A 144,179-nucleotide genomic window follows, 5' to 3' on the forward strand; every position below is an offset into this window, starting at 1 on the left:
TTCATCTGAAATATCATTTAATGGGGGAATTTTGACCTGAAATATCATTTAATGGGGGAATTTTGACCTGAAATATCATTTAATGGGGGAATTTTGATATGAAATATCGTTTAATGGGGAATTTTGATCTGAAATATCGTTTATTGGGGGATTATGGTCTGAAATATCGTTTAACGGGGGAATTTTGATATGAAATATCGTTTAATGGGGGAATTGTGATATGAAATATCGTTTAATGGGAGAATTTTGATATGAAATGTCGTTTAATGGGGGAATTTTGACCTGAAATATCATTTAATGGGGGAATTTTGGTATGAAATATCGTTTAATGGAGGAATTTTGATCTGAAATATCGTTTAACGGGGGAATTTTGATATGAAATATCGTTTAATGGGGGAATTGTGATATGAAATATCGTTTAATGGGAGAATTTTGATATGAAATGTCGTTTAATGGGGGAATTTTGACCTGAAATATCATTTAATGGGGGAATTTTGGTATGAAATATCGTTTAATGGAGGAATTTTGATCTGAAATATCGTTTAACGGGGGAATTTTAATCTCAAATATCGTTCCACGGGGGAATTTTGATATGAAATATCGTTTAACGGGGGAATTTTGATATGAAATATCGTTTAATGGGGGAATTGTGATATGAAATATCGTTTAATGGGAGAATTTTGATATGAAATGTCGTTTAATGGGGGAATTTTGATCTGATCCAGTGAAATGGTTTTGATCGGTTATAACATTTAACGAAATAATTTTGAATCTAAAATAACATTTTATGGAAAATTAAATTTAAGGGGATATTTTGAAACTGTAATATTATGGAATACGGCGAAATGTTTGATCTGAAATATCAATAACGGGGAGGCTTTTGACCTACGGTCATTTCTAATAAGATAAATTTGTTTGTAGGTTTTGTTTGATTTGAACAAATTTTATTTACAACTTGGTGTTCATGTGAATTTTGATTTTAGTTGACTAATAGAATTAATATTTCGATTTTATTAGATTAAAGCTGAATTTTTTTGTATTTTAAAAATTCTTCGGATATTTTTAGATTCGTATTTAAATATTTTTTCGATGTTCCATTAGGTAACGTAGTTCCAAGTGTTCCTTTGTTAGTGTTCACTGCTCAGGTCTGTACATATGTTCCCGGTTCGCGCACACGCAGTGCCGTGACCTCAGTTCGTTAGAGTCAAAAGCTTCACTTCAATATTGCACAATATAAAATAACTTACAACGTAAACTTCAACTTTTCACGTTATAGTTGTGACTACACATTTCTTTCACTTTGATTGCGTGGCGCAATAGCCAGTGTACGTTTTAATGTGTTCTTGCCTAAAGGCCGTTTCTAAAATGACGTGATTGTCAGTGTGGTGTTCCGGGCAATGAAAATTGTGCGGACATTGGCACAGAGTGATTGTGTTCACGTCTTCAACGTCCATTCGTTTTTTAACCGAAAATAATCGGCATGGCTCTTTGCGCTGACACAATAACCTCTGAAATAGAAAAGAATAGCAATCGATTTAACGGCGTTATCATATAACGAACTTAAATCGTGTCTGGGTATGGGTAGTGGGGTATTTATGAGTAAGGAGTCGATAATATCCTCTGATGATTTACTAAATCTATTCCAAACTATGACTTGGTTGAGGCTTGGGACACAAAATTCCGGATACTCATCCTGCCATTCTGGATGCACGTAACTACCTTTAAAAACAAACACACATAATATTAGAAAGTGCATCAATATAACGAATTGTTTTAAAATAAGAGTTGAATTTTTACCCATGAACATGTATTTTTTTTGCCTGGGGTCTAAACAGGACGCCAAGACGTATTTTTCATCTTTTAAAACCCCAGCGAAGCTGTCGGCGAAATCCATCTCCAATTTTTTTTAAGTCCTCCAAGTGTTTGAGTTTCATCTTTCTTAGAAGAAGAAACGTTGACACAATTGTGCCCAGAGTCTTGGCAGCCACAGGTTCTTCACAGTCGAAAATCTGTGCGGCATCGTTGAAAGGCTTGTAGATATTCAACAATTCGCTGAAAATTTCCAGATCCTCTCCGGCACTTGTTTCATGTGTGGCCTCCACAATAACCTCCCTCAGCGATAATATCATTAGTTCGCCGTGCTTTAACAAATAGATATTATATTTAGTCGCTGAGTGTACAACAACCTAAAAGTATATAAAATATGTAATACCTTAACTATGCATTCCATGGCCTCCAAGACTTATGTAAACCTTCATTCTTTTCCTTCCTCAAAAACTTTCCCTCCGGGACTTCTTAACCGGAAATTCTTCGCCAAATTTGGAGAACTCCTCAATGAAGTCATCCATTTTTCAACTTTGGTGAAGTAATTCAGAGCTATTCCTGAACCTTCAAGTTGGCGAATAAATACCTCGTGGAGAGCAAATGAGAGGCTATTTAGGCTCTCCCATGGATTACGAAAAAAAACCGTGTGGTCCTTACCCATACTCACAACCGTGTCAAGGGTTGTAAAACCTACAAAAAGCGTCAAAAAATTAGTCCCAACTCCGTAGCGTCGTCCCATGGTTTGAAATACCATTTTCACTCAATGATGGGGGCAAGACCCAAGACTTGCTTTGGTTGAAGGTTCCCACAACCTTTGAAGCATCCAAAAGTAAAACCGAGTATACCTGAGATACACGAACAATTTACATTAAGCCGTTTTCTTGGAAGAAAACTATATGATCACAATCCTAATGTACTTACTTCTGATGTTTCAATGCCGTAATCCTCAAAGGCACCCTTAATTTTGGCCCAGTTATTTTCCGAAGAAAGGGGCTCCGATTCATCGACATTTCCAAATCCAACTGTTAGGCAATGGTGGTGCCATTTAACATCGATAAATCTCAAGGAAAACTCCACGATAGCACCCAAGCGAATCACTAGCAGGTGTTTTTCATCAGAGTTAGACTAAAATTACAAAAACATTCAATGGTAGTGAGAAGAAAATTAAAGTTCTTTATTAATGACGGTTATAGAAGGGTGGGCAACTAACCATTTCGAGATGCTTCTTTTTGCTCAGTACTTTCATCCCAGCTAGAAGTTTAGAAGATGAAGGAACCGTCACCTGTGGTCCACCTCTGGCGATGGCTTCATGAAATTCCGGTAGGTCTACCGTAGAAAACGGAACGTCAATCTTGGCCACCATGGCCTTGATGGCTTCAAAGCACTTCTGGTTGATTGAATCTGCCTTGAACTTGACAACCTTCTTGAGCGGCGCCAACAACTCCTCTCCGGCTGACCTTTTCAGACACTTTGCCCTTAATATTCCTCCGTGCGTTTTCTTTTGGCATACGGAAATGGGATTTATGTAATCGAATTTTCGTAAAACGTTAGTTTGGTAATTACAAACCTTGATATGTCGCTCCAAATTTCCAGCTGTGCTCTGGTTAACTCTTGTCCACCTCTCGCATCCTTCCCACTTGCATTGCACGACGATGTTCTTCGTGACAGATCCGGTTCCACTCACAACGTGGCCGCAATACTCGTAATGGTCCTGAATATTCCTTACGCCAACACCGTTCTCCTTGAACTTTTCCGCAAATTTATTGACGACCTTTCTAGGTAGAGATTTAACGCTGTTTGTTCCCACTGTAGCGTCCTCATCCTCAGAATCATCAAGCGAATTAGTAGAGCTGGACAAGGAGGCTGCTTCTCTTGGAGACCGTGAAATGGAAGGCAATCTACTGTCGGGCTCAGAGTCCGAAAGCTCTTGACCGTAGTCTGTGGTATCCATAACCTTAGATTATAAAGGAAAAAGTGTTTGTGGGGTCGTAGACCTTTCCAAAAATTTAGAATGATAAATGAACATTGGATACATAGTCAAGGGGATAACAACTAAAGAATTTCAAAACATTTTTTAGAGGATAATGCCTCTTCAATTTCGTGAACTTGTTCAAAAATTTAAGGAAAACAGACCATAAAATATACGCAAAGGGAGAAATTTCAAAACATATCCCAAAAGTGTAGAACGATACGTATACAGGGTGTTTCTGATAAGTATGTCATAAATTAAAAGTGTGTTCTTTGAGCGATTTCGAGTCAAAAATGTTCTGTGATATTTTGCCGTCCGGATGACCGTTTTCAAGTTAAGATTGGAGTGTTTTACGGCTACCCCTAGCTAGCGCTGTCTTTCAATTTCTTAATTAAATTTAAGGTGTCATCCGTTGAACACGGATATATAGTCTAGGAGATAAGTACCAGAGAATTTCGAAAACATATTGAAAGTGGATAGCCCTTCGTATATGGCGTAGAATTAGGTTAAATAAATAATATGGAATATAGTGGAGGATATAACCATAAGTTTATAAGATATGTTCCATAAGTATGACACTTCCTATACTTCATAATGCTAGAGACTTACTGAGAGCTAGTTCGAGAACGACGGAAGCGAGAATTGACTATACTCGGTTTTGCATTCCATCTTCCTATTTAGTCTGTACTAAGCCCTTGACAGCGCCTCACCAGGCGTCGCTTTTCGAGAATCTATGACGTTTTACCTACGTCACTTCATGATAAGCTCTCATTAACCAGTGACAAACTTATGAAACATATCTTATGAACTTATGATGTAACTGATAAAGAATTTCGAAAACACATTGAAAGTGGATGGCCCCGCGTGTATCGCCTAGAGAAGGTTAAATAAATAATATGGAATAAAGTCTACGAGATAACTAATAAAGAATTTCGAAAACATATCGAAAGTGGATAGCGCCGCGTGTATCGCGTAGATTAGGTTAAATAAATAATATTTAGGAAAGTCTAGGTGATAACCGCTAATGAATTTCCAAAACAAATTGAAAGTGGATAGCCCCTCGTATATCGCGTATATTGCATGAAAAATTGAAGGTGAAATAAATTATACGGAATAAAAAATACGGAAAAGAGCTTACCTTGTAATCTGGTGGTCCAAAAAGAGGCGTCTGCGCACTTTCAAAATTTCAAGTTTAAAAAATAAACTTAAAAATTAAAACGGATATACGCGCTTTCGCGAAAAGTTAAAGTTTTAAATAAAGTTCAAAATTAAAACGGATTTACGCACTTTCGCGAAAAGTTAAAGTTTAAAAAATAAACTTAAAAATTAAAACGGGTTTACGCACTTTCGCGAAAAGTTAAAGTTTAAAAAATAAACTTAAAAATTAAAACGGGTTTACGCACTTTCGCGAAAAGTTAAAGTTTAAAAAATAAACTTAAAAATTAAAACGGGTTTACGCACTTTCGCGAAAAGTTAAAGTTTAAAAAATAAACTTAAAAATTAAAACGGGTTTACGCACTTTCGCGAAAAGTTAAAGTTTAAAAAATAAACTTAAAAATTAAAACGGGTTTACGCACTTTCGCGAAAAGTTAAAGTTTAAAAAATAAACTTAAAAATTAAAACGGGTTTACGCACTTTCGCGAAAAGTTAAAGTTTAAAAAATAAACTTAAAAATTAAAACGGGTTTACGCACTTTCGCGAAAAGTTAAATTTTAAAAAATAAACTTAAAAATTAAAACGGGTTTACGCACTTTCGCGGAAAGTTAAAGTTTAAAAAATAAACTTAAAAATTAAAACGGGTTTACGCACTTTCGCGAAAAGTTAAAGTTTAAAAAATAAACTTAAAAATTAAAACGGGTTTACGCACTTTCGCGAAAAGTTAAAGTTTAAAAAATAAACTTAAAAATTAAAACGGGTTTACGCACTTTCGCGAAAAGTTAAAGTTTAAAAAATAAACTTAAAAATTAAAACGGGTTTACGCACTTTCGCAAAAAGTTAAAGTTTGAAAAATAAACTTAAAAATTAAAACGGGTTTACGCACTTTCGCGAAAAGTTAAAGTTTAAAAAATAAACTTAAAAATTAAAACGGGTTTACGCACTTTCGCGAAAAGTTAAAGTTTAAAAAATGAACTTAAAAATTAAAACGGGTTTACGCACTTTCGCGAAAAGTTAAAGTTTAAAAAATAAACTTAAAAATTAAAACGGGTTTACGCACTTTCGCGAAAAGTTAAAGTTTAAAAAATGAACTTAAAAATTAAAACGGGTTTACGCACTTTCGCGAAAAGTTAAAGTTTAAAAAATAAACTTAAAAATTAAAACGGGTTTACGCACTTTCGCGAAAAGTTAAAGTTTAAAAAATAAACTTAAAAATTAAAACGGGTTTACGCACTTTCGCGAAAAGTTAAAGTTTAAAAAATGAACTTAAAAATTAAAACGGGTTTACGCACTTTCGCGAAAAGTTAAAGTTTAAAAAATAAACTTAAAAATTAAAACGGGTTTACGCACTTTCGCGAAAAGTTAAAGTTTAAAAAATAAACTTAAAAATTAAAACGGGTTTACGCACTTTCGCGAAAAGTTAAATTTTAAAAAATAAACTTAAAAATTAAAACGGGTTTACGCACTTTCGCGGAAAGTTAAAGTTTAAAAAATAAACTTAAAAATTAAAACGGGTTTACGCACTTTCGCGAAAAGTTAAAGTTTAAAAAATAAACTTAAAAATTAAAACGGGTTTACGCACTTTCGCGAAAAGTTAAAGTTTAAAAAATAAACTTAAAAATTAAAACGGGTTTACGCACTTTCGCGAAAAGTTAAAGTTTAAAAAATAAACTTAAAAATTAAAACGGGTTTACGCACTTTCGCGAAAAGTTAAAGTTTAAAAAATAAACTTAAAAATTAAAACGGGTTTACGCACTTTCGCGAAAAGTTAAAGTTTGAAAAATAAACTTAAAAATTAAAACGGGTTTACGCACTTTCGCGAAAAGTTAAAGTTTAAAAAATAAACTTAAAAATTAAAACGGGTTTACGCACTTTCGCGAAAAGTTAAAGTTTAAAAAATAAACTTAAAAATTAAAACGGGTTTACGCACTTTCGCGAAAAGTTAAAGTTTAAAAAATAAACTTAAAAATTAAAACGGGTTTACACACTTTCGCGAAAAGTTAAAGTTTAAAAAATAAACTTAAAAATTAAAACGGGTTTACACACTTTCGCGAAAAGTTAAAGTTTAAAAAATAAACTTAAAAATTAAAACAGGTTTACGCACTTTCGCGAAAAGTTAAAGTTTTAAATAAAGTTCAAAATCCCTAAAATTTCTAGCACAATAAAACGAATTACTTGAATTTCAGCTTTAAAAAAAACTGCAAGGTTCAAGGAAGGAACTTAGTCTTAAAAAATAATGCGATGTAAAATTTAAAAAGGTTTAGAAAGTTACTCGTCACGGAGGAGAAGTCGCAAGAGAACGGACATAGGAGAGCGCCCAATACTATTTATAGGTTTTAAACGACTTGAAAACCGTTTTTTTCGGCCAATAGAGAGGACGGAAAATCTGAGAGAAAATAGAGAGATGGCCAGTGACGGCGTGGGTTTTTGCTATTTTCCAACCGAAGCCATCTCTCTCACCTTCCCAAGGCTTCTCCTTGAGCATTGCGATTTAGTTCATGATAATTGATAACATCAAAAAACTATTCGAGGGAAGCTTTGTGGTTCCATTTCTTACCCCAGCAGATCTTCCCTTTACATAAGCTTAAAATCATATTAAATCTTTAAATCATATTAATGGAAAATAATACACAAAATGCAAAACATTTTATAATAACAATATACAAGCTATTCAAAAAGGGTGAGAGGACAGAAGAGCTGTGGGAGTATTTAATTTCATTATGCATTTTAATTAATTACATACATATTTTTAATTTTGCGTGACATATTTCTACAAATGTTTGTGTACTTTGGTCGGTTCGAATGAGTATTTTTCAAATTCTTTCAAAAGCGCTTTTTATATTTCGTATAAAATCTAAATATATGTCAACTTTTGATTAGATTTCGTTTAGTCACACTTAATTATAACAAGTTGGGAAAACCAAAATTTACCTCTCCGAGTCGGGGAAAAGACTAGTATACGACTCAATATAGAAATACTAGAGCAGCATTTTTTCGCTTTGTTTTGTCTAACGAGGCTTAAGTCAATGAATAGTTTTCTCTACATTGTCAAAATATATAATCATCCGCTAATCCTAGGTTTCAACTCATTACTTACAAAGAATATAGAAGTTTTATGTTAAATTTTATTCTCTGATGCATACCACTAACCCGATAACGATTAGCCCTTTCACTGATCTAATTGCTACCATGATGCTCTCTTCTATTATAAAATCTAAATCTGATTATTTAAACGTGTATTTAACTTTCGGCTCACTCTGAACCGTTAATGTCCCTTCATTACAGACACGATAATCAAAACCCAAAGTTTACTCCACCTCAGGTCTCAATTATTTACTCTTTGGTTCACTAAGCCTATTGCGGATCAAACTTGATTTACCCGACAGAATCCAGTTCTTAGCTTTCTTCATGAAACAACTAAACCAAGAATTATTCTATATACAGATGTAGTATAGCTTAAGTAATATATAAACAGCCATTTCAAATAATAATATTAAAAAACATCCTTGGAATATCAAAATGAAACAGAGCTTTAAAGCTACAAAAGTACTAAATGCATCGTAATTACGAAAAGGATTTCCACATATTCACTTTATATTATGGAAAAAGTGAATATTAAGGTTCTGTAGGATTTCTTAACACATCAAAACAAAGCGAACTGCTATCTCGGCGCACTAGTGAGACAACGGACAGACACACACAGACAAAAAAATGGACTGCTTTTTAACTCTTTCCGTATTAATTTTGAATTGAGAAAAGATATTATCTTAAATATTAAAATAAATATAATTAATATTTAATATTTTCTTCGTTAGTTGTTCGCCTTATTGAGCGTTACATCGTTTTAAAAAGAATAATTAAACAACATTGAGGGACTTGACTAATATTGACCTTTGAATTGAAGGATATGACTGTTGTTTCGCCTTACCCAAATAGGTAGTATATAAAGGATTCGAAATGCAGCTGTAGAAAGAACATCGCAATTGCGTGAACCTTGGAGGAAGACCCCTCCATTGGAAAGCTAGACGTTTCTCGTAACCCTAGCCGATCGCCGCGTATGTCTTAACCTTAAGGATGATGGTGGTGTTAGAAGCCAGGGAGCCTTTTCTCTAAAAATCTAAATCATTTGGACGATGATCCAAATCTAAATGTTTGGATCGGCTCCATTTGGATAGGGCGCTTAAAACCGTATTCTCTAACCAAATCCAAATCGACATTTGGATCTCCCGCCAAACCTTTATCCAAACCAAATGTACGTCACTTCCTCTTTCATTACGTAATTTTACTTACTGTTTATTGGTCAATTCTTTTGCAGCGTTTAATATAAAAGTAAAATGTTTTTAAGCCTTGGGTTTTTGCATGTTAGATTGTATTAATTTTTTAAAATTAAGAAACCTCTTAATTTGATAGTTTAAGCTCATTAGGCCTAATTAATATTAAGTGGGAAATTAATTTGAATTAAAAATAGGTGGATATCTTTTATTAATTGGGAAATAATGCACACATTTTTACATTTGAATTTTAGAAGCTAATTTATTATTTATTTTGTGTATATAAAATTCAGCGTTAATTTCACTAAGGCAATAAATTAATTACCTACGAGGAATTAACTAGTGCATTTGTTTATTATTAGAATTTAATTGTTTCAAAACTAATAAAGTTTTGAACCGGTTTTTGTAATTTAGTTATTAAAATTTGTGATTGTCGATTGGTCAATATTGTAAATTAACCAATGGTGGAATCAATTTTTTTTAAACTCAATGAAACTGAAATATCAATGAATCATCTACTGAAAGAGGTATCAACCTATTATTTTTTTTCAAATGAAGGTAAATAAGGATTAGATGGCTTGCTGCTTCAAACAAGATTTTTAACCATGAATAGAATATTTTGTTAATTTTAGTCAAATTTAGATATTCGGTAATCGAGTTGATATGAATAAAGCCCTTTTTGCTCATGTCTATTTTAAACTTTAATCACAGATTTCGCTTACCATTTCACAAGCATAATAAACACTACTGAAGGGCGCAAATCTATCTGTGATCGGTAATGGTGACCGTTATAGCGATTTGCCCAATTAATCGGTTTGAACTTCATTTGCACATTTCTATTCGTTAATTTGAAATGTTGCGCGAGAAATTTGAATGGAATATAAGTAGATATCTCTTGATATCTCTTTCAGTAGATAAAAAGATTGGTATTGGTATTTCAATTAAGCTTTGATATCAACATCGGTTAATTTACGATATGGGCTTATGATGGTAGTCTGTTTATAAGATTAAATCGTTACTTTAAGTGTCACTAGACAGTATCTACCTCCAAAATCGAGAGTTAGTAACTTTATAATCATCTCCTAGTCACAGGATATCCGAGGGTCAATTTCTTATATCATTGACATGTGATAAAATGACGAAGGCTTACTATAGCTCTGTCAACTTTTGGCAAGGCCTAATACCGTTTTGCTTGACTTTCGCGGTCAAATTCCTTTTAAAGCATAGATCATATAGTATCCACCCTTGATTTTCATTTCGTAACACACGTTGGATTCGTAAACCTCGACGCGCACCACGATTAGAAACATTAAAATGCAAAAACAACATACTGACCGCATACATTTTTAGTAAATAACACTTCTCACTACAGCTGTTTTCGGGGCTGAAGCGAGACGGCGTAAAAGAAAAATTCTCCGGGGGGGAGGGGGTAGTTTCGAGGGAACAAAATTCAAATGCAAGGCGCGTCCCTTGAATTCGTAAATACCGACGTTTAACGCAATTATAATATTGAAATCTTACACAATTAAGTTAAATTTAAGAAAACAAAGCACTACTTTCAAAGTCTAAACTTTAAAAATACGACGATAAGAGAAGGCGAAGTAACGGGCAACGAGAGGCAAACATTTAAATGGCAAAAATTAACGGTAAGCCAAGGCTTAGCGCAATTTCACCGCCTTAAAAAAAGGGCCAAGTTTAGAAATTGATTGTGGGACAATAAAAAGGTGGAAAACTATGAAATTAGGCTTATATTAAAGCTTGAAACCTACTTTATATTATATTTAAAATCCATCCATAAGCAAATCCTCAAAAAATATGAAAATGACCACGAAAAAGTACCCACTCTCAAATTTTTTCCCCTTAAAAAAATGGCGGCCACAAACGGGGTGAAAATGGGGAAAAGAGCTATCCAAATGACGATTTGGCCGGCCATTTGGCTTGCCAAATGTTTGGATAGGGTTTGAACCAAATGAAAAGGGATTTGGAGTTACAGAATACGGATTAGTGTCATTTGGGGATGAGCCGACCCCAAATCCAAATCATTTGGATTAGGAACGATCCAAATGTAGTTAGAGAATAGGGTCCCTGGTCTTTTAGAAAGGGAAAAACATCTAAATGTGAATAATCACTTATGTGTTGAGCCATGGTAGCTAAGCTGCTTTTCAATGCAGACGCAACCGAATCTATTAGAGTAACATATATTATGTAGTAATTAACACGAACTAAATCTGAAATTATGTTTACCTTTTGATATCTTTTTTGAGTCCAAATTTCCTTTCATGTTATCCCTGCTCAAAAACAAAAGCGAAGAAATCTTAGCGCTAGGCCTTAGTTTTGCGCCAAAGCAAAGCCGAAGCAGCCGAAAGAAAATAAAATATCAATTTCCGGTTCGTTCCCAAACTCCAAAGTTCTTAAGCCGCAAGTAGTTTGGTCAAGCAAAGGTCGAGACAAAAAAGTCCCGAGCTTCCATTCCTGGTGCGCGTATATTCTTTGATCTGCTATGTTCCCGCTAATTTGAATTATTATATTCCCGACCAATTGTTTATTTATTCCGATATAGTAGGTAATGAATTTATAGGCGATACGGTAGCCCTGCTACTTCGTATATTAGGCGTAGACAGCGAAAAACCTCACGGTTCGACTATAACAAAAGTGGATGAGTGGAAAAGTATGAAAATGGCCAAAAGTCGCGAATCATCAGAGTTTCGCCGAAGTTGACCGTTTTATTGGCGTAGCTATACTGGGCCTGTTCATTCCCTTAAAATAGGTCTTGTGTTAATTCGCGGTTACGTGGTTACCGTCGTCTGCTATTTATTCTAGAACTTCCTCGATTTGTGTTTGTAGTCAGTACAGAGTAGCTGGTAATGTTTTAAAAGGTATTTGAAGGTATAATATGGATTAAAGTAAGGTTATCGAAGCAATAGAAGAGCACATAAAACTAGATACGTTTAAAAGCGCGAGCAGCTTGCGTCTTGATGCGAGTGATCGAGTGGGCTATGGTTAAACCAAGGAGCATAGTAGTCTGAACTACTTTCAGTAGCGAGTTTGCAAGTCCATCAGTCTCTAGTAAACTAAATAGTTATTGGCGAAAGTTTAATGTCCGCGTTTTTTAACACAGGCTCTATGGCCCTTGTCATACTTTCTCTCTCATCCACATTTGGTATAGACAAAATGTATATATAACTAATGTAACCACCTTTTGACAATCAATGTAAACTCCCATCTACGCTCAAGCAGTATTGCTTATGTGGCACTCAGGGATGAATATTTATAATATAATAATAAAAAAAACTGTTCTTATATACCAATTCACGGGTAAAATTTATCATTTCACCAAGTAAAATCGTAGATGGAGGTGGAAGAAGCCTTAAACAACAGACTTTCAGTTGTAATTCCCAGGTTTCATCTTGGCCTTTGCAATTTCTGTTAGTCGTGGCTGAGTACTGATTGTTGGTATCGAGTACCTTGATCCAAAAACAATACATGTGCTCGTACCGATAATCAGTTATACACTCTTAAAAATGATGGGTTGTTTTTGACCCAAAGTGGATTATTTTTTAACTCTTTGCTGGGTCAGTATTTAACCGACCCATTTTTTGGGTTGTTGATCCTTGACCCTAGAATTCGTTGTTTATTTAACCCAATGTTGAGTCTACGTAAACTAGAACTCAGATTTCGGCTAGCCAGTAACCACATTACTAGATAAATTGTAAAATCATATTTGGGTAAAAAACTACCCTAGCAAAGGGTTAATTGTAATTTTGACGCAACTTTGGGATAAAAGGTAGCCACAAATTGGGTAAAAATCTTACATAATTTTGGGTTGTTTAAAACCTCTCTAAATAGAACCCAAACTGCTGTTTATTACATATCTAAGCGTTTTTTCCACCTCACTTTCCATATTTCAGCATCCACGATATTGTAAGATCGCTGACCAGTTTTACCCTACGTATGTCACGAAGAGGTTTTAATTTTGACGTGTATTTCTGTTGTTACAACCCGGGACACCGCGTTCGCAGTTGGGAAATTGGAGCAAATGTGCTCTCGATTTCCAGACTGCATTTACAGGTATTGTATTCCACTTATACTGGCAATTACTCCATTCTCTGCCTAACACTACTTAAATGTCCATCCCACATGGACACGAGTCTGTAATTACTGGCTTCTACTCCATCATCATTTAACTTAAGATATACGCTGCGATCGGCAAGGGTTACGAGAAACGTGATGGTGGGACTTCCACCAAAGGTTCACGCAATTGCGCTGTTCTGATCCATTACTAAGATTTGAAGCCTTATGTACCGATTTGAGTAAGACGAATCAACAGGAGTATGCCTCATTTAGTACGTCAATATTAGTCTAGTATCTCATTAATGTTCAATAGTTATTTTTAAAAAGATGCAACGCGCAATAAGGTAAATAACTATCGAAGAAAATGTATAATATGAATTGTATTTATTTTTATATTTAAGATAATCTTGTTTATCAACTCAAAATTAATACAGAAAGAGTAACTTTACATATTACTTAAATAAGTTATATTACTTAAACATACATCTACTGTACAATATCGTGTATTTGTATGCTTGGTTAGCCTAAAAGTTGCAAATGACCCAATTTGGGTTACTGCAAAAACCATATTTTTTGGGTTTGAAACAGCCCGATCCCAAACTACCAGGGAATGTTTATTCAACTGCTACTGGGCGATTTTTTAACCAAATTGTAGTTAAAATTCAAATAGCCAACTCATTCAACCCACGAGTTTTAAGCGTGTACATATCGTGAAGATTACCAAATACATGAATACATGAATTAACATTCGACACATAAATGCTCGAACGAAAGGACACTATTAAGACTCGATCGAAAATCAATACATGTACTTGTATCAATAATCAGTTTTACAAATCGTGACGATTACCAATTACTTTTACATTCGACAAATAAATGCTCGAACGAAGGACACTGTTGCGATAGTGCCGCACACTCTATGGTATCACGTTGAATGACGCGTATCTTATTGATTGCGTTCAACTTATTTTGGCTTTTCAAATAAAAATTAAAGTAACGTAGTAGTGGTTTCATATTCACTTACTAAAAGGACACACCTATATATTAGGCGAACTTAGACTCTACTATCACTTAAATCTTAGATGTTTTAGCTTGAAATGGTTATTTAGGCAAACGAAGAAGTGAAAACAGGAAGCCTCTTGTAATATGTGGGTGGCATATTTGGTTTCAATCCGTTTTATTCATACTTTCTAACAAACATTGAATTAAAAATAATAATAAATTTATACCCAACAATATTTTAGAACATGCAGCTTTATTTTGACCAGTTTTATGACTAAAAGTTCTCACTACTCTCACGACAAGAGAGTAAATTCTTGCCGATGTCATATAATCTTTTATTTATAACATTTTACAGCCAAATGTACATTTGAACGTTGTCTCTTATATTTATTTCATACAAGCAATTTTCATACAAAGTATATGAAAAGCACCTACATTTTTCCTGCAAAGTATCTGACATGCGCCTGCAACTATCCTAAAAATTATCTGAAACGCGCCTGTAATGATCCTGAAAAGTATCTGAAACGCGCCTGTGATGGTCCTGAAAATTATATGAAACGCGCCTGCAATTATCCTAAAAAGTATCCGAAAGACACCTGCAATTATCCAACAAACTTAGCAATTTCCGACTGTAACATGCATACAATATATCTGGAAGGTACCTGCAATGAGCCTACAAACATCCTGATTTCTTAAGGTAGTTACTATTTTCCCTCTGTTTTCTAGCTGTAAGGTAGCTAAATTTTGTATACTGCTGTAATGAGTTTTCCAACGGAAGATATTTTTTTCTGCAAAACGTCAAATGTTTTGCATTGCTCTTTAGAATGCATCTTAATTTTGTCTGAAGTTGAACCTTTTTCAGGTTTATTCCAGTATTATTCCAGAATATTCCAGTTTAATTGCAATATATTGCAGATTCTAAAAAAATCTACTTAACAGCAAAATGCAGCCGTAAATGTTTGTACAAGTAGTGAAAGCTTTAAAAGTAATTAACTACGATAATGTCATTGAAAAGTTTCGCAAAGATTTTGGTACTAATCTTTCTATTGATGAACCATTTCTTTACAACTACATTGTAAACGATGTAAATGATTTAAAAACTAAACTGATATATATTTGAAGGCATAGAATAAAACGTATTATCGCCAGTTCGTGTTCTTGAATAAATAATCCCTATTACTGATTAGTCACACGAAAGGTATGAAAACAGAAAGGTTAAGGTTTGATGTTACCGAGGGAAACACCTCTTAATTCTTTAAAAGGACAGTCTCAGGATAAAAAACTAAAGGGAGAGTCTCAGAATAAAATACGAAAGGGATATACTAAGTAAAGAGTTAGAATTAAACAATAGAATTTTTCCTGGAATTGAATAGTACGAAACTAGCGGCGCGAGCGGAGTTAAAATGGGGGAAGGAACTCGCGGCGCGGGCGGGGAACCCCGCGGGGGTGAGTGTCAGGGGGAAGGAACTCGCGCGCGGGGAACTTGCGAAAATTCACCGCGGCGGCGGCGGTGGCGGTGGCGAACAGTTCAAACCATTGAATTATTCTAATTTTGGTTCCCACGCTCCTAATTATACCTCTACCGTGGTAAATAGTGGGGCCCTAAACTACTGAGAGAATTTCAAGAGCGGAAATTCTCTGGGCTTTAAGATTAGTTTCAAAATGACAATCATTCCACTCCATTAATGATGACATCATCATATTTAAAAAAATGTTTCCTGACAGCCAGATAGCGCAAGGTTTTGCCATGAAAGAAAATAAAGTTCGTTATCTCATTTGCTATGGCTTGGCACCTTACTTCAGACACAAACTAATGGAAAGTTTAAAAGGCATTTGATGAAGCTTTAAATTAAGTATCGCAAAAAAGTCAAATGAATCTTCACATCAGGTTTTGAAATGAAGTCGAGCAACGAGTGTCTACAAGGTACCTTAACTTGGTTTTCCTTGGTCATGCTTCTGCTGAGAATATACTTTTAAAATTTAAAGAAGGAATTTTTCCATTGAATACAAATAACATACTTCAAATCAGTATGGATGAACCAAATGTAAATTGGAAAATCGTTCGACTTTTTGAAGAAGAGACAGAGGTTGAAACAGATAACCCAAAATATTAGATCTCGGATCATGTGGACTTCACGTACTAAATGGAGCGTTAGAAACTGGTCACAATGTCGCCGAATTTCAGGTTACTGCTTTTCTAGGTGGCATATACTTTCTTTTAAAAGATTCCTCAGCTAGAAGAGCGGATTTCATGGAACTTACTATCTGTTGGAACTCCTCCAATAATGGAAAAAATAACCTACTAATATGTTATCGTTTTTTAACTTGTCACATGTTTTTTAAGTTGTACATATATACCAAAGTTTAACAATGAAAAAGGGCATTCGGTCCGATGGCGGTCTTATCTTAATAAAGTTGTTTTGGTTGTTACCTCTTGCGTTCTCTCTCTCCCCATGAGCCGTTACAACACTATCAAAGGTTTTTCCCAAAAAGTTTTGTTCCATCCGTTGGGTTTAGAATGCTAGTTACGCTGAGAGAGCCTTACAATTATATCCGAAAAGTAAAACTTACATTTCTTCATCCAAAAAATTACATTCTACAACTTCTATAACAAATGTTAAGAAAAGCGTAGATGATGTTTTCATGCTGGCTAAGCTTGCTTTTTTTAAAACAATTGCTTGTGAATTGGAACCCTTTTTGAGAAGATTTCAGTCGGATGAACCACTTGGGCCCTATCTATATGCTGCTGTGCTTGGCATTGTAAAATTATTAATGGCAAGATGTGTGAAGGAGACAATTCTGGAAGCTGCAAATACAGTAACAAAACTGGTTGAAATAGATTTGTAAAACGCCGAGAACTTACTTGCGCCCAAAAATGTAGACATAGGATTTGGAGCTACTGGAAAATTGGCAACTTTGAAAAGTTTCAGTGAGCGGCAGAAGGGAGAATTCAGGCTGCAATGTAGAAAGTTCATTGTCGCGGTTGTTTGTACACTTTGATAAAAGGAATATCGTCTCTGGATCCAGAATTCATTTTCAAAAAGCAAAAAGTGGCCCAAGAGAGGATGAAAAATCTTCTAAAGATCTTGGTAAATAACAACCGAATTGGGGAAGGTGAAGCAGAAAAAGTATCTCAACAATTTTCTGCACTTTGTGGTTCTACTAAAGCCAAAGGAGATCATTTTGGAATTTTTGAAAGTTTTCTCAAAAATGAAGAAGGGTCCAGGGAACGATTAGATGCTTTTTATGCAAACGCAAAGCAGTCTTCCAAGTACAAAGACATCTTTAAGCTAGATTCCCACTCGACGGAAAACACGACGGAAACCCGGCAGAAAGGGGCTCGACCGAAAAATCTTTACGCCGAGCCCGACGGAATTACCGTTCGGCCGGGCGTAAGTTGTGTTCTATTTTTTTGGTCGTGTTCGGCGTTACGCCGTGGTTTCGGCCAATAAAATTATACCACTGACTACGTCATAAATTTCAAGAGCGCACGCATACGCGAGATAGATTGATAGCCGCCATTTTTTTGTGGTTGACCAAGGCTTATTGTAAACATGCCACCTTGAAAGAAAAATGAAGCTAATCTAAGTAAAAAGAGATTAAATATTAATAAGGAAGACTTTATTGAGGAGGTTAGAAAATATCCCTTGTACAATCTAAGCGGCAAGTGGACAAAGATACCAATTAAGAGTGCAAAATAGGTGTTGTGGAAACCACTCAAATCTGTCACGTGACCCATAAATATCTACCGCCAAACTCAAAATTCAGGCGTAGTGTGAACGGTCTACCGCCGGACTCCAGCGTAAGTTAAAATTTCTACAGTCGGCTGCGTGATTTACGCCGGGTTTTTTCGGTCGAGTGGGAATCTAGCTTTAAAGTAACTAAATTAGTCCTAGTATTTTCACACGGAAATGCAACTGTAGAAAGTCTCGTACGAACCCTGTTTATCCATTTCCTATTGGATTCCCCTCGTTGGTGTGTTCTGTCTTGTCGTGTTTTTGCTTCGAATGGCATTGATATATTACTTTAAAAAGACTTTACGAAAATTCTCACTATGGCGAGTGCTATATGGAAATATTTTACGAAAACTGTCGATGTATCGAAATCGAAATATTATTCATGTGAGCAGCTGGTTTCCAGAGGCAGACTGACTGCAAAATCTGCTACTACTTCAAATATGATCTCGCATTTAAAATTACACCACAATGAAGAGCATTCCAAATTTTTGTAAGAAACTCAAAATTTGCCTAAAGTAACCAACCGTAGGCAACCAAATCTTCACGCTGCAGCATTATGTTCTTCCCAACTCACACTAAGTGAAGGAATTGAAAGAGAAAGAACGTTTCATCCTGATCATCCTCGCGCTAAAGAAATTACGAAATGAATTTCGGAGTTTATTAATACAGATTATCAACCGTTTTCTGTGGTTGAAAACATCGGCTTTCGGAAGTTGATTTTAAATTTAGAATCCCGATATACCTTGCCTTCTCGGCAATATTTTAGAGATACAGCACATCCACAACTGATGCAAACTGTAAACTGATACAAAAAGTAAGAAACCAACTGGAAGAAATAACCATGCTAAGTTGTACTTCCGACTTGTGGACATTAACGCCAACAATGAGGCTTTTATAAGCTTGACGGCACATTTCATCGGTCCTGATTTTGTCAAAAATAATGTAGTGCTGGCGGTGAAACATGCACCTGGCCAGCACACATCTGCATTCATAAGCGAATTGTTCAACTCAATTTTTGCACACTGGAACATCACAGATATTCGAAAAATCACGCTGTTGTAACTGATAATGGTAGTAACATAGTTCGAGCCGTAAAAGATAGCTCTTTCCACCATCTTCCCTGTATCGCGCATTCCTTACAATTGGTAGTCCAAAAGGACGTATTAGTTCAAAGGAGTGTCTCTGACCTATTGGCCATAGGCAGAAAGTTAGTCGGCCACTTTAAACATTCGCAACTGGCTTGTAACCGTCTAAAACAAATTCAATCGGATTTGGGAGTGGTTCAGCACGCGCTTAATCAAGATGTTCCTACCAGGTGGAACAGCAGTATTTATATGCTAGAAAGATGTCTAGAACAAAAAGAGGCGCTGACAACCTACTGCACCGAAAACAAGCTTAAATGTTTCAGTCCATATCAGTGGTCATTAGTCGAAAAAATTGTTAAATTACTGCGATCTTTCGAAGAATTAACAAGAACTGTGTCTCAGAAAGACGTTACCGCTTCTGTGAACATTCCAGCGATATACGCTTTGGCGAAATTTTTGTCAAGTAACGATAACAACTTTAGCGGCGTTCTGACTATGAAATCTGAACTTTTGCAAAAACTCAACGAGCGATTTGTTTCTTTACACTGTTAGAAAAAAAGGTGTTTCATGGGTGTTCGGAAATACCTTGAGGTGTTTATAAACTCTTTTTTGAGTGTTTTTAACTGAGATGGTGTTTCCTCCGAAAAAAGGTGCTAGTTGAATCTTCTAAGGTATTTTTTAAGGAAATGGTGATTCACAGGCACGTAGACACACCTTTAGGTGTTAATTGACCCTTAGTTAATATTTTTTAAACGGAAATAGTGTTATAAATATAAATCTGTTCGAATGGTGCGAATAAACACCTTTGGGCTTTACTTTACACATTTTTTGCTGATATGGTGTTTTTTAAGTGAAAGGTTATTGATATGAGCTTAGAGGGAAATAATCTACTAATTCTACCTGCATAGTGAAGCATCCTAAAAATATCCCAAAGATTTTAAAAATCAAAATTATTTTATATTTCATAGGACTAGCTTATTCTAATATTTGAGGAAATTTATACTTATTTTGATTTTTCAATCATTGCAAAATAATTCTCGAAGAGTTAAATATGCTGGAATGTCTTGGAATTAGAGTAATTCGTAAAAAATCAATTGAATTTCCCCTTGACACAGGTTTTTATCTCTCAGAGTGACGATGACGTCACGGAGAGAAATTACACTGGACGTATCTGTGTGTCTGAGATGAAACAAAGCTTTATAGCTACACAACTACTAAAAGAATCGTAATGCCGAAAAATATTTAAAATATTTCCATTTAATATTCTGCAAAAAGAAAATGTAATCGTTTTGTAAGAGATCTTATCATCCTACTCGCTTTATTTTAACTTTGATATGCGTGTTGTGTCTCGATTCAGATGCAATCTTCATTACTCGTTCTATATATACTCTCAATTTTGTCATTCCAAAGAAAGAAGTTTAACTTAAACAGGAGTCTTAAATAATTAAATAAATATAAGTGATATGAATTATTTTAATTGTCAGTATTTTTCGATAATTATAGTTAGGTTGGTTTAATTAACTTAATTCCTAAAATAATTTTAAACATAGCTATCTATAAAGTTATACTTCTAGGAAACACCTATATCAGAACTTTTGTAAATTCTGGGTATATAAGGTGATTGATTCACACTAAGAGATAAGAAATGCGCAATTGCGTGATCCTTTGGTGGAAGCTCTGCCATTAGGAGGCTAGACGTTTCTCATGTCTCACGTGTGGCGTATGTGGAGTACACCAAAGACTAGTGCATGGTGTTGTTGTTAGAAACCATTAAATACCGGTTGGCATTGGGTGAAACAATTAGTTGTTTGACAGCAGATGAAGGTGTAACGGATAGTTAATAATTGACGTTAAATAAGATGGATATAGCAACGAAGAAACATTTTCCGAATTTCTGTACACTGCGAAAGCTGTTCGGAAGTTACGAACACGTTTGGTTAGATTTGGCAACTGCGAACGCGGTGACAGACAGACACACAGATACGTCCAGTACAAAACCTCTCCGTGACGTCATCGTCACTCGGAGAGGTAAAAATTCTACTTCATTACACTATCGCCGCACTTGTATTTCTAATGGTATATACCACATACACGCTAATCTGTACTTATTGTCTTCTGACAACACCATCATATAGTCTTCTGTGTATACCACATACACGCCAATCTGAAACGTTGGCTTCTACTCCATTATCATCGTTGGGATTAAGATGTACGCGCGATCGGGTTAAGTTACGAGAAACGACTAGCCTCCCAATTTCAGGGCTTAGACCAAAGGTTCACGAAATAGCGGTTATTCCTACCAATTTTGAATCAATCGCCTTATTTACCCTTACTTTCCACAAATTGTGAAAACAGTTTACGCTAGAAGTCAATACGTCAATAATAGATATCTTTAAAATCATTTTAAGAATAACGTTCTTAAAACTACTTAACTAGAATTAAGGTAAAATACTGACGATTAAAAAAATTAATATCCTTTATATTTATTTAAATATTTAAGATAATTTTCTTTCTTCGGAACAACACAAGTGAAAGTTTATATAGAACGAGTAATGAAGATTGCATCTGAGTCGAAACACTACACGCATATCAAAGTTAATATAAAGCGAGTAGGATAAAATTATCTCTTACAAAACCATAACATTTTCTTATTGTAGAATATTAAATGACAATTTGTTAAGTATGTTTCGGCATTACGATTCTTTATGTTGTTTTGCAGCTATAAACTCTGTTTCATTTCAATATTCCAAGAAGATCTTTTATATTAATATATCAAATTTGGTGTTTACTTTTTAATTCAGCTTTACTACATTAATATACAGTGTAAACATGAAATTAAACTTTCCTAGTTACACTGAATGTTACTGTTAAATTTTTTGGTAAGCGTTGTTCGGATTGGTTCCTTGAATTCTTGTGTCTTTGAGAAGGTCTTGACGGTTCACAGTGAGCCGAAAATTAAATACACATTTGAATCAGGTCCTTAAATAGAACTATTGAGGATATACAGTAAAGATTAAACGTAACCATTTCACACGCATATCAATTCTTACACAGTTGAATAAGGCTTACAGCAGAAAAAACGTTTACCCTTAATCCACTGATCCAGCAGATTTTGAGCGTCTAATCTATGGTAGCTCATGTGTTTTGAAAAAATAAATTTCAAAAAACACCTTTTACAGAGTCTATAGACACCTTTCTGGTATAATTATAAACCTCTATTATGGGTTTTGTTTTAAACCTAACAGGAATTAAAAAGCACCAACGTCATTGGAATTTAAAAACACCAAATTAGTCTCAAAAAAACCTTTTTTTAAGGGTTTATAAATACTTTTTCTGGTATTAATATACACCTCTATTCAAAGCGATTAAAACACCTAACAGGATTTAAAAAGCACCTTCAGAGAAGGTATTATTTCGCACCGTTTTGAAAGGTGCGTATTGACATCCTCTCGAATGGTGCTTTTAAACACCAATAGAGGTGCTCCAGGGGATGCATTAGGAAACACCTCTAAAGGTTTCAAACAGTTCCATTTTTTTAACAGTGTAGAATCAAACAAAATTTGTGTGATTGCTACTATTCTTGATCCGAGGTTCAAGGACAAAGTTTTCAGAAGGCAAGAAAATGCTACCATTGGCAAAGACTGGTTGGACTTGGTGAAAAACGAGAAAAAAACTGATATGGAAGCCCCATTGTCCGAACCTACGCCGGCGAAGATGAAGAAAACTTCCGGTTTATGGAGCTTCTTAGAACACATCGCTCAGCATCGTCGTCAATAATCTCATCCGGCAGATTTCCTTTTGCCATTGCATTTAATATCTATCATATTGAACAGTTATATACCCTTTTGATTTAATAAAATATATTAATTATGTACGTGATCAGCAGCCTCTCCATTATTATCTCCATTATTATATTCGATATTGCACATTGTCCTAATTTCAAAATGGTATACCTTCAACTACATATCATTACATTTTAATAATCGGAAGATTGGCAATACTCACTCTCGACGGCTCACAACGTCCTTTAAAAACATAAGTTGTTTACAATATGGCCATATAAATAATTGAATATTTTCGTCTTCCACATATTCTTGTCCTGATCTTTTCTTGCTGACCGCATGGAAATTTGTTCGGAACTGATCCTTTAAATACATCCACATTTTTGCACGTCTTTCACTGAAAACAAATTGGTTAATAAACCACGTCACTACGTACAAATAAACGATTTAATAATAAGATTTAGAATAAACTTTAATTAATTTACCTCAAATTTTCATAAGTTTGGCAATTTCTTCCCATTTCACTCCTTCTAATTTCCAATCCCGAAAATCGGGACTGACTTTGTTCGAGTTTTCTGGGTAATTAATCATTATGTTGATTAGTTCTTCCTTTCTTTCTGCGTCTTTTTGCCTCAATTGAGCTTTTAATATTTTTTTGGTCTTTTTTCTCTTTCAATGACATTTCGCCAAGGCTTATAACCACTGTCAAACCCATAAAAAGACACGTGTTTCAAGCCAAGCGTCAAAATTATGGTGTAGCCATGGCAACTACGTGAATGTCGTGGCTACCGTTCAAACGTACCTCCTCATTGGCCAATCGTAGTCACGTGAGCCTTTGCGAGAGCTCAACTTACGCGAGAGAATTTGGCGAGGCAGATCGCTAGCTTATGGGGAAAATCAGCTTCTGCTTCCGGCAAAAGCGGGAAATTGTCAGCTCTCGCGCTTGTGTGAACGCTCCCGCGAGTTTCAAAACTCGTTTCAGCTTCATCTCTCCACTTTCCGCTTCGGTTTGCAGCTCTGAAAACGGGTTTTTAGGGAATACACAATTCTTTACACCCTTATTAATAATAGAGTTAAATTAAGAAGTAAACGTCAAAGCTAAAAAGCGAGACAGGCCTAAAGCTACTATAATAGTAGCAGAAGACTGACTGGCAGAGTCAAAGTTCATGTAATTAGTCTATTATACGGTAGATGGCGTTGCTGTACGTGTTACACATTCCGGTTCGACCCCTTTTTTTCCTCCTAACTCACATAGGTGCCCGTTTCTTTGAAGAGGCAAACCGTTCGTATAGGCAAAGCTAAAGCTGAAATGTCCTCGTAGTTTAGTGACCCGTGGTTTGAACCTGTACGCTGGAAAGACCTTAAAGAATGCGAGTTTATTCAAAACAAACTAATCGACCTCAAGGCAAAGTGCGCCGAAGCTCGGAAGGATTTAAAAATATCGAGTGAAACGGCTAATACGCAATTATAAAATCCTTTGGTTGCAAGTAGTACACAAAGCGCGCCAGTAGCTACTACAAACCTGCCTTGAATCAGTATAGAAAAGTTTAACGGCGACAAACATAAATGGCAAAAATTTTCGTCCGCATTTGAATCTACTTTTCACGTATCGTCATTAAGTGATTCAGCCAAATTAATTTATTTAACGAGCTCCTTAGGTGGAACGGCTTTATCCAGCGTTAGCGGCGTCTCAATGACTTATCCCAACGCCATAACAACACTCAAGGGCATTTTGGAAGAGATGATCTTATAGTTAAATCTCATATCGATCAAATTAAGAGATTTGAACAAATCAGGAAGTCAACGGATGTTAAGAATTTAAGAAGTTTTTATGACACTTTAAACGTCAGTGTATTGGGGCTAGAAGCGCTAAATGTTAAATCCGAATATGGAAGAAGCTTAACATCAACAGCCACTGATTTACTGCCAGAAGATATTGTCCTGAGCTATTCTCAAAAGTACAAAAAGATCAGGCATGGGAAATCGATAATCTAGTCAGTTTTTTAAGAGATGAAGTGCAGAGTAGGGAACAAGCTAACCAACATAAGAAGAGTTGTCGTATTGATACTAAGAAAACTGATCAAACTATACAGAAGAATTCCCCATTCAAGCCGAAAAGTTTTTCAACGTCGTCATTCAAGGCTACGGTATCTCAAAATAATTGTCCGTTATGTAAAGGAACACATCCAGGGCCGGCGGATGCTGTGAAAATGGTGGTTAGGCCTACCCACCCGGGAAATTCCGGGAGTGGTCGCATAGAAAAAGCCGAGACTCTGAGTATGTGTTCAATATTAAAATTACACATTTCATGAAATATTTCAATTCATGTCTTTTTTACAGATGGGTACTTAGAATAAAATCTCTTAAATCAGTAAGAGCAAATTATCAGCAGCTTATGGCATTTTTATACGATCGTTCTGTGGACTAAACCGACTAAATGTATTTTCTGCATTGTATTCATGGGGCGCGTCACTACACCGACTTTAAACCTTTTCGATGTAGACAACTCTCTGTATTGGGACATGATACAAAAGGGTTATAGCGCTGGCGTCAAAAAGTGATACGGAAGGCTAAATTTTAGCGCCTTGCATTTCCCTCTTAATTATATGGAAAGGATCTATTACTCTTTCTCTATTAACTTTGAGACGAAATTCGGGATTATATAAAATATTAAGTTAATTTTATACATTTTCTTCGTTAGTTATTCACATCACTGTGCGTTACATCGTTTTAAAGAAAACAATTATAACATTTTGAAACTTTTCTCTTAAATTGAAATTTGAGATGCAGCGTATGCCACTTGTTTCGCCTCACAGAAATTGGTAGTATAAACGGGTTTCGATTCACAGCTTAGAATATGAAAGGTAGCTATGGAGGAAACCCGTCATTTGGAGAATAGATGTTTCTCGTAACCATACACAGCAGCAGAAACCAATCGAGTCTGGCCGACAACAAATCTGATCAATGGGCCCAGTGGAGTTACCTGACTGTCGCGGTCCACAACACTTCATGTCGAAGCCATTGAGTAGTCCATGTGTTCTCGTAGAAGAATCCAGCGACCTTCAAGCCAACCAAAATCTAACTTGTCAAGTTACAATCAGAATATTGTATTAGCGTCAGTCAACCAACTCAAAACTGTCTAGTCGAGCAGGAATTAGATAAGCATATGACCGTCACTAAACCGACTACATATTATTAGTCGGTTTAGTGACGGCATCTCCTTTTCTTATTTCGACGTGTCTGTCTGTGTGTGTCTGTCTCTTTGTCGTTACACCCCAGGGGACCGCGTTTGCAGTTGGCAAATCGAGGGGAAAATGTTTCCGAACCGGAAATTTGGAAAACTGTATTTCACTTATTATGGCTATTACTCCATTGTCTGTCTAACACCACCATCCTCTGGTCTTTTGTCCATCTCACACGGACACCAGTCCGTACTTACTGCCTTCTAAACACCACCATCATCCGGTATTTTGTCTATCCCACACGGACACCAGTCTATATTTACTGGCATCTAAACACCACCATCCTCCGCTCTTTTGTCCACCCCACATGGACACCAGTCTGTACTTACTGGCTTCAAATCACCACCATCTGGTCTTTTGTCCATCCCACATAGACACCAGTCTGTACTTACTGGCTTCTAAACACCACCATCTGGTTTTTTGTCAAATCCCACACACCAGTCTGTACATACTGGCTTCTAGCTCCATCATCATCATCGTTATTGTTAAGACATACGCTGCGATCGGCTGGGGGTTACGAGAAACGTCTAGCCTCCCAATGGCGGGGCTTCCACCAAAGGTTCTTGCAATTGCGCTGTTCTTACCTGTACCTGCGATTCGAAACCTTTATATACTACCTAATTGAGTATGGTGAAGCAACAGGCGTATGCTTCCTTTCAAACCTCAATATTAGTAGAGTCTCTCAAGAACGATTGTTTCTTTTTTTAAAACGATGTAACGTTCAATAAGGCGAATAACTAAGGAGGAAAATCTTTAATATTAATTATATTTATTTTTGTATTTAAGACAATCCTTTTTTTCAACTCAAAATTAATACGAAAAGGGTTAAAAAGCAGTATGTGCTTGTCTGTGTGTGTCCGTCCGTCCGTTGTTACACTAGTGAGCCGCGTTAGCAGTTTGCCTTGTGTTGATGTGTAAAGAAATCCTACAGAACCTTAATATTCCCTTTTTCCATAATGTAACAGGGGGTGGCGTAGCGGCTATCGCTTTCCCCTCGCAGCAAGAGGATCCCGGGTTCGATCCCGGACTGTGGCACCGGGTGAAAATCTGGGAACAAATGCTTCTGCGTAGAGTTTGCAAGTTCTCTCCCCGCTTGTTAAAAGGAGTTTTCCTCCGCGGTCTAACCCAGTTAAACTTGCCGAGGTTAACGGTAATAGTTGGTATAGGGCGCTGTAGGTTAGCTGTGGCATAGGGGCTAGCCACCACCCCTCTATGCATTGTAAAGGGACCCACCTGTAAATAAGCCACAGGCTTAGTGTGGATATCCCTTCATAGACTAAAGCTTAGATTATTATTATTATTATTATTATGGGGAAAAATGTTTCGTAATTACGATGCCTTTAGTAGTTTTCTAGCTTTAAAGCTCTGTTTCATTTTGATATTACAAAGATATTTTTTAATATTATTATTTAAAATGGCTGTTTAAATATTACTTAAGCTATACTACATCTGTATATAGATAGTATAGTGATTTAAAGAAAGCTAAGGCCTAGACTCCGTCGGGTTAATCAAATAGAATCCGTAATATTGTTAGTAAACCAAAGATTAAATAATTGAGACCCGAGATGAACTAAACTATGGGTTTTGATTTTATTGTCTGTCATTACAGAGACATTAACGGTTCAGAGTGAGCCGAAAGTTAAGTACACGTTGAAATAATAAGCTCCAGATTTTATAATAGAATTAAGCACCATGGTGGCAATTAGATTAGTGAAAGGCCTAGTCGTAATCGGGTAGTAGCTTCGGAGGTTTGATTGTTGTTATGGTGCGCATTGACTTTCATTGCGTCTAACCACAAATCAGCTTTGGTGATATTTTACATTATCACTCGTCTTGGCAAACTAAGATTATCGTTGAGGTGAAACGAGACAATTGTGTTTATACTGCAAACCAGTTGTGAATGTAGCTATGAGAATATAGGATTAACAGTTGAGGCGTAGACAATTGGGCCTTTTCAAACACATAAAGGCTATATCTCTCCTTAAGTTATACACACTATTTCCTGTTTCTTTTTCCAATTGACTATTCTCCATGTGTCCAAGACATATCTTTATTGGAATACTGCTTTAATAATTCGTAAATTTTTTCTTCAACAAAAGAGAAATAATTCTATATCTAGCTTAATAAGTTTGTAGTAGTAGTCCTCCTCTTGACTCGGAGAGTAATATTTTTTTATTTCAGATATCAGTAGAACACAAAGTACCCACCCGGGATTAACACGATCCGCCGGCCCTGACTGCTCTGCAATCTACACAAGACGTCAAAACTTAGCACTACACCAGGCAAAGTTTCACGGTGTTAAGAGACGTAAAATTGAACATCCCAAGGACGTTGCCACCCCATCGACCTCCAACTCCGTTTCGGACGACGTCTCTAGAGTTCTGCCGAGTTTTTCACCTCCCACTGTAGCTGACCTGACCAAGCGGGAAAATGAACCGCTACATGCGCAACGATACGAGGTGCCATTTAAAAAACCCCAGCCGAAGGGAGCCAGGTTTAAAGACTCGGAACCTTCAACCACCACGCTGGACGGCACTTCTCCACCTCCGCAACTATCATGCTATATCGGCGATAAGCGGTTCTGAAATTAGTATGAACTGAACTAAACTGAACTTTGTCATAACACTTAACTTAGGGGGCGCTGCGCTCAATGTATAGGCCTGACGGAGGTTAGCTAATAGGTTGGATTTAACAGGCAACTCACTTCTCCCTCGACTTTTGTATTAGTAACATGCTTTAACTTAATAAACTAATTTAACTATGATTTGCATTGTGTAATCAATCAATTCGCGTAACAAATGGTAGCAAAGCGTGGTTGGCGCATGGACTTTTAATTAATGCAAATCTTAATATCTTAATCGCGAGGGCCAAGGCCTAGGTTAATACGGTTTCTGGACTTTGATTTGACCTAAAACAATATGGCGGACGGTGGCGCGGTAACGGCGGTACATCAAATCAACAAGTTAAATGCAAATAATTATCGCACATGGAAGATGGAAATGGAATTAATGCTTCGAGAGCGAGGATTATGGGAGCTTGTCAACGAATTGGAAGTGGCTCCAACGGCAACAGCAACGGCTGAGGAACAGCGCATTTATAAACTCCGTGAGTCAAAGGCTTACTCAACTATCGTATTGGGTGTGAATCCAGAACTACGCAGAATGTTTGCTGGAGTTAAAGACGCATCAAAGGTCTGGGAAGCGCTACGGAAACATTTTGAGCCTAAATCGAGATCTCGTATTGGACGTTTACTAATGGAATTTCATGCGTTAAAATATAAGGAGGGAGAAAGTATACCTGATTTCCTTGGCAGACTATTTGAACTTGCAACAGAGTTGGACGATGCTGGAAATACTTTGGATGATAAGGACATCGCATACAAGATGATTGGAACATCACCAAGTTCCTACGATTCCTTGGTGGCCCAACTATATCAACTGGACAAAGATAAATTTAAACCAGAACCAATAAAGGAAATCCTCATCAATGAACATGGAAGACGTGTCAATAAAGAAGCAAGTTATGAAGAAACGAATAACGCATTCGCAGCAAAAACTAGAACATCCCGTCCAAGATATAAACCGAAGGCCACTTTTAGTGGAACATGTTATAATTGCCAACGTGCAGGACACAGACCTGCAGATTTTCGTCGTCCATCGCAATCAAGGGGGAGTCGCCAGGATAGGAAATATGAAAATGGAGCTTTCTATGCCTCGGCTCACTGTACAACTTCATCTACGAAAGCTTGGATAATGGATTCTGGGGCAACACGGCACTTTTGTAACCAGCGCAATTGGTTTCAAAATTTTACACCGTTACAAACAGAAGCAACAGTTGGGGAAGGCAAATCCCGCGTGGAAGGCAGAGGCGACGTCTGGTTGCGAATGAACGATAAGAGACGAAACATATTTCGACTCAAGGACGTACTTTACACTCCAGGAATGGGACGAAACTTAATATCAGAACGCTTATTGGATCAAGCTGGATATAAAGGTTACAGGAAAAACGGAAACTACATCGTATATTTTCCTCATGGAACTTTTGCTTTTGAGGCTCCTTTATTACAAGATAATTTCTATACAGTGAATGCAACAGTTTTGATGAATGGACCAGAAGATGATGGAAATCAATCACGATCTGAAACATACGCTACAGACGTACGAAAAAGCACTCCACTAGAACTGTGGCACCATCGACTTGGTCATTTAAATGAGACGGATCTGAAATATATGGCATCACACGGTATGCTAGGAGGGTTGGAACCTTTACAAGGACACTTAGAGATGTGCAGGACATGCCAGTTAGCGAAGAGTACTAAACAACCGCACAAACGAATTGACGAAATCGGAAGCAAGCACATTTTAGAATTGGTTCACTCTGATGTCTGGGGACCCGCTCCGGTGAAGTCGCTAGGGGGAGCAAGATACTACATAACTTTCACTGATGACAAGAGCAGATATTTGATGGTCTACCCTATGGCGAATAAAAGTGACGTTCTATCGAAGTTCCAAATGTACAAAACTTTTGTCGAGAAGCAAACTGGACGCAGTATCAAAGCATTACGCACGGATAACGGTATGGAGTATTGTTCCACAAGAATGGCTGACTACTGCATCAAAAAAGGCATCAAACACGAGCGAACAAATACGTACTCACCACAGATGAATGGTGTTGCTGAAAGAGTGAATCGGACACTGATGAACATGGTCAGAGCTTTCTTTGAAGATTCCAAATTACCGGAGAACATGTGGGCAGAATTGGTCCTAGCCGCAGCACACGTGAAGAATCATTCCAAACATGCAAAACTCGGCGATAAAGTTCCTCTTGAATTGTGGATGGGACGCAAACCTAAAGCAACACATTTAAGACGCATCGGAAGCATAGCCTACGTTCACATTCCGTATCCCCGACGAAAGAGCAAAATAGAGAGACGAGCTAAAGTTGGAGTTGTTGTGGGTTATGCCATGAAAACTAAAGGTCTGAGAATCTGGTATCCTGATGAGAGGAACGTAGTGGAAAATAGACACGTAAGGGTTGACGAAAGGACGCCTGGAGTTACACATTTTAAGTGGCATCCATCGGATCATTATGAAAATATCACTTGGATAATAACCGAACCATCGACGTATTGCGACCAAGAACAAAAGCAACCGGAACCAAACCATGATACGTCCATACTAACAGACGGAAGTGAAGTCATGCAGGGAACAGATGAAGAGACTTCGTCAGAAGATGAAGATATTGAGGACTTTTCGGACGCATCAGCAGATCTGACCAAAGAGACTATCCCATGTCAAGAAAAGGATAGAGTATCTGATAAAGTAATCACTGAAGTTCAACACTTACCAGGAGGGTGGAGAAGGGAAGTCCAAATAACACAGGCGGGAAAAACGAAAGGAGAGCAAGATATCTATTATTATAATCCAGATGGACAACGAGTACGTTCGAGGTCCGAAATGAAAAAGTGTCTTGCCGCACAGAAAGTACATCAGGATACAGCACTGGACAAATCAAAATCACAAGAGGAAGATTTTGGTCAAGCACATTACTGTGATATAATAGTGCCTGAAACGTACGAGCAAGCGACCAAGTCACCACAATCGAAGGAATGGAGGGACGCGATGAAAAAGGAAGTTGATACTCTGGCAGAAAGGAACGTCACAAAACTCGTAGGAAAACCCGCAACGGAAAAGATCGTTGGATGTCGCTGGGTATATGCTGTCAAGAAAGATAATCAAGGACGGATTAATAGATATAGGGCCAGACTTGTTGCCCAGGGTTACAATCAAGTAGCAGGCGTAGACTATGATGACGCTTTCGCACCAGTAATAAACTTCAGTCTTATCAGGTTGTTCATCGCACTATTTGTCATTTGTCTGGGTTTGAAACACTGTCATATGGACGTGAAAAACGCGTATCTCTATGGAAATTTGAAGCACGCCGTCTACATGAAACAAATACCTGGATTTGAAGTTGCCGACACTTCAACATATTGCCTGAAACTCCTGAAGTCATTATACGGATTACCTCAGAGTGGTAGACTCTGGTTTATGGAACTAGACAAAAGCTTCCAAGCCATGGGTTTCAGCAAGTTAAAAGGAACCAATTGTATCTATTATGTACCAATGAAAGTAATTGTCCTTGTCTACGTGGATGATCTCATCGTATTGACGAAGAAGGACAGTATTTTGGACGATATATACAAGATTATAACTCAACGTTTCGACATCACAAGACTTGGACCAATAAGTGAACTTCTAGGAGTTGAGTTTGACTTTCGTAAAAATGGATCATTGAAAATGCATCAATCAACGTATGCCTCACAACTTGGCGACAAATTTAAGATAACGCTGGAAGAACCCGTTAGCCTACCGATGGCCGCTGTAGTCGTATTGACGAAACACGATTCACCGACGGAGGAAGACGAAAAGGAACGCATGAAGTCCTTTCCTTATCGACAACTAATAGGATGTCTACTATTTATAGCGCAACGCACCCGACCCGACATTTTATTCTCGGTTATCACACTGTCCCAATACAACAGTAACCCAGGATATACGCATTGGAGTAGACTTTGCCAACTCGCGAGATACGTCATGACAACAGCTAATAAAGGAATCATCTATTATCCTAACGAAAATCCTGGACTAACATTATATAGCGATAGCGATTGGGCGACAGATCGTGATACACGACGATCGGTTAGCGGGTATGTGGTACGGCTTGGCTCTTCACCAGTAATGTGGCGGTCTGCAACACAAAAGTCGGTGGCAACTTCCACCATGGCAGCTGAATATGTCGCGTTATCTGAAGCAACGAAGGAATTCTTGTGGTTGCGACCAATTATCGATGAACTGAAGAACTTTGACGTTAATATTGAGAATCAGCTATATTTTACTCGAAGAATAGTGTAGAAAATCAACGGTCGAGGCATATCGATATCCGGTATCATTTTGTGCGAGAAACTCTTGATCAAGGACTGTTTGATTTAAAATTTGTTAATTCGAAAAATAATATTGCTGATTTTCTAACTAAAACTTTAAATAAGACTAGCTTTAATAATTGTGTAACTTTACTTAAACTAAATGATTGATTTGTTTATGTATTTACTTGTTATGTCAAAGAGGGGGAGTGAAATTAGTATGAACTGAACTAAACTGAACTTTGTCATAACACTTAACTTAGGGGGCGCTGCGCTCAATGTATAGGCCTGACGGAGGTTAGCTAATAGGTTGGATTTAACAGGCAACTCACTTCTCCCTCGACTTTTGTATTAGTAACATGCTTTAACTTAATAAACTAATTTAACTATGATTTGCATTGTGTAATCAATCAATTCGCGTAACAGGTTCAATGGCCATGACGAGTTGAACGCCCACATCCCAGAACACTTCCAGGATCCCGATTTCCTGGATGACCTAACAAGCCAGGAGAACCAGGATATCCACGACTTTATGGATACGTTGGAAGTCGATAATCCACAACCCATCACTGCCACACTTGACGCACTCATACCAGATCAACTGGAGGATTTGAACGATTTACGTAATGCAATCTTCTGTGCCAGGTGTGATATTTCGACAAGTAATATCTAACTGTTTCTGGTGGATTGTATTTAACACAAACGAAACTTCTAGCAAGAACAAGAATTTATTGTTGACAACTTTACAAAAAGAACGAGAGTTCTATAACTTCTATTTGGTGTTTCTCTCTAGGCTTCTAAAACTCGACTGACTGAACTAGAGGTCCTCTTTACGCGAAAGTTTTCTTGTAAGGTCTCTCTTTACCCTTTAACTACATATCGGACCCCCTAAGCGCTTATCTACTGGTCAATCACATCTTGCCCGGCTGTACTAACATGTACTTTCATTCTCTACTAAGAAGGCAAGGTGAATGTACTTTTAAAGTTTCAAGGACACATATAAACTTCGAGAGAATCACCAAATATCATAAAATGACAAATCAAATGAGTATAACAATAATAATTGTCACATTCCCCCAAAATGAGGGATTTACAAATTTCTCATTTTTCATCATTTTTTTAAATTCATTTCAAAAGGATAAAGGTCGCTTTATGATTTTCGAAAAATTATTCTTTAAAGCTGCAGATCTACTAATCCCATGTCTTCCGACCTTTAATTCTATAACCTTACCTAGATTCCAAAGGTGTCTAGGCAATTTCTCATCTTTTATCAACACCACAACATCTACCTTTATTTGCCCATATTCTTTGTTTACATTTTTGATCTTTTGAGCCGTTCTTAACTCTACAAGGTATTACTTTTGCCACCTTACCCAAAATCTATTAAGTAATTCTTGACGATGTTCTATCGTTTAGTTAAATCCGGTTTCTTTAATTCAATTTCTGCCATTTTGAATTTTCTTTTCCCGATTAGGAAATGGGAGGGAGTCAGGGGTGAAGGATCATTTGGGTCACTAGTTGTAAATGTAATTGGTCTAGAATTGATTACGAATTCTATTTCAACTAATACCGTTTCTAATTCTTCGTAGGATAGAAGTGCTGTACCTAACACTTTTCTCGTGCAATCCTTCATGGTCCTGACCATCCTCTCCCACATGCCCCCCCCCACCAAGACGCGTAATCGACTATAATTTCCATTCTATTTTTCTTTCCTCAAAATACTGTTTCATTTCGGTAGTTAAAACCGAATCCCACAATTTCAAAAGTTCCTTTTCAGTTCTTTGAAAAGTTTTTGAATTATCTGAGAGAAAAATTCTACATACACCTTTTCTACCGACAAATCTTTTAAGAGCTAACATGAAATTTTCCGCGCTTAAGTTGGGAACAAGTTCAAGATGAACAGCCCTTGTAGTAGCGCATGTGAACAGGACTATATAGCTTTTGGTTTTGGATTGGACGTACCTCTTTTGAATTTCGTCGTAGCGCCTCACAAAAACAGGACCCGCGAAGCCCACTCCCGTGACTTCAAAGGCGTTATTCGCACTGACACGTTCTGCAGGAAGTGGGGAGGTTTCTCGATCAAGTGAACGCGCTTTCATTTTCTTACAAGTATAGCAAGTTGATAATTTTTTATTGATGATTTGTCTAGCGCGTGGGATCCAAAATCTTGTTCTCAAGCTAGCTAAGGTGCAATACTTCCTTGTGATACTTCTCAATTATCAGATTTGTGAAATGATGCTCTTCTGGTAATATAATTGGATGTTTCTCCTCAAAATTCAAATCGGAAAACTCCAGCCTACCTTCCAAACGACAAATACCATTTACATACAAGAATGGCTTTAATTCCTTTAGTTTCGAACAAGATGGGAGGTCTCTTTTTTCTCGCAGGGCTTTTATTTCCATGGGATACGCTTCGTTTTTAGATTGACAGATTCAATACATCTCGCCTTCACTGATTTCCTCCAACGTTAGCTCGCCTTTCCTTTTATCCTTAGGGTTCTTACAGTTATGTAGGAATCTCTTAATCCAAGCAATTGTTCTGATAACTCTTGACAAATTACTGTGATCTAATAATTTTATTAATGGAACTCTTTGAAACCTGGATAATTCGCTGGCGTATAAAACAATCGATTGATAATATTTTGGACGCTTCTCGGCTTCTGCTTTCTGATCTCGATCTAAGTGCGTAGGTTGGATTGGCCATTCTAGTTCGGGTCTTTTAAGGAACTCCGGCCCTGTCCACCAGGTGTTGTTCAATTTCAATTCGTTAACAGTTAACCCTCGGGTAATGTGGTCCGCCGGATTAAGTTTGCCGGGAACATATTGTTGTGTTTCTTAATTAGCTGTAACACATTTAAAGTTACTAAAACGTCAGTTTATTTAATGCACATTAACACGCGTCCGGGATAACAACTGCTGCGAATAAAGGCGACGATCCGTTTTTATAATAAGACTGGGTTCAATCCAGTTCAGTTCAGATTTAAAACAAGAGATATAATATTGGAGGCGCAATGCCAGTCATACAACATCCTTCCTAGAAATTTTTAAAATATACATTTCTCATCTTTTTATACACTTTATAAATTCAGTCTATCAATTTGTTTTATAATTCGGCCACTACTCGTCTTGGTAACAAACAGTCGCTGTTGTTGCGTCACAGGGTCAGCCGTCGTACGTCGTCGTGGTTTTGTTACAGGCCCGGGTATCGGAAGTCTCTGTGTTTGTACGTCTTCAGGCTCTTGCAACTGCGGCTGTCGTATTTGTGGTAGGTCTTCCGGCTCTTGCAGCTGCGGCGGTCGGATATCGTCAGAATCCCGTTCCTCGGGGATTGAGGTAGGATTTTCCGTGTCTTTAGTACTCATTGGCATGCGTTGTCGGGCTAAACCTGGGGTATCTCAGGACTTGGTTTTTCAGTAGCGTTGTTGATTGTATCGGTAGTAAATGAAACCGATTTCTACGTATTTCCCCATTCGGAGTCTTGACGATGTACGATCTTGGTTCCGGGGCTTTACTCTGGATGACTCCTTGCTGCCTAACGTCCGTTACCCATATGCTGTCCCCTTTGTTTAGGGGTTTGAGGTCCCTTGTCTCGTGTCGTTGATCGTAGTCCTTTTTCTGGTTGATGCGACTTTGGTCTTCACGTTGACGCACTATCTTAATAGACGGTATCTAATATGGGTAGCGTGGATCGTAACTTGCGGCCTATTAGGAGTTCGGCGGGACTAAATTCATTTGCCAGGGGTGTCGATCGATACGAGAGAAGAGCCAAATGAGGATCTTCGCTCTTCTTTAGTGTTTGTTTTGACAGCCGCTTCGACAAAGCCGTTACTCTGAGGATAACAGGGGCTTGAAGGTTATGTGGGTGAATCCATATTCCTCAGCAAACCGTCGAAATTCTGATGTCGGTGTCTTGCTGAATTGCGGGCCATTATCACTTCTTACGACTTCCGGAATACCGTGAGTAGCGATAATGGACTATATGTGATTTATGATGGCGGCGGTGCTCAAGTTCGTCAATTTCCGTATCTCGAAAAAAAGGGAATACATGTCAGTAACCAGCAAGTACCAAATTCCATGTAGATAGAAAAGATCTCTAGCCAGAATTTTCCAAGGTCGATCCGGAAAATCCGATGGACATAAAGGTTCATGTCGGTTGGTGGATTCTCTCGTACATGTTGCGCATTGCTTGACCTTATCTTCTACGTCTTTTGATAGCCCGGGCCACCATACCGTCGTGCTTGCCCTGGCACTGCTTTTTGTGATGCCTTGGTGTCCTTCATGGATTTTTGCCAGGATGTCTTGACGTAGCGACGGTGGAATAATGAGGCGTGATCCTTTTAGTAGTAATACTCGGTGAATGAAATATCATAACGATATGGAAAGTATTCATCGAGGTCATGGACATGTGATCGGGATTTTGGCCTTCCATGTTCTATGTAGTGAGCTAATGTCTTGCAAGCCTGATCTTCGTTTTGCGCTATTCGGAGGTCCCTCAGCCTTTCGTCGGAGATGGGTACATGCGATTTTATTAGTTGTATGTGAGCTGTTATTTCATCTTCCAGGTCGCCGCCCTCGTCGCTCATTATTGTTCCCCGCGACAATATATCTGCGATAATGAGGTCCCTTCTAGGAGTGTAATATATCTCGTAATTATATCGCACTAAACGGATTCGCATGCGTTGGAGCCATGGAGACAAATCCTCTAAGGATTTAGTTTGCATAATAGGAACGAGCGGCTTGTGGTCCGTTTCAATATAAATCTTAATGCCCAGGATGAAATCTTCGAACCTGGCACAGGCCCAGGTTATCGCCAAGGCCTCTTTGTCGAATTTGGCATAGCGTTGTTCAGTTGGGGTCATGGTCTTAGAGGCGTATGCTATAACTCTTAGTTGGCCATCGTCCTGTACTTGCTGTAAAACTGCTCCAAGGCCATAGGACGAGGCCTCGAGGGAAAAGATGGTCTTCCTTTTTGGGTCATATGTTGCCAAAACAGGATGTCGGGACAGAATTTGTTTGATGTCTTCAAACGCTTGTTGCTGAGGTATGTCCCAGGTCCACGTGGTTTTTGTGCTCAATAGAGACGTCAACGGCCGTGCTATCTCTGCCATTGATGGAATAAATTTGCTCACGTAATTCGTCATACCCATGAATCTTCTTAGATCTGTTACATCCTGTGGTGTTTTGATGTGTATAATAGCCTTGATCTTGTCCTCGTCGGGGTGTATGCCATTGGTGTCGATTATATGCCCAACAAATTTGACTTTGGAGACCGAGAATTCACATTCGGCCGGATTGAGGGTTATACCAGCTTTATCGAGTTGGCAAAGGATCCTTCGTAGATTTTCGTCATGTTTGGCCTGTGTACTCCCATATTCTAGTATGTCGTCTTGCAAATTTACGTTACCGCTGAGTTCTTCCAGGGCAATGCAGATCTGCCTTTGGAAATGTTCTGAAGCGCAACATAGTCCAAATGGTAACCGATTAAAATAGAAGCGTCCGAATGGCGTGATGAACGTTGTTAATAAGGAGGACTCTTCCTCCAGTGGGACTTGCCAATAACCGCTATTGGCGTCGAGCTTAGTAAATATTTTCGCACCGGCTAACTCTCCGAGTAGGTGATCGACAGAAGGCAGCTGGAACCGTTCTCGTCTGATGGATTTGTTCAGGTGGGTTAAATCGACGCATATCCTCAGATTCGGGCGTTTGGTAATTGTATCCTCAGTCATTTTGGCCAGTAATTTCTCTTCTTTCTTCTTGACGACGACCATGGGAGCACACCAATCAGTTGGTTCGTCAATTTCTGATATCACACCTTTCTGAACCATATGTTCTAGCTCGTGTTTCACTGCATCCATCAATGGAATTGGGACTCTTCGAGGTGTTGTGAGCGAGAAAGGCCTGGCGTCTGGTACAAGCGATATCTTGTACAGTGTCTTCATTTTGCCCAATCCATTGAAGAGGGTCGGGAACTCCATTATTGGATCGAACGGTGCTTTTATTGAAGTTTAAATGTCTCGAACCATGGTTATCAAAGAAAGGTCCTCGCTAGCCCTGAGCCCGAGGAGCGGGACTTTTAAATCGTGTACGACGTAAAGGTCATCCTGGATGATGGAACACCCATAGCGGAAGGACGGTCGTATTTTTCCGGCGGTTCTTAGGATAGTTTTACCAGGTCTATAGAGGCGTTTCTCGGAATCCAGTAACTTGATGTGCTTGAATTGAGAATGATATAGGATCGTGGGGATAACATTGACATCTGCTCTCGTGTCGATTTTAAATCTGACTGGAAGGTCATTGATATGGACAGTGATCATCGATCGATGTTGTCTTGATATGGTCTGAGTCTCTTGAAGGATCGGATCGGCAATAGATCCGATAAAGAAATCGTTGGATATACCATCTGCTGTCTGAATGTGGGTGACTTCTGCATCTTCGATTCTCTCAAGTTGGTTTATCTTGCGCCTTTGGCAAATTTGTGCGTAGTGGCCCATTTTCCCACATTCGAAGCATCGAACATTTTTGGCGGGGCATTTCTCCCGTGGGTGGTCGGGAATGGCTCCGCAACGAGGGCAGCGATGGGTACTTTTAGAGCGGAACTCTTGAGAAGGTTTCTTATACTGAAGGTCTGACGCAGGAATTCTTCCGTTAAAACGTTTAGGCCTTTGAGGCCTGTGGTTGGAGGTTCCGATGCTGTCGACTTGTGGAAACGTGTTGATGTTGTTGAAGCTGTTCAAATCTCTCTGTTCACGTTGTCTGTCTTCCATGCTGCGTACGCATTAGATGGTTTGCTCCAAAGTGAGGGCAGGATCATCTTGAAGGCGTTCGGACAACGCTTTATCTTGAATTCCAACGACTATACAGTCCTGGATTAATTCGTCCCTCAGGTTTCCATACTGACAGTGCTCGGCCAAGGCATATAACTGCGTAATGAAGTCGTCGGCACTTTCCGCTTCTCGTTGGGCACGAGAGTTGAAATTTCGCTCGATCGTAGATGGTATTTCACCGTATGATGAAATCACTAGTGAATTTGTCACTTACAGTCTTATATTGTTTTTGGTGCGCAGGTGTGAGGCCAAAAAAATTGAAAATGTCCTCGGCTTGTTCCCCCATGAGATAGATCAACGCATTAACTTGTTCTTCTTCTCCCTTAGTATTGAGGCCTGATGCAAGGCGAAAACTTTCAAAACGGCGCAGCCATTTAGGCCAATCACTGGGACAGGAAAGGTTGAATGGCTCGGGGGTAGACACTTGAAACGCTGTTGACGCAATGAGGGATACGGAAATCACGGAAGAAAAACCGACTTGTAGCGGGAAACGCGTGAAACGCGACGTAAACCGTAAACCTCGGCACGAGGAGAAAAAAAACACAGCGCGACTCACACACACAGACACTAGAAACTGGGGAACGGGCGAAGAAGCGAAGCAGCTTCTGACACCATGTTGTGTTTCTTAATTAACTGCTTAATAAGAACACATTTAAATTTACTAAAACGTCAGTTTATTTAATGCACATAGCACGCGTCCGGGATAACAACTGCCGGGAATAAAGGCGACGATCCGTTTATATAATAAGACTGGGTTCAATCCAGTTCAGTTCAGATTTACAACAAGAGATATAATATTGGAGGCGCAATGCCAGTTATACAACACATATCTCCATTGTTCCGGATTTGACATCTCTTGTATTTCGCTTACCCTATTTTCTACGAATGGTTTCCATTCCCTTGCATTAAATTTATATAAGACAGAACCGAATAAGCTCCCGTCGGAGATACGGAGTTGATTATCCTATAGCAATAAAACAAATTTCCCCACGCGCATTCTTTATCCGTAGGAAAACCGTTTCTACGTGTGAAATACAACTAAGCTATGCCTAAAATTTGAAAACATTCCTCGAAGTACGCCTTCAACTGCATGGTTACAGAACATTAAGAAAACAAATGATCACGTTGGTTGTTCCTAAGTTTTGAACGCGTTCATTGTGAAAGTGTTAAGATTTTGAGTTCAACTGTTACAATTTTTCCAAATAGAAACAAATATTAAAAGTTGAACACAAAAATTAATTGAAGTGTTCAATAAATTACACTTTTTCCTCAATTAACCATATCAAGAAACCAAAATTTGATTTTTGAAGACTGAAATGTGTTTAAATCTTTAACACATTGTTTTCTGTGTAATGTTTCAAACTCTTCTTAAGCCTAATGTTTCAAGCTTTTGCCAAGACTAATTTTATAAATATATGTTTGGCCTGATTATTCAGCTATGTGTTTGGTCTAATTATTCAATTATGTGTTAAGCCTTCATAGCAGTCATTGTTGTCACGATATCAAAGACCAACTTTTTTGATAGAAAAAATACCTATACTGGCTTTGGGTGTACGTTTTGATTTAAAATTATAATTAGCGTATTCCAAAATAGGGTGTTTCATCCATACCATTTGCCTCAATAAAAAACTTAATGTAAATTCGTCTCATTTGCCATTTCAAAGAAACCTATAACTAATATCCAGTTAAAATTTAGTCAAAATGATATATACTGAATTTTCATTGATCGAGGTAGCTTTTTTGGCGCTTGCTAGAACAAAAACCATAATTCGTTTTGGTTGCGGATTTAGCTTGTTAAAAACCAAACCAATGAACAAGGGAAGCTACAAGCAGCTTGAGCTTGTGCAGAAAAGATTTTAAAGTTTTCAAGCAAAATCCTGTTTTTACGAGCCACAATCGTGCATGTAAATGAGTCTTTATAAAAGATAGACGGTGGACCACGCGTAGAAAACAAGATTACGCCGAAAACGATTTTTTGCTCGAGGTATGAGTTCCTACTTCGGAGTCTACTTTCCGCTTTGGCTCGAGAATCGCGCGCTTGTGTAAACGAACTTTTACAGCGTCAAGTAAAACGTTTCAAACTTCCAACAAGGATCATCTGTATAGTATTCACTACACAAACGTTTTCAGATACTGATAACTTACCTTTCCAGTTTCAGATAACACGCTTACGTTAAGTAGCCTTGTCCAACAGAAAATTTCTGATCCGATTTGAGTCACGAAATTGTCGAATCTACAGCGTGTCCTTGCAATGATAAGTCAGAACGAGTTTACTGCCGGAATCGACAGAAGATTCAAATAACTTGGGCACGCTCAGTTTCGTGTCATCATTATCATATTAATGTAAAACGAAGCTTCATTTGTGTTTCGATACCAATTTGTTAAAACGCTGCTATTTGAACAGGAAAACTGACTCGGATTAAATATCGCCAAGCGTGGAGCTCATCAATCTCACATTTCATGTCCCATTTTTAGAGATTACGCGTAATCATTTATGTACAAACAAGGGTGCAGACTTTTTCTCTGATTACGCTGAGTGACTCGCCCCTCGACGCCAAGTTGGAATAATGACTTTTGGTAATGATGGTAAATGCTAGAAGCAAACTCAGAGTTTATTAAAGTTACTTTTTTACTTTACTAATAACAAAGTCCTTTTAGTTTTGCACGAACATTTCCGACATCAATACCGAAAACAAGACAGAGTTTCGACGCCTTAAAGTTTAAAATGTCCATTTCTAATTAAACTCACGGATAGAAACTCGGTTTATTGGCGAAAAGCTGCAATGACTTTTGTTGTAAAAAATACCGCTCTCTTTGAATATTGCATCGCATATATTCGAATGAGCCGACCAATCACCTCTAACGTGTTACATTTTGTTCAGTTGTATTACGCGCCTTACATATATTACCTTAAAAGCTCCCTAGACGGCGCCAGCCTAATCACAACCATAGCACTATAACAAAGACTAGCTACATGAGGGACTGGCAGTCCTGAGCGGATCTCCAGCCCGTAGTGCAGCTAGGGAGAACGCCTTTAAGCCGTCGTTTGTAACAAAGTTAATTGTATTCCTCTTTGATTAAAATAAGCTTCATTTAACCTAGCCCATAACTGTGTACGTGAAGATACTAGCAAAATACACAACATAACGTAAACAAATTCAAAAGAATAACATATACAGATTTGAAAACCATCTTTCCGCAGGCGCTATAAATTCGGGTTTAAGTAGTTGTTTCCATCCAGGTGGAAAAATAACATATTAACATTCGTTGTTTTACATATTTCATCGCTTGTTGAAAAGCTGAATTAGCACCCATTTCTTATCTCTCGTTGAAATTCCGATAAATTAATAAAAAATCGTGTTATTTTTCCTAATGTTTATAAATAACTTACAATGAAAAAAAAAACTTACCACCATGATATAACAATTGTACCTCATATCAGCAGTTCTCGAAATAGCAATTGCGGTTCCAAAAAAAACAACAGCGGCGTTGTTCAAAAAACTGCTGTTTTAGTAAAAGCAGCCGCTGTTTTCGAAAATAACAGTGTTTGTTTTAAGTTTTTCTTAACAATACTGCTATATTCGTTGATTTTCTTATCAATCCTTTTCTGTAACCATTTTAACAGTAATGTGACCTGCTAATAGATCTTGTTTTTGAATTTTTTTAAAAAACTACACTTAAATATTGTACTATTCTTCAGGCTGTATCTGTTTGAGAGTGAGGCGAGGAAAACTCGTTAGGTCTATTATTTTTCTGTAATGTAGGGTCAAGAATGTAGGACATAATCCCCCCATCAGAACCAAAAAGGACATAATCCCCTGCCATATGGAACAAATTCCTCCGGACAATATCCCCGAATGGATGTCGATGACAAAACACCCCCCAGACTAATGACAAATAACCCCAACCACAGGATAAATTTCCCCCAAAATGTGTCCACTACAAAATACCCCAATGCACGGTTTAAATCGATATGAATGTTAATAAGAAAAGAAAACATAAATGCATGTTTTATAATAGAATAATAAGCACTCCCTTTTTTCATTAATGACACTATAGTTGATACAGCAGCTACAATTTGGTAAGATTTTACAAACCCAACCCAAATTGATTTCTGACTAAACTAGACCACGGGGAGTTCGAAAATATAAGCGAAAAGTTTTTAAACGCCCTGTAAGTTGGTTTAACAACAAATATTTTGAAAGTTAGTATATATACCCCAGTTGATTCCCCTAAGCGACATATCGTTTAAATTTTAAACAACCGCTAAAACATTTGCAATAATCATACCAAGATAGAAAACTAATTCGACAAATTTTATTTTGTTTCGGAAGGAAATAAATGTAAACAGTAACTTTTTGGAAACGGTATATTATTATCATTTGGGAAGTCAATGAAGATAAAGAAGAAAATTTTGGAAAGGCGTAACATATTTACATTATTTCCAAAGTATTATTAACCGAACCATACGAAACAAAACCTAAAAAACCCTACCCAACCTAACCTGACCTAACCTAATGCTATTGAGTTCAAAAAGTTTATGCAATGTAAAGTTGATGGGATATTACCCGATATTTGGTGAAGGGGTGACGTCGTGAAATGAGCCTTTGTCCTCTCCCTGTACAACATGTGATATCATTTATGGGGACCATAATTTTTACTGTCCTTATATTTTTATTACCCATTCATAATTAGTGTTTTTATGCGTAGTATATACAAGCGATAGGTAGGTCTTATAGCCACACTCAGTTTTAATTGCTACATACAGGGGTTCCGGAAGGTTTAGAGAAATTAAGGGGAGTGTTTTTTAGGCCACATTGAGTAAAAACCGTCGTATGATCCATTGTCTTGAATTGCTTAGTCTCATATTTACATGTCCTCAAAAAGTGGTCCCAAAGCAAGGAAGTAATCGTAAATGGGTAACTGTTATTCGGTTTTTGACCAAATTGTTTTCCGATTGTATGATCAATTGCATATGACAGGACTTGAAAAAAAGGTAAACTTTACCAACGAGCATAAGCTCATAACTGAACACTAAAAGCTAATACTGTAATCACACCAGTAAGAAATGTATATTTGAAGTATATACGTGCCCAAATCGCGCAGTTCTCTTTGATAAACTACGTCTTTAAGGTGTCCTCAGAGAAAATCTTCGCAAGGGTGTTACGTTAGAGTCCGACGCCGCGAAAAAGTTGTCGGCGGCGGCGGCGTTGAATACAATTTTATTGGCGGCGGCGGCGTTAGAGGCGAGTAAGTTCAGAACGAGTGATTAATGTCGTATGTACTTCTCAGTTGTGAAGTGGTGGTGTTCACAAGATCAGTCCATGTTCACAACAGTGTTCGATATTTAGATTTCAAGCTTAAGTTTGTAAGTTTTCGGCCTTTAAGAATTTCATATTAGTGTCTTTTAGCCCCATATACAAAATATAAAAGTATTTACGAATATATATAATATTTTTGAAAAAAAATTTATTGACTAGTAATTTCCTCTCTTTCCAAAAATCACTTGCCAAAATTATTATCACAAATTATCACAATCTTCGTGGTAGTGCTCATTGCTCTTTTGAAAACTCTTTAATCTCATTGTAGTTATCGTGGATAAAAAGAATTTTATGAGCTTTTGATGGATTAATATTGCTCCTTTTGGCAGTGACTATACACCCTGCCTGAGAAAAAGCTCTCTCTGAGGGTGCACTGGTAGCTGGAATGCAAAGTAAATACCGAGCTAGTTTTGCCAAGGTGGGAAATATAACCATGTTCTTTCCACCATTCGTTTGGGTCTTCAACGTCTTCTAATGTTTCCAAATATTTTTTAATTTCATTGTCAATATTTTTAACTGCTCTAAGCTGGATGTGTTTTTTAATGAGGCCACTTCGAGTTCTTTTTCATGAAACGTCTTGCTCTTTCTTTGCGGTGAAAGCAGCGCCAGCTTGACCCTTTAAGTTTATTTAAAACAATTCAAGAATATAAATACGTTTTAATGAATTAAAACAAAAATTACTTCTGTTAAATTGATGAGCGGTGCGTTTAGCATTAGTCCTCTTTCCCTCGTTGTATCTGGTTCTAATTCTGAAGTGCTACATATGCACTTGTACTTCAACAGCAATCTTTTTAAAAATTGAGCTTTCGTTTCTTCGTTGTCTTCTAGTATTTTTGAAATCTGTGACAAGTTTATCAATCCTGGGTCCAACAAACAAGCGCAAATATTCTCATCACTCAATGGAATTCTCTTTTCTAAATATTTAAGTAAAGTTTTTCTAGCTTGTATGACCAAAGGTGAGGAGGCCATGTCTTTCTCGTTTTGAATCAACCTGAAATAAATGTGCCTTTTCAGTTTTTCAGAATGAGAGAATATCAAAAATTGAGGCATTTTACATGGTTTCAATTTCACTTTTGAAAAGCAGTACCATATTTAGGGTAAGGTATTTACTACCACTCAAAACCTCTGTAGCCTTTCGAAAAAGTTCTAACAACTTTAGCAATTTTTCGCCATTTGCAAATTTTCGCCATTCATTATCAAGTCGTATCTTTCTTCTTTTTCAAGAAATCTTTTGAAAATGTCTTAAGAGAAACATTATAATTTTAATATATTAATTGAAATATCGAAAATTTCGGATATGTCAAAATATGCACCTGCATTTTCCACAAAACTAGCTACCATAGTTAATATTGAATTCCATCGCGTACTGACATCTCTTTTTAAAGAGTGAAATTCCGTAGAATTACACTCAGCAGCCGGAGGCGTTGAAGTTGAACTACACTCATTTTCGGTATTGTTTCCAATTCCACTAGAAAATGTCATTAACTCCGCATTCAGCTCCTCTTCTGTTCAGTTAAAAACCAAGTTCGTTCAATTTTGTTAAATTAAATGTAGATTTATTTATTATTTATTAAATAGAGATCACTTATTATTTATTAAATAGAGATCACTTATTATTTATTAAATAGAGATCACTTATTATTTATTAAATAGAGATCACTTATTATTTATTAAATAGAGATCACTTATTATTTATTAAATAGAGATCACTTATTATTTATTAAATAGAGATCACTTATTATTTATTAAATAGAGATCACTTATTATTTATTAAATAGAGATCACTTATTATTTATTAAATAGAGATCACTTATTATTTATTAAATAGAGATCACTTATTATTTATTAAATTGAGATCACTTATTATTTATTAAATAGAGATCACTTATTATTTATTAAATAGAGATCACCTATGTTTTCATGTTCTTCAAGCAGATCAAGCATTTTGACACTGATGGCAGCTTGAGATTCAGCCTTAAGGTGGTCTTGCTTGTAGATGAGCTTCGTATGAGTATCTCTCATTTTCTTCAAAAGATCATTTATTTTGTTTCATAATTGAGCAAATTCAGGATCTTGTTCTTTTTTTGGGTCCCTTGACTTCAGTAAATCCACCGTGACTAAGTTATGGAGCCCGTGAGCCACACAGGGGAGCCTCGTTAGTTGTAGAAGTCGACACGCTTTAACAACGTTGCTTCCGCAATCTGTTACTGCAATCAATGTCTTGTTATCAAGATCATAAAACTTTACAAGTTAGTGAAAGTTTTTCTTAATCTCCTCTCCTGTGTGAGGTCCCTAAAGAGATAGACTTGTTTTTCCAACTTTGCTGATCAATCCAATGAAGTGTATAGGTAATATAGGAGATCCTTTTGTAATTGTCTCTCCAGCAATCAAATGTAATTGCCAGGACGTCTGGAGTATGCTTGAGGATATTATTTACAATGTTCATAGAATACTCGTACATGTCATTCAAACCAGATTGGGCCAAAGTTCTGTCACTTGGCATGCTTTCATCCTGTTGTATAATGCCATAAAATCTACAGAACTCCTGCATCGCGTCAATTGATACTTTATTGAAGGGAACTAAACCCCTTGAAAACCATGTAGTGATCTGTCGAATCAATTCAAATTCTTTGTTCGACTTAGACTTGCACTGAGATTGAGATGACTGTGTGGACTTCCCGAAAAAGGCAGTTATTTTATCGAATTTCTTATTTTCGTTAACCATGGCTATTTCAATATTGTGATTGTCCTTGAGGTGCCTTATAAGATTTCCAGTACTGCTATTTCCATATCTAAGATAATACATTAAAAAGTACAGAAATTTGTTCAATGTATACATTAAAACTCAATATCAAAAAATGAAGTAAAAGCCTTGTAATCTTGCTTTCGCTGAGACACTTCATACAGTACACGTTATTTTCATCAACACTTTCAAAAACATTGTTATTGTCACGTTGAAGTTCACCAAAATAAAACCACGCCTGACTAAAATTCGAGGTGTTCTTTTTCCTATTAAGGGAAATTCTAAATTTACGTCCATTTTCAAGTTCTTTAACAAAACAATCCGTATTATCAGTCATGATTTCCTAATTTCCATTCAACTCTGGTCAATGCGTCTGTACAGTGTACACACAAACTAAAACTAGTTTCTAGAATCGTCTGCTTCATAGTCTGATCCAGCGCGTTGGGCGGAAGACGAAACTCCTGGAGTGCTCAGTACGGAACAAAAGTATAGTTTTATTCCAGGCTCAAAGCCTGAAAGCAATCGAAGTTTAAACCATGGAGCATGTGATTGTAGATAGACGAGAGGAGAAGCCCTAGGCTTGAGAGTTAACAAGTCGGCTGTCGGCAAGAAGGGGTTGGCACGCCGGCGTACGCCGGTGATATTTCGGCGTCGCGGCGGGGCGGCGCGCTGTTTAAAAGTACGAACGGCGGTAGCGGGGTTAAAAACTTGAAATGTGGCGGCGCGCCGGCGTACTATCGGCGGCGTCGGACTCTATGTTACGTTCGAGAATCTCGCTGGCCGTGCAAGCGGACCATCACGACCTATCCGCCTCAAGGGACACGTTAAATCCAGATGGATATTGAGAGAAGTGATGTGGTGTGTGCAATATGGTGCGCAACCGCATTTTACTCTCCCGGTCAGAACCCATCTGATTTTAACGTACACTTTGAGGTGGATAGTTTGAGGCGATCCGGTTGTATGGCCAGCACGATTTCCGGACTTAAATACTTGCGATTTCGTTCTCTATAGGGACACCTTAAAGACGAAGTTCTCCAAAGTGAAGCGCAAGATGTGAACGAGATATGAAGAAACCATTCTCGAAAATCTACGAATCTTTGAACGGGTAAGGCAGTCATTTATTAGACTGCCCCAAGATTCGACGTCATTAAAGACACCTTGAGTTCCAGTACTTCAGGGCAAACTTACATTTCTAACTATTATGCTTACATGTTAAACTAATTGTCCGTTATCGATGTTCAGTTATGAGCTTATGCTTGTTTATAAAGCCTATTTATTATTGTTTCGTGTCTTACGCAGTTGATAATGCAATCGGAAAAAATGTGTTCGAAGACACAAGAATTGTTTTCCATTTTAGATCATTTCCTCGTTTTGGGGATCAGTTTATATATGGCCTGTAACTGTATAACGAAGCAAAGTAGGACCATCGTTCATAGAATGGTTTTTACTCAGTTTTCAGTTGGGTCTAAAGAACATGCCCCTTAATTTATGTCAGACATTATAAAATTCATTGGTATTTAGTGGAAAATATAAATTGCTGGACAACCCTAAACTTCAGGGAAGTAGTCACCTTAAAGCCGCATTTTCATAGAAGCTAGAAATTCCGTTCTCGCTTCCCGCTTGGCGAGTAGCGAGTTGCTGCAGCGGTTTCAAACTCTCGCGCTAGAAAAACACAGCGCGTTCTCGCAATTCATTTCTCGCTGACGCGTTTTCATTAAAACTTGAAGTTTTTAACCTTTGTGCCCTCTACTGTCAAAAACTAAAAGTAGTTAATACTTCAATTGATCTTAACACTCTCCTCTGAAGTTACAACGTTTCAAGGCAAAAACAACGACAATAATAGGCCAACACGAAATTTATAGGTCTGATTATTTTGGTAAGCAACTTCCTCCCACAACGTTTCGTTGATCTCCCTATTTCTATAATCTTTCGACTTTCTGTCCATAAACCTTCTCAAATTATTATGCAACTAATAATTGTCTCCTTCTCAAATCGTTTTAGTTTTGCCGCTCTTTAGAGCTGGAAAACTATTGTTCCGCCCTCTGTTGGCTGGACGGCAGGTCGGCAGGTCGGCTGGCTGGATTTTGGTGTGACCTGATGAGATTCGTCATATATAAACTTTTCAAATTTCGAATTTCCCTCGAATTTTCGACTCCAAATTCACCCATAGTTCACGTTACACCTCATAGGTGGCGTAACGTATTTTATTTCAATTGAAATTATTTTTCTGTCGGTGCGGGGCCTCGAACCTGCGATGTGCCGATCCATACTAGACGCCAGTGAAGACGCCGAACTCTCTACCAATCGACCCACGCTCGCTTGGTACGAAACCCGAGTTTAAGTTAGACTGTAGAGTAGAGAGAGGTAGAACTATGTGGATCCCCACCTACCCTCCCCTTCCCGACGCGCGCCAACCAGCTGCAGCTGGATTTTGTAAGTGGGAGAGGAGAGAGAATGACTGCCTAGCGCCCGCCAATAATTTTTAGCAATGTGATTTAAATCAATGATACATACTCATTTAAAGTTAAATAATTATAATTAGCTAATATGATTATTATATTTAAAAAAAATTATATTATTTAAGTAATAAATTTAACGATAGTTGTTGAGAGTTGTTGAGAGATTCAATAGAGGGCAACATGAGATGTCATAAATAGTAGTTTGTTTTTTGTTGTCTCTCTGCCTCCTATATTGCAAGGTCCAAGGCTTAAAGGATGATTGATGATTAGATAGTTTAATCAGGTGTTTAAATGTAACTTAATCTCGGCGATACCATTAATGACAAACGCAATCAACATACTCATGGTTAAATTAAAGTTAATTAAATTGAATTGCTCAAAGATCTTTATTTAATTATAAGTAAGTGCTGTAAACATTTACACTTTCGGCCTAAAAGGTCAGGGAAAATCTCAGAAAAAGGTCAGGGAAAATCTCAGAAAAAGGTCAGGGACAATCTCAGAAAAAGGTCAGGGAAAATCTCAGAAAAAGGTCAGGGAAAACCTGGAAAAGTCAGGGAATTTGGGTTTGAATATTCCGTGGCAACCCTGTAAATGCATTATGGTCAACACCTTAGAAAATCATACATGTTATGTTAATGCTTCTAATGGAATATTGAATGCCACCTCTATAATTTTTTAACAGGATTACAAAGTACTGGTCTATTTGATGCGATCATTAAAAATATTAACAGTAAATTCATACCCCTTTTTCATGGACAAATAAGGTAGAGAGGGCCAAGAATGGGGGAAACTACGAGTCTCGAGATAGGGTATTTTTGACACTCATGAAACTAAAACTTGGCATTTGATTTCATTCACCGCTCTATCAGCTTTGTTTGGAATAAGTAAAGTTCAGACCTCAAATCATTTTAAATTAATTCTTACGCAGTTCCCAAGCTTGTTAAAACCCGTGAAAAAAAAATGCAAATAAATAATGAACCCAAGACTCCTGAAATTTTGTAAAACAATTTTATTTAATGAATTTGTAAGATTCTATCACATTTTAAGGAACTTAAAAATATCACTTCAGCCTTATTTGCGCCATTACATTCCGTCCTTTTTATTCCATTTCAAATAATTTGGAATGTATGAATGAATGAATTGTTTATTGTATATTACAACAGTACAATGTACCAGCTAGGTAATATACATTTTAAATTAAATGATAATATAAATAAAAAAGGAAATTAAGTTCTTTCTAAAGAAACAGCAAGCGTCAAGTTAAAAGTTTTTAAAGGCATAGAATCAAGTTAATTCGTGATAACAAATCACCAAAAAATTCTTAAAACCGATAGAGTTTGAAACGAGGATTTCAAAAATATAACATTTAATTTTTATCATCTATTTCCTATTTTTATAATTAATATTAAACTTTTAAACTTTCGACGTGAGCGCCTGCTACTGGCGAGATCATGAAACGCCGTTTTTTTCTTGAACTGACCACCCTTTACTACCCCCCACAACTTTCTACTTATGACAGGCAGGAGAATTCCTCCTAACAGTAGATTTCATCCTGTCGTTTCATTCTCTTGGGTAATTGTCATCCTCCTGACTTATCCATTTCTAGTTTCTGAGGCTTATGGTTCTTTTTAGTCGTGTTTAAATTTTAATTATCGTTTTGACTATATTTAACTGGAATTTGCATATTTCACGTAAGTTAAATTCTACCAAGAAAATCTTGGCGTTACAAGTGAGAATGGTTTTAACTAATAACATACGAACCTTTAACTTTTAAAGTAAGTATGGAACCTAAGCCTTTGTCAAAATCTACCAAAAATGTTTGGTAAAAATGTGTGGTTCCCCAGTGTTTTGGTGATGATTTGGAGAAACCGCGTTCGTTTCATAATTTCCCGACAAATGAAAACCTCAGACAAATATGGATTAATAATTTGAATCTCCCTAACTTTGTCTACAAAAGTTCTTCTGTAATTTGCTCTGTTCATTTTGAAACTGATTGTTTTGAGAAAAACCTTGAAGTTGCGGCACAGCTGCAATCTTCGAGCGGCTCTTCATTAACATTGAGAACTAAATTAAAAAAACAGCAGTGCCAACTATCTTTACGAAACTATCGGGCCCAAGTTCATCTTCTACTTTATCAGTTAAGGATAAAAATCCACCAAAAAAACGCTGAACTGAGGTAAAATTTTTCAAGAAAGTAGTTTTGACTGTTTTTAGATTAGGGTAATAATTAATTACAAATTTACAGGACACTCTTAAAACTACTAGAGATCAGAGCACCCAATGTTTACCGCCAAAAGTATTGGGTTTTGTTAAAGACGCCTCGGTGCAAATTCAAACTTTGAAGTCGCCACTGAGAAATGCTGGTATACTTTGTGACATTCTTTAAATGATAATATTTTATGAAAACCCACATTTACATAATAGGTTGTCAGACTGACCAAATGGGTATAGATATGGCATGTTAAACAAAATTACATGACCAAATCACCGATCTCAGTGAGGAAATTACCGCTAGTCAAGAAGTTAAACATTTCTTGGCGGAAGAGGAAGATGAAGGGGAAACCTGTAATCCCCTCGATATTAGTTATATCCCATCTGAGGTATCTGAAGGCGATATTAAAGCGTATGTATTGAACATTTTACTTATTAGAATGAGACTAATGGAGTACTCTTAGTGTTAGAAATTTTGACTTGAACCCCAAAACTGCGATGAAGGAGAGAAAGTTCATAGTATTCGAGAGTGCCTTGCTTCAGCTTTTTCACTTCTGCTTCCAATGCCTTCTTCCATGTGAAGTAAAAAGGACTACCTATGGCTCGATGGTAACGGTAGAGGCTACATGTGAAAGAGGTCACACAAATATTTGGAAAAGCCAACCCATGCTAAGTCAAAAACCTCTAGGAAACATCATTATTGCTGCGTCAATCTTGTTTTCTGGCCTTAACCCTACACAAGCACTAAGAATGCTTACATTTGCTCGTGTAGAAAGCATCAGTAGATCAACATATTTTCGAATTCAAAAAAGCTTTTTGTTTCAGTCTATTCGTGAAGTAATTTTTTTTTTATTTATTTTTTTTTTGATAGAATACCATAAATATTTTTTGTACCAGGTTTGGCAAGAGGAGCAAAAACAATTTTAAATTCGTTAAAAAAGAAAAAAATGAAGCTTGGGGGAGACGCCAGGTCTGATTCCCCAGGTTTCTGCGCAAAATATGGAACGTATGTCTTCTTCGAAAGCCAAATTAAAAAAATTATTCACCTGGTTCTCGTACAAGTAGGAAATGAAAAAAAAAATTGAAAAACCCATTTCTCATATTTATAATATTATTTAGAGCAACGAAGTAAAAATAGTGTGGCGATGGAACTTGAAGGGTTGAAACGGGGCATAACGTTCCTTATTAACGCCGGGTTAAAAATTGGTTCCATTGTCACTGATCGCCATGTGCAAATTCGAAGCTATCTAAAAAAATTCCACCCAAAAATTAAACATTTCTTCGATTGTTGGCACATGGTCAAATGTAAGCGAGAATAAATTTTCCAAGAAGGGAGAATGAACCATTAAAAAATGGTTCATTCTCCCTTTAATGATATGAGAATAAGATGAGACAGCCTGCTGACAGTGACTTTTGGTTTATTCTAAAATGAAATCAAAACTTAGCTTTGAAGAAAAAAATTCACGCCGCTGCTACAAAAGAATACGCTGTTTTGGATGAGTGGAACAAAAGTGTGCAGAATCACATGTACTGGAGCGCTACCTCAAGCAAGGGAAATGCTAAATTAATAAAAGCTAAGTTCATGTCAGTTCTGCGACACGTTGCGAATATTCACCGAGGCCATGGCAAGCCATTTTCGAAATGCACGCACGGAAATCTCGCTTTAGACGGGAAAAAAAGAGAGTGGCTTATTCCAGGTACTATCTAGGTTTCACCAGTTATTTTTGATGTGTTTTAAAAATCAAATCTACTTTAACAGGACAGCCTGTTTTTGAGAAATTTAAGAAAATTATTAGTCTGTTTGAAAAAGATATTTCACAAATATCTCCAGAAACGCAGACATCAAGCGTGGAGGCTTACAATTCGGTCCTAATCCATTTTGCGCCCAAAAACACCCATTATTATTATTTGGGAATGGAAGCGAGGTAACTAAACTTGTAGCGTTTTCTATTTGGCAGGATAAATTTAAATTTTGAGCCCCAATTAGGGTAATCTAATCAATTAGATTATTGCTAATTAGGGTTCCATCGAGATTTAATCATTTTGTTCTTTTAAAGAATGTTATTAGCGGCTATCCACTATAACGAAAATTCTAATAAAATCAAAGCAACTACAAAAGATGGCAACTAGAGGTGGAATATATATTTTTCAAAGGCCAAAAAAGGGGAATATTCCCTAAGACCAATAATGCAAGCGTCAACCTTCGGTAATAACTTGACTAATGCCAAATAAATTAGGCAATTGTAATTTTGGTTTGTTAATAAGTTAATAGTGAGTTTTTATATATTACGCAGAAAGGTTATTCACAAAATTATTAACCAAATGTGAAAACTCTTACGAAGAAGGGCTCAGCGAGAGCTTAGCAAGTACACCTGAGATTCCAAGGCCATCAGCAGCAAATTTTGAACACCCAGATAAAGAACAAGCTGTACAAACTTATAAAACCAAGCGTCGCTTTACGCATTAATTATGCATAACTTTAATAAATAGTATTCGAAATAAAAAGACTCTGTAGTTATTTTTAGTTATGGCTTAAATAGGAATGCGATAACAATCAACGATGAATAATTTTGTTTGGTTTATGAATTTTGTAACTCGAAAACTACTGTGGGCCAGGTTCCATAAAGCCTTGATAGTTATCTGAAGGGAATTCTCTTCTGATTCTATTAACGGCGCAACTTGGAATTGGCCGACGCACCCTCCTTCCCAAAATTCTATAAATCCAGCGAGTGTATAGTCGATAAATTAGGTATCGATAGGTGCTGCAAAATCATATCATTTAACATTGGTCATGTGTACCCAACCTTTCATCTATGACGTAGAAAAAAAAACGTACGCATTTCTCTCATCCTCAGCTGGCACAAAATTATTCTCACTGAACTCGTCAAATAAAATGTCTAAAATGTTACGTCTCATTAAATCGTTGAAGGTTTCGGTTTCAACAACGCAATTGAAACCTTCAATTTTTTCAAGAAGACGTTGGTTTGGGGTTTCATCACGACAGCAAAAACTTTCTTCGACCGTTGGCATAACAAAACAAAACCCACAGTTGCACCTGTTTTAACGATTAGTAACCATTGGGTTGAAACTGTGGAATATAGGGGAATGAAAATTAAAATATCCTACTACCAATCAGTATTGTGCAAACGAGGATTATCAACTTCCATTGCAGGTTGTTGAGCTAACATATCAGCTTCTGGTTCCTGAACCAAAGGTTCGAATTGGTAGGGCTGAAGGCCAAACTCTTCATGTTCATTCTCTGAAGGCGAGTGGCTCTCATTTGACTCGTTAATTATATGAGATTCTTGAGATTCAGAACTGTCTGATAAATCTGAGCTAGGATTACTACTAGGATTCTCTGATTCCGAGTCAGACTCTGAAGTAGAGCTGCTAGACATTTTTTAAAATTCGCATAATGGGCCTAGTTATCAAATAGCAGACGACACAAAGAATAAAATACTAAAAAACCTCCTAATACTCCAAAATCCCTCTATTTCTCAACAACCAATAGGATCGCCCTACTTTAGGACGTCATAACGTAGGAAAACAAGCTAGCCATGTGTCCATCATACAATTTTATGTTTCAAATTACCAACGGATTTTTTTAATTAAAAAAAATTAAATGGACTTTCAATTCATACCACATAGTTTAACGACCATTTGTCCATATGTATTCACTTTCCGTTTATACTACTAGGGAAATCTTGATTCTATGCCTTTAAGATTCAAAATACGATCAAACAAGTTAATATTGGAGAAAATCACGTTGTAAGTTTTCATAATACGGTTCAATGGGTTTTTTTCAAGATTGATATAAAACAGTAAATGATTTCTTGTATATCTTTGTGGAATGTTAAAACATATTCTATGTAAAATTTCTGAACAAGTTATTTTTCTATTAATGGTTTTTGTCAAGAAAATAATATCTATTTTTGAAATAACTAGTGATAATCTGTCCAGTTTAAGAGACTGTAGTAATTCGTCATAGTGATACGATTTGAATTTTGTAAAATAAGTCTTGTAATACAAAAGGAACTTTCTTTGTACAGATTCTAGTTTCTCTATGTTAGTTTTACAGGTCTGACTGTAACTTAAAGACCCGTACAATAGTATCGGGCGTACTATAGTTTTATACAACTGAAAAAAGCACGGTCGAGACTTAATCTGGCGCGCTATGTTTAGTGCTCCGCCCAGAGTTCTTCGTGCACGCATCGAGCTGTGTTCCACATGTTCGTTAAAGTTTAGTTTTTGGTCAAAGATAACACCAAGGTCGCGAATACTCGTTTCGCGGTCTAGTATTTTACCGTTTAATTTGTACTCAAACATTAAGGGATCTCGCTTTCGAGTGTAGGAAACTATTTTAGTTTTGGCGTCATTTATCGGGATATTATTTAGTTCACACCGGTTCTGAATTTGAAATAGATCATTTTGGAGGGCCTCACAGTCCGTAATGAGATTCACAGATTTAGCGCACTTTTGATCGTCCGCGAACTGATAAATATTGGAGCTCGTTACAAAGCTCAATAAGCCGGCAATGTAAATATTAAATAGAAGGGGTCCTAATGAGGAACCCTGAGGTACCCCACACGAAACTTTGAAAGAGACGTCGGAAAGATAATTGTTGCATTTAATTGTATTGCTTCTATCTTTTAAATAACTTTTGATCCACTCATATACTGAACCAGATAGTCCATATGATGCTAATTGCTTTAGTAAAAGCTGGTGCGACACTCGGTCGAATGCTTTCGATAGGTCTAAATAGGCGACGTCGACCTGTCCGTGATTATTGATGACTGGCTCGACGTAGTTCAGAAATGCTATATGGTTAGTATCTACGGAGTGTCCAATCACGAACCCATGTTGAGTTTCAGGAAGGTTTGGTGCACACCATTTATAAAGATAACCTTGTATAATAAAGTCAAAAACCAATGCCAATGCGCATAATATTGATACCGGACGGTTATTACTCGGATCGCCTTTATAACCTTTTTTAAATATAGGTGAAACTAGTGCCACCTTCCAAACATCTGGAAACACGCCTTGGTTTATCGATAAATTAAAAATGAGCGCAATGTAAGGGCTTAAGACCTCTTTACAGCCTTTTATAATAAAGTTCGGAATTCCGTCATAGCCCTTCGTGGTTTTTGGTTTTAATTTGTTTATGGCCGTCGTAACATCCGTCGTAGATATGCAGATATTAGAAAGAATAGTACAGCTGGGCTTATCTTCAATACTTTTTTCGAAATTTGAGTTATCTATGGCAATTGAGGAAAAACATTTCGCGAACTCCCGTGCGATCTCTGTCTGGTTCGTTATAATTTTGCCATCCTTATCTAAGTATATCTCTTCTTCTTGTGAGTGTGTCCTTTTTTTCACGTAAGACCAAAACTGTTTCGGGTCTTTTTTGACGGAGGCGCAGATTTGTCCGCTGTGTTCGTTGCGATCTCTAATGAGAAGTTCTTTTACCTTTACCCGGTATAGTTTATAATTGTTCAACGCCTCAAAGGAGGGTTTTCTCTTAAACTTATGGTGATATTATCTTTTTCGCCGTAAGGCTATTTTTAATTCCGAAGAGAACCAAGGGGCATTTTTTATGCCTCTCGAGGGGAGACGTCTAGTTTTTAATGGTATTGAAGATTCCATGGCTTGTGATATATTTGAATTGAGAATTTCAACTGCCTTGTTTATGTTATTAGTTTGATTTAGTTGTTCCCAATTACTATTTTTAATTTGATTGTAGAGTTTACGATAGTCCCCCTTCCTAAAATCATAATGTTTATTTCTTATTATACGTTGTGTTCTGTTGAATTTAGGGTAATGGTAAGTGGCTAAAATTGGTACAAGTCGATTGGTACTAGAGGAAAATCACTTGCGGTTCTCAATTGGGTGTTGGAATTATTGCTAAACCAGAGATCGAGAACATTTCCGTGGTGATTACTGATGGTGTTAAGTTGCCTGAGGCTACAAGAGAAGGCCATTTCTATAATCCAATTTGCCTTCGCTTTAATGTCATGTCTGCATAAAGATGTTACACCAGTGCACCAATTGACATCTGGTAAATTAAAATCTCCTAAAAACATTATATGTCCGTCATATGTCAGTAATTTCTGGGATATATGAGTGGATAATTCTTCATAGATAGACTCAGGGCTGTTTGGGGCTAGATAAATATTGCCTAGTAGTAATTTATTGTTATGACCATTGTGAATTTCAACCCAGGTTGATTCAAAGTTTGATTCTAAATCTGGTCGTCTAATATATGTTATCGTTTTAGATATTGCAGTTAGCACCCCTCCTCCTCGTGTATTTCGTGTTCTGTCCGAGCGGAGTACAGTGTAATTGTCCGTGAAATAGTCCCGCGAGAAATGTGAAGAGTTAAACCAGGTTTCTGTAAGACATATAATGTCATTGTCTTGATTAACGCAGTTCGAAAAAATTCAGATTGTTTAGTCCGCAGTCCCCTAACATTCTGGTAAAATATGCTAAATTGATTACACGTCATCTGGGGTAGTGAATGAGTTCTCGTTATTCATTTCTGGGTTCATAAATTCATAGTGCTGATTCGGGTGTAATGGACCCCGAAACTCTGTTAAAAAGCATCCCTCTGGAAAATTCAACGGATCGTTCAGTGCATTAAATTCGGAATCATCGGCAGTCACATGAGAGGACGCGTATGAGGGGTGTTTTGATTTTATCCTTGTACAAACGAGAGTCTTAAATTCTGAGCCGTCCAGTATGCAGTCTTCAAGATCTTGATTAGTTGTATTAGGAGGCAGACGTGATATAAAGATTCCCTTCCTTAGTTTAGTTTTTGTTCTGGGTGGCAGGGCTCTTAATTTTTCAGATATCTTACCGCCAATTCTAATTTTGTTTGATTTTTTCGATGAATGTGATTCTTTTTTAGTTGATTCTTTTTTAGTTGACTTGTGTTTTTTGTTAGTGCGAGTTGGTGTGGTATTTTTCCTATTATCAGCTGATGAATTACTGACTAGCTGGCTACCCGTACTTAACGTATTCCGTAATGTGCTCATAAAATCACCACGAAATGGGTTGGGGGAAGTACGCCTTGCGGGGGAGCGATGGTTCTGAATAAATTTGTATTTCCTCGCGAAACAGATCCCATTTCAGACCTTAATTTATCATTATCGTTCTTTAAAAAAGTTATATCACTTTGTAGTACTGTTACCTTGTCCATTAATAGTTCAAGGATAGAATAGATAGCGTCTAAAATGTTAGAATTGTCTCTCGTTAAACTATTCATTTGATGATATTCATTAATAATTGATAGAAAAGAATCTGGGGAGAAAGTAGTTCCCGTAGAGTCTTTCTCAGTTGAGCAGTCTAAAGTTTTGCAGGGTTCACAGATAAACTTACAGCAGTTTTTTGACTTATCCCAATATGACGTGGCAAGATCACTGGATATTTTAAGACATTTGGCGTGAAATTGGTCTAGACATTTGTTACACACGACGTGGTGTTGTCTTGAGCTAATAACATCTTTGCATTTCCCAAAGGTATTACGTGATGCCATCGAATCGTAGAAATGTTATTCACTTTCAAAGTTGTTGTAAATAATGTGGCATCATACACACTTTTGTACCCGCACTGTTTCGTTGAATAAAAAAACTGTTTAAAATTATAACACTGAATATAAATACTGGTAAACAAAAAAAAAGCGACAAAGGCTTAAGCCTTAAGCCTGCACCGCAATGAAATCTACACTCGCGAGAGCGAAAATTGTTGCGACCGCACTCGACGAACTCAATAATATATATATAATATATATATTAATATATTAATATATTAATATATTAATATATATATAGTAATTAAAGTAAGCAAAAAACCTTTCAAAATAAGTAATTTAAAATCTTGGTAAAAGATTAATAATAAATTTTTGGTCTTTAGGCACATCTATTATTACAAAACAGTCATCTTCCAGTTTACAATAAATTCCAAAATGACAACTTTGAAGTCCTAAAAGGGCCAAACTAAGTTGCACTTGCCCATAATACATTTGTTAGGGTTTCAAAGAAAATGTTCCGTCCTTCTTGATTACGTAAGGAGTTTTCTTGAGGACTGTTTCTAAGTTTCCTTTTTCACCAATGACTGGACACTTCATTTCGACCAAATTATAGTTGACTATTCCGTCAGGGGAACACCCCAAGAATGGATAAGAAGGGTTGACTTCAAAACCAATCTTCTTTACTTTTAAATTAGACTTTTTTTAAAGCAACAAGAGTTTTATTCGTTTATAATTCCATACTGTGTGAATTAATTTCCCTTAAGCTTTGACTGAAGAGCTTTTCGAATTTTTTCAGTAGGATCTTTTGGAAAATATGTGTAATACTCGTAGCAATTTTGACAAGAGAGAGAGAGCAACAGGTGCTAAACAAAACGAAAACAGTATTAGTATATTACCAATTTTTATACTCATTTTATGACCAAGGCTTAAGAGTTTACATAACTAATTTGGTTAATATTAGGGTGATTAGGTTTTCAACACTTACCATTTTTGAAAATATTCTCTTCTGAAAATTGTGGTCCATCCATTGCAAGAAATTTTGAGTACTAATTTTCATTTAGCACTGAATTATCAGTTTAAACGTCACATACACTGCCGCAGGTCTCAGGCCTCTTATTCTTTTCCCGTAGATCAAGCTTCGCGTTTTCTCCGCACGGTGGCACCAGAGGTGGCCCATCTACCAGTCAAAGTTCTTTCACTCCGATTTAAAACGTCGAGATTTTAAATCCTAAATATCAGTATTTTTTCGTCTTTTGTCTCGAAATATTTCTTTCGTGTGTTGTCAGCACGCTTAAAACTAGGTTATAGATTACCGCAAAATCACTCCAGTATGGGAACCAGGGTCGTGCTGACCACCAAAGCTAGAACAAATTTTATATTGAATAAGCTGCCGTCGGACATAGGGAGTTGCCAATCCTGTAAGCCTGAGAAAAATTTTCTCACTAAGTTTTTACTTTCGCGAGTTTTAGAGGTTCGGAAAAGTATTGGTCCGACCCTGCCTGGCATGCTGGGCGTCCTTTCAACCACATTTTTATTTATAAGTTATTTCCTTACTAAGTTTTTACTTTCGCGTGTTTTAGAGGTTTGGAAAAGTATTGGTCCGACCCTGCCTGGCAGGCTGGGCGTCCCTACAACCACATTTTTATTTATAAATTATTTCCTTACTAAGTTTTTACTTTCGCGCGTTTTAGAGGTTTGGAAAAGTATTGGTCCGACCCTAGCTGGCAGGCTGGGCCTCCCTTCAACCCCATTTTTAGTTCTAAAATTGTTTTATACTAAATTAAAATATATAAAATTGTTTTTAAATTAACTTTTTTGGCACAAATATTATGAAATTTTTGTAAGTTTTTTCGGTTCCAGCTTCTCTGATTAATTAACGCTTAGTACGTCATAAACAAAAAGGAATGAGGTTGTTTTTTGCGGTAATATCTATCGGGCCTCCCTTCTATTCAGTACGATTTTCTCTGTTCTTTATCTCCAATATTCGTTTCCGTGTCCCGTCTAGCGTTGTTCTTTAGGGCTTATGCAAATTACTTCATTTCTATTGCGTCAAGTTTCAAGAGGACATGACTCGAGGCTAATTCTAAGCGCTTGTTGCATATTGCTATTAGCGTGCAATCAATGAATAATTTTAGTACCCAAACGCATCAATTATCCCACAAATATTAGGTTTGCAACAAAAATATCAAGAAAATTGTTCCAGTTCATAGGACAGAAGTTGATTATTTACTTGTTTCATAATCTATAACCCAAAATCAAGCTAGATTATTTTTATTCATAATTGGAATGATATTTGATATTTAAAAGAAAAAAAAATAACCGTAAAGTATATATGCCGGGGTCACCTTACAATAAATTTAGCTAGCCAAGGCAAAACGTTAATATGGCCGGGGCCATCTTGTTTTTTAATTCTCTTTCGTGTTAAACCTTTTCTTTTAAAGGGATGATGAACTGGAAAATCATTTTATTTTTTATCTATTCCTCTCCTAATTATAAGACCAATCTGCATAGAGAAATATCCAAGAAATAACACTGAATGGTTTTAAAATTACAATTAGGCCTAGATTGAAATTTAATTTCAAATCGTAGCACGCTCCATATGTCGCGCCACGATTTTTACACCGCGCGCATATTTTATCAAATCTCGCGATAAATAACATTTAACATGGAGCGTGCCACGAGAATTTTGTTAATAAAAATTCAGGGCGTTACGCAATACACCACTTCGACATTCTGTTGTGCGCATGCCCGATGCCCCGTGCTCGAAGCGCCTCAAGGGGAAAGACTGGAAACTGCTCTTTGTTACCCCTACTAGCAAAAGCGCAACCCAACGCGGTTTTTTTCCCTGCCCATCTTAATAAGTACTAGTTCTCAGTAGCCCGCTGTGGCGCCCTAGGTAATGTCAAAGTGGTGTATTGGTAGAAGGTACTTATTTAAAATTATAAATGATTTTTTAAACTTATTTGAATTTTTTAAATCATTCGGTGTTATTTATCAGATGTTTCACTATGCTGATTAGTCTTATTATTAGTAGAATAATCGATAAAAATTCACTTGATTTTCGATTTCACCCTCCCTTTAACTCTTTCTTACTCGCCAACATGCCGACATAGAACTCGTGCTTCCAAATGCAGAAGAAACCACGTAATGAAAACCCCGCTTTGTTTATGTCCTTGTGATTCGTTAAAAATGCATCACGTGGCAGCAGCATCTAGCTTCTCGCTAAGCGACACGCTAGAAATATCTGTCTCAGACAGATCGGAGCTAGCGTCATTTTCTTGCTCTAGTTTGTCATTTTCTAGCTTCTAGTATATGCTTCCAGCGTAAATGAAAATACCAAAGCTAGAAGCGAGATTGAGTTCTAGCGAAATTTTCTCGCTCTCGCGCGTTTTTTCACGCTTCTAGCTTCTATGAAAATGCGGCTTAAGTATCATCTCGATAAGAAACATCCAGAAGTGCAGCTTACTCGTGTAGTTACGTCGAAGGTATGTTTCTGAGTTTGACAATTTCATCCTATTCGCGGCTATATAGCAAATAGACTAGGCCATTAGGAAAGTAAATCGGCCGTAGACCATGCAAATGATTGCCTTTCGCGATGGGTCGCGGAAACCGATCAACCCTTTACGGTTGTGGAACATCCTAAATTCAAAGAACTTTTAAAGTCCATGAATCCATATAACACTGTAATAGCTGAAAATATACCACAATCTGCCAAAGTGCTAAAATCAAACCTAATGGCATCTTTCGAAAATGAGACCCAAAAGATAGTCGAATTATGTAAGGTACGAACGTTACAAACGGCTTTAGAAATATAATGTATAATATCCATTCGTAATCTGTGATAAATGTTTAGACTATCCCGGAGCAAGTGTCATTTACCTTTGACGGAAGGACTTCAAATAATCGCATACCATTTTTGGGCATTATGGGACACTGGATTGATCACAACTGGACATAAAGATCGTGTCTGTTGGGATTTATTCATTTCCCCGTACGGCACTCTGGAAAACATATTTGTGAAGCGTTTACTACTCTTGCAAAGAAGTTTGATTTAAAGGTCTGAATTTCCCATTGTATGTCCATCGTCGAGTCCATTATTGTTGGATGTTCGGTTAATGTTTATTTATTGGTGTTCTATACCATGTCTACCTTTGTTAAAATATTGCGTTTAATGTAGAACTAATTCAATTGAGGTTCTGGCAATAACCATGGACAATGCATCAAACAACGAAACCTTTAGCCAAAAGCTAGAAAAATGTAGTCAAGATATTCGAATACGATATAGTTCGCAAACGCGAATCCGATGTTTTGCTCATGTATTAAATCTAGCAGTACAAGACTTACTGAAATGGTTACAGTCCCAACCAAAACATGACGCCGAGGAGCAATACAAAGACATTGACGAAGAGACATTTACCAGTGGTGATAGCCATGTCGGCAATTCAGTTGCCAAGGTTGTTGTTAATAAACATAATTTTTCCCTTGCCTTAAGGTGCTTCTTTGGTTTGCCGTAAGATGTGTCTTAGGTTTGTTTGAACACAGAAAAAACAACGTATAGGTTTTGAGCACATCCATTTGATTTAAACATGTTGAAAATCTAAACCCCTAGATTTGACGAGCGAAAACAAAACATCGACTAGTACCAATGGGTGTAGTAGGTTAACATATAAAACTAAACACAAAAGCGCATTGAAAGCCTCTAAAAACACTTTTAAAATCTAAACTTACCCGTAAAGTAGGCATAAACCGAAACGCCAGGGTTAAAAAAAACTACTCTAGGTGTAAAGGATATAAACATATTGACGTCATGTAGTTAACTCGAACATCTGAAGAAGAATAATTAATATTTGATTTGGTGAATCGGTTTTAACCCCTTGTCATGCCGAGAGGCCAAGGTTCACAAATATGGGAATGGGGTACATTCATTCGCTGGTACTTGACACGTCAAAAGTCAGAATTTACACACAAAAAAGCCACATTAGAACTTCGACCAAATTTAGTAAATAAATAAAATTTCATTTTTATATTAGTTTGGTTTATAATATAACTGGGTTTAATTTGGAGTTATGCATTCTAATTTTAGAAAAGTGTTGCTCATTAAACGGTTTGATTCACGCTACAATTGCCTTCAAAAATGTTTCAGTGCCATTTTGTTGTGAACTATAAGTTTAGATTTGAGGTTTAGAAATTATAACCGATCCAGAAATATTATTTGTTATCTTGGCGTACCAAAGTAAAAACATCAAAATGGGTTTTCTATTAAAAATCAAGATGATTCTAAACTTGCAAATGAGTAAATAGAATATGTTTACACTTTTTTTAAGCCTTGGACCGGTCAGTTCAACGTTTTTGCTAGGGGACGACCACGTTGACTGTTTTACCATTACCCGGGTACTTATATTTGTACGCGGCGATCGGCTAGGGTTACCAGAAACGTCTAGCCTTCTAATGGCGGGGTCTTCCTCCAAAGGTTCACGCAATTGCGATGTTCTTATCTACAGCTGTGATTCGAATCCTTTATATACTACCTATTTGAGTAAGGCGAAGAAACAGGCGTATGCTTCATTTCAAACGTCAAAATTAGTCAAGTCTTTCAAGAATGTTTAATTGTTCTTTTTTAAAACGATGTAAAGCTCAATAAGGCGAACAACTAACTAAATATCCAATATTAATTATATATTTATTTTAATATTTAAGATAATCTTGTTTCTAAATTCAAAATTAATACGGAAAGAGTTAAAAAGCAGTCTATGTTTTTGTCTGTGTGTCCATCCGTTGATACACTAGCGCGCTGCGTTAACAGTTCGCTTTGCTTTGATGTGTAAAGAAATCCTACAGAACCTTAATATTCACTTTTTCCATAATATAAAGTGAATATGTGGAAATATTTTTCGTAACTACTATGCATTTAGTACTTTTGTAGCTTTAAAGCTCTGTTTCATTTTGATATTCCAAGAATATTTTTTAACATTATTATTTGAAATTGCTGTTTATATATTACTTAAGCTATAATACATCTGTATATAGAATAATCCTTGCTCTGAAGATTTCAAGAAGGAAGCTTAGGCCTGGACTCTATCGGGTAAACCAAGTAATATCCGCAATAGGCTTAGTAAACCAAAGAGTAAATAATTGAGACCTGAGGTGAACTAAACTGTGGGTTTTTATTTTCGTGTCTGTAATGAAGGGTCATTAACGGTTCAGAGTGAGCTGAAAGTTAATTAAACGTTTAAATAATCAGGTTTAGATTTAATAATAGGAGAATGCATCATGGTGGCATTGAGGTCAGTGAAAAGGCTAATCGTTATCAGGTTATAGCTTAGAGGTTTTCATTCTTATTATGGTGCGTATTGACTTTCAGTGCGTCTAACCACAATTCAGCTTTGGTGATACTTAACGTTAACACTCATGGTTTAAGGCACCAGTCTCTTCGGGGGCGTGGGTTCGAATCCCACCTCTATCAGCCTGATGTATTTTCTATGATTAATAATATCAAGCTTTTCCTTATTAGTATGAGCTGTTCAGGTAGAGTAGCCGAGTGGTCTAAGGCGCTGGTTTTAGGCACCAGTCTCTTCGAAGGCGTGGGTTCGAATCCCACCTTAATAAGACGGATGTATTTTCTATGATTAATAAAGTCAAGCTTTTGCTTATTTGTCCGAGTTGATTTGAGTGTTCAGGTAGAGTGGCCGAGTGGTCAAAGGCGCTGGTTTTAGGCACCAGTCTCTTCGGGGGCGTGGGTTCGAATCCTACCACTATCACTCTGATGTATTTTCTAAGATTAATATTATGAAGCTTTTGCTTATTTGTTCGAGTTTATTTGTATGTTCAGGTAGAGTGACCGAGTGGTCTAAGGCGCTGGTTTTAGGCACCAGTCTCTTCAAGGGCGTGGGTTCGAATCCCACCATAATCAGCCTGATGTATTTTCTATGATTAAAAATATCAAGCTTTTGCTTATTTGTCCGAGTTGACTTGAGTGTTGAGGTAGAGTGGCTGAGTGGTCTAAGGCGCTGGTTTAAGGCACCTGTCTCCTCGGGGGCGTGGGTTCGAATCCCTCTTTAATCAGCTTGATGTATTTTCTATGATTAATAATATCAAGCTTTTGCTTATTTGTCCGAGTTTATTTGTGTGGTCAGGTAGAGTGGCCCAGTGGTATAAGGTGCTGGTTTCATGTACCAGTCTCTTCGGGGGCGTTGGTTCTAATCCCATCTCTCCAGCCTGATGTATTTTCTATGATTATTAATATCAAGCTTTTGCTTATTTATCCGAGTTGATTTGAGTGTTCAGGTAGAGTGGCCTAGTGGTCTAAGGCGCTGGTATAAGGCACCAGTCTCTTCGGGAGCGTGGGTTCGAATCCCACCTCTATCAGCCTGATGTATTTTCTATGATTAATAATATCAAGCTTTTGCTTATTTGTCCGAGGTGATTTGAGTGGTCAGGTAGAGTGGCCCAGTGGTCTAAGGCGCTGGTTTAAGGCACCAGTTTCTTCGGAGGGTAGGGTTCGAATCCTACCTTTATCAGCCTGATGTATTTTCTATGATTAAAAATATCAAGCTTTTGCTTATTTGTCTGAGTTGATTTGAGTGTTCAGGTAGAGTGGCCGAGTGGTCAAAGGCGCTGGTTTTAGGCACCAGTCTCTTCGGGGGCGTGGGTTCGAATCCCATCTCTATCACTCTGATGTATTTTCTAAGATTAATATTATGAAGCTTTTGCTTATTTGTTCGAGTTTATTTGTATGTTCAGGTAGAGTGACCGAGTGGTCTAAGGCGCTGGTTTTAGGCACCAGTCTCTTCGGGGGCGTGGGTTCGAATCCCACCTCTATCAGGCCGATGGCTTTTCTTTGATTAATAATATGAAGCTTTTGCTTTTAGTCGAAGTTGACTTGTGTGTTCAGGTAGAGTGACCGAGTGGTATAAGGCGCTGGTTTTAGGCACCAGTCTCTTCGGGGGCGTGGGTTCGAATCCTACCACTATCACTCTGATGTATTTTCTAAGATTAATATTATGAAGCTTTTGCTTATTTGTTCGAGTTTATTTGTATGTTCAGGTAGAGTGACCGAGTGGTCTAAGGCGCTGGTTTTAGGCACCAGTCTCTTCAAGGGCGTGGGTTCGAATCCCACCATAATCAGCCTGATGTATTTTCTATGATTAAAAATATCAAGCTTTTGCTTATTTGTCCGAGTTGACTTGAGTGTTCAGGTAGAGTGGCTGAGTGGTCTAAGGCGCTGGTTTAAGGCACCTGTCTCCTCGGGGGCGTGGGTTCGAATCCCTCTTTAATCAGCTTGATGTATTTTCTATGATTAATAATATCAAGCTTTTGCTTATTTGTCCGAGTTTATTTGTGTGGTCAGGTAGAGTGGCCCAGTGGTATAAGGTGCTGGTTTCATGTACCAGTCTCTTCGGGGGCGTTGGTTCTAATCCCATCTCTCCAGCCTGATGTAATTTCTATGATTATTAATATCAAGCTTTTGCTTATTTATCCGAGTTGATTTGAGTGTTCAGGTAGAGTGGCCTAGTGGTCTAAGGCGCTGGTATAAGGCACCAGTCTCTTCGGGAGCGTGGGTTCGAATCCCACCTCTATCAGCCTGATGTATTTTCTATGATTAATAATATCAAGCTTTTGCTTATTTGTCCGAGGTGATTTGAGTGGTCAGGTAGAGTGGCCCAGTGGTCTAAGGCGCTGGTTTAAGGCACCAGTTTCTTCGGAGGGTAGGGTTCGAATCCTACCTTTATCAGCCTGATGTATTTTCTATGATTAAAAATATCAAGCTTTTGCTTATTTGTCCGAGTTGATTTGAGTGTTCAGGTAGAGTGGCCGAGTGGTCTAAGGCGCTGGTTTAAGACACCTGTCTCCTCGGGGGCGTGGGTTCGAATCCGTCTTTAATCAGCCTGATGTATTTTCTATGATTAATAATATCAAGCTTTTGCTTATTTGTCCGAGTTTATTTGTGTGGTCAGGTAGAGTGGCCCAGTGGTATAAGGTGCTGGTTTCATGTACCAGTCTCTTCGGGGGCGTTGGTTCTAATCCCATCTCTCCAGCCTGATGTATTTGCTATGATTATTAATATCAAGCTTTTGCTTATTTGTCCGAGTTGATTTGAGTTTTCAGGTAGAGTGGCCTAGTGGTCTAAGGCGCTGGTATAAGGCACCAGTCTCTTCGGGAGCGTGGGTTCGAATCCCACCTCTATCAGCCTGATGTATTTTCTATGATTAATAATATCAAGCTTTTGCTTATTTGTCCGAGGTGATTTGAGTGGTCAGGTAGAGTGGCCCAGTGGTCTAAGGCGCTGGTTTAAGGCACCAGTTTCTTCGGAGGGTAGGGTTCGAATCCTACCTTTATCAGCCTGATGTATTTTCTATGATTAAAAATATCAAGCTTTTGCTTATTTGTCCGAGTTGATTTGAGTGTTCAGGTAGAGTGGCCGAGTGGTCTAAGGCGCTGGTTTAAGGCACCTGTCTCCTCGGGGGCGTGGGTTCGAATCCGTCTTTAATCAGCCTGATGTATTTTCTATGATTAATAATATCAAGCTTTTGCTTATTTGTCCGAGTTTATTTGTGTGGTCAGGTAGAGTGGCCCAGTGGTATAAGGTGCTGGTTTCATGTACCAGTCTCTTCGGGGGCGTTGGTTCTAATCCCATCTCTCCAGCCTGATGTATTTGCTATGATTATTAATATCAAGCTTTTGCTTATTTGTCCGAGTTGATTGAGTGTTCAGGTAGGTGGCCGAGTGGTCAAAGGCGCTGGTTTAAGGCACCAGTCTCTTCGGGGCCGTGGGTTCGAATCCCAGCCCTATCAGCCTGATGTATTTTCTATGATTAATAATATCAAGCTTTTGCTTATTTGTCCGAGTTGATTTGAGTGTTCAGGTAGAGTGGCCGAGTGGTCTAAGGCGCTGGTTTAAGACACCAGTCTCTTCGGGGGCGTGGGTTCGAATCCCACCTCTATCAGCCTGATGTATTTTCTATGATTAATAATATCAAGCTTTTCCTTATTAGTATGAGCTGATATGTTTGTTCAGGTAGAGTGGCCGAGTGGTCTAAGGCGCTGGTTTTAGGCAACAGTCTCTTCGATGGCCTGGGTTCGAATTCCACCTTAATCAGACGGATGTATTTTCTATGATTAATAAAATCAAGCTTTTGCTTATTTGTCCGAGTTGATTTGAGTGTTCAGGTAGAGTGGCCGAGTGGTCAAAGGCGATGGTTTTAGGCACCAATCTCTTTGGGGGCGTGGGTTCGAATCCCACCTCTATCAGGCCGATGGCTTTTCTTTGGTTAATATTATGAAGCTTTTGCTTATTTGTTCGAGTTTATTTGTGTGTTCAGGTAGAGTGGCCGAGTGGTCTAAGGCGCTGGTTTTAGGCACCAGTCTCTTCGGGGGCGTGGGTTCGAATCCCATCTCTATCACTCTGATGTATTTTCTAAGATTAATATTATGAAGCTTTTGCTTATTTGTTCGAGTTTATTTGTATGTTCAGGTAGAGTGACCAAGTGGTATGAGGCGCTGGTTTCAGGTACCAGTCTCTTCGGGGGCGTGGGTTCGAATCCTACCTCTATCAGCCTGATGTATTTTGTATGATTATTAATATCAAGCTTTTGCTTATTTGTCCGAGTTGATTTGAGTGATCAGGTAGAGTGGCCGGGTGGCCAAAGGCGATGGTTTTAGGCACCAGTCTCTTCGGGGGCGTGGGTTCGAATCCCACCTCTATCAGGCCGATGGCTTTTCTTTGATTAATAATATGAAGCTTTTGCTTTTAGTCGAAGTTGACTTGTGTGTTCAGGTAGAGTGTCCGGGTGGTCTAAGAAGCTGGTTTCAGGTACCAGTCTCTTCGGGGGCGTGGGTTCGAATCCCAGCTCTATCAGCCTGATGTATTTTCTATCATTAATAATAAGCATACGCCGGTTGCTTCCCCTTACTCAAATAGGTAGTATATAAGGGTGTCGAACTACAGTTAAAACCAAGAACAACCGCAATTGCGAAAACCTTTGGTGGACAACCCACCTTAGGGAGGCTAGACGTTTCTCGAAACCCTAGCTGATCGCCGCGAATGTCTTAAACCAAACGATGACGATGGAGTTAGAAGCCAATGAGACAGATTGGTGTCTATGTGGAATAGACGGAAGACCAGTAGATGGTGGTGTCTAGAAGCCAGTATGTACAGACTGGTGTCCATGGGGCATGGACAAAAACAAAGACCAGAAGATGGTGGTGTTAGAAGCCAGTGTGTACAGACTGGTGTCCAAGTGGGATGGACAAAGACCAGAAGATGGTGGTGATTAGAAGCCAGTATGTACAGACTGGTGTCCAAGTGGAATGGATGGAGACCAGATGGTGGTGATTAGAAGCCAGTATGTAAAGACTGGTGTCCAAGTGGAATGGATGAAGACCAGATGGTGGTGATTAGAAGTCAGTATGTACAGACTGGTGTCCATGTGGGATGGACAAAGACCAGAAGATGGTGGTGTGAGAACTCAAGTAGAGGAGCCATTTCCGTGACTGTGAAAGCAGTTCGGAAAAGGCGAACACGTTTGCTCCGATTTGGAAACTGCGAACGCGGTCACGTGGGTGTAACAACAGACACACACACAGACAGACACACAGACACACACGATCGGTACAGAACCTCTCCGTGACATACGTCACTCGGAGAGGTAAACAAGTTGGGAAAACCAAAATATTACCTCTCCGAGTCAAGAGGTTTACTACTACAAACTTATTTACCTAGATATGGAATTATTTCTCTTTTTTGAAGTAAAAATTTACGAAATATTGAAGCAGTATTCCAAGCATAGCGAATAATACAGTATAGCAGACGACATTTTACATCCAATAAGGATAAATCTTGGACACATGGAAATCAGTCAATGGGGAAAAGATCAGGAAATGAAGTCTACGCTTCAGCTGTTTACCGTATATTCTGATAGCTACATTCACAACTGGTTTGCAGTGTAAACACTATCGTCTCGTCTCACCCAAAGAAAATATACGCTCCGGGAATGGAAGCTATGTCTCGGGGTTGGGTTGACCAAGGAACTTCCGGTCTATGCAATTTCAATGTAGCCGGAAATACCTCGGTCAACCGAGCCTGCCTTTGGAGCGTACTAGGAGGGGAGAGACAAAAATTTACACTAGAGGAAGCTACACTTTCCATTCCTGGGGCGTGTATCTTCTTTGTCTCACCTCAACCATATTCTTAGTTTGCCAACATGAATGTTAACGTTAAATAACACCAAAGCTAAATTGTAGCTAGACGCACTGATAGTCAATGCGCACCATAAAGAGAATAAAAGGTCTGTAGCTACTACCCGTTTACCATTAGCCCTTTTACTATTCTAATTGCCACCATGATCTTTTCTTCTATTATAAAATCTTAACCTGATTATTTAATAGTGTATTTAACTTTCGGCTCACTCTGAACCGTTGATGTCTCTTCATTTCAGACACGAAAATCCAAGCCCAAAGTTTACTTCACCTCAGGCCTCAATTATTTACTCTTTGTTTCACTAAGCCTATTGCGGATGATACTTAATATACCCGCCGGAGTCTAGGTCTTAGTTTTCTTCATGAAATCACTCAACCAAGGATTATTGTATATACAGATGTAGTATAGCTTAAGTAATATATAAACAGCCATTTCAAATAACAATATTAAAAAAAATCTTTGGAATATCAAAATGAAACAGAGCTTTAAAGCTACAAAAGTACTAAATGCATCATAATTACGAAAAATACTTCCACATATTCACTTTATATTATGGAAAAAGGGAATATTAAGGTTCTGTATGATTTCTTAACACATCAACACAAGGCTTAACTGCTAACGCGACGCACTAGTGTAACAATGGACGGACACACACAGACAAAAACATAGACTGCTTTTTAACTCTTTCCGTATTAATTTTGAGTTGAGAAACAAGATTATCTTTAATATTTAAATAAACATAATTATTTTTAATTATTTTAATCTTCACTAATTAACATTAATAATAGTTAAATCGTTTAAAATAAAGTTATACCTATTATCATCTCAAACTTTGCTAATATTGACGTTTAAAGTGAAGGGTACCCCTCTTGCCCGCTTTCTTCAAATTTTGGGGTATATATACGATTCGTTTCCATTATAATAGTAAGGAAAAAGCGCAATTGCGAAAACCTTTGGTGGCGATCCCACCTTAGGGAGGCTAGACGTTTCTCGTAACCCTAGCTGATCGCCGCGTATATCCTAAAACCAAACGATGATAATGGAGTAGAAGCCAATGAGACAGATTGGTGTCTATGTGGAATAGACGGAAGACCAGTAGATGGTGGTGTTTAGAAGCCAGTATGTACAGACTGGTGTCCAAGTGGAATGGACGAAGACCAGAAGATGGTGGTGTTTAGAAGCCAGTATGTACAGACTGGTGTCCAAGTGGAATGGACGAAGACCAGAAGATGGTGGTGATTAGAAGCCAGTATGTACAGACTGGTGTCCATGTGGGATGGACGAAGATCAAATGATGATGGTGATTAGAAGCCGGTAAGTACAGACTGGTGTCCGTGTGGGATGGACAAAGACCAGAAGATGGTGGTGTGAGAACTTAAGTAGAGGAGCCATTTCCGTGACTGTGAAAGCAGTTCGGAAATGGGAACACGTTTGCTCCGATTTGTAAACTGCGAACGCGGTCACGTGGGGTCTGACAGACAGACAGACAGACAGACAGACAGACAGACACACACACACACACAAACACAGACATACGGGCACACGATTGACACTTGGGGACCGGTAAGGAGTGATTGACATCTGAGGACCCAATTAACTATAGTTCATTAAAAAGAGGATTTCATAATTAGTTGAGCGCCGTAAAGCATATAATTAAACACTCGCTGTGGAAAAAGAACCCAAGACATTTATATGTAGGGACCTGAAAACACACGATATTTTCACCGCATAAATGGGGACCTTAATTCCAGATTACTTTCAAATTTCAGATATAGATGTCGCTAGGTGAAAGTCCCCACTTGTCAATGAAGTCACTGCGTGGATCTTGAAAGTGTATAATCAAAAAATGTCCCCAGATATAAGGTTGGAAGACTGTTTAGGTCCCCACTTGTAAACCTGAAATCAGCTCAAAACTTAAGTGTTAAGCCTTTAATAGGTCCGATTACCTAAATTTCATTATAATAATCAATATTTAAAATATAAAATTAAAATATACATGAAATTAGAAAATGTGTGTTTAAAAGACCCCACTTGTCTGTTGAAATGACTGTGAAGGTCCCCACTTGTAAATTTATATCGAGTGTGAAAAATGAAATTGAAATACTTGATTGAACCATATAGGCTTTGACACTAATTTATAACCTAATAATTTATACACAAATGTCCCCAGATATAAGGTTGGAAGATTGTTTAGGTCCCCACTTGTAAACCTGAAATCAGCTCAAAACTTAAGTGTTAAGCCATTAAAAGGTCCGATTACCTAAATTTCATTATAATAATCAATATTTAAAATATAAAATTAAAATATACATGAAATAAGAAAATGTGTGTTTAAAAGACCCCACTTGTCTGTTGAAATGACTGTTAAGGTCCCCACTTGTAAATTTATCGAGAGTGAAAAATGAAATTGAAATACCTGATGGAACCATATAGGCTTCGACACTAGTGCAAAATCTAATAATTTATACACAAATGTCCCCAGATATAAGGTTGGAAGACTGTTTAGGTCCCCACTTGTAAACCTGAAATTAGCTCAAAACTTAAGTGTTCAGCTAGAAATAGGACTGATTACTTAAATTTCATTCTGATAATCAATATTTACACTATAAAATTAAAATATACATGAAATTAGAAAATGAGTGTTTAAAAGACCCCACTTGTCTGTTGAAATGACTGTGAAGGTCCCCACTTGTAAATTTATCGAGTGTGAAAAATGAAATTGAAATACCTGATGGAACCATATAGGCTTCGACACTAGTACAAAATCTAATAATTTATACACAAATGTCCCCAGATATAAGGTTGGAAGACTGTTTAGGTCCCCACTTGTAAACCTGAAATTAGCTCAAAACTTAAGTGTTCAGCTAGAAATAGGACTGATTACTTAAATTTCATTCTGATAATCAATATTTACACTATAAAATTAAAATATACATGAAATTAGAAAATGTGTGTTTAAAAGACCCCACTTGTCTGTTGAAATGACTGTGAAGGTCCCCACTTGTAAATTTATCGAGTGTGAAAAAAGAAATTGAAATAACTGATGGAACCATATAGGCTTTGACACTAATTTAAAACCTAATAATTTATACACAAATGTCCCCAGATATAAGGTTGGAAGACTGTTTAGGTCCCCACTTGTAAACCTGAAATTAGCTCAAAACTTAAGTGTTAAGCTAGAAATAGGACTGATTACTTAAATTTCAATATAATAATCAATATTTAAAATATAAAATTAAAATATACATGAAATTAGAAAATGTGTGTTTCAAAGACCCCACTTGTCTGTTGAAATGACGGTGAAAGTCCCCACTTGTAAATTTATCGAGAGTGAAAAATGAAATTGAAATACCTGATGGAACCATATAGGCTTCGACACTAGTGCAAAATCTAATAATTTATACACAAATGTCCCCAGATATAAGGTTGGAAGACTGTTTAGGTCCCCACTTGTAAACCTGAAATCTGCTCAAAACTTAAGTGTTCAGCTAGAAATAGGACTGATTACTTAAATTTCATTCTGATAATCAATATTTAAACTATAAAATTAAAATATACATGAAATTAGAAAATGTGTGTTTCAAAGACCCCACTTGTCTGTTGAAATGACTGTGAAGGTTCCCACTTGTAAATTTATCGAGTGTGAAAAATGAAATTGAAATACCTGATGGAACCATATAGGCTTTGACACTAATTTAAAACCTAATAATTTATACACAAATGTCCCCAGATATAAGGTTGGAAGACTGTTTAGGTCCCCACTTGTAAACCTGAAATTAGCTAAAAACCTAAGTGTTAAGCTTGAAATAGGACTGATTACTTAAATTTCAATATAATAATCAATATTTAAAATATAAAATTAAAATATACATGAAATTAGAAAATGTGTGTTTAAAAGACCCCACTTGTCTGTTGAAATGACGGTGAAGGTCCCCAATTGTAAATTTATCGAGTGTGAAAAATGAAATTGAAATACCTGATGGAACCATATAGGCTTCGACACTAGTACAAAATCTAATAATTTATACACAAATGTCCCCAGATATAAGGTTGGAAGGCTGTTTAGGTCCCCACTTGTAAACCTGAAATTAGCTCAAAACTTAAGTGTTAAGCTTGAAATAGGACTGATTACTTAAATTTCAATATAATAATCAATATTTAAAATATAAAATTAAAATATACATGAAATTAGAAAATGTGTGTTTAAAAGACCCCACTTGTCTGTTGAAATGACTGTGAAGGTCCCCACTTGTAAATTTATCGAGTGTGAAAAATGAAATTGAAATACTTGATGGAACCATATAGGCTTTGACACTAATTCAAAATCTAATAATTTATACACAAATGTCCCCAGATATAAGGTTGGGAGACTGTTTAGGTCCCCACTTGTAAACCAGAAATTACGTCAAAACTTAAGTGTTAAGCTATAAGTAGGAATGATTACTTAAATTTCATTCTGATAATCAATATTTTAGCTATAAAATTATAATATACATGAAATTTGAAAATTTTGTTTAAAAGACCCCACGTATCTGTTGAAATGACAGTGAAGGCCCCACTTGTAAGTTTTTTGAGTGTTAAAAATACTTAAGAAAATTTTCCATTTATTCTATTAGTTGACTCTCACAACTTTCCTGAAGCACCGAAATATCGGTATGTTATCGATTAGGCGTGTTATCAAAACAGCATTGTCCAAAACGGCTTTTTCATAAACGCGTTTGCCATTATAGCCATTTCTCGTTTCAGCGCATTTTGATTACAGCGTTTACATCTTGAGCGTTGTTTCGTATTGTTGAAGGTATAAGTATTAGAGCTCGGCAATATCTATCCATCATCCACGTTATTTTATCCATAATCCATAATTATCAACAGAAGTTGTATATTAAATCGAATTATGTCCACAACATTTACCTATAAATAATCGATTATTCACTAATTTACGGATAACGGATGGATAATGCCGAGCTCTAATTAGTATTGATTTCAGCTTTAGGTTTGAATTTTAATGGTTGTCAAACAAACAATTTCGTGGTCTAGTTTGTTAATGCGTTTTAATGTTTGGTTGGGATGGATTATTTGAACTCCTATAAATTACCTTCCACCTTATCCAAAATATCCTCCTATTAATTAGCTGCCACCTTTTCCAAAATATCCTCCTAATAGTTAGCTGCCACCTTTTCCAAAATATTTTCCTATTAATTTGCTGCCACCTTTTCGAAAATATACTCATATTAATTTGCTGCCACCTTTTCCAGAATATATTCCGCGAACCAGTCCATAACCTGAGGATCACAAACGGTTATGAAACGCTGTAGCGCTAAACCGCTGGTTGGGAAAATAGCGCTATATTGAGAAACGCGGAAATAGCAGCCGCTGTTTTGGGAAATAGCACTGTATTGAGAAACGCGGAAACAGAAACTGCGGTTTTGCTTCAACGCGGTTTTGCAAACCGCTGTTTTGGGCATTGCTTTATTCCAAAACGCTCTTTTGAAAACCGGTCAACTACCCGTGAACCCGAAATATCAAGGTAATTACGTGAGAAATGTATGTCAGTTTTTACCCTAAATCAGAAAATGATGAATCGTTGGTTACGTTAATTTCAAAAATATATTGATAATTTCCAAACCGAGATTTCTTGAGATTTCGCTCAAACTCTGAGTATAGTTGCTAAACAAAGATTTTACTCGGGGGAAAGAGATACAAGAAATCCGAGCCGTGCTAATTAGTTAGTTAGCTATTTAAAAATCTAATTAATTGGCATTTTTCACTAATTGAAAATGGAAATTGAATTTTAATTAATTTACAGCTAATTGGGAAATAATTATAATAACTAAGTGTGCATCGGAAAGGCATTTATCTATTTTAAAATTAATTAGATTTAGTTTTGGCTTATTAGCCAATTGGATTTTCAATTAATCTCTTTCGCCGATTTGTAGTAAAAAATCGAGTTTCATCTAAACGGGAGAGAATGCGTCCCACTACCAGTAGTGAGGGGGGAACAAAATTGTTAACCCACCCACTGTTTCCTCTCTCTCCGTTTCACAGTGAAAACTGACTCTTTCGTAAATCGTAACTCCCGTATTTCGATCATGATTTTTCCCTCTTGAATTAATAGCAGTGCGCATGGATTTAAAACTCCGGAGTCCGTTTTAGGAACAGTGGCAAGAAAAATGATGAAATGAAACTAAATTTAGCATGATGGAAGTTTCGAGGCTTTTCTCATTTCTCGAGAATAATACATGTTAGGCTTTCATACCCCTTTATTGAAAACAATAAATGCATAACCAAAGGCGGAGTAGGAAGTCCATGGGCACTTTCATGGTGTTATTTTTTACTTACGGTTAATTTTTTGACCTTAATTATACAGGTAATTAATTAGAAATTTGTAATTGAAATTAATTAATTTAAAAATAAATGACTAATTTCTTATTGAATTGAATTAGTTTATATGTCAAATTACAAATTGGCTAATTAATTAGTTTAAAACATTTTTCTAACTGCTAATTGTAATTATTTAGTTGCCAGCTTAATAGCATTATATTAAAAAGACTTGGTTTGCCCAAGCCTTAAAAACAAAACGATAAGAGTTTTTCCAGTTGTCTGAAGCTGGGATATTATTTTTTTTTTCTATTGAATTTTAAAGACAATCCGTATTTTACTACTCTTTAGAATTTAATTCAATCACCTGATTTTACTGCTAAAGGATTAGTTTCCTATAAATTAATTGAAATAAAAAATAGGACTGTTCACGAGCTCGAGCCAGCTCGGGCTCGTGACGAGCGAGCCGAGTTCAAGCCGAGCCGAGCCGCCACTTTGGCGGCTCGATTAATTAACGAGCGAGCTTTTTTATGTTCGAGCCGAGCCGAGCCGACAAACATCGAGCCACTACGACTCGGGAGCCGGCTCGCGAGCTTAGTCACTGATATAGTGCTTTCCTTTTAGTCTTTATTCTCTCCGCCCATAGCGTTCCGTTGAATTTTTAAATGAAATAAAGCGTGGGAAAAATCTCTCGTCTCTAACCTTGAGCATATTATACCGAGCGGGTTTTACTGAACCACTACATTCCTAAACATGGGATGGCATTTATAGTCGTTTTCAACCTTGACGTTGGTAGTAGCAATTTTTTTTAAACATGTATATATTAATCGAGCCAGCTCGGCTCGGCTCGAAAATGATCGAGCCGAGCCGAGCTAGAGCCGAGCCAAGACCCAGCTCGGCTCGAGTCGAGCCGAGCCGCCGTTTTTTTGACTCGAGCCGAGCCGAGCTCTGAAAAAGCTCGCTCAGCTCGGCTCGTGAACAGTCCTAATAAAAAATTACTTATCTCAGATTTTTCAAGAACAATTCCCTTCATAGGCAAAGCTTAGATTATTATTATTATTATTATTTTCTTAAAACATTTTATCATGAAATTTTTTTCGTTTCAATGGAGAACGTACTTTAATTTTCAAATAATACTCTCATTAATAATGCATTATATGCGGTCTTTTCGAATACAAAAGGGGGCTGTTATCACCTTTCTTATATTTGATAAAGGTGTTCGTTTCTTCTTTAAGCACAGTCACAATTATTGAACTGTGTATATCCGTACTTGTGGGGAATATTTTAGAAGTGTTGGTTGAGTTGCTATTTAGTTGACAACATTATGAAAACTTGATGTGTTTAAAACCTTTCGAAAGGAAAATTCTCGGAAATTAAAAAAGAAAGAGTCAATTTGATTAAATTTACACGATGTCCCTCAAAATAATAAATGCGTGATAAAATCTTTCAGGAAAATGGAATTGTTGTGGAAAAATCTGAGATAAGTAATTTTTTATTTCAATTAATTAATAGGAAACTAATCCATTAGCAGTAAAAGCAGGTGATTGAATTAAATTTTAAAGAGTAGTAAAATACGGATTGTCTTTAAAATTCAATAGAAAAAAAAAATAATATCCCAGCTTCAGACAACTGGAAAAACTCTTATCGTTTTGTTTTTAAGGCTTGGGCAAACCAAGTCTTTTTAATATAATATCTGTTCCTTCAGCCTTAGTTTGTATTAATCTATTATAAAAATAATAATATGATTATGCTTGTCAAACGTCATTAATTCGATGTTCCAGTAAGATGTTTGTGAGCATATTGGCTCACTCCAAGTGCCTCTCATTATTTTATGGGAAAGATTAAAATTTTAAATCATTTGGCAGGGGAGTGGAAAATTAATTCACAATTGGTAGGCGGGTGGTAACTTATTTCATATAAAAAGGCGGTTGGTGACTCAATTAAGTTTAGTTGACCTTTTTGTATAGATTTAAAAAAAGTTATTTCTAAACCACGCGCCAGCACGCGCACATTTCATTGAAAGTTTGTTATTTAAGAATTTTCCCTTATATATACTAAGATTCTTCATCAAAAATAGACAACGAGCTTTCCAAGACTGGAACCTGCAATGTTTTGCCTCGAATGCAAACGCGTTATCCATTACGCCACAAGCCCGTACTTCGTAAGAAAAAAATTATCCAAACATTGTATTTATAGGATTTTTTCATTTATGTTGAATAAAAGATCTGTAAAAATGAACACCGAGCTTGCCAGGACTCGAACCTGCTATCTTCTGCTCCGTAGGCAGACGCGTTATCCTATGCACCACAAAGCCGATGGAGGCTGAACAAAATGCTATGAATACAGTGTAATATATGTAACGGTTTTACCATGATTTATAAATTAATTAAAATAAAATACTTAGAATTAATTGTTCTTAATCAAACTTCAGAAGTTCAACATTCAATAGTTCCTTGATAATTCAAAAGTGTTTCGAACCTTAACTTCGCAGTTGTTTCTGAGTTATTCGATGGAGTGGACCACCAAAAATCCCACGCTTTTTCTATGGGACGCTAAGCCTAAAATCTGTGAATTATTTCTTTAACATTACGGGGGGTGTGGGTTCTTATCTAGAAGGGCCTACCGGCCCTCTAGAATAGCTAGGCAAGAAATTAACATATTAGAAGTATTCGGATTTTTTTGTGATTTTGAAAGATGCAAACAGTTTTCACAAGAGCGATTGCGCTGAAATTTGTCTACTATTGAAGCGTTTTGTTATTACAGCCCAATAAAAGAAATCTTTATTAATTCTATGATGCTAGAACAGATCAAATTAAGACTAGAGATTTTAAAGAAGCTAAATACGAATGATATTGCCAAGAAATTCGAGAAGAATTGGTTCGGCATTGTATTTTAATAACGTTGTGTTACTTATTTATAACAAATTTCTTTATAACGGTGTTTTCATTCCCAAATTTATCGACATTTCAAAATAAAAAATGGCTTGAAAAGAAAATTATTTGTAACCACTTAATATTTTGCTTTAAAATTGCCTTAGTTCTTTTAATTTACCTCCCTTGTAATTTGAACAATTACTTAAAAAGAAGCCTATTAAATATTTAACCCACAGTTTCTAAATACGATTGAAACAAAGTGTTTCTACCCTTTTTGTCTATTCATACATCTAGATTTTCCAGAGTGAAAATATAGTAGAAAATAAAGGTAGGATCCTCAATTATTCATAATAGATAAATCGCGCCGGCATTTATTACAATACTTTTAAATCCTACGACTCATACCGTTCGAAGCTCTCTGTTTGAACTTTCCATCTGTAGGCACTGATTGCGATTGAGTCTCAAGTAATTAATTATGGCTTTAAAAACTATATAAACGCTTCAATTTTCCTAATTTATTATGAATACGAATTATTACTAATTAATATTTTCAATCCACCATAAGGTCATAAGATATGTTCCATAAGTTTGTCACTGGTTACTGAGAGCTTGTGTTGAAGTGACGTTGACAAAGGCTTAACACAGACTAAATAGAAAGATGGACTGGAAAACCGAGTGTACTCAATTCTAGCGTCCATCTCGATAGCTCTCAGTAAGTCTCTAGCATAAGTTTCATACTTACGGAAAATAACTTATTAACTTATGATCCACCTTATTCCCTATCGCCAGAAAATAGGCTTATCTTGTGATTCGTGGAGGAGAGGCACGGGAAGAAATTCGTCTGTCGGCTGCTACTGTAACATACCACAGACGAATTTCTTAATTTTCTTCCAGTTAATCCCCTCCAAGAATCCCGAGATAGCCCCAACTTAAGACGATTGGGATTAAGGTGGATTAGCTGTCATAACCGAGACAAAATAACTTCCCCACTGTTTTCATCTAAAAGTAATTAATCTAACCTTGATATCTCACAAATGTCTGCGGTAATTCAAATTACGCTTGGAACCAGTTTCCATTTAAACGACACTTTAATTAGGATTATTTTAAATTTGTGTAATTAGTCCAAAATTAACATGTTGTGAAGGAATTGCAAAATAAATGCGAACAAACCAGAAGCCTTCCAGAAGCTATATCAAACCCATAATAGGGACTTGGCAGTACTACATCATGCAACGTCAGTCTACCTTCAGTAGTGCTAAAAAACCTACCAGGAGGAGGGGCTTATATAGCTTTCATTCTGTTAAAAAACATACCATAATGGCGCTGGGGGCGGAGTTAAGCCCGAATTGCCAAGTTCCTATTCTTCCAATTAGTTGCAACAATTAATTCTCCTTTTCAACAGAGATTAACGCCGATAACGATGAAGACACTTGTACGCGACTCTTAAGTCACATAACACAAGCCTGCAGTGTACCACATGACCACGTCCACGTTTTTAGTTATTCGTAAACCTTCGGTATAGTAACCCATAATGTACCCAAAGAGAAACGAAGAGTGAAATTTTCTTGTCCACTTTTAAAAATATATTTAGCCCAAGTCCCAAAGGCCCCACGTCAAGTGATGCTATCTGTCTCTGTTATCCGATCTATTTTATCCCTTTCATGCATTATCATTATATATAAATCCGCCTACAATTCGTCACGTAGATTTTCTTGTCAGAAGTAAATGAACTTAAAGCTACAACTCTATGTTAAATTTTATTTTCAACAAGCCGTTAATATAATTTTAAACATATTTAGCCTTATCAAACACAATTAGAAACTCTCCCAGATAATAATAAATACATTTCAACCATAAGATTTCTGGAAATCAGAGGCAAAATTCAAAAATAAACTTTTCGCGCCACGGTAATCTACTTCTGTCTCCTTTTTACCAGTCTTTGAACAACACTCCTACCCCGAACCCGATTTTCATCTGTTTCTTTCATGTACATGTAAAGAACCAACAGTAGTTGGCAGAACAAAACAGAAGGTGTATAATTCTCCCCTACATTCTCTGCACTGTCATAATGGATGGCAACCAGACGAGATTCTCCTCTCCTCTCGTTTTGTTGTGAAATCATAAACGCGTGAGGAAATTTTTTTCTCGCTATAGGATAGGCGACTCCGAGGGGTCGGTCATTCACGAAATCCAACTTAAGAAATAAGAAATCAATAACAAAATCAGAAATCCGGAATGAAATCAAACTTATTTCGCTGATTTCGAAATTTTACAAAAATCCGAAATCAGTAACGAAATAACGAAATCAGAAAATCAGTAAAGAAAAAACAAAATAAAAAAATCTTTAAAAAAATCACAAAATCAGTAAAGACATCGCGAAATTCATTAAAACAATCACAAAATCCAAGAAAAAATCTCAGAATCCAACGAAATCAACAGAAAAATCTGAAAATACGAGGAAATCACAGGAAATACCTCAAAATCCGTGGAAATATAATCCGACGAAATCCGTGGGAATTTATCGAATCTTGAAATGAATCAAAATCCGACGAAATCAAACGATACACGAAGAAATCAAATTGGATTTCGAAATCCCCTACATTTTATCCAAAATATCCAACCCCTCGCTCTACTCCTTACCTCCGACGGCAGCTGACGCGATATATACACTGTTCCAGCTTCGGTGGTCAGTTCGAGCAATGCTAGGTCTCTATGGGAGGTAGATTTTTGCGTACTGCCAACAGAAGAAAGCAATACTGATATTAAGGATTTTAAAACGCGATATTCTGTATAATGAAACAAAATATTTGTTCGTCGTTACATAGAGACCTAGTTTTGCTTGTGCTGAAAGCCACTGCTGATAACCAATACTGGAACAAAGTCTATAAATCTATAAATCCACAGGAAAAAAACAACAAAATAAATCCTCCTCTCACAAAGACTTTAATAACTCACTCTAATACAAGAAACTTTTTCTGTTATAGTTAAAATATTGATTATTAGAATGAAATTTAAGTAATCAGTCCTATTTCTAGCTTAACACTTAAGTTTTGAGCTAATTTCAGGTTTACAAGTGGGGACCTAAACCGTCTTCCTACCTTATATCTGGGGACATTTGTGTATAAACTATTAGATTTTGAATTAGTTTCAAAGCCTATATGATTCCATCAAGTATTTCATTTTTCACACTCGATAAATTTACAAGTGGGGACCTTCACTGTCATTTAAACTGACAAGTGGGGTCTTTTAAACACACATTTTCAAATTTCATGTATATTATAACTTTATAGTTAAAATATTGATTATCAGAATGAAATTTAAGTAATCAGTCCTATTTCTAGCTTAACACTCAAGTTTTGAGCTAATTTCAGGTTTACAAGTGGGGACCTAAACAGTCTTCCAACCTTATATCTGGGGACATTTGTGTATAAATTATTAGATTTTGTACTAGTGTCGAAGCCTATATGGTTCCATCAGGTATTTCAATTTCATTTTTCACACTCGATAAATTTACAAGTGGGGACCTTCACCGTCATTTCAACAGACAAGTGGGGTCTTTTAAACACACATTTTCTAATTTCATGTATATTTTAATTTTTTAGTTTTAATATTGATTATTATAATGAAATTTCGGTAATAAGACCTTTTAAAGGCTTAACACTTAAGTTTTCAGCTGATTTCAGGTTTACAAGTGGGGACCTAAACAGTCTTCCAACCTTATATCTGGGGACATTTGTGTATAAATTATTATGTTTTATATTAGTGTCAAAGCCTATATGGTTCAATCAAGTATTTCAATTTCATTTTTCACACTCGATAAATTTACAAGTGGGGACCTTCACAGTCATTTCAACATACAAGTGGGGTCTTTTAAACACACATTTTCTAATTTCAGGTATATTTTAATTTTTTAGTTTTAATATTGATTATTATAATGAAATTTCGGTAATAAGACCTTTTAAAGGCTTAACACTTAAGTTTTCAGCTGATTTCAGGTTTACAAGTGGGGACCTAAACCGTCTTCCAACCTTATATCTGGGGACATTTGTGTATGAACTATTAGATTTTGAATTAGTGTCAAAGACTATATGGTTCCGTCAAGTATTTCAATTTCATTTTTCACACTCGATAAATTTACAAGTGGGGACCTTCACCGTCATTTCAACAGACAAGTGGGGTCTTTTAAACACACATTTTCTAATTTCATGTATATTTTAATTTTAGAGTTTAAATATTGATTATTATAATGAAATTTAGGTAATCGGACCTTTGAAAGGCTTAACACTTAAGTTTTGAGCTAATTTCAGGTTTACAAGTGGGGACCTAAACCGTCTTCCTACCTTATATCTGGGGACATTTGTGTATAAATTAAGAGATTTTGAATTAGTTTCAAAGCCTATATGATTCCATCAAGTATTTCATTTTTCACACCCGATACATTTACAAGTGGGGACCTTCACTGTCATTTCAACTGACAAGTGGGGTCTTTTAAACACACATTTTCAAATTTCATGTATATTATAATTTTATAGTTAAAATATTGATTATCAGAATGAAATTTATGTAATCAGTCCTATTTCTAGCTTAACTTTTAAGTTTTGAGCCAATTTCAGGTTTACAAGTGGGGACCTAAACCATCTTCCTACCATATATCTGGGGACATTTGTGTATAAATTTTTAGATTTTGAATTATTGTCAAAGCCTATATGGTTACATCAAGTATTTCAAGATAATTTTTCACACTCGATAAATTTACAAGTGGGGACCTTGGCTGTCATTTCAACAGACAAGTGGGGTCTTTTATACACACATTTTCTAAATACATGTATATTATACTTTTGTAATTAAAATGTAGATTATTATGATGAAATTTTAGAAATAGGATTTTTACGGTTCCTTCAAATATTTGAAGATATTTTTTTAAACTAGATAATTTTACAAGTGGGGACCTTCACTGTCATTTCAACGGACAAGTGGGGTCGTTAATATACATGTTTTTAAAATTCATTTTAATTCACTTTTTTTAATTAAAATATTGATAATTATGATGAAATTTACATTATATGTAACGTTAGTCCCATTTTAAAATGTGGGGAACTTGGCCATCTTTTTAATGTACATCTGGGGACATACAGTTTTTTAAATCGAGTTAATGTTTTAAACGAAGTTAATTTAATGACGCCTAAAGAATTAGGAAAAGTAGTTTTCGTACGTCAAGTGTAATTTAATTATGAAAAAATCACCGTTCGGTCTGTGAGATACAAGATTTTATATTGTTATCGCTGAATAATGTATATTTTGTATTTCTAAAGTAGCGACATCTATCTGTGCTTATTTTAATGAAAACCCATTTTTGAGCCCCCACATGTACGCCGAAGAGACCATATGGTCCTCATTTCGTACAACTGGGTACCCGGGTGTGTGAAAACCTCTGGCGACATCTCTCGGATATGTGTTAATTTCCATGGTCCCCACTTGTAATGTGAAAAGACCAAGTACCTTACAAGTGGGGACTTTTTTAAAAAAATTAATTTGGGCTCTAATTAGTCTAATTATATCATTTATCTAATTACTTACATGTGAGGACTTTAAAATGTCCCCACATGTAAGTCGGGTCCCCACTATGTGGGTGAAAAGATTGTCAGAATCCCCACATGTCAATCGTATACAGACGCACCCACAGTCAGTGCATTACCTCTCCGTGACGTCATCGTCACTCGGAGAGGTAAAAAGTGAATATTAAGGTTCTGTAGGATTTCTTAACACATCAAAACAAAGCGAACTGCTAACTCGGTGCACTAGTGTGACAACGGACAGACAAAAAATAGACTGCTTTTTAACTCTTTCCGTTTTAATTTTGAGTTGAGAAACAAGATTATCTTAAATATTAAAATAAATATAACTAATATTAAATATTTTCTTCGTTAGTTGTTCGCCTTATTGAGCGTTACATCGTCTTGATAAAGAACAATTAAACATTCTTGAGAGACTTGACTAATATTGGCCATACTCAAATAGGTAGTATATAAGGGTGTCGAACTACAGCTAAAAGCAAGAACAACCGCAATTGCGAAAACCTTCGGTGGACGATCCCACCTTAGGGAGGCTAGACGTTTCTCGTAACCCTAGCTGATCGCCGCGAATGTCTTAAACCCAACGATGACGATGGAGTAGAAGCCAGGTGTACAGACTGGTGTCCAAGTGGAATGGACGAAGACCAGAAGATGGTGGTGATTAGAAGCCAGTATGTACAGACTGGTGTCCATGGGGCATGGACAAAAACAAAGACCAGAAGATGGTGGTGTTAGAAGCCAGTGTGTACAGACTGGTGTCCATGTGGGATGGACAATGACCAGAAGATGGTGGTGTTAGAAGCCAGTAAGTACAGACTGGTGTCTATGTGGGATAGACAAAAACAACGCCCAGAAGATGGTGGTGTTAGAAGCCAATGAATACAGATTGGTGTTCATGTGGAATGGATAATTGACTAGTCAGATGAAGTAATTGTGGATAGCCTCAAGTTTTGAATTTTCCGGGAACTGTGAATGCGGTCCTGAAATGGCGAACACATTTGCTTCGATTCGGAAACTGCGAACGCGGTCCCCTGGGGTGAAAGTGCCTGACACACACACACACACACACACCCTCACACAGACACGGTCAGTGCATTACCTCTCCGTGACGTCATCGTCACTCGGAGAGGTAAAAATATTGGTTATTAATTAGGAAAAGGTAGAGATGTGAAATTACCGTAATTTTTAAAAACGGTAATTTACCGATTGAAATTTAGGGAAAACAAAAATTACCGTTCAGCCAGTAATTTTTGGTAATTTATATTATCCCTTACTTACAATCCATTACTTTATACAACGTTTAATTGTAAGCACCATCTTGACTGCTTTACACGTATTTGCGGCTTTTGCTACCAAGACGGCAGCCTTGGCCTTTCTAATCTGAGCTCTAACTAAATATTTATTAAAAGACTAATTTGTAGTGCAACTTTGTAAGTACTGGCTAGCGAGTAGCGCCTGGTGAGTCATTTTGCAAGTAAACACAGAAATAATTGATCGTTTAAGTGTAAAATGAAGTTTTAAGGCATAATTAAAATGGTTGAAAATTTACCGCCGTAATTTACCGGTAAATTACCATTGTAAATTTACGGTAATTTACGCGGTATTTGGTAAATTACCATTGTAAATTTGCGGTATTTGGTAAATTACCATTGTAAATTTGCGGTATTTGGTAAATTACCATTGTAAATTTACGGTAATTTACGCGGTATTTGGTAAATTACCGGTAATTTACGGACGGTAAATTACCGACTCACATCTCTAGGAAAAGGACTTAATTTATAACATAATTGTTCAATTGGCGATTGAATGAGAACAGAAAGGCAGACTTGGCTCTACATGGGATCTCAGAACGTTTTACGGCACGAGGCGAGGCTTGGCCCATTTTTGTACATGTTAATGTTTTTGATAGGATCTCACTTCTTTTGTAGACCCTCTCGTTATACTTCGGTAGTTATATTAAAACATGACCCTCGTGATGTACTTCGTTTGCCAATATAATTGCTAACGTTTGTCCATATTTACGCTGAATTACCCTTTTCGACCCCCAGAGAATATGCAAAAAAGATTGTACGCTATATTCTAATATAAGGATGTGGCATCAGTTATGACACATTTCTTTTAAACTACTACTGCTATCAAAAGCGGATTGTGCTTCACACATTAAGTACGCAAGTTCCACTTTTCCATAGCTTTGGCCATGGATTTCATGATATTCCCGAAGTAAAAACTAAGCAGACGAACAAAAAGCTTTTAACCAATCATGAGCCCCCTAACCATAGATAACCTCTTTAACGAAAGATCAATCGGCGACGGCTATTACTATTTTCTTGCATGGGACCTCGAATCGACCTCGCCGTCGACATAACCGGGAGGGCCGGAAAGCGAATTTGCTGTATCGTTCGGTAGTCGTTATAAAACTCAAGTTTCGAAATTTTTTGAGACATTTACTAAGTCTTCAACTATATATTACACGATTTTCTTTAAATTTCAACAGAAAAATAGCTCTGTTAATAAAATTAGACACGAAAACTACACTAAGCCTTGGCTAGATATCAGCGCCTGAGGCCGAGCGGCGCATCTCGACCCGTCGGCGGCCGGGTTTGCCTAACGCCGAGAACAGAAAAATACCCCGTTAAAAACAGATGCACGGCGTCTTAAATAGTCCAAGCAAAAGCTACCCAGATTGATAACATTTTAACGCCTTACTCCAAAATAATCTTTGGTATTGTGAATAGTTTTATCTAAATAATATTTTAGACACCCTTCTCAGTCTTTATAGTAGTTCTTGAATTTAGGTACGTGGTAAATCGGTTCTTTAGGCGGAAGGATCGGATGGATCCGAAGTAGTCGCGTTACTGAACTATTTCCCTCCGCGTAAGGTGAGGTTCTTTCCAAGGAGCTTAGAGAATATCGTGTAGCTCCCCCAGGCACATGTTACGTACTTCATGAGTAAAGCCTAATCGGCTTCTGCTGCTATAAGCTTTAATATATATTTAACTTTCGGTTAACTTTGGACCGTTACGTCCTTTCATCAGGAATACACACTATTTCTGTTGAAAAGACGGCAGCGCCATCTAGTTTTAAAATAAAGAAGTAAAGAACAATTTTACAAAAGTTTCGGGATGTTTAAATTTCTCTGTGCTTTATAAAATAAATGAAAACTAAATCATGAATTGTAAGTTTCTATCTCCCTAGAAGTACCTTTGAATTTTGATGATCGGTGAGTGAGTGAGTGACAAAATAAGGTAAATTTCACCTGCGATATTTCGAAAAGTATAAAGGGTAGGAACTTGAAAGTTGGAAACTATAGCTAGGATTAACAGTCCTCGGGGCAAGCCAAATTTCAGACTTTTACCTATACCCATCATGAAGTTACAGTGGACTTAAAAGTGTCGTGAGTTGCTTCGAGAAAAATATGTCAGTGCTCGACTTAGCGGGGAGCACTGCCGGGCTCCCAGATACAGTAAATCCTTGATTGCTGGTAAAATAAAATCAGTATTAAGACCAAACAAAACGTGTTATTAATTTTTAAGTTTTCGAAGTTTCAAATATTAAGATCTCAAAAGATCACGATCAAGGTATCTTTTCAACTTTAATAACTATATCACAGTCAAACGGCCTATGTAATTTTCCGCTTCGCATTATTTTCAATTTTAAAATATCAAAATTTAAATTCATCAGGTTCAATTTTTCAGATATCCGAGTATTTGAATCTCTTAAAAACAAATGTTAGTCGAAAATAAACACTGACATCAAGCTAGTTTCCCTTAAAATATTCTTGGTTATGCCATTTTTTTCTAGAACTATAGTTAAAAAACTAAGATAAGAATTTTTTTAAAATATTTAATGTTTTATTATCATGTCTTCAAAAGTGAAAATTTTAATATCTGTACTTCTGGCAATTAATTTATAAACTTATCTCTTACTTTTTCGCATCTTTGTCTGCAAAGACAGTTTGAATTAATATCTTTAACTTCAGTCTAAATATTAATTGAAATTATTTAGAAATTAGCATTTTAAACCTTAGGAGAGAAAAGCTTTGTCTTCGTTTTCACAGTGGAAACTTTCCCACGATCGCTAATCTAGTTTAGTTACGTTTGATCGCTAACCTAGTTTAATTAAATTTGATCGCTAACATAGCTTAATTACGTTTGATCGCTAACCTAGTTTAATTACGTTTGATCGCTAACTATTGCTGTGCGAGCCTTAGATTTTTAGTTTCGAGTCGAGTCTCGAGTATCAAAAATTTCTCTTATCGAGTATTGAGCCGAGTATCGAGTACTCGAATCGAGTATCGAGTATTTGAATTTTTCCTTTCGAGTATTTATCGAGTAATTGAATTTGTTATTCGAGTATTTATCGAGTACTCGTTTCGAGTAATTCAAATTGGGAATTTTTTATCGAGTATGGATCTAACCTCAGTTTTAAGGATAAGCCCTACTATTGATTTATGTTCATACACAAATAAAGCTAAAGACTAAAGTATATTCATTTCATTACTCTGTTTTTATTCTTCAATATTAGCAGTTTTTGTACATAATATTGTAACCACTCTTGCGAGATTTATAAACTCGCTACAAATGGCCATAAAAGCGTTGGCTAATACTAAGAATAACTACACTGTTCCTTAGATTCAATCATACTTTTATTTAACTAAATTAATTAATAAATGATAATGAAATACCGACTTGTATTTACAACTAAAGAATTAAATAATAATTACTATTGACGGATGAAGTCCAATACCAGGGCAAGACGCCCTATGCTCGAGCATACTACTACATTCTAGTAGTGGAGAATGACTGACTTAATGGGATAAGCAGTCGATGCTTATATAGTACGGGGAAAGGTCAGAGGTAACGCAGGGTGTTAATCCTCTATGTAACCTTACACCCCTGGAGTAGAAACTCAGGAGGTCCCTTAATAACTACGGAAGGTTACATCCCCCCAGACGACAAGATTGGACTTCATCGACGGAAAATTTAAATACATAAATCTTCTAACTTAAACAGAATATAATAATAATTAACTTTAAACAATGTAACCGATAATTAAAAGACTCCAGTTAACTATCATACTAGGTTAATTATTTAAGTTATAAGGAATTCGATGAAAGCAGGAACTATGGCATCGGATGGCTCGTCCTAGCTTTCGTCCTCCCAGGTTAGATACGTCTTACGCTTCCTGGATGAGGCTAGTCAGATCAGAAGCTGCCGTATCAGACGTTGTGGTTGAGGAAGTCTCTGCAGGGGGTGGTGGGCCCTACCACCGTCCGTTGAAGAGCTTGACTCAGGATCGTCCTCTGTAGGCGTTGATTGCTGACTGTAGTTTCTTCTCTTTAGGGAGTGTCCCATTGAGATAAGCCAAGTAATTAAACTTGCTTTTGAAGAGGTTGAGTATGAGTTGAACATCGTGATCGTAGTGAATTAATGCTTAAAGAAAGGTTTTGAGCTCCCTACAAACTCAATAGTGCTTGTCACGGGTAGTCCAAGTCCGCAAGTCACTACCTTATCTTAAGTTCTAACAATTAATAATCACTAACCACTATTACACTAAGGCTTAGCATAGCCAAAGCAAAATCTAAATACGACTAGGACCCGTCGGTCCTGGCAAGCTCGCCATTTATGTAACCACGCTTGCGAGATTTATAAACTCGCCCCACGTGGCCATAAAAGCCTTGGCTAATACTAAGAATAACTACACTGTTCCTTAGATTCAATCATACTTTTATTTAACTAAATTAATTAATAAATGATAATGAAATACCGACTTGTATTTACAACTAAAGAATTAAATAATAATTACTATTGACGGATGAAGTCCAATACCAGGGCAAGACGCCCTATGCTCGAGCATACTACTACATTCTAGTAGTGGAGAATGACTGACTTAATGGGATAAGCAGTCGATGCTTATATAGTACGGGGAAAGGTCAGAGGTAACGCAGGGTGTTAATCCTCTATGTAACCTTACACCCCTGGTACTACGGAAGGTTACAATATGACTTTTATTATGTTTATTAACACGAATGGTATTGTCCTTTAGTTTTAAAATTTTGTTTTATCACAAATATTTTGTTTATAAGGTTCTTTCTATCAAAAATGATTTAGTTTAAACAGAAAACGGAAATGACTTTTATTTTAAACTGAAAATGTTTGACAAACTGTGAGTGGTGACATTAATACTTTTATTTTAATTAAACTAAGGACATCACTTTTATACCATTAAGATATTTTTAGGAACAAATTTGATCACTCTTGAACATTTTAAATGTTATTAAGAAATAGGCAAAGAAATGAGAGAAAACCGATAGTTAATGATTTAATCCGTAACTTAGGCTAAAAGTCTTAAACAGGAATTTGGTCTTTTACATCAGAAGGATTTTTATTTTTTAAGTTTTCATGTAACAGAGTTAGCTGCTGTACATGATCAGGGCTCAAGTTTGCACGTTTTTGGGTTACAACATTTCCACTTTTGGAAAAGAGTCTCTCACTGGAGGTTGAAGACGCTGGTATATTCAAATATTTCTTGGCAAGTTTGCTCAAAAGAGGAAATTTTACCTCGTTTCTTTTCCAATATTCCCATATATTGATGCTATCTGTTTCTGTACTTGAACTAAGATAAATGTTAACTTCGTCAATAAGGCTATGCTCATTATCTTTCTTTTGCATTTTTGCCGATTGTTTTTTAACTAGTGTCCACAGCCCTCATCTTTTTTCACTCGTTGGGCTGACTGCCTCTGCTTGCCTTGGTTGTTCTACTGGTTCTTCAGTTTCATAAAGTTCAGCTACTTCTCTTTTCAAGAGGCTTTTAGCATTGGGTATTTCATCGTTTTCATTTTGAAGAAGCACATTCTTAATTCGTGGATCCAAAAGCATAGCTATCAAGTAGACATGATCCTTTCGATAATCTGGGAACCGGGCTCTTAAGCTATTCAGGAAAGCTTGAGCCAAGTTTGTTTCCAGTTCTTGTCGAGTTTCGCTTAACATCATTAGCTCCTTCTCTATGTAGTGCAATGCTGGAAAAGGAAGGTTTATGGTTGGATAGAGCTTTCCTGACAGCTCTTTCGACGCTCCTTCAAATGGCTCCGGGATTTTTAACAAGTGTTCAATGATGAACCACTCTCGATTGGTTAGATTTTCAATAGTAGTAATCTCAAACATGGCTTTCATAACTGGAAGTCTGAGTTCGTTCAAACGTTGTAGCATATAATATTCGCTGATCCAGCGAACTACGACGTCTTGTATCAAGCACTTTGCCTCATGTTCTTTGATGTTAAATATTTTAACTTGTGCAGCAACAAGCAACCTCTTTGAAGGCGCACTCATGTGGAAGTGAGTAACGATGGAACGAGCTTTGGCCAAAATGTTCTTCACGGTTAAGTCACCAACCTTAATATTTTGAAAACAGTCTTTGATAGCTAACTGGATGGTGTGATAAAAACAGGGTCGATGCTGCCAGTTAGATTCTCTTATGGCTTTCTTTATGCTTGCTTCGTTATCTGTCATGATGTAGATTGGAATCTTACGTTGTATCTCAATTGGAACGATAGGGACTATGACCTCCAGCAGAGGGTTTCTTATATTTTCAGCTGTGTGCCTAATGTTGAATGGTAGACATGCGAAGGTTAATATCACTGGACTGAAGTCCTTCTTGACAAAGTGGCACTTCAGGCTAAGGTAATTGTCCATAGATCTTGAACGCTAGGAGTCTGAAGTAAATGAAATCGATTCCACTCCTTCCTTCAAAGCTTCATTCATCTGTTTTTGTAGATCTTGCATCATGTCGTTGTATAGTTTTGGAATCACCGTTCGGGAAAATGTCGTTCTGCATGGTATTTTGTACCACATTCATGAAGAACATTGATAAAACCTTGATCCTCAACTACGCTAAATGGCTGATAGTCGGTAGCTATCAGTCGTCCAATGCTGTTGATTATTTTTACAGCTTTTGGGTGACTTGGCGAGAATAGCGTTGTTCGTCGAAATGTTTCTTGCATCGTTAGCTGTTTTGGTTCTTTATCTTGCAACTTAATTCTTAAGTATTCCTCATTGTGTTTATTTTCCACATGCTTCCACATACTTGAGGTATTTCCACGTTTGCTGTTAATTCTTCCCTTGCATAACATACATATAGATATATCTTGCTCCTCACTTTCTTCAAATAGTTCCCAAATGGAACTGGTCCTGCGCCTTATGGTTTGACTACCAGTTAATTCGGAATTAGTATCCTGACTATTTTCATCAGAACTAATATCTTTGCTAGCCATTATTCCAGTTTGAGATCAAAATCGTAAGTTTCTAGCCTGAAGCAATGCACTTCAAAAGTTACAGTTCAACGAAGGAATCGCTAAAGCTCGTCTTTCACTTAGCGCGTCTAGCTGGTACGCGAAACTACGCATTAAAAAAAAAACTCGAAATAACAAAGCGCCAACACTCCTCTCTATTTTAAGTTTTGGTTTTACTTCTCCTTCCATTTCCTAGCTAGGAGATACTATCCTACTGCAATCTACTAACATGGTGATCTTAGCTAGCCAATCAGCACTAACTCTCGTCTGCTAGCCTATAAGAGTGACTTTCTGGAAATTTCTTTACAGAAGTGTAGGGGGATAGGTCTTCCAAAAGCTGGTTCGAGTATTTATCGAGCCTTGGCTTAATACTCGAAACTTTTTCGAGTCTCAGAAAATTTCTTATAGAGTACTCTTATCGAGTACTCGCACAGCACTTATGAAGTGTCGCTTGTGTGTTGGTCCAGTGATGACCCTGAATAGCATCTTGTATTAGAAAAGTGTAGTTTTCAGCAAAGTCAAGTAGAACGATTGCTTCATTTCCCGGCAGGTGATCTTTGCTGATATTTAGGAAACTAGCCTGCTCTTTCGAAATGAAGAGATGCTGGGCTAAAACTTTCAACGTTGCGGAAAGTTTTTCTTTATACTCAATGGCTGAAAGTTGAAATTTCGCCAATGAGGCATGGTGGGTATGGACCCATTCCTTTACTTCTATGAACTCATCATCATCAATGTTATTATCATCAAAGACAGCTCCAGCGTACGCTTCCAGTGCCTCAGAGCCATGACAAACTTCTCATTGGTTCATCATGCAGTTTCGATTTGAAATATCACACACTTGTTTTTCTAATAAGTCTTTGTATGAAATTCGTTGATTTGGAAAAGAGTAGAGGGCCAGTTTAACATTTTGATAATACTCACACACACAAACTGAATGTGTGCCTGGTTTCCCAGCTCTCAGATAAGAAACTTCTACACATAAAACAAATAGATATTTTGCAATCTAAGTGCCTTAGAGCACTTTACGCTATAAAACGAATAGCCCTAAATTTAAACAGCGCCAAAATATTCTATCAACTTTATGTCGCTTTGGTACGATCAAAATTAGTATATGGTTCCCTAGAATTTGGGGGTTGCTGCAAATACAATATGGAAAAATTAGAACGAGTACAACGATAGTTCATTGAAATATATCACATAAACTTTAAAGTTAAACAAACTTACGACTATAAAGGCATCCTCTCAAGCCTCAAACTATTGACTCTGAAAAAGCGTTTCATATACCTTGAAATTTCCTTCTTAAATAATTTACTGCACAACGGTATTAACAGTCCGGAGCTTTTAAAAGCGGTTAATATTGCTGTAAACAAAACCCAAAATTGGCAAACTAAGTATAATTGCAACTTCTACACCGGAAGCAAAAATTCTCAAAATCCCCTTGTCAGAATGCATAATAGTTACAACAATCTGTCTAACGGTCCGGATATTTTTGACTCCTTTAAACGACGTTATCAAACAGAACTAAAAAAATGTTTAGAAACTTGGTAACGCCTCTCATTAGTATATGCTGTTACTTAATGAAAATTTTCCATTTCTTTGGACATGCTTTTATTTAATTTTTGTTGTTATGTAGTTTTATTATATATATATATATATATATATATATATATATATATATATATATATATATATATATATATATATATATATATATATATATATTTAATTTAATTTTCTATAGTGACCTAATTCATTATCTTGTATGGCTATAAAAAGTAAATTTTTATGTATGTTGGTATACACGAAATAAACATCGAATTCATTCATTCATTAATTCATTATATTATTATTATTATTAGCAGACGACGCGTTGAGTCTCAGTTCGTCGCTTAGCTCGCGCTCCGGTTTATGCTCTCGTATTTCAATTCTAACATCGTTTCGTCTCCGGTTTTTTTGCACCAAACGGCATCTTAAGTCTCCCGCTCACGGTATTTAAACTTATTTTTAAGTTTTTTGCACTTTTTTTCGAGTTTTGGGCGTTTTTCGTTCGACTCTCCTGGCAGCAGTCTGCCATACACCTTAATAAGATCGTGTTGTGTGTGCCGCCGGACTCATGACGGAGCCATTTTCTATAACTGTATTTGAGACCGTACTAAATAATCAGTGATTTACTACGCTGGTGCTTGTGGTTTTTTGGCTATCACAATGGCACCCTCTACGGATCAGTGTTGCTGTTGCCATGCCAATTTCTTTGGTAAGCAGCAAGTTCTTTGGTGTACCAATGGATGTAAAAGCAGAGTGCACATGAAATGTACTGAGGAACAATCATTTACATGCAAAGCTTGTAAGCGGTCATCCCAATCTTCTCGACCATCTCGCAGTCCATCACGCCGAGTTAGAAGCTCTATTGCTGGTGTAGATAAATCACCTTCAGCGGCCACCCATACTGATACTGTGCCTATGTCTGACATCCAAGAGGCTTTGCAAGAACTACTGGCACCTAATAGCCTTACTCGCAATCGAGATTCTATTTTAGATTGCATACTACTACAAGTTCAGTCCACTGAAAAGCTGGTGGAATGTCTTCAGACTGAAATTACGTCACTCAGAGACCTAACTGGCGATCTTAAAGCACGTGTGGATGTTTTAGAAAAAGAAAAATTGGAACTCAATGCTGAATTGTTAAAACGTCGACAGGTTGACACTATTCCTCCCACTTTTGCTACCAACAGTCAGTCTGACTCCCTTTCATCCTCGCTGTACTCAAGTGCATTATTCCCTCACTTGCCTACTATGGCTCGCTCTAACCAGCAGTTCCCAAGGCTTGGTCTGGCTGGTGTGGCTCAAGCTAATCCTGCTCTACCGCGAAAGGTTGCTAAACCTGCTCAAATGGGATCAGCTGTTAACTCTAAACTGAAAGCCGTTTCAAGAAAGTCAGGTCCCAGGAATTCTTTCCGTAAGGCCATATTCGTCAGTCGATTGGAGGAATCACTTCTATCCAAAGACCTTAGTGAGATTCTGGTTGACGAAGTGGGCATCACTTCGCCTATCTGTATACGACTTAAAACGAAAAATCCTACTGCTGACCACTCGTCGTTTTACGTGTCCTGTGATGATGCTGACCAATTTGCAACCTTATCTGATCCTTCCAATTGGCCTGTTAACTGTATTATCACTGAATTTAATGGTTTCCCACGTGACACTAACAAACATAGTAGTGAACTTACAAGTGCTGCCACGACACATCAATGAAAGAACTCAAAATAGCGTATCAGAACGTTCGTGGTTTGCGAACAAAATCTGTTGAATTTTTTATGAACGTGGCATCAAATGACTATGATATAATTTGTTTAACTGAAACGTGGTTTAATGACACTCACTTTACAAATGATTATTTTCCAAATTATTACAATGTCTTTCGCCCCGATCGTTTAGATCCTCACTTTAACAATGTCCGTGGTGGTGGCGCCTTGATTGCCGTGCGGCGATCTTTTCATTGCTGTAGACGACGCGATCTTGAGGGCACCTCAGAGAACGTTGTTATTGACATAAGGACCTCGTCCTCTGGGTCATTAATATTAGGTACTTCTTACTTTCGTCCAGCACTCACAGATGCTGACTACACGCTATACGTTGACCGTTTAGTGCGGGGCTTGGATGGCACTACCGCTGACATTGTTCTACTAGGTGATTATAATCTGCCTGGGATCGACTGGCTGAATTATAGCACTTTTGGCTGCAATTCATCTACTCGATCCAAGGCAGCTCCTATCTTTGAACTTTGTTTTAATCTTAATATTAACCAAGTTATTCCACCTAAGACCGATGGTAATTTACTAGATCTATGTTTAACCAATAAGAATTTTTTGGACATTGGCGCATTAGATGACCCGTTAGTTTCTATTGATTCATATCACCCTCCACTATTGATTACTATCCCTGACACAACTTGCACTCAACCTCCTTCACCTGACCCTAGTTTCGTTTACACTAAAGGAGACTATGAACTCCTTTACTCTACTCTAAGAGATGCTAATTGGGGTGCTTTGCTCGAATCACAAGATGTTAATTATTGTGTTGCTTTGCTTACTGATCGTGTTATGGCAGCTATGGAGCTAGCTATCCCACGTAAGACTCGCCGCGGTTCTACTGGATTCCCTTTTTGGTATTCACAGGCTCTCCGCAAAGCTATTAAACGGAAACGGTATTTTTTTCGTAAGAAAAAGCGTACGGGCACCATGGCTGATGCCATCGAGTTTAACCGTCAACGTGCCATTGTGAGACAATTGCTTTCTCGCGACCGAACTGCTCACATTGCGGGTGTTTGCCAGGATGCGTATTCGCACCCTAAGAAGTTCTGGAGCCTTGTCAATGGTAACATTCGAGAAGGCTCCAGAGCCATTACTCTTAAACTTGGTACTGACATGATTTCAGACCCGGAACGCCTGGCTTCGAAGTTCTCAGAGCGTTTTTCTCGTGTATCTGTTGATAATACCCAATCAGACGAACAGTATCACTTTGACTCCTCTGGCATTACACCTGTGCCGTTCCACTCTTTGGTTATCTCGCGGCAGGATATACATTACGCTATTTCCAGACTTCCTAACAAATTCTCAACGGGTTCGGATGGTATCCCAGCCTTCGTAGTCAAGGGCTGCGAGGCCATCCTACTCCCGTTGCTAGACCATATTTTTAATCTTTCAATTAAAACTAGTACCTTCCCTAAACTTTGGAAAAAAGCAGTTGTTGCTCCAGTTTTTAAATCGGGTGCGTCTTGTGATCCGGGCAATTACAGGCCCATTTCACTTCTCTGTGTATTTGCTAAACTATTTGACAGAGTTATGCATAAGCAGTTACAAAAGTGGTTCAATCTTTTCCCTAACGACTGTCAGCATGGTTTCACCCCGGGAAAATCTGTTGACACCAATCTTGCTGCCTTTATGAACTATGTAGCTCCGGTAGTTGAAAGCTGTGGGCAAGTTGATGTAGTATATTTGGACCTTGCTAAGGCTTTTGATCGCGTATCGCATCACTTTCTAAGGGATAAGCTTTGCGCCTTGGGCGTTAGCGGATCGCTGCTTGATTGGATTGGCGAATATTTAAAGGATAGGACTTATGTCCTTAAATGCAATGGGAAACTTACATCTGTTGAGTACAATTTGAAATGTGGAGTTCCTCAAGGCTCCTCATTAGGGCCTTTGCTCTTTAATATCTATATTTTCGACTTATCTTTGCTTATCCGTCATTCCTATCTCTTGCAATTCGCTGACGATAACAAGCTTTGTAAGGTAGTTACTAATGCACTTGATTGCTCCTTACTGCAAAATGACTTAAACACTGTTACTACCTGGTGCCGGAATAATAATATTCCAATTAACCCCGCAAAATCTGTCCATGTCACGTTTACTAGAAGAGTTAGCAGGACAATTATAAACTCTTATAAAATTGACGCCAAAATAATTCGCACGGCACCGGAAACTAAAGATCTTGGAACGTTGTTCGATGCCAAGCTACACTTTTCTAAACATATATCGCGGACGGTTAATTTATGCCGTCGTACCTTAGCCGTTTCACTTAAGATTTGTCGACAATTACGCTCTCTGCGTCATTTTCGACTTTTATATCTTAGTCTTGTTCGCTCTAGGCTGATATTCGGTTGGGTTGCTTGGGCTAACTGCAGCCAGTATCTCAAAAATAAACTAGAAGGCGTCCAACGCAAATTTGTTGAGTTTTGCCATACTTTCTTTATACCACGTTCAAACTATCATTATACTTCATTGTTATCCATTCTTGATATTCTAAAAATTTCTGATTATGTTAGTATGAACGATATTACCTTTCTCTTTAAGTTATTACATAACATAATTCCCCTATCTGATCTATTAATGACACTTCAGTTTTCAACTCACAAAAGTTTGCGTAGCCCTGCCACTTTCTACATAAAACGAAATAGTATCAACCCATTGGTTAGAATGCAAATTACATGCAATAAATTTATTGACGTAATTGACATTTTCTCTGACACCCTGCAAGATGCCAAGCGCCTTATCCGTCTCGAGTTTTTAAATCAATATTAAACAGAACGTTAAATTTTAGTATTGTAACGCGTATTTCCATGATGCTTTGTACATTCATGTCTTTTGTATAATTTTATATGCTTTCGTTTTATACTCCATACTCTTGTTTAGTTCCGTTTACTTGTCCATAATTTTCATACATTCTCCACAATTCTGTATAGTTCCATTTAATTGTCCATAATTTTGTTTAATTCCATTTAATTCTCCATTATTTTGTTTAATTTCTTTTAATTCTGTAGACTTTAGTCTAATTTGAACTATGTTTTTGTATTATCCAAACTGTGTGCCTCTTCTATATTTTGTATTAGTTATTCATTCGTTTAATTCTATTTAATTTTGTATATTCTATTTAATTTTGTATAATTATTATTCATTTGTACATTTTGTTATAACCTATGTATGTGTATACTCTCGTTAACTCGCATGAGTTATTTTTATGCACATTAAACTTCCATTCCATTCCATTATTTTTATTATTATTATATCCGTGAGATTGGCAATTATGTATTTGTATATTTAGTGTATTTGGTTGGTCTATTTTTCTTAGAATAAAGGTTATAAACTTTGTTTTATTAACATTTAGACTCAAGAGATTTTGGTCCAATAGTAATTTAGCTTTTTGGAGACCTAAATTTGCTTTTTCATTGACGTTTTCCCAGTTATCTCCGGTAAAGATTAAAGCGGTGTCATCCGCAAAAGATACAAGTACATCAGATATATTAGAATTACAAAACTGATTTATATAGATTAAAAAAGGATGGGTCCTAGTATTGTACCCTGTGGTACACCATAATTGACAATCTCCGTGTCACTTAGTTTATGGTTAATTTTTACAATTGTTTTTCTATTTTTTATCTAAACCAGGATAACGCACAGCCTCTAACGCCAATGTTATCAAGTTTTACTAGTAATATTTCGTGTGAGATTGTATCGAATGCCTTGGCCAGATACAAAAATACGGCCAAGACCTTTCCGCAATCTAGTTCAGTCGTTATGGTTTTTGTAAATTGAAAGAGACCATCACTAGTAGATAAATATTTCTGGAAACCAAATTGATTCTCTGATATTATTCTATGTTTCTTAAAAAGTTTAACCATCTATCTTTTATACAATTTTCAATAATTTTTGATATACGGAGATTGGTCTATAATTGGTGAGGTGTGTGCGGTCTCCTGTTTTGTGTATAAGACTAATGGTAGCTACTTTACATAATTCAGGATATATCCCAGTATCTATACTTAAATTAATTAAATATTTTAGAGTGCTAATTATAAAGTCTAATGCATTTTTTAGCAATTTAGCGCTTACACCATCATGGCCAACAGAGGAGCTATCATTTAGGTTTTTAACCAATTGTATTAGTTCCATTTCATTCACTTGTTCCAAATGTATAGTGTTTGACAAAGGATTTGTAGTTTGTGGTTGAGTGAGCGTATTGTCCCTTGTAATCGTTTTAGCCATTTTTTCTCCAATTTGTGAAAAATACATATTGAAACAATTTGCATATTCAACCGGGTTTTTTATAGCATCTACTTCTTTCTTTTCATTATAGGATGGTTTGTTTTTAGTCTAGATGTAGATTCATTAATAATATTCCATATTTTTCTACAATTTTGTTTGCTCGTTCTATTTGTTCTTTATAATAGTTATGTTTTCTCAGTTTTATTAAATTGTTAAGTTTGTTCCTGTATGATTTATAGAATAGTTTTAAATTTTTATTGAATGGTTCTTTTAATAGTTTTTGATGTATTTTGTCACGCTTTTTTATGCAGAAAATTAGGTCGTTAGTCATCCATGGTTTCAGCTTAGCGTATTTCTTCCTTTGAGTGTTATATAAAGCGGTTTTGGTAGATGCTAAGTCGGTATAAAACTTTAGTGAGTCAATAAAACAACTCATAGCTTCATTTATATTCTGCTTATTAATGACAGAGCTCCAGTCTTCAAAACCTAGTAATAATTTCAGCTTATCGTAGTATAGTTTAATCATGGATATATCTGATTGATTTGGAATTTCTTGATTAGTTTCCATTTTGTTGTTTTCAGTTTCGAAATCTAATATTACAGGGTAGTGGTCCGTAATTGAGGTTTGTAAGATGTAGCATGTACTATGGTTATTTCCCATTTCCAGTTTGGTAAAGCAGTGATCTAGACACGATTTACTTTGTTCAGTTACTCTAGTATAATTTTTATGCGCGGAAGGTACCCATGGATTGATAAAATATTTAAGTAGTCCGAAAGTCCTCTCTCCGGAGTTATTGTCAAATGTCAATATTGATATCTCCAATTATAACACATTCGCGTACGTTAGTATTTTCAAATTCAATCAAAGTTTGGTTTAAATTATCATTAAATTCTTTCACATCGCTATTCGGCGATCTAAAAATGCATAGTATTCTTATAGGTTTATTATTCAGGAGGAGATCTAAATATAAATTATTTGATTCAGCAATATTTACTTCATGAAAATTTATAATATGTTTATCTTGAAGCGAATACAATAATTCCATCACTTTGATTTTTAAAGCAGCTTGTAAAAAAGGTTAAATAGCCATTTATTCGAAAGTTTTTTGTATTTTTGTTCGAGCCAACATTCAGTTAGAATAATAATATCGAAATTTGCATTAAGGTTATCTAATACTAAACATAGTTCATCAAAATTTTTAGAGATACTTCGATTGTTGGCGTGGAATATTTTAAATCTGTTCTGGTTATTTTTTAGTGATAAGTGATATTGATCAATGGTATAATAACCCGGATAATAATTCTCATAAATTAGGTTAGGTGGGTTAAAAATGTTTTCGTGTAAAGATAAGGTCATAAAAACCAAAGAAAAATCTATATGCCTCACTAATTTATAATTTTAAATTTGTTCTAGTTTTTTTAAGTGATCTATTTTATAAATTTTGGTACGTGTACCTTCACAAAGCGACGCGCGCGAATAAACTTCCACTTAGGACAATTTAAACTAACGCAGGAATTTCACATACATCCTTCACTGCCGAACAATTTTATTTTAGAAAAAATTTTGTTTATAAACATCTCGCCATTTTCGACTTTGGTACAAAAACTTGTCAGATTGACGGAACGTTTCCATTTGTAATTAATCTCCCTGGGTTGAAGAAACCAAAATTTCCAGTTATAGAGGAAGTTGAGCAAGCTGTCGCGTCTCCTACACTTAAGGTGCATTTTCACGCTCGCTAGTAGCGGGTAAAACACACCAAATATCCGCTACAGGCACAACCTTGTGTCGTTTTCATGCGTGATCAAAACTAAAATAACCGCGGATATCGCAGAGATTAAGCGGGTTTTCAAATATTTTACGCTTCCACTATTCGAATAAGCTTAAGCTCAATATCACGTGACTTTTTTATCGAATCAGAGAGATATTCAAACGTACGATTCTTTTTGGGCGGGAAAACTTTGTTGTCTGTTTTTAACTTGGCGCTACTCTTCTCACAATTTTTAGTAATCTATATTTAAAATACCAAGAAATTTGTTAAAAAAACAAAGAGAAGAGAAACGGCGTTTAGAAACAGAGCAAAAAGAAAAATTGATAGATGCGGTGAGGAAACAGGAAGCAATTTGGGATAGACGACTGGATTCACATAGGCTTCGTGATGTTCTTGATGGAGCTTGGAATGAAGTTTCAATAGAAACTGGACTACCAAGTACAATAAACTGTTTTTGATATTATGGCAAAGTTTTATAATTGTTTCAATTAAATAGAGGAAGAATGTAAAAAGTGCTGGAAAGGCCTTGTAGACAATTTTCGAAACATATTCCACAATGCAACGGTGAAGAAAAGTGGTGCTGCATATGACGAAGGCACTGAATTTGGAAAAATTAAATGGACTTTCTTCAAGTCAATGCTCTTTCTGAGAGACATTGTTGCTAGAAGAGAGTAAGTGCTACTTACTAAGTTTTTGACACACAAATTATGAACAAGTAATATATTTTAGAACAAGCACCAACTACAATCCTACCGATGAAGACTCTGGAACCGTTGATGTATATGACTTACTTTCCTCTAAATAATTTTAATTATATTAAGAGTTTTATAACAATTAAGTGATTGAATTAGCTGATGGGCGTGAATTTGAGGTGAAAGAAGTCCTTCAAACTACTGACGCGAATGCAGGGGCTTCAAAAACTAGCTGCACTTTTGATAATGATGTAGTGGATATCAATGAAGTGAACCTTAATGAATTTAACGAAACTCCAGTTAATTGCCAAGCCTACACTTCGTCATTTCGGGAAAATAAAAGAGCACGCTATGCAGGGCCGGATACCCCCAATAAGAAGAAAAAGCAAGCAGAAAAGGGAGACATTAATGCACCAATAATTAGACAGTTGAACTCGTTGAATAGGTTAAAATTCGTTTCAAAAACATAGAATTTCTGCTAGGGCATGGAGGAAATTACAATGGAGGAGAATAGACAAGACTAGCTCTAGGTGGCTTTTGATTCAGGGAAAAAGTTTGTTGTTCTGAGCCTGATAAAATGAAAACATGGCAGCTCCCTCGAATGTATATGAGGATATTTACTCTTCCACTAGTGGGTGAAAGCACTGCAGGATAGGTAGAAAAAGGGTGCTCTTTTTTTCCTTCGAGGCATTGCATGGATATGTAGGCCTAATATATACACAGTATACTTTAAATACAGAGTGGTTTCTATGTCTTTGAATACTTATACTTTCTTTAGAGAAATAGCTTTACTTGCGGCTGCTGATAAACCCGATCAGTGCGGTGTTTTTGGAGAGTATGTTGCCACCTTAATGCGTAAAATAAAAAGCTCGACAAATTGAAACGCAAATGAAAATAATAAAAACCATATCTGATATGACCCGAGAAGATGACTAGAAAAGTACAATTATTGAAACTAGTTGGATGAATTTCAAAAAAGCATTTAATAAACATGTTTAACAATATATTTGATTGATAACTTGGTATAAATAATTATGAATTAGTTTCACTGGGAATAATTACAATGGCGGTACTAGTCCAGGAATGCTCCATTGCCACCATACTTAACTTTTATCAAAGAAATACTCAGCGAACTTTGTTCTAATTTTAGTCGCGTCGAATAGTTTCTTGCTGCAGTAGCTTCGCAGTTTCGTATTCAGATGCTGGATTTGCATCTTTTTCCCCACGCCATAAGCCCTCTTTTAGTTGACCAGAAGAAAACTGATTTTGTTCATAATCGAAAGGATATTTGATAATGAAGAAGAGAATACCGCCAAAAATGTTTGCCGGAATTATACCAGTTCTAGCCACTAGAGTGCTCCGCAAAAGCATAATATGTCTCCGAAGTGACACAACCATGATTTAACGTTTAATCGTTAAAAAATGCGCAATCACGACAAAAACCCGTAATCCGTGTTGATAATGAAAAACAGATGACGTTTACAAATTTGTATGATAAAACTTGTCGTCAAATTCGGTTTTTTTCCTAGTTTCCTTTCCCAGCGCAAAATTGGAAGAAATCGCTGGATATATTCATGTAGCCTGAGAAAATTATAGGGAGCTAGTATTTTATAAACTCAAGTTTATATAGAAAGTAATTCGGTAAGTATTGGCCGCAGGATCGGGTAGATTGGTTAAAGTTTGCCGCAAATGCTTAACACAATTGCCCTCCTCCTGTTGTACTTCTTGTGCCGTGTTGGGTTCAGCGTAGTCGCTTTGAGGTACTGTACTGAGTAGGTGTGTCGGACGTATTTGGTGGTGAGTTCTCCGCAATGTTTTTCCGTCATTTATCTTCAGAATATACGACAAGGGCTCTTTGCTTCCGTGTAGTACTTCTGCAGGTTTCCATTACCGTGGTCCGACATGGTAATATACTGGTCTCCCGTCCTTAAGGGTTTCAGGTATTGTGCGGTGCGCGTGATTTTGACGTTTAACCATTGGGTTTTTTTATCCAGTAAAGTTTGCGAATATGACAAGTTGAGAAGTGAGTTCGAAGTGTTTGTTTGGTTTATAGTTAACGGTGTTCTGGTACGGCGTCCTTTTAACATCTCGCTGGGTGACGGTAGCTTTCCAATGGGCGTCGAACGATATTCCATAAGAACATACTGTAGGTCACGACCTTCCTGTTGCGCTTTGATTGCCGGGTTTTTATTGTTTGTATGGTTGGTTCTGTCATACCGTTGCTTTTTAAGGATGATATACGCTGGATGTTACGTGTTCTACTGCTCATTGTTGGAGTAAACCCTTGAAAAAGCTCCAGTTAAAGGGAGGACCATTATCAGAAACTCAGTCCTAAAATATTGTTAGCGCATGAAGCAGCGCTTAATAACGGTACTGCCAAATATAATTTTACGCGCACCGAACTTAAAACTAAAACTATCTCTACCGGAAGTAGCACCGAGAGTTTTAACAATATATATCTAGGCCCTCAGCCTAATCGCGTCATTATTGGAATAGTCTCCAATGCGGCGTTCAAGGGCAGTTACGCTCTGAATCCCTTTAACTTTAAAACTTGGGATTTAAATTTTTTGTCTCTGTATCTCGATAACGAACAAATACCTTCGAAACCGTTGACTCCTGATTTCGCTAAAAATTTGTATATACAAGCTTATGAAACATTGTTCGCGGGCACGGGTATTCATTATAAAGACGACGGTAACGATATTACTCCCAACGAGTTTGCCAACGGGTTAACTCTCTACGCTTTTGATCTGACACCGGACCTATCGGCTAGCGAAACAAACCACTGGAACCCCGTTAAGCAAGGACAATTAAGATTGGACATGGGATTCGCTAAACCTTTGCCCGAAGCCGCAGTCTGCATTGTATACGCCGAATTTCAAAGCATGATTCAAATCGATAAAAATAGAAACGTAATTGTAGATTATTAAAATGTCAGCAACCACCACCGTAGACTTGATTCTCGCTTTATCAGATACGCCCAACTTTTTGGGTGTTTTCGCATCAAATAGGTTACCTAAGGTTACCAAATATCCCGCATCGTTAATTATAAATTTAGATCAGCACTATGAAAAGGGGTCTCACTGGGTATCGGTCTTTATAGACGGAGCTCGTGTAGGCTATTATTTCGATAGCTACGGTTTGCCACCATTTCTGCCTAGTATAAGAAGATTTTTATCTTTAAACTGCAGAAAATGGACTTTTGGTAAACGACATCTTCAGAGGCTAGAAAGTAGCGTATGCGGGCAGTATAGCGCCCTCTATCTTATTCATAGAAGTAAGAAGAAAAGTACGAAAGCTTTCCTAAAAGCTTTTACCGCAAATCGAAAACGTAACGATATGAAAATTGCTAAACAGTATCAAAATCATATACGACGACTAAAAAAGTGTAAAAGGAGCTTATTAACAAACCGTGTGGTTGCCTGGTGGTAATGCGTCCAGCTCTGCGTTGTTTCAACAACATTTGAGTTTCCATTCCAAGGTTCGACTTCCTACCAACGGCGCTTTATTAGTCCGGTATAGAAAAAAAAAACATCTTCAGATACGGCTTGAATCAAGTTTAAGGAGGAGGTTTTTTTAAATATTTAACTAATTTATTATTAATTTAACTTAATTATGTATGTTATTATCACGCTAATTAAATGTTTTTTGGTTTAAAATCTGATTGTTTTACAACTAGCATAAGCCTATCTTTTCAGGATCTACAATAGCATAAGCCTATCCCTACAGGTATCAGCCACGTGACGTCATCAAGAAAACCACCACCAGGTGGCTCAACAATTCAAATCTCCCGCCAACAACATCACGTGACGTCATCAATTCCCCCCCCATCTTCACCCCCCCCCTCAATTCCCCCCTCTCCTCCCCCAACACCATCACGTGACGTCATCAATCCCCCCCACATCCCCCCCAACCCCAGGGGTGTCGGTATAAACCAAGGGGGGTAAAATTTTTGGGTTTATACCGACACCCTTACTCTCTTCTATCCCGGAAAACAATATTCTCTAACACGCGTTTAATTCCAAAATAAATGAATCCGATTATATCAATGGTAGATTTAATAAAATATATGATTCAACCCGCTTGAAATAAAAATTGGAAAATTCTGCCTCGGAATGTTCGAGAAGGAAGGGACCCAATATGGCGGCGATCTGTCTAAACTTGAATTAACCTGTAACTAAGTACGCGAATCGGGCCCGATCACCCTGTCGGAAAAGGACCGAGGCTCAGTAAGACGGGCACGGCACCATTTGTAACAGTCCCCCCTCGTTAAAGTAATATGTGGGCGGTCGTTTGGTGGGTTTGTGTTACAAGTCCCTTAGATCCGATAGTGAGGGGAAGCTTTATTGTAAGCCTAACTTGAAGCCGTCACTACCGTCCCGTAAGGGAATCCGAAGCAAAGAAAATACAACATACCTTGTCTTGAACTTTGAATAAATCTATTTATTACTATGTAGTTATTTTCTCAAAATTATACAGATCCAACTTTGGAAAACGCGAAGTTCGCGAAATACAATAAAGGCCCGTTCTCAGAAGAGCTGAAAGCCGAAGCGGAAAGTGGAGAGATGAAGCTGAAACGAGTTTTGAAACTCGCGGGATCGTTCACACAAGCGCGAGAGCTGACAATTTCCCGCTTTTGCCGGAAGCAGAAGCTGATTTTCCCCATAAGCTCGCGATCTGCCTCGCCAGATTCTCTCGCGTAAGTTGATTTCTCGCAAAGGCACACGTGACCACGATTGTGCAATGAGGAGGTACGATTGAATGGTAGCCACGACATTCACGTAGTTGCCATGGTTACACCATAATTTTGACGCTTGGCGTGAAACCCGTGTGTTTTTACGGGTTTGACAGTTTTTATAAACCTTGGCGAAATGTCATTGAAAGAGAAAAAAGACCAAGAAAAAATATTAAAAGCTCGATTGAGGTAAAAAGACGGAGAAAGAAAGGAAGAATTAATCAACATAATGATTAATAACCCAGAAATCTGGAACAAAGCCAGTTCCGATTTTCGGGATAGACAATTACCAGAAATAATATAAGAAACCTCCCTACGGGAGGGAAGTATACAAGGCGCCATAGGCATAACGTTAAAACACGCGATACATCCTCGAACCACCAAATACCATATTCAGACACTATTGCTCATGGACAAGGTACGTTAGATCTTAGTCCTTTGATATGGTCGTTGGAAAGGGAAAGAACAAAAAGCGCTTCAAACTAGTGTAGTCTGCTTAGCCGTCTGTCGTAAAGAAATAGAAGATTCCTGAGTTTGCTAATAAATATTCACATACGGTAATTTCGGAACGAAAATCTAGTTTGTTGTGAAGCCAAGTAGAAGATGAAAATTACGAATACAGGAGCAAAATTTCGAGATAGATAATAACATCATTTTAAAATCTATATATGTATAGTGTTAGTCATATACCTTGGCAAGGTAAGGGTTTAATTCAAATTTTATGCAAAGACCTATGGAAATCCTATAATCGAGTCACTGCCTGTTTATTAATGATTGATTGTCATCAAAATCAAAAAATGCTGCATGAATTATTTCATTGGAAAAGTTTAAAATTAAAATGAGTCTGTGAAATTGACTTAACTTAAGCAGCCGACGCAATCGCGAGATCAGAGAATGTATTCCTACGCTCTACGCGGCCCGGCCCTATTTTTTAAACTTTGTTTACGGCTGTATAAGTGCGCGGGGACATTCGCGGTACGAGGATGTATCGGGAAAAATTCGCCGAAGGGAGGTTTCTTATATTACTTTTGCAATTACAAGGAGTGAAATGGGAAGAAATTACCAAACTTATGAAAATGTTAGGTAAATTAAATAAAGTTTATTCTTAATCTTATTATTAAATCGTTTAGTTGTACGTAGTGACGTGGTTATATGAACCAATTTGTTTTCAGTGAAAGACGTGCAAAAAATGTGGAAGTATTTGAAGGATCAGTTCCGAACAAATTTCCATGCGGTCAGCAAGAAAAAATCAGGACAAGAATATGTGGAAGACGATGATATTCAATTAGTTAAATGGCCATATTTTAAAAAACTTATGTTTTTAAAGGACGTTGTGAGCCGTCGAGAGTGAGTATTGCCAATCTTCCGATAATTACAATGTAATGTTATTTAGTTGAAGTTATACCATTTTGAAATATAGGACAATATGCAATATCGAATATAATGATGGAGATAATAATGGAGAGGCTGCTGATCACATACATAATTAATATAATTTATTAAATCAAAAGGGTATATAACTGTTCAATATGATAGATATTAAATGCAATGGCAAAAGGAAATCTGCCGGATGAGATTATTGACGACAATGCTGAGCACGAGGAACCATCTCCAGAATCAGATTTACATGAAGAGATTATAACAACAAGGCCAAATTCGCCAATAGCAACGGCGTCTACATCGAAGGCACAACAAAATCCTCCCATGAGGTCAAGTTCGCCAATCACAAGGGCATCTACAACGAAGCCAAAATCAAATAAGAGGAAACTGGTGGATAACCCTACTGGAGAAAGAACGCGTCTGGATATTCGAGGGGAAATTGCGAACATTGATAAGTATGAAATCAGCTGTCTCTAATCTTTGTCAACCTATTAGTTTTAATGCAAATATTAAATGGACTTTAGCCTACTAGCAGCTTCCATGGCACATAAATGTGAAAGACATATTGAAACACGATCTCAGAGGTTTTGCAAATACTTGGCTGACCTATTAACTTAGGTACCAGAAGAATCTCAATTTGATTGTGAAATGGAACTTATGGGAGTTGTTCGAAGTTATATGAGAAATAATTCTTAAACTAAGTTATATGTTTGCAATTTTTAATTCAATTAAATGACATTTATATGAATCGAAGTTGTGAAAATGTGTCTTTAATTAGTTTATTAGCGGTTAACACCAGGCATATCCCACTGCCAAGGGACAGCCCCTTCGTCAGACCAAAAGTACTCCGTGTAAATTTTTCGACATTGTTTAGCTTTTTCAGTGGAAGAGAAAACAAAGCATTTTCTGGCTCATCATTCCAAGTGCCATAACGATAGCCCCCAAGGCTATCCGTAAAGTCAGCATATCCAGGGGGGCAGTAAACCTTTTGTGACTTCTTCAAGCACTTTTCTTTGAAAATTAGAAAATTATGCAAAACGACCGTAGCTTTATTACACGATTAACATTCTCAGGTGAAAGAGTCATAGACTTATGGAATATTCTCCATCTTGCACCCAATATTCCGAATGCATTCTCACTACAACGCCTTTAAAAAAATATATTAAAATACAATGTTAGTTGAATATTTTTCTGACAATAACAATGATTATAAATAATGTAAAACATAAATATACCTAGCTCGGCTTAGACGATAGTTAAAAACCCTTGTTTTAGAATTAAGATCCTTGGAGGAATATGGTCGTAGAAAGTTTTCTGTTAATTGGAAAGCTTCGTCGCCTAGGAACACATATGGCGCGATGGTGTTGCTTCTTGGCAGTTTCGTTGGCAGTGGAAAATAAAGCTTATTCTTTTCAAGAGCAGAACCAATTGGAAAACGTATTAACTTTGGTCTTATATTATGTATCCTCGTTCGTTGTAACCAAATATCTAAATAAAGCATTCGATATGCTGTTTGTATTAGATCCCCTATATACATAAGTAGATAATAGCTTCTCAATATTTCCAGTAGCCTGTGGGCCTACTTTTAGGGATAAAAGTATATTGATATTGCGGTCGTGAAACTTCCTGTTATTCTTTAAAACCACCACCACTATCCCAAAGAGGGTTAAGACTAAAGTACAGAAAAAATCGAATGTGCCTAAGGTTGCCTAAGGTCGGAAATCACTAAATCGTAGTTGGGCGAAACGGCGGTAGAGGATATTTCCTCCTAAACGTTATTTTTCACCAAGGAGACCAATGGGGAGTAAAATACAATAAATTATAATTACAAATGATTAATATGTTACGAATTTAAGCTTTTTTATCATTCAAATCAATTAATTCTTCAAAAATAAATGATTTTCATTGACGGCAGTAAGAGCACTTAACTTCGCCCATAATTCTGTACTTTAGTCGGCTTAGGCCCCTTTTATATTTTTAATTATCCCGGGAAAGTTGTTTTAGCTCATTAAATATAAACAAATAGTATTATTAAATTCACCTCTTTAAACTTTTGAATTTTTTTTTCAACAATAATTTACTAAAATCACCTTTCGTCACCCTCGTACTTCGAGAAATTAGACACAGACGGCGCTGAAGCTGTGTAGCGGGGGTTTAAAAAAATTCTGTACTTTAGTTTGTTTAGCTTATTTGCGTTTTTTCCTTAATTAAGTGTGAATTATTTAAAATAAACCTTTATAGTAACTAATCATGATGGGAAAAGCCCTATTCAACATCTTGAATAATTATTCGTCGTCTTTTTAAACATTTCGCACCCTTAGGCTTCCTCAATAAGGCCATTTCTACACTGTAAACGCTTTAATTTTAATTAAAAATTTTCCGAACACCAAAACAATCCCGAACATAATTGTAATTAAACTAATTAATGAGCTACACCTTTTTTCTATTTTTTGGCAACCTCAAATTTACAAAATCCAGGTATGGTAAATATACGACTTTTTTATCGGTTTAAAAAATACAGTAAGCCAGTCTCCAAAAACCATATCAATCACGATACTAATCTTCATTAAAACTAATCATTAAGTTTAATCCTATTTATTGCGTTACGATAAAGGCTCGACAGATGCCGGGGTTGCATGCGAGAAATATATCTTCAACTTAACTCCTCCCACAATTCTGTACTTTAGTCAGCTTAGCCCCTTTATGTTTCATAAAGTCAGCTTAGTTCCTTTATGTTTCATAATTATCTCGGTCTAATTCATTTAATTATTTCAATTAAAACAAATGTTATGAATTAAAAATCACCCCCTGTAGCTTTCCACTTTATTATCTCTAATAATCCTTATTAATACGACCCCAAACTACTCTTAGGCACCCGCTGAGTATGATATATTTTGTCAACCAATAATCAAACCGGATATTTCTGGCGGGCGATTCGAAAAATTCTGTACTTTAGTCAATCGAGAAAAGTTTATTCCCGAAAGTCGAGCAAATTAAATAAAACAATTATCATGGAAAAAGGCTTATTCAACATCTTTTATAATTATTCCATGCTAATTTAAAATTTTCACCCCCTTAGGCACCCTAAAAAGACCTTTTTTTCCAACTTTTATCGCTTTCATTTTAATTACCATGGTCTCCTAACACAGAACGGATTCCAAAATTTTTTTAATTAAACTAATTATTGAGATAAACTTGCATTTCCATCCTTTGGAAACCTCAAAACAACGAATTCCAAATATGAAAAATATTCGGCTTTTTAATCACTTTAAAAAATACAAATATCATATCAATCACGATACTAATCTTCATTAAAACTAGTTAATTATTTTCATTCCCTTAATTAATGGCGTTACGAGAAAGGCTCTACAGGTGTCGAGAGTGAACTTAACTCCGCCCACAATTCTGTACTTTAGTCATCTTAGGCCAATTTATGTATCTTAATTATCCTGGCCCAATTCATTTAATTATTTCAATTAAACCAATTTTATGAATTAAAAATCACCCCCTTTCACCCCTGTAACTTAACACTCTATTTCCTCAAGTAACCCTTAATAAAACCACTCCAAACTACCATTAGGCACCCGCTGAGTATGATATAAATTGTCAACCAATAATCAGACCGGATCTTTCTGGCGGGTGATTCGGAAAATTCTGAACTTTAGGCAGTCGAGCATATTCGAGTTTATTCCTCTTTTAATTTCCTTATCTGTCCCACCGATCATCTCCTTAAACCCTTCGACCACTGCCAATGTCTTTTGTTCTCGCGCCATAAAGTCGCGCACCTTTCTTCCCACTTTTTTTATTTAGGTCCGACTCACTGTCGCCAACATCGTGCACCTTTCTTCACATTTCTTCAAGTCCGACTAACCTTCGCCATAGTTCAATTATCTTTACCCTTTGACCCTTTTACTTTTATGGATTAGTATTGTATTGGCAACCATGTGTTATATTTTTAAAAAAAATAGAACTTGAGGTAGGACTAAGATGTGCGTCGTGCTATTGTTAGGTTTGGTAAAAGGGTTTATAAATAAAAGGAGGTCCCGTACGGACAATTCAATGGCCAAAGAACATCCAGCCGGAGGCCCCAAGAAGTCCGTCGCCATCTTAAGCCGACGCAAAACCACTCTGATTGTAGAGGTTTTATTATTGATTTTACAGATGCAACTACTTTTCTATTTCCAACTAGCTATACATAGTTCCCATGCTAGGAGGATCCATACTATTTTCAATAGGAGACCTGGCTTTTGCCTCAGCTAGTGAGGCAGGCCTCCTTGTGTAGGACCGATCTTGGCCGAAAAAGAGGTCCCGTCTGCGTTTATACGCGATATCCAGCGTCTCTATACTGGCTGTGCTTACGAATATACCCTAGACGGTTACACCACTCCACCGGTTCCGAGCCTTGTGGGCCTCCGCCAGGGCTGTCCACTTTCTCCTGTACTGTTCCTGGCTTATATTGACAAGCTGGCTGTACAACTAAGTGCGACAGACTGTGGAGCCACCCTCCCAGCTGCTGGTAACGGCGAGGCCGTTGTCATCCCAGCCATTCTATACGCTGATGATATTGTTCTGTTCGCCAACTCCACGGTTAATATGCAGAGGCTCCTCGACGTATGCACGGCCTTCGCTACCGATCTGGGTCTCCGATTCAGCCAAGACAAATCAAACTCGCTGGCGTTCCATAGAGAAGACGCCCCAGCAGACTACAACCTACAGGGCTTCTCGGTCGGTGAGGTTAGCAGCTACACCTATTTGGGTGTCCCACTGGCTAATGACGACCACTACCTCTCCAGTGCCACCACCTCACTAGCCGCGAAATGCAATCGGCTTCGGTGGGCCGTTCGCAACCTAGCCAACGGTTCCTACAACAAGTACTCGGTAGGTCGCACGCTTTGGAAGGCTGTGGCTGTGCCTGCGCTCACACACGGTAACGAAGTCCTCTGCTTCCCCACCCCTCTACTATCAACGCTTGAACGCACTCAGTCCTTGGTAGGTCGCAATGCCTTAAATGCAGGCCCCATGGCCGCATACGTCGCTATTCAAGGGGAGATGGGGTGGAGCACCATGGAATCTCGCGAAGCTAAATCCAAGCTAAAATACCTTGGTCGTCTGAAGTTCTTCCCCCGTACCCACCTGGCCAAACAGGTCTACGATTCCCTCCGGTCGAATGGTCTAGTCACGGCCTGGATGCTAAGCGTGGCGCTCTTGGACCGCAAATATGGTAAGGGTACCAAACGTGGTACCGCAACCACGCCTAGAGAATGGGACCACCTCGTAGAAGGCGAGGGACGCGAACACGCCCAACGCATCTGGGGCACCGCGGTTGCGAAAAAGCGGAGCTTGCGAGCGTACATCGCTAAACCGCACCATGCCCCTGAACTTTTCTACGACGGCTCCCACGTCAGTGGGCTTCTCTTTCAGGCCCGCTCCGATGCACACTTATTGCTTCTTATAAATTTCTAACATGAACTTATGGTCAGAAGAGTTTGAAAGAGAAAAAATTCGGGAAAACACGCAATAATTGTACTATCACGGTGCCTTAAGACCATTCTAAAAAGAACGTCAGTGAATAATTGCTTTTGCTTTCAAAATTTCCCTCGATTTCTTTGAATGTTAAAATAGGGGAGCGTGAAACTCTTATTGTCGACGGGTGAGAGGAATTTTTAAGGGAGAGTATGTGGCATAACCTAACTATCATAATTTCCTTCCTTTTAAAATACACGAACGAAAAATGTCACCTCACCACAATGCTCTCCCATTCACTCTCCCTTCAATGACGATCGAAAATTTTTATACTGTCTAAGGCAGTTCTCTTTCACGACGACGACGCCGCCGCCACCACCACCACCTTCACCGCCAACAACAGGCTACCACACATCGTAGATGTTCATCATACGATGTGGCTAAAAATAAAATAAACGATGGTTCAACAATTGAAACTGTGAAGACGGAGCTTCTTGTATATAGAAGCTCCGTGCTGTCACTGATGTGAACGACTACTCGAGGAGGAAGAACGATTCCACGAAATCATCCAAACGTAGAAGTAGATAAATTAAAGTGTAGATTTTCTGATTTTTATTACCCAGAGTTTTTAATTGCAATTTTTGCCTTTAATTATTATTAGTTAACCGTTTATAGTAGATGGTTTAAATTAAATCAAGGGCGAATAATTTGAAAAAGTTTGGATAGCAGCTTGTGAACTATAGACGGTTAAAAGTCAAACTTGAGAAATGAGACTATGCAAATTATATGAATATATGAAAATATAGAAATTCTACAAAATCAGGAAATATCAGGAATCGATTAAACAGAGAAAATTAGGTAGAGACCAAATGAATTTGATGGAAAACAATCAAATTTAAAGTCCGGAAATTAAATAATCGATTAATTTAGTCGTTTCTAAAGATTTCAGTTTGATTTGATAGGCAAAAATCTATCTAACAGTGAGAGCCAATCTAACATATTGAAGGAAGATTTGATAGTTTGACCATCTATGTTTTGTTGAGAGGGAAAAAATCTACCTAATAACTTAATGCCAGTCTAAAATATAGCTAGAAGAATTGATAGTTTCGCCAAATATGATAGTTTGATCAGAGATAAGGGAGGTGAGATGGTGTTAAATATTTTAATATCAAAAGTGTATAAGTATTGGTGGAATTATTTTCTGTTAAAAATGTAAAAACCCAGTTTTTCATTTGGAGCATTTCAAAAACCCCTTTAGTGTCTTTCCATCCTCCAAAAATACCAATGCCGTAAGGGGAAAGTAAAAGTGTATGGAAGTGAATGGAAAGGTACTATTGGTAAAAACCACCCAAGATGAAAATACAAGCTTCCAAATGAAAAACTAGAGTCGCTTGGGAAAATATTAGTAGGATGGGGCTTACCCCCAAAAACTTTCCGACCTACCCAAAAAAGGGGAAATCACCTTGGCGACTTAAAAGCAAGGTTTACTCAGTAAACTTAAAGCAGAAATATATTACCTTACACGAAGTTCACTTCAATAATGGTTAGTACCGTGGGCATCATCTATGAAGAGAAATCGGAAAAAAAACTATGCAAGAGTGAGGAGGTGTGAATTTTTCCCCCTCCCGACGCGCGCTAATCGCGAAGAGAAACATTTTTCCTCTCGAGAGAGAACTGTGATAAATGGCCACTGCCAAGATAATCTGACGTTTCCTAGAAACGGCGGGATTCAACTGTATTTCGCGCAAGTGAGAAACCGCTGCATAAGATACAACCATGATACGATTGTAAGAAAAGCACATTTTTCTCACTACGCGACGCTAGTGTTTTTATTTTCACCTCTCTGCCTCGCTGTTCGGGAGGAACGGTACCGTTTCTAGCCTGTAAAAATACTTCATAGATGATGGCCGGCGCGAGGTAGGGAGAAGTGAACTTCGTATAAAGTAATATATTTCTGATAATCGCCAGCACCCTCTCTTCGCCTGCCACCGGATCGCCAGCACTCTCTTCTGTCTGCCACCGGATAGCCAGCACCCTCTTCTGTCTGCCACCGGATAGCCAGCACCCTCTTCGTCTGCCACCGGATAGCCAGCACCCTATGCGCCTGCCACCGGATCGCCAACACCCACTCTGCCTGCCACCGGATCGCCAACACCCACTCCGACTGCCACCGGATCGCCAACACCCACTACGCCTGCCACCGGATCGCCAACACCCACTACGCCTGCCACCGGATAGCCAGCACCCTCTTCGTCTGCCACCGGATAGCCAGCACCCTCTTCGTCTGCCACCGGATAGCCAGCACCCTCTTCGTCTGCCATCGGATAGCCACCACCCTCTTCGTCTGCCACCGGATAGCCAGCATCCTATGCGCCTGCCACCGGATCGCCAACACCCACTCCGACTGCCACCGGTCGCCAACACCCACCACGCCTGCCACCGGATAGCCAGCACCCTATGCGCCTGCCACCGGATAGCCAACACCCACTACGCCTGCCACCGGATCGCCAACACCCACTACGCCTGCCACCGGATAGCCAGCACCCTCTCTGCCTGCCACGGGATCGCCACCACCCGTTTCGCCTGCCACCGGATCGCCAACATCCACCCCGCCTGCCACTGGATAGCCAGCACCCTCTCTAGAATTTTGATAGAGGAGGTCAGGCATATGGGTCTGAATGCCTTCGACTCGAGATAGCAACATTTCCCAGGGTTATGAATAAAGATGACCTTAGAGCTTTTCCATTCTCAAGGCAGACAAAGTCTATAGATCTTGCATAACGGAGAGATGATGTAGTCTAAGCCTGCCTGCAAAAGCAGGCAGGGACATTGGAGACTTGCTCACAGAAGGTCCGCCAGGAGTCCTTCTTAGCAGCTCTAAAAGCCCTGTTGTAGGTATTAAGGGACTGCCTATATCCAGTCCAGTCACCCGTGCCCTTGGCTTTGTTAAAGAGCCTGCGCGTGTATTTCCGAAGCCGGCTGAGATCCGCGTTCCACCAAGGGACAAGCCTCGAGCGGTTAACGGTCTTAAGTGGGCAGTTACGGTGAAACGACTCAATGATGGAGCACTGTAAGTCACCAGCAGCCCTATCAAGACCCTTAGGTGAAGTAAGTTTAGGGGTGTGACCATCTCCGTAGCGTAGGATTAGGTCTTTCCTATAGCCTGCCCAAATGGTCCGTTTTGGATTGCGTATCTCCGTCCCCAACGGGACAGAAGTAGTCGCGACATTGAAGCAGATGTGCCTATGATCCGAAAGAGACGGCTCATTAGACACATGCCAGTTAGACACGGAAGACGCGAGGTTTTCTGTGACTAGCGTGAGGTCAATTACCTCCCATCTATTAGAAGTAACAAAAGAAGGTTCATTGTTTTGATTGAGAATATAGAGTTTACAACCAACTAAATATTCAAGTAGATCATCACCTCTCCTGTTGCAGTCAGAACTGCCCCACGTGATGTGATGAGCATTGGCGTCCCAGCCAATGATTAGTTTGTCCCCTCTCTTCTCGCATTGATTGACCAAATTGATCACCTCAATTGTCGGGAGTGAGTCCGCATCATGGGCAAAGTATGCAGAGTAACCAGGACACCGCAGTCTTGAAGGGCCCAACGTCAACGCCTGGACTGATCGAAGTAAATAAATAATTATTAAACAGTTAAATACTCACAAAGATTGGCAAAATCAATCTCCTTCAGTAATACGTAGCGCTTAAATATATTATTTTCCGAACAAAATTAATCGAGCAAATTTAACGTTTAACTTCTGCCTTTGAAATTCTATCATCAAAGAGTGATTCAACTGTTTAAAAAAAGGTTTTTTTCGCAAATAGGGCGCTATCATATCTACCGCAATTCCGTCATATTTAAAAAATATACATTGCCAACACTTTTTTTAGACACAATAGTGGAAGTTTTAGCCTCATTTAAAACATGTAAAACATTATCTCATCTACAAATAGCTTACACATGTCTTTTTTACCAATACCTAGCCGTTTGGATTTTGCTAAAGCTATATTAGCACCAAAATACTTCTTGATACAAAATAAATGTTCTATATTCTTCATTTTTGAAAATATATTTTTAAGCGTTTATAATGATTACTCTCTACACCTACACTAATCTTACACAAACAAGGAGTACAAATCCACTAGTGGAAGCGGTGTTTTTATTGAAAATATATATTTTTAAGTGTTTACCATTATTACGCTCTACAGCTACACTAATCTTACACAAACAAGGAGTACTATAAACCCACTACTGGAAGCGGTATTTTTATTCAAACGTAAAACAATATCGCTTAAGTTTATCATCTCTAGGCATCGTTAAAAATGTCTCTATCACTCCGAGGTAACTGTATGCACTGGATTTTACGACATTGTAACTCAAATTCATCTGATTATGTTTTAACAAGGTTAAATCTAACTGGGAGTAAGATGAAAGGAGTAGAAGCTTATCTGTCTTAGGAAATATGAAATTTTATCTTAACAGTTCGTTAAATCATAAGTTTATAACGAAAAAACGCGGAAGGGGAAAACGGGCAGACAACAGCGATTTTTGGGGGTAGAAGGTTAAGAGCGCCAAAGTTGAACTTCCTCTCGAAACGCAATGAGAAAGTGGATAAAATAATGCCATCAGCTATTTAACTGCGTCAATATATTTAACGACTTGACCCATGACATGCGCTTAACACTGGCTTTTATGAATCCTATTTAATGTTGGATGCTAAGAAACTTGGTAGACGTAACAGTCTGTACTAGTACCCAAGCATCCTTCAATAAACGCCTGGCAACATTGTGGTACGCATGGTACAACTAAAAACTATGATGTGTATTTATCTTTCGACTCACTCCAAGCCTTTAAGCCCTCATTACAGAAGATTTGAAACACTATCGTAATTCCTAGTGTCTCAAATCTCTACGTTCTTGTCTATTATGAACAGTGCTGAGAGAATGATACATCAGAAAGAGCCATTCAAATCGAATTGCCGAAAATATTATCCATATTTTCATTTCATATAACATAGAAAACAAATCATTATGGTTCTGAGAGGAGCTTCCCATTTTGGTTGTTGTTCTCAAAAATATATCGCAATGCACGGGCCTTGATAGATACAGGAGGCAATGTAGGAAATATAACGCAATGCACGGGCCTAAATAGATATATATAAGAGACAATGTAGGAAATATAACGCAATGCACGGGCCTTGATAGATATAGGAGGCAATGACTTAACGACTTCGGTACTTGGGTTTATCTTTAATATTTAAATAAATATAATTATTTTTAATTATTTTAATCGCCAGTAAATAACTTTCAAAATAGTTAAATCGTTAAAAATAAAGTTGTTCCTATTATCTTTCGAAACTTTGCTAATATTGACGTTTAAAGTGAAGGGTACCCCTCTTGCCCGCTTTTTTCAAATTTTGGGGTATATATAAGATTCGTTTCCATTATAATAATAGATAAAAACGCATTCGCGTGAACCGATGTGGAGCCCTGCCATTGGGAGGCTAGACGTTTCTCGTAACCCTAGCCGATCGCCGCGTATATCTTGAAACCAATAATAGATAAAAACGCATTCGCGTGAACCGATGGTGGAAGCCCTGCCATTGGGAGGCTAGACGTTTCTCGTAACCCTAGCCGATCGCCGCGTATATCTTGAAACCAAACGATGACGAAGGAAAAGAAGCCAGAATGGACTGACTGGCGTCCATGTGGAATGGACAAAGACCTGAAGATGGTGGTGCATAGAAGCTGGTGACAATGTGGAATTGACGAAGAACAGAAGATGGTGGTGCATAGAAGCTGGTGTCAATGTGGAATTGACGAAGAACAGAAGATGGTGGTGCATAGAAGCTGGTGTCAAGGTGAAATTGACGAAGAACAGAAGAAGGTTGTGCTTGGAAGCTAGCAAGTACAGACTAGTGTCCATGTGGGATGGACAAAGACTAGCAGATTGTGGTCCTTAGAAGCCAGTTAGTAAAGACTGGTGTTGGTAGATGAATGGCCAAATTTCCGTGAACCGCGAACGCGTTCCGGAAATCGGGTATTTGTTTGCTCCGATTTGTAAACTGCGAACGTGGTCACGTGGGGTCTGACAGACAGACGCACAGACAGACAGACACGGCCGGTGTAATACCTCTCCGTGACATACGTCACTCGGAGAGGTAAAAATCTTCTCTATGCAACGAAGTCCGCGCGTTGCAACCGATTTTACAAATATTTAGTACACTGGTTTCCTTTAACCTATAGACGGGCTGAATGCGGTCTTTCGGGTTTTACGTCTCGCCATTTTTTAAATGGCGGCCAGAAATTTAAAAACCCTTCTTTATGGAAGATAATGTCCGCGTGAAAAGTAATAAAAAGATGCGTGTCCCTAAGGGCTGACGGGCAACGCCGAGGGCCTTCGATCCTAGGGTACGTCTACAAAAATATCAGTCGAATCAGTAAAATCTACCCATTCTTTATAACATTTTGATGCAAGTTCTTATTACACTCGAGCGACGCCGCGGGTAAAAGCTAGTAAATTTTTAAAGGAAGATTTGCTCAAGATCTATTTTAATAAACAACTGCTTTTAGGCGGGAAATTCTTTGGGAAGTCGAGTGTCGCTTTATCTTAGAATATTATTATTGGTCATTCCTTGCTCCTCACCAAAGTGACTCTTCTTTTAATCTGGGAGTTATTATCCTTTCATTCTTTCGTGAGAAAGAATCTGCGCTAGTAGATCTTAATTGAACAATAGAATTTATCGTGACAACCCTTTCTATTTTCGTGATCTCCATCCAAGGAGAAGATAAGAAACCGTGGATCATATCAAGTTATCAACCCTTTAGGGGATGGGAAAATTGTACGCTTTGTCGATAAAATAGAACCAGGTAGATAAGAAAGACCATCTAGTTTGGATTCAATTGCTAATTAATTTCGCAAATTTTCAATATAATAACAGTAATATAATACATTTATTAGGTATACACTGATAAACGGAAAATATGAATTGTAGTATCTATCTAATCGATTTCGTGTCGTGACAGATTAAATTTTCAGCGTTTAGCCAAATCGTATCTTCCCTTTCAACCGAATTCCCAATGGACCGAAATCCCATTCGACCGAATATCCCGCAATGATTTTAGATTTCCAGCCCAATGGCTATATTCCCGATGGACCGAAATCCCAATCGTTCGAATATTCCCCTAAAAATACATGAATATAACTTGAAACACTGTAGCCGTCAGCCATTCGGTGGTGTAGTGGATACGGTGTTGGACTGCAAAGCGATAGGTTGTTGGTACGAATCTCCGAAAGGTATGTTAATAATATTAAAAGTAAATGTTTCGTGATACTAATTAAAACGCTCACTTTCATTCCTTTCAAGGCAAGAGATATATAGAATTAATAAACAAATTGTGCTTAAAATGAAGTACAGTCTTATTGGTAGTTCCATCAATGTCTTTAAGTTTTAAATTAAAATTTTAATATTTTGTTTTCGGGTGGGTTAGGTTAGGTTAGGTTCGGTTAGGTTAGGTTAGGTTAGATTAGGTTAGCTTAGGTTTGGTTTGGTTCCAATAATTCGTTGACACCTTTTCCAAAATTTGATCCTTTTAATTAGCTACCACCTTTTCCAAAATATTCTTCCTTTAAATAGCTACCATCTTTTCCAAAACATTCTCCTATAAATTAGCTGCCACCTTTTCCAAAAGATTTTCCTATTAATTAGCTGCCACCTTTTCCAAAATATTCTCCTATTAATTAGCTGCAACCTTTCCAAAGCATTCTCCTATTAATTAGCTGCCACCTTTTCCAAAACATTCTCCTATTAATTAGCTGCCACCTTTTCCAAAAGATTTTCCTATTAATTAGCTGCCACCTTTTCCAAAATATTCTCCAATTAATTATCTGACATCTTTTTCAAAATATTTCTATTATTGTTAATAAATTGTTCGTGGTAAGAGGCGGGCTTTTAATACTCATATAAATAATCTTTTTACCTCCAAACAAGGTTGGGTTGGGTTAGGTTAGGTTAGGTTAGGTTAGGTTAGGTTAGGTTAGGTGAGGTTTCGCCGTAATTAAAACGTAGTTAAAATAAGTGCAGTAATACATTTTCAACTCACATTTATTTTAACAATAATAAGTTGTGAAATTAAAAATATATTTAATGCAAAACCACACAGTATGTCTTCTTCCTGTTCAATAGAATTTCGGTCCAATGGGACTATAATAAAATGACACCTTTTGGCTACGTTCGGTCGAATGGGACACCACAAAAAAGCCGTTCTGTCGAATGGGAATTCGGTTCAATGGGACCAAAGCAAACAAATCGGTTGAAAAATATTTCAGTTATGGCCGCGGCTACTGTTCCTGACAACAGCATCAGAAGGAGGTAGAAAGGGGAACTGACACTACACAGGTCCAAATCAGTCGTGCTTTTCAAAGGTCTCTTCCACTTGACATGTTCAATTAAGTAATGCTTCTCAAAATTCAGATGCTTTAAAACTTGCGTTTCAAAAATTTGTTCCAGGCTGTAATAAAAGCATTTGGTTAAGAGCTTTAGTCAGTTTACTGTAAGAAATTAGTACCGACATCAGTTGGAGGTTTTCGTGCATTTGCGGAGAGCTTCTCAACCAAGAGGTGTTGAATAAGAAGTGCAAGTAGTCGAAGCCAACGTCGTGCTGCGAAAAGTAAAGGCCTCCGTTTTCTGCCAACAACATTTTACTGTCTGGATGAGATCTAAGGAATTCTCCAAATATCCAAGTGAAAAAGGGGTCTACTGCGATTAGAGATATTTCCCCGGAAATAATCGGAATGTATCCATCAGGCTTCATATAATCCTTTATAGAACTTAACAGTTTCTTCTGATCCACCGCGTCTAGCCATACTTTAACAACTGGATCCTGCGTTGCCTATAGATACGCAGCAATGATATCGTAAGAATGGAGAAAAGACGTAACGAGACCACGCCTATTTACTAAATATTTTAGATGACCGAGAGTTTCGGTAGCTTTAAATATTGTTGGTGTAGTTCCCGATTTGATCAAGTCCAAGAGGGTGTCGATGCGATTGTAGCTTTCCGACGTGAACTCCGTCCGCAAGAAACAACCCAAGAAAAACAGAATGAAAGTCACTCCGATCAGCCACGACGAAGCGAGCAGACGACAAGTAATGTGGGGCGAAATGAAGTAAATCGCTACAGCACAAAACAATGTCTCCATAAAGTGCCAGTCATCTGCCATTATGAGAAAACCAGGTCTTACGTTCGGCGCACATCAGCGACGCGTTCTCCCAGGCATTTTCCAGGGATTCTCGGGTCAGTTTCTTGACAAGTTTCTTGGTGGGTAACGATTTGTATTTGTTGGTTACGATGGAGTGAATGACGAACAAAAGCGACAGAACGACCACGGTTGACACCATTAAAATTACCACCTAGTTGATCAAGAATGAAATTCAATGAACTGGATATTGACTGGATTGCACTGGCAATGTTTACTGGTGTGTCAATATTTAAGAAGGACAAGGAAGTGGTCGTGACTTTCTTCGGGGCTGCGGACACGATGATCGTCTTGGACGTTTCGAACACCGGAGAAGGACTGAAATATTCCTGTCGGCCCTCGAAAATTGAGCGTGGCTTGGCTATCATGATAATATTTCCATTCTTAAACAACAAATAGACTTTTATACATGGGTTAATAAAACATTTTGGTCTTATTTCTTTTTGACTCACTTTGAAAAATTCAAGTCCAGAGGATGTTTTTGGTAAGATAATAAAGGCCACTTTATGTCCTTCGTAAATTGCCCTAAGTTTCAAAAATGTCCATTGTTTGAATAGTTTTTTTTTATTTAAATAGAAGATTAGTGCACGATTAATCAAATATTTAAAGAAAAAATGAAAACTCCGCTTTTAATCGTTAAAAATTGCGGATAATCGCCCGGAAAAATTATTGCTCGCTTGACGAAATTACTGGAATCTATTTGAAAATAATATGAAAAATACTTTATGTTGAGGGATCGTTTTAAATAATCCGCCATGATTTTGAAAAATGACGTGTGGCTCTCAATCTTCCACGCTTCCTAGAAATAAATATTTGATCTTTATTGCCATCAATAAATGAATTCGTTCTGAGACTCGCGAGTGAATGTTGGTAGACTCACCGTAAATGTCGTTACGTTTACGGAAGTCTCTTGGGCGAACCTATGATAATTGATTAATTTTCAAATCATCAATTTTATTGAAGATTTGAAAAATTAATTCTACCTATATTTAAAATATCGATTATTTCCCAGGAATTCAAAATCTGTTGGGGCCATTTTGGAGTACGAGTAAATTTATTGGAATTGTAAGAAACGTTTGTATTTGACTTGAGTAGAATTTTGGCATAGGGTATTTGCAAAGTTTTGGGCCTGGCGTTGATAACACCACTTTTAATGTTGTGGTTGTTAACCATTCACTGCCGCTTATGAAACTGTAACTATGGTAACTGAATACAAAACAGAATAATTATAAGAAATCTTAAAGCTTGACGTGATGTAGAAGGTTGATTTAGTTCTATGATTACTTTTTTTCCGCAACAGGGAATATGGTCAATATTTTCTTAATTAGATTAAACCATGATTAGAAAAGTTTGAATGTAAAGAAGGTTAAGATGTACGAGAACAGTTTTTATGGCAATATTTACCCATTCTAAGATTGGATTCCACTATAAACAAGCTCACAAAAAGTCATTACTGTTGGTCCGTTATATTGTCATCGTTTGGTGTACATAGTTTCACTTGGTCGAAAGATGTTGATGATGTTCACGGATGTTGTTGTAGCATTCCTTCGTCTTTTTAATGGGAGAGTGAAAAGAGGGATAGGTGATTTTGAAAGGGGAAAGTGTTATGATTTGTCAATAACAGTGCATTGCGAATGTACAGTACAATGAGTTATTTACTTTCACTTTTAGAAATAATCTTACGATTGCTCAATTTTCCGCAAATAAGTTCGAGTATAAGCAAGGAGGATGATAGCTGGTCACGAAGTTAGACACAGGTGAGACGTCATAGATTCTCATCAAGTGACGCCTGGTGAGGCTCTGTCAGAGGCTTAGTACAGACTAAATAGAAAGATGGACTGCAAAAACGGGTGTTGTCAATTCTCGCGTCGTTCAGCGCCATTATGGTGTTCACTTAAGATCAGAGTACGTACGAAAGATTTCACCTTTTCACTCTCCTTTTGCAAATACGAGCGTAAAATATGTTACATCTTCATCAGGCTAGGTCAGACTAATCGAAGGTGAAGAGAAACGTAATTATCCCGTTTATCTGCACGCATTGTTGACCACTCACTGCTGCAACTCACGAAACTGTTGCTAGGGCACTCCTAATCGAAATAAGTTAAAGAAATCTTGAGGCTTGACGCGATGAAGAACTTAAATTAAGTTTTATGATTACTTATTCGCGCCCCAGAGAATCTGGTCAATATTTTCGTAATTAAACTAAACAGACTTAGAAGAGATTGACGTGAAAAAGTTTAAAATATGGACGATAACGTGTTTTCAAACATAACATTTACCCACTCTACGTTTGGATTCCCTATAAACAGACTGACAAAACATACCGTGCAAAACAAAAGACATTACGGTTGGTCGGTTATATCGACGAATTCGACCCTTTTCTAAATCGAACCCTTCATGCAAAAATAGTGCCAAAAGTGTATAGATATAGAAACAACAAGATGGTCTAGCCCATAATTAAGCCACATCGTTCACATACTCTTGCTATCCCTACTACAATAAATATACTTCTAGTAAAATATCCCCTAATATACAGGTCAGGGGGAAACATTTTTCAATGGCTGCTTGGCAACGTGAATAACATATCGATAACGCCCGTTCCTAATTTAATTACTAATACTACTACTACTACTAGTCAGGTAAAACTATTAGTCCCATCGATACTTTTTAGCTAAGAAGAAACCAAAAGATTCACGGGGTAAAATTGCCAAAAAGCGCTTCTATAGAATCCTCCCCCACTCGGACCGGTCCTACATCCCTTCCATTCCTCTCTCTCTTGGTGCTCACTAAGTGTAGCTCGGACCGCTCCTATATACTTTCGTTCTCTCTCCTACTATCTCTGCAACCCTCTTTCAACAAGCTAAGGCAGTACGTACCAAGCTGGCATTCCGTAGGTCCGCGGTTCGATTCCCGGTGGCGATGGAGAAGAAACTAAATATTATAAATTTAAAAATCGTTGACAAAAAAATTATGGAGCCAGCACCACCTAGAAGTGGTTTTACGAAGTACTATTTAAAAATAACGAACGAAACATCTTCTACATCATCATCTTCCTCTACACACCAGGGCAAACTAATAGCTCATCGTAAATAACATGTGGCTAAAAAGTACACTTCATTGCAGATTAGAGCTGGCTATGGATGATTTATGAGTATAGTAGACCGCAGCTTCTTCCCCGGTATGAGTCCCGTTCGTAGTCTGTGACCATCTGACGTTTTTGGCTTTAAATCAACCCATAAATACCCAAAGTCTCTAGCAATTGCCTGATGGAAGGCGTCGATAACCTATTTACTGTTAGTGGGGCAAATTTGTTTTGCTAAATGAAAAATGCCAGATTTATCTCGAGGAGATTTGAATTTTATCAATTATTTGGCGTTTAAATTTAATGTTCTAATTTCCTTCCCGGGGTAATATAAATTTTGCATCAAAATAAAAACAGAGGTGTTTTTATGGTACGATCCCCGTATGAACAAATTAGTTACATCCTTGTTATCAGATATTTCACAAAGTAAATCATCAAGTATAACAAAATTCTTGATATTGGAGTCTAATATATTCACATTTAATATACCTTCGTGAAATTCTACAGAAGGCGTGTGATCTAATACCGAATTAAATAATTTCGGTTGATATTCAGTGTAACACCATATTATCCTATCTGGAGGGGGTGATATACATATATCTTTATACTTTATAAGGTTAGCTACAAAGTATGATTTTCCCGATTGTGTCGCCCCGGCTATGAGACCATTAAATGGGTGTTGTAAGCTGAAGTCCATTTTAAGGAATGAATCACTTTTTAAGAATCAAGTTGTTTTTTATTACAAATATTCTTTGACATTACATACGATTTGACCAATCATTGACTTACAAAATTCGTCACTTTCAAAAGTGCTTAAGGTAAATATCTTATAAATTTCAACATAATCCAGGTTACTTATCGCGGTGTCAAAGTTCATAGAAACACGCATTTCCCATCCATTTAAACAATCGTGTTGGGTTTGGGAGGGATGGTCAATACTACATCCGTAACAGCATTTACGGATGTTTGATTTCAATTGTTACTATTTTGTGATGATATTCTCATCTGAAATCGATCGTTTAGGTTTTAAAAACTTGAATAAAAACGGTCGTCTAGAAAAATTTCTAATCGAACTGTTTTGTAGAAGAAAAAATGGCTGCAAACGATCGGTTTTAAGGTGGTATTTGGAAAACTTTAATTCACACACCCACAGTACCCTTATTTAAAAAAAGTGTGACAATGATATATTAGGGTGTGACATCTTCAGATTTTAATAGTAATTTCTTCGAAATACAGACAATATGAGAAAACATATATTTACAGAATCGCTCATCGAGAAATGTGTCTGAGTCAATGGTGGGTGTAACCCCCGAATACCCTAATTTACCAACGGCGGATGATAAGTTCATTTCTACGCGGGTATTCTAGTCGTACATTATACAGTCGTGTTTTATTTGGGAAGGATTGTCGGTTTCACACCCATAGCACGCCTTTGAGATTGCTTCCGTTAACTGCACCAGTATGAATTTCTGCATTTTCTCGTAGACTCGCTTGGCCTCACCCAAGAACGCGGTAACCTCGTCGTATTTATCCAATAAAGCAAGCCAGAGAGGTTTTGAGATGGCAAAACCGACCTTCGTAGGATAGTGTTTACCGTAGTTCACACTGCTACCCAATCGCATTTCTCGGATGTTAATGATTCTGGTATCTTGAAATTCGGACAAGTCAACTCGTTTCGTTTGTGATCCCTCGAAAAACCAGGCAGATGGAAAGACTGTTTCACCGTGGAAGGACTTTGAAATTTCCCCACGCTCCTGGTAGAGTTCACCGAATTCATGTTCGGGACCTCCATTTAGGCAGCCCAACTGAATTTTACAGTCCGGAGTCACGCTAATTCCTTTAAGTGTAGAAATTGGAAATATCTTGGCGGTGTGCCTGCATCGAAATTCCGAGTTAAAACAATTCAAACGTCAAACTTTTATTAAATACATAACGTATTATACAAAAACGTCTTTGTTTGGACCAAGACCGAAAAAACCAACGATATGAGTGAGGTTTATCAATTGACTGAAGTTTCAGATATTGAAATTTTTCTTTAAGTATTTCTAGTAGTTTAATCCTTAATCACTATTTAATTCAATCAACTGATTTTACTCTTAATCGATCTATTCCCTCTAAATTTATTCAAAAAATTGCATATCTCCGCTTTTTCAAGAACAATTCCATTTTCCGAAAACATTTTATCATGAAATTAATTATTTTGAAGGGATTTCGTGTCGATGCACATTAACTTGTAAGCACCTTGACGGACATTGGTTTAAATGTTAGTGGCTTGAGAAATTTTCAAGTTTGCACCAAAAAATGTTTTTTCAATGGTTACAATTTGCTGAGAAGAGTAATTTATTTTGCTCGGACTAATAAAATAATGTCGTTTATCAAAGGAAAATTAACAACTTTTGTCCCATGTGGTACCTTTTAGTAGGTAGCTCTCCTTTCATGGACGGGAAAAATATTTTATAAGCATAAAAATAACCAGAGGTTAGTGTAAAGATTCCATAAAAAGAAAAATTTCTCAGTACTGTACAATGTCATTTTATATTCTTTTCAGCGGAATTAATACGTAAATGACTTCACTTACTTTGCAGTCATCCGTGCTTGCAGTGTATGGGTGCTCTTCTTAGAAATTCAGTAGAATATTACAAATATTAATTACTGATCCCTCTTAACGTACTCCCTTCAAAATAATTAATTTCATGATAAAATGTTTTCGGAAAATGGAATTGTTCTTGAAAAAGCGGAGATATGCAATTTTTTGAATAAATTTAGAGGGAATAGATCGATTAAGAGTAAAATCAGTTGATTGAATTAAATAGTGATTAAGGATTAAACTACTAGAAATACTTAAAGAAAAATTTCAATATCTGAAACTTCAGTCAATTGATAAACCTCACTCATATCGTTGGTTTTTTCGGTCTTGGTCCAAACAAAGACGTTTTTGTATAATATCTGTCACTTCAGTCTTAAGGCAGTAGTCAACTCTTAACAGGCTGAAAATGTCATTTCCCGTCCCTATTATCTAAGGAACCAAAAATGCTATTAGTTAGCGGTTTTGAATAAAATATAAATCAAAATCATCTTTGGTTTGTCATACATTATTGATAATGATGGCACGAGATATTAGTGAGTATTAAATAAAATTAATAGCCTTTTCAAAATCGTAAAGTTAATTTCGTAGAACTGTTTACTTCTTACATAAGTGCATTGATTATGGCTAAAAGTGCGCCTCTTTTTAGGGTAGAAAGAAGCTAAAATACCATTTTTTTTTTGAAAATTTGTGGCAATAAACAAGATAATTAGCAATAATCAGGGGTAAAAACAAATCCAATTTAGTAAAATTTTGGAGCAGGGGAAATATATTCAGTTGATAAAACTTGATAATTCCAAAAACAGGTGAACATTTAGCCGCTCATAACAACCTAGCCTAACATAAGATTAACCCTGTATCTAAACCTAACATGATCTATTACATCATAAATCAAATGGGTCTTAGGTTGCCTATTTATACCCTTGATGATCCATACATATTCTTGATTATTATAATAATTTGCCCTAAAATGTTAAACTTACAGTTTTGGAGACTTGGGAGACCACAAAAATCCGAAATTGCGTTCTAACATATGAATGCTCACTGAGAATAGCCAAAATAAAATTAATATAAAAATTAAAAAATAATGAAACCCTGTATACCTCATATGGAAGTGTTGAATTAACGGCGCTTACGTAAACATCACTGTCTTGACTGCCAAGCGAAAACACTTTTTGTCATCTTTCCAGGAGTATTTTAAAGTGTAAAACCTAGGGTTGGGAACTTAGGATATGTTTCTAGCATGAAACGAAGCAGACTAAATCAAATTCCAAAACAGAGCTGGAAATCAGCTTTTTTTATAATCATAAAGGACGAAAGACGCTATAAAGAGTATATTACACAGACTTACCAAAATTCAACTTAAGCCTTGGCCAAAACGAACGTCGAAAAATTACTTCAAACGATATTAAAACCTCTATTAACTGTAATTATTTACCTGAATTACTTTTTTAGACGAAAATTGGACCTGATCAAAACAATTTTGGTTTTTAAGGGCGTTATAGTTCATTAGAAAATCCAAATAAAGGTGTTAAAGCTCGGATGAAATATCAAAAAAATAATTAGCGTTGCCTTACAGTCGTCAGCCCACTCGATCACGCGCGTCACGACGCAAGCTGCTCGCGCTCGAGCAGCGCAGCATCCGGGAGCGCGGATCGAGTGGGCTATGCTGCTATGAAATAAACTTTCTTACTGTCGTCTGCTATGAAATAGGGAATTCGAGGCATAATTAATTAGTTAAATTACAAAAATTAGACTTCAATTATTTAAAAACTAAGCAGGTAAGTTTCTCATTTAGTAAATGCTTGTTAATTTGAAAGTATTCCGAAAACTAACTTCGCTGTAGTTTTTCCGTATCGCCTATGACAATTTCCCCAAAAAACCGGGTAAAATGTAATGCTTTTTCTATGGGACGCTAACCCTAAAAAGGTGATTTTTTCGTTTAGCATTACAAACGGGTGTCAAGTCATATCTACAAGGGCCTACCGGCCCTGTAGAATACGTACATTTTTAATTCTTTACAAGTCCAGAGAATGAATTCAAGTTTCAATGGCATGTCTTTTTATACCCCCGGTTGTTTACTTTACACTCAAAGGGGTCAATAAGAATTTTCGCATAAGTCCACAATTTTACAGAACCCCATCGCAATATCTGAAAACCATTCTTCCACCCTTTACTGTATTAGTTCCATTTCAATAGATAAACAATCGATTTATAAATAATCTCGAGAAATAAACTTTTCACGCTACCGCCTATGGATACACCAAATTCCCGGGAAAATTCTCGCTCTCTTGGGTTCGTCGTTCGAATTGGGGGATTTTATGTCGTTGGCTAATAAAATGCTATCGGTATTTGTGAAGAATTATCACGGCGTTGAAATTTTTGATTTTCCATATATAAAAGCACGGTTTGGGGTTCCGAGGGTATCGCCGTAAAAAGTCCACTGACACGCCGGTAGCCATTCTGGGGTCTCGGTAAACGGAACCGAGAACCCCGTTATCTCATTCCCTCAATTTCATATTACTTGCCCTCGCTATAGGGTGTAGTTGAGCATGTAAGAACTGAACTCCCTGTATCGAGATATCGTTCTGCATGTGATAACTACCCTCGTTGCTGGAGGGCTAAATTAATTTTCCCCCTAATCTAAAAAAGGTATTTCCTAGGAAAATTCTAAATATATTTCCCCAGAAAATTCTAAATATATTTCCCCGGAAAATTCTAAATATATTTCCCCGGAAAATTCTAAATATATTTCCTAGGAAAATTCTAAATATATTTCCCCAGAAAATTCTAAATATATTTCCCCAGAAAATTCTAAATATATTTCCACAGAAAATTCTAAATATATTTCCACAGAAAATTCTAAATATATTTCCACAGAAAATTATTCTAAATATATTTCCCCAGAAAATTCTAAATATATTTCCCCAGAAAATTCTAAATATATTTCCCCAGAAAATTCTAAATATATTTACCCAGAAAATTCTAAATATATTTCCCCAGAAAATTCTAAATATATTTCCCCAGAAAATTCTAAAGATAATTCCCAAGAAAATTCCAAAGTAAATTCTTAAGGAAATTTCAAAGATATTTCCAAAGTGATTTCCTAAAGAACGGCTTAAGGACTGTCAAAGAAATTTCCCATGGAGTTTTCTCAAGAGTTCTAAAGAAGATTTTTCTAAAGACATCAATTTTCGTCTTTTGTTGGTTTCTGGTTAAGTTACTACTTGGTACGATAGAATCACTATGAATGTCTCGTTTAACATTAATTGGACATTTGTTATCTTCGAACTATCCGAGGTTATTGCTTGTAGACGTTGAAAATGGCGAGAATTAAAATGAAGGTGTTAAAAGAGACGTAAATTATGACTGGGAATAACATCGAGTGTAAAGTGAGTCGCACTTCGTTGGGAACACTCGGCTTCTCCCATATGTACTTGTATTCAATACCATACTGCTTTTCCAAATAGTAGTAACGAAACGGATCTGATTCAAATAATTCGCTTAATCTAAAAGTATGTAATAAATTTTTATTAGAAATTGTAATTCTAAAGAGAATGGAGGGTTTATTTATTGCTGAAACTGCAATTCCAAGTTTTTGCCCTAAATTCACGGATTGTAAACGAGTAGTTTTCGCATTTTTAACTAATAGGAGACTAGCTCTAAATGACGCCTGACCTATGATTGAAAACGCTGTAATTAATAATAAAAATTATATTTTATTCTTTACGTGTTAAATATACACTCATTATAAAAAAATTCCTTGAAGAGGCCATAGATCTAATACTAATATCTGATTGAATGCTAAAGCATCGTTAAACCTCCAGCTCCTCGTTCCTCGCGTTTCCTCGGCTGTTTACTTGTATAGGAACAAAAAACAATTCTGGAAAAGCAAAATAAACCTCTCCGAGGCGAGACGAGGGCTATCTACCCAATTAACAGTTTTTTCTTAAAGGAATGGTTTACCCATAAACTTTATTGTTTCTCTTAGGGTCAATAGTAACTTTATAAAGATAGTGGTTCTACTGAAATTAAATTAGTAGCGATAGTTTTAATTAAAATAAAATTTTATATGGACATCACCATTAACCCCTATCTCTAAACTTCACTGTCTTGCTTGGCTAGACATGCCAGATGGTTGGCTTGTTTAAATAGACGTTTAGCCAATGAGATTTTAGATATACAAGCTGAAGAATTTAGGTAGATTTTTTTTAATGTGACAACTTTGTCTTCAAGTATGTATAGCTCTCGTTAGTCGATTCGTTGATCAAATTGAATCAAAATTAATTGCCGAAATGCCAAGTTGTATTATAAAAAGAGTGTTAACTCTAGGTGTACGGTTCGTTTTTATACTGTTCTTGATCACTTCAAGTACCCTGATATTGCATCAAAATGGTTACGATATGCCACGATTCGCTAGCGTACTGGGCCTTGGCTATGGAGCTCTACGGCGCTACCATAATATCTCTACGGGCGCTACCGACGTAACTTGTCGCCGGTCTAGCGCTCAAGCGCGTAATAGTCGAGTTCACTTTTTAGTAGAAGCTTGTCCTAAAGATACTTCGGCCATTAAGATGGAGGACTGATTTAATATATGAGAGTGACGTATTGCACTCTCTCTGGCTATGCGGGAAAGCACCTTACAGGTGCCATAAGGTCCTCATTGCAATTAGTTCATCTGATTTAATTTAAAATATACTTAATGTAAAATTTTTTTAACTCTCGAAATCTTGGTCTTTGGGTCAAATTAAAGCGGAACATGCCAATTTGGTCTCGCCGATTTGGTCGCGGGACTAATTGGTCTCGTGATTATTTGGTCTCGTGATTATTTGGTCTCGGGACGATTTGGTCTCGGATATTTGGTCTCGGGACTGTTTGGTCTCGGGACTATTTGGTATCGTGATTATTTTGTCCCGGGACGGTTTGGTCTCGTGATTATTTAGTCACCTAATTAATTGCCTCCTTTTCCAAAGCAATGGTCCCAATAATTCGTTGCCACCTTTTCCAAAACAATGGTTCCAATAATTCGTTGCCACCTTTTCCAAAACAATGGTTCTGAAAATTCGTTGCCAACTTTTCCAAAATATCTCCTACTAATTAGTTGTCACCTTTTCCTAAATATTCTCCTATTAATTAGCTGCCACATTTTCCAAAATATCTCCTACTAATTAGTTGTCACCTTTTCCTAAATATTCTCCTATTAATTAGCTGCCACATTTTCCAAAATATCTCCTACTAATTAGTTGTCACCTTTTCCTAAATATTCTCCTATTAATTAGCTGCCACATTTTCCAAAATATTCTGCTATTAATTAGCTGCCACCTTTTCCAAAATATTCTCCTATTAATTAGCTGCCACCTTTTCCAAAACATTCTCCTACTAATTAGCTGCCTGCTTTTCCAGAATATGCTCCTATTAACTAGCTGCCACCTTTTCCAAATATTCTGCTATTAATTAGTTGCCACTTTTTCCAAAATATTCTCCTATTAGTTAGCTGCCACCTTTTCCAAAATATTCTGCTATTAATTAGCTGCCACCTTTTCCAAAATATTCTGCTATTAATTAGCTGCCACCTTTTCCAAAATATTCTGCTATTAATTAGCTGCCACCTTTTCCAAAATATTCTGCTATTATTTAGCTGCCACCTTTTCCAAAATATTCTTCTACTAATTAGCTGCCACCTTTCCCAAAATATTCTCCTAATAGTTAGCTGCCGCGTTTTCCAAAATATTCTCCAATTAATTAGGCACCACCTTTTTCAAAATATTCTGCTTTTAATTAGCTGCCACCTTTTCCAAAATATTCTCCTATTAATTAGCTGCCACCTTTCCCAAAAACATTCTCCTACTAATTAGCTGCCACCTTTTCCAAAAACATTCTCCCACTAATTAGCTGCCTCCTTTTCCAAAAACATTCTCCTACTAATTAGCTGCCACCCTTTCCAAAATATTCTCCTAATAGTAAGCTGCCGCCTTTTCCAAAATATTCTCCAAATAATTAGCTGCTACCTGACCCATTTGTCCCGAGACCCAATTATCTCGAGGCCCATTTGTCCCGAGACCCAATTATCTCGAGGCCCATTTGTCCCGAGACCCAATTCTCCCGAGACCCATTTGTCCCGAGACCCAATTCTCCCGAGACCCAATTCTCCCGAGACCCATTTGTTCCGAGACCCAATTCTCCCGAGACCCATTTGTCCCGAGATCCAATTGTCCCAAGACCCATTTGTCCCGAGACCAAAACGGCGAAACCAAATCGGCGAGACCAAATCGGCAAGACCAAAACGGCGAGACCAAATTGTCGCGGACCGAAATTAAAGGGATTAAAGCAAGAAAAGTTTATGAGTTAACCATTCCTTTAAATAATTAAATAAATATAATTGATTTTAATTAAAATCATAGTCAGTAATTTATCTGTATTCTAAATAAGACGTTTTAAGATACGTTATTCCTGAAATAATTTTAAACATAGCTATTGTTACCGTTTGACTAGGCGATTGGTTCCCAGTAAATGATAGAAAAACCGCAATTCCGGGAGCCTTTGATGGAAAAGCCCTGCCATTGGGAGGCTAGACACTTCTCGACACCCTAGCCGATCCCCGGGTGCATCTTCACCCTAACGATTATAATGGAGTAGGAGCCACTATTGATTTCTGTGAACTGCGAACGCGGTCCGGATAACGACAGACGTCATCGTCACTCGGAGAAGTAAAAATTTGTCTACAACCATTAGTCTACTCGTTCAGCACACGCAAAGAGAATTTCTTAATATGAGGGTTTGGCGCATATAGTTCGCTGGAATCGCGGTGCAGATTTCTTACTATGTCAATATTACAAGCTTCGCAAGTTCGGATACGGTATGCCTGACGTTAGTGGTGACGATTTTAAACCTCCTCCCCTTTAATTCAAGCATGGCCTGTTGAAAATTACAAGTAGAAGAAATCTATGTATACCTTGTAATATAGCGATGCAATCTCGTGCGAATTTGATATGCAACAAAAGGAAAGACATTAATCAGTGAAACCAGGAATACATAGATTTCTGCTTGAATTAAAGGGGAGGAGGTGTAGAAGAATTCACCCCTGACGTCATGCATAGTGTATTTGAACTTAGAAACCACATGACATGGACGTGACTCGACTCCCGCAACCTTTGAGCGCCAAACCTGAATGCAACAAAGTTCCCTTTCCATGTTCTGAACGAGAAAACCAAGGGTCGACGATTGTCCTATATATATGAATAGCCAATGAAAATCGAGGAACGGGGAGCCTGTGGTTTACCAAATTTTAGCCTTTCTTCTTAGTATTTGGCCTGGGGCTTCTAAAAGATTCCAAGTTAAAGAGCTCTATGCATTCCTAGTGAGAATAAACATTTTTACCTTAATGATAGAATTTCCTTTTGAGCGACAGAAACTTTTTCGTGTACAAAAGTCCCCGATGGAATGCTAATTATTGGATTTTTAGAAATATACAAGGTGATTTCGCCTTTTTCAAATCCCCTTAAAGAAAAGTAAAGAAATGACCTCGATATACTATCGAGGAGAAACGCGGCTTTTCCATTCGATATTTCAAGATAGAGTTTTGAGGTGTATACATCTTTAATATTAACGTATTTTCTGTCATTCATCCAAACCTTATTTAGAGCGTCATTGAATAAATTTTCATCTTTCTAAAAAGTCGAGAATGAAATAAGAACCAAATTTGTCAAAAGGAGTTTAAATCAGAGGATCCACGAAAAGACCACTCCTACGCGTGGTTTTTTTAATGTTTCGTGGCCACTCAGTTGTTGAAGTAGGAAATAGAAAATACTAAATTATACCAGTCTTTTTAGGTATTCATCTTCCATAGAGTCCTTAAGCAGTTTCAATTTCGCGCCTCTTCGACGAATGTAATCGGGAAGGTCGGACAATTGTTCGACTTTGATATAATTGAAGGAGGACGTTTCCGCGTTGTAATAACTCAAGATATTCCACAAGAGCAGTGTTTGCGAAACCAACCAGAATGAAAACAAAATCCTCTGCCGTTCGTCAGTCTTACAGGAATCGCTTATTTTAACAGGGAAAGTAAAAGTAAATTACTCCTTGTACTTGACAAAGGTATTACGCGCTAATAAACTTGATGTCTCAATTCATTATAGAGACTATTAAAACTTGAGAAAACTGACGTTTCATGATTAAATTTGAATTGATGAGAAGGAATCGGTGGAAGATGTTGACAATTATCGTTTTCATTTGTAAATGGAAAAGATTTGGTTTCAATTTCTCTTCGCTTTTCCATCCAATTCTTCTTTGTCTCCTTTTTTCTCTTTTGGCGATTGCCAAAACCACTTCGCTGATTAACGAAACTACAAGACTGGCCACCGTTAAACAGAGTGATACCTAAATAGTTTTCAGACGACTTAAAGTAGCATCTAAAATGTTGGGCACACCAAAATCTACCGCTCCGAGGCGAGACGAGGACTATCTACCCACTTTTTTACCTGAATATGCAACTATTTATATTTATTGATAAGCAACCGCAGGCGTTAGAACTACCCTCTCGCTACACCTCAACAATATTCTTAGTTATCCACCATGATTTTTACAGTTTCTTCATACTAAAGATAAATTATCTCTAGCCGCACTAAAAGAGAACACTCACCAAAGACTGGAAGCTATTGCCTGTCCCCTATCAGACTTTATAACGGAAATTAGATTGCCTTACGAAGTATAGGAAGTGTTATACTTATGGAAATTATCTTATAAACTTATGGTTATACATATCCATGGTTGAGGAATAATCCACTAGTACACGCGCAAAATCTATGACACAAAGAAAGGCTGTTTCTTTCAGTCAGAGTATTACCGTAGTATCAAAGGGTAGCATTTGCATTTGGTGTGAGCCTTGGACCAGAAGTGGAGGACCAGTGGCAATGTAGACTGACTTGTACAAACTAGTTGCGCAAAATTTGTAAGATTTTGGGAGGGAATTGGAGTTCATTTCTTGGCCCACCATAACGATGTCGGAGTTCTAAAAACGTCATCACTCGGTAAGTTAATAAGAAGAACGGTTCGAAGATTCTTACATTGTCGGTTCCCAATGTATCAAATTCAGAGCTGGTATAAAAAAGAAAAAAAAAACATTAATATTTGAAAAAATATATTTTTTATACTATAATACTAAAAATCACCTTATGTTTAAAAATTTTCCAAGAAAGTCTCGTCTTTCAGTCATTATAGTTAATGCTATAGTTTTAGCGACAACTGTTAACTGAAAGTTTACTCGATAGTTAGTAATATAAAAAAACCTTAATATACTATTTGCCGAGCAGCAAATCTTCCACTTTTGCCTCGCCATGCCTGTGTTGCCATTTATAGCCGACGAAGACAGATTAAAACGAACTTTATTGACAAAACAGTGTTTTTAACGGTGAAACAGCGTTTTATAAAGAGCAAATGGCTACTCGAAAAATAGTTGAAGGAAATCCTCTAATGTTTATGGTCTCTCTAACGGACTTGCTTAGGCTTTAATATAGTAACAGAAATAAGACTTACTGGATGCAGCGCTATTTTCAAAGCCATAATTGAAACGTTTTTTCGAAAAATTATTTCATGCCAAAATACGCAGTCGAAATAAAGGTTCTTGCCTTGAGCGTAGGCATCAGAGGTTTTAAATATTTCCATTCATACACGAGTGAATATTACTTAAGCTGAAATCGTAAACAATTTAATTGCATTTTATAAACGTTAACGGCGAATAAATAACTTCATGTCGATAAGCTGACTTGCAGAGAGACGAATCAGGGAGCACGTATAAGAAGGAGAGTCAAAGAGGGAAGGGGAAAGGTAATTATAACGGCACAGCCCGATATCTCTCATACGTGCACCTACTTCAGAGCACAGAGGAGGACCCAGACCTCACGTGATCTGTTAAGAATACTGGCCGTAAACGAACTTCCCTGATTTTTTCCTCTCTGTTGCGCCAATTACTCACGTGCTGTTTTCAGTTACCGAACCAGAGGGCGGAGGGAGGGGCTGCCGGAGAATTTGGTCTCTCCAAGCCTCCTTATACGTTCTCATTGGGCGAATTAACGATTTCACGGCATTAACCATTGTTACGACCCAAAAAACCATAAGTTAATAATTCCACTTTAAAATTAAAAGAATGGCAACCCCAGAAACCAGCATCTTTCAAGTCTTTAAAACAAAGTGCACAGATTCAGAACAAATAAGCAAGTGTAAATCGAAAATAATATATATTTCTTATCAAAGTCTCTTTTGGACAATGGTTTTCAACGTAACCCAGATATTGGCTATGAATCTAATATAGTTAAAACGGTCAAACTGCAAGAATTCCGTTAAAAGGATACATCATTCAATCACTTTAACTTGTTGAAACAGTTATTCACTTATGAGATGAACTGTTTTCTATTTAATTGTTACAAGCACTGCGTGCAGTTCTAATAACCAAGTTTGCAAGGCTCAGTGCGTCCCTCTTGGCAAAATTTAACGCGTGGAGTATTTTCTCAATCGATGTGCGGTTCCAAGCCGGGTTAAATTCGGTAGATGTTAAAATAGAATAATTCAGAAACCAAGTCAAAGGTCAAATATTTATAGCAATTTCAACTTTCGTCTCTTCTCGGGCGCTGCTCGAGTGGCTTCTTGGTACGAAATAATCATTATCGTAGACAATGTAATTTTTAATATTGAATGGACATTTGTTATCTTCGGACTAAGTAAGGTTGCGGACGTTGGAAATGACCAAAATTAGAATAAAGGTGATGAAAGAGATGTAAACTATGATTGGGAATAACATCGAGTGTAACGTGAGTCGCACTTCTTTGGGAACACTCGGCTTTTCCTATATGTAATTGTAATCAATATCGTATTATTTATTCAAAGAGTAGATATGTTCCATACGTTTGTCACTATTTAATGAGAGCTTGTAAAGAAGTGAAGTTAGTGAAAAGTTATAGATTCTTGTAAAGCTTCGCCTGGTGAGGCGCTGTCAAATGCTTAGTACAGACTAGATAGATGGACTGCAAAAACCGAGTGTAGTCAATTCTCACGTCGTTCTCGAACTAGCTCTCATTAAGTCTCTAGCATTACGAAGTATAGGGAGTGTCATACTTATAGAACGTATCTTATAAACTTATGATTCAAATAATTTGTCAAGTTTAAAATTATACAACGTTTATATTTTAAATTGTAATTCTAATGAGAACAAGTGAAGTGTTCTCTTTTGGTACAAAAGAAATGTTAAGTTTCTGTATTCGCTTATCCTAAACGAATTCTACAGGGCCGGTAGGCCCTTGTAGATATGACATGACACCCTTCCGTAATGTTAAAGAAAAAGTCACACCTTTTAGGGTTAGCGTCCCATAGAAAAAGCATTAAAACATTTTCAGTTTTTTAAGGCAATTGTGGCAGGCCATACGGAAAAACTATAGCGAAGTTAGTTTTCGGAATACTTCTAAATTAACAAGCATTTATTAAATGGGAAACTTACGTGTTTCGATTTTTAATTAATGAATTCTAATTTTTGTAATTTAACTAATTAAGATAGTACGTCAAAAAATTACTTTTGGGCCAGAAGTCAGCGTAACCTTATAGCGCGCTTAAACCATGCTTAAACCTAATGCTTCATTTTGTTCTCGTTGACAACTAGAAGGGCCTAGGTTTGTGGGTACTAACAAGTTACGTTGACAAATTGCAAATGTTGGTTTTCTTGCTGATTTTCCTAATTTCTTAGCAGTAGACTCTAACAAATTACTTTGGTATTTCGTCCGAGCTTGAGCACCTTTATATGTATTTTCTAATTAACTGTAGCACCCTTAATAAGAAATAGGTCGTTATCAGGTCGAATTTTCGTCTAGAAAAGTAATTCAGGTAAATTATTACAGTTAATAGAGGTTTTTATATCTTTTGAAGTAAGTTTTTCGACGTTCTTTACGGCCATGGCTTAAGTTATATAGACTAATAGCACCCCATGTTATTTCCCCATAGAGCTTAATACAGTCGAAGGCAGAGGGCTGCCATTACTCTATTTTAGTTACTCTTTAAAGATTATTAAAAAGGCTGATTTCCAGCTCTCATTTGTTTTGGAATCCTTTATATAGTCTGCTCAATTTTATGCTAGAAACAGAGCCTAACCGGGTTAACCCTAGGTTTTTTATGCTGTATTTACCGTGTGCGCTTGCAATTTGATGTAAAAAATGGCATACCTATTCAAATTATTAACGTGTTGAAATAAAGATAGTGCTTTTCACCCTGTGAAAAGATCGAAAACTTCAAAATACTACTGGTA

General features: G+C 37.2%; 2 protein-coding genes, 2 long non-coding RNA genes and 12 other non-coding genes across 17 annotated transcripts in view; 15 read left to right on the forward strand and 1 right to left on the reverse strand.

Annotated features, from left to right (window-relative positions):
* The first annotated feature begins 50,320 nt into the window (after positions 1–50,320).
* Positions 50,321–54,702, forward strand: LOC149714178 (uncharacterized). Its single transcript, XM_089844717.1, has 8 exons — positions 50,321–50,381; positions 51,927–51,979; positions 52,252–52,524; positions 52,653–52,770; positions 53,738–53,923; positions 54,064–54,315; positions 54,378–54,543; positions 54,639–54,702. Exons 1-8 carry the CDS (start codon positions 50,321–50,323, stop codon positions 54,700–54,702), a joined length of 1,173 nt encoding a protein of 390 aa, XP_089700843.1.
* An 11,959-nt stretch (positions 54,703–66,661) lies between these two features.
* On the forward strand, positions 66,662–66,749 carry TRNAL-UAG (transfer RNA leucine (anticodon UAG)). Its single transcript has one exon. It is a non-coding gene; the product is annotated as a tRNA-Leu (tRNA).
* A 70-nt stretch (positions 66,750–66,819) lies between these two features.
* TRNAL-UAG (transfer RNA leucine (anticodon UAG)) lies at positions 66,820–66,901 on the forward strand. The gene has a single exon. It is a non-coding gene; the product is annotated as a tRNA-Leu (tRNA).
* A 525-nt stretch (positions 66,902–67,426) lies between these two features.
* TRNAL-AAG (transfer RNA leucine (anticodon AAG)) lies at positions 67,427–67,508 on the forward strand. The gene has a single exon. It is a non-coding gene; the product is annotated as a tRNA-Leu (tRNA).
* A 222-nt stretch (positions 67,509–67,730) lies between these two features.
* Positions 67,731–67,812, forward strand: TRNAL-UAG (transfer RNA leucine (anticodon UAG)). Its single transcript has one exon. It is a non-coding gene; the product is annotated as a tRNA-Leu (tRNA).
* Positions 67,813–67,882: 70 nt separating this feature from the next.
* TRNAL-UAG (transfer RNA leucine (anticodon UAG)) lies at positions 67,883–67,964 on the forward strand. The gene has a single exon. It is a non-coding gene; the product is annotated as a tRNA-Leu (tRNA).
* A 676-nt stretch (positions 67,965–68,640) lies between these two features.
* TRNAL-AAG (transfer RNA leucine (anticodon AAG)) lies at positions 68,641–68,722 on the forward strand. Its single transcript has one exon. It is a non-coding gene; the product is annotated as a tRNA-Leu (tRNA).
* Positions 68,723–69,247: 525 nt separating this feature from the next.
* Positions 69,248–69,329, forward strand: TRNAL-AAG (transfer RNA leucine (anticodon AAG)). The gene has a single exon. It is a non-coding gene; the product is annotated as a tRNA-Leu (tRNA).
* Positions 69,330–69,852: 523 nt separating this feature from the next.
* TRNAL-AAG (transfer RNA leucine (anticodon AAG)) lies at positions 69,853–69,935 on the forward strand. Its single transcript has one exon. It is a non-coding gene; the product is annotated as a tRNA-Leu (tRNA).
* Positions 69,936–70,004: 69 nt separating this feature from the next.
* On the forward strand, positions 70,005–70,086 carry TRNAL-AAG (transfer RNA leucine (anticodon AAG)). Its single transcript has one exon. It is a non-coding gene; the product is annotated as a tRNA-Leu (tRNA).
* Positions 70,087–70,308: 222 nt separating this feature from the next.
* TRNAL-UAG (transfer RNA leucine (anticodon UAG)) lies at positions 70,309–70,390 on the forward strand. The gene has a single exon. It is a non-coding gene; the product is annotated as a tRNA-Leu (tRNA).
* A 70-nt stretch (positions 70,391–70,460) lies between these two features.
* Positions 70,461–70,542, forward strand: TRNAL-UAG (transfer RNA leucine (anticodon UAG)). The gene has a single exon. It is a non-coding gene; the product is annotated as a tRNA-Leu (tRNA).
* Positions 70,543–70,764: 222 nt separating this feature from the next.
* TRNAL-UAG (transfer RNA leucine (anticodon UAG)) lies at positions 70,765–70,846 on the forward strand. The gene has a single exon. It is a non-coding gene; the product is annotated as a tRNA-Leu (tRNA).
* A 6,150-nt stretch (positions 70,847–76,996) lies between these two features.
* On the forward strand, positions 76,997–78,772 carry LOC149714191 (uncharacterized). The gene is made up of 2 exons (XR_016371512.1): positions 76,997–77,136; positions 77,594–78,772. It is a non-coding gene; the product is annotated as an uncharacterized LOC149714191 (long non-coding RNA).
* A 15,037-nt stretch (positions 78,773–93,809) lies between these two features.
* On the reverse strand, positions 93,810–94,793 carry LOC149714192 (zinc finger BED domain-containing protein 4-like). The gene has a single exon (XM_089844726.1). It carries the CDS (start codon positions 94,791–94,793, stop codon positions 93,810–93,812), a length of 984 nt encoding a protein of 327 aa, XP_089700852.1.
* A 48,702-nt stretch (positions 94,794–143,495) lies between these two features.
* Positions 143,496–144,179, forward strand: part of LOC149714193 (uncharacterized) — a 1,136-nt gene continuing 452 nt past the window's right edge. For both annotated transcript variants that reach the window (XR_016369371.1, XR_016369373.1), the window contains exons 1-2: positions 143,496–143,761; positions 144,040–144,176. This is a non-coding gene — a long non-coding RNA (uncharacterized LOC149714193). The remainder of the gene's footprint in view (positions 143,762–144,039; positions 144,177–144,179) is intronic.

This window comes from Phalangium opilio, unplaced genomic scaffold (genome assembly GCF_054372755.1).
Source record: "Phalangium opilio isolate 3A_F unplaced genomic scaffold, DU_Popi_V2 ptg000009l_1, whole genome shotgun sequence".
Taxonomy (NCBI): domain Eukaryota; kingdom Metazoa; phylum Arthropoda; class Arachnida; order Opiliones; family Phalangiidae; genus Phalangium; species Phalangium opilio.

Excerpts from the sequence above, each read along its gene's own strand:
- LOC149714192 (XM_089844726.1), bottom strand. The coding sequence starts at position 94,793 with ATGGACAATTACCTTAGCCTGAAGTGCCACTTTGTCAAGAAGGACTTC.
- LOC149714178 (XM_089844717.1), top strand. The coding sequence starts at position 50,321 with ATGTGGATCCCCACCTACCCTCCCCTTCCCGACGCGCGCCAACCAGCT. Across the intron at positions 51,980-52,251 it reads CTGTCGTTTCATTCTCTTGG|TGTTTTGGTGATGATTTGGA; the intron begins GTAATTGTCATC and ends GTGGTTCCCCAG. Across the intron at positions 52,771-53,737 it reads GTCGCCACTGAGAAATGCTG|AGCAACGAAGTAAAAATAGT; the intron begins GTATACTTTGTG and ends AATATTATTTAG.